The sequence below is a fragment of the Macrosteles quadrilineatus genome, unplaced genomic scaffold, assembly GCF_028750875.1.
Source record: "Macrosteles quadrilineatus isolate MER2022 unplaced genomic scaffold, UCM_ALF_1.0 Scaffold_14__1_contigs__length_3811126, whole genome shotgun sequence".
In the NCBI taxonomy this organism is placed as follows: domain Eukaryota; kingdom Metazoa; phylum Arthropoda; class Insecta; order Hemiptera; family Cicadellidae; genus Macrosteles; species Macrosteles quadrilineatus.
Window position 1 is genome coordinate 2210353 of NW_026542607.1, and position 144179 is coordinate 2354531.

The following is a 144179-nucleotide window of genomic DNA, read 5'->3' on the forward strand; positions in this document are numbered from 1 at the left end:
GTAAGAAGACATCCCCTTTACATATAACACATTTGGGTTCTGCAAGTAGACATTCCATTATTTATGTGAATCATACGTACCATTGAATTAGGATTCGTTAAGGAGACATCTCATTACGTGAACCAAATGTACCATTGTATGTGTTATACTTTGGATACTGCAAGTAGACATTCCATTTACTTGAACCAAATGTGCCATTTGCATTGGATACATCAATTGACATTTAATTTATAAGAACAGATAGACCATTGACTTTAGATACTGCAAAAGTAGACATCTCATTAACGTGAACCAATTGTACCATTGACTTTGGATACTGCAAGTAGACTAGACATCCTGTTTACGTGATATAAATGCACCATTGACATTGGATACTGCAAAGAGACATCTCATTTACGTTAACCAAAAGGAGCATTGACTTTGGATACTGTAAGTATACTTCCTCTTTACGTATAACAAATGTAGCATTAGCTTTGGGTTCTGCAAGTAGACATTCCATTATTTATGTAAACCAAAAGTACCATTGAATAACGATTCGATCAGGAGATGTCTTATTTACGAGAACTAGATTTAGCATTGACTTTGGATACAGTAAGTAGACATTCCATTTACATATAACAGACGTAGCATTTACTAAAAAAAATTGATCAATATACCTTTATACCTTTATACCATGCATCCATCGTTGACCAGTAGTGACTGGATGGATTTCGTCAAAACAAAAGATTTTAGTTTTAATACTTTAGATAGGCTATTTAAGTGGTTAACATGGCTGTAGTTACGAGGTCCATTCCATACTTGCTCCGCTCAATATTGCAAGCATACAACTGCATTGCACACCTAGTGACTGTATAGGTTCAAAACTCATCTTGAGCAGAGGTCTAGTGAACGCGCTTGACTTCTCCTTGAGACCGAGGTTTCAAATCCAACCAATTACCAACAGCTTTATTCATATGTCAAAAATGCTCATATGACTATGACCTGGTGGTTACTGGTTTGGAGCCCCCTTAAGCTGTAGTACTCAAAAAGTCCTTTAGGTGAGAACTCTCTATGCTTTAAGATCTCTCCACACAAAAATCCACACGTTAAAAAGGCAAATTTGGCTAAATTGCAGCCTCAAAATGTAAAATCTTGACAAAATGCTTCAAAGGCCATCTTGATCTACACATAGACAACGGAGCGACAAGAATGTTCTCTACTAAGAGATTGATAACGGTAGAAAGCCTTGTTGTGTCCGACACGACTGTAGAGATTTAGCTTCATGTAGAGATTATCGCAGTTTGTTGAACTTGACAATTGCCTTCTCCACAGAATGCATAAGTATGACGACGGTGTTTGATCATTTCCTATGGATTGATAGCGCGGTGTGTAGATGCTGGTATTATTTCCAGGATAGTTAATTGGTTGAGATTTTCGTTTAAATAATGTATATCAGTATGGTTTTGGGGATGTTAGTAGGTAAGTAATTTTGTAATGCTAGCAATGCAATGTAGGTAAACATTCTCTACGTCATTCTCTACCGAATCATCTTATAATGGATCTTTGGAATACTTTTAATTAAATAATTCCCTTAAAAAGCTAAATGGTCTTTGGCTAGGATTGTTTTGCACAAATAACATAGCTGAAGAGTTTTTAGGAGACGTATGGAAGTAACAGCTCCACAATGACGTAATAGCTTGGTTTTGTGGCTTTAGTTTTTGTACTAAAGAGTTTCCACCCAAACCACGTGGGATCTGTTGGCTCAAACTAGGATGGTTTGTTTCTTAAAGCAAAAGATTCTTTGATTGTAAAATACTCATCCATAATGTGTGAGATTTTCAATAAACTGAAAATGAGGTACAACAATTGTTTGGACATAAAAACAGGATTTGTTCACTTGCAAAAAACAATTCCATAAACCATGCATGTTTTTCTATTGGCTTACAACATAGAAGCAAATTTTGTTTATCTTTATGAACATTTATTTTCGTAAAAAAATCATCTTTCAAACCATGTAAGACTTTCTGCTGGCTGAAAAGATCAAGATCGCCAATTGCACCAAAATTGCCAACAACCTCAATTCCAACGAGTTGTTCGCGATTCAAAACTATAATTTACAGAACGTAACCACCGGTCTTAAAGTAGAGGTATTTGCGAAGTAAGACAAATGACCGGGTGGAGTAGTTAATGGCTAGTAGCAGCAAGGATTGTACCGTTGTCGGTAAATAACCGATATTTGTCAACACAAAATGATGCATGGCTTCCTCTTCGGTGGAAATGCGGGTTTAATGCTTACTTGGAGACATCCAGCAAAATTAATGTTAGAAGAGACATGTATTAGGCTGGGCCTATAGCCTATTTTGCAAGTCATGATGTGTGGAAGGTTTACTATAGATACTGGTATGGCTGTGGATTGACGGTGAGTATTTACAAAATTTTAAGATGAGAAACGTAAACGTAAAAAATTGTTTGTAATGATGACATAACAATATAATTCTACCCTGAACCCTCGCAAGATGTGCCTTGTTTTCACTGAGGTGCGTAGTTGCCAACTTGGACGTAGAAATATGAAACCCTGTAGTTATTACGGAGTTAATTGCAAATTATGATAAATATTTGCAATTATTTTTGTATGTGAGCTCTCCATGGACCTAGTATTCATAGTTTGACTGTTTCTGGAAGCACCTTTAAATTCAAAATGGTGAAGGGTATTTTTTTAAACATTTCTATTAACTCGCTTTCTTGTCCGGTACAAACTTTGCAATCAATTTTATACTACTTCCCGATGAGCTAGAGACTTGAAATTTGAAACATAGCTCACAAATGGGAAAAAATGCAATATTATATCAATTAATTTTATATATTTCCCTTGGGTTACGCCCTATGGGCTTCCAAATCTTCCATGTTTACATTTTTTTTTAAAGAATGTAAATATATCAATTAATTTAAGTCAGCTGTAAATACTTAAATTTGACAGTTCGAAGAGCAGAGGTTAAGAGGTACAGGTTATGCCTCCCAAGAGATTCTTTATACAAACAATCATTTCAAAATAAAGATAAACAATCTGATTGCAGACATAAAGGTGTTTGTTAATAATATCAATTGTTATTTATTTAGTATTCTATAAAGTAAACAATAAATTAAATAGATTGATATATTTATTTTGAAACGTTTATAGTTAGTAGGTAGGCCATACATTCAATCTAATACATAATTATATGAAAAGAAACTCAAATAAACATTAGATTTCCCACATGCCTCTGTCTTAATCTGATATAGATGCTTGAAATAGATTTAACATCCACACACATTAAAAACTAAAAAGTAGAAAATAATTTATAAATATGTGGAGAGTATAAATACTTGTAAGATTTAAAATGAAAAACGTGGGGTGCATGCAATTGATAATACATTAGTTCAATAGGTGAAGGTAATTGTAAATTATCTATTGCATGCACCCCACGTTTTTCGTTTTAAATCTTACAAGTATTTATACACTCCCCATATTTATAAATTATTTTCTACTTTTTAGTGCGTTTAAAATCGTTTTGTTATAAAAAAGTTTTTTATTTATAAATTATTCCCATTTTGAATTTACTTGCGAAACAAATATTAGAAGTTAATTTTAGTGAGTTTTTATAAATAAAATTATCCTTGGCGACTGGCTGATGAAACAGTTCGGTATGTATCGTTCTATATATAAACAGGACCCATCAGTAAGTACAAACAATCCAGATAGGTTCATTGAATCAAAATCAAACGAAAACCAACAATAACATATTTGCCAAAAATATCTCGTAAGCCAAATATCCGCCATTTTGTTCTTTGTGTTATTTTTTTTTGTTCTACAAAACGACTTAAGATATCTTTATGAAACTAGATAACCAATGTTATTAAGTCATAATGTATTTACAAAAAATAATCATTTCAACAAATATTTGTGTTTCAAAATGGTGACCTGTATAGATTAAATGACCAAAAACGGCTGATTGATGAAAAACTGCCAAGAACACTTTTTGTTTAGCATTGAAAATTCTCTGCCAAACAACACCAAGCCTTTAAAGATCAAATAATAATTGCTGAGAAATATAGATTTTTAGTTGTACAGGCCAGGCGAAAAAGACCTGCGGTTAGGGCCGTCCTCATCTTACACGAAAATGATAATTTCTCAGCTATTTATTATTCCATTGCAGAGTATTGTTACATGCAGAGTACATTTTCCATAAATGTACTCTGTGTACATTCATTATCATATCAATTTACTAATCATGTTTGTATACTGAAAGAAATTGGGAATTAAATAAAAAATAAAATTGATTGCTGAAGAAGTTGAAAACTAATGCATATTTTTTGTGTTTCAACTACTTAAGGAACAGATCAAAACCAAGTTTTACCTAATCTGTGTAAATTTTATTGCACAGAACGTGTCACCCAAGTCAAAGAAGTAGTTTGGATCTTTCACACCTCACATTGAGATTGCGAATCCGATAACGTTTCTCGATGAAATCGAACATCTAATCTTCCGTCGTCAATAACTTTCTAGGTTCTTCGCACTGCATCGATTATTCAAATTGTAGGGAAATTAATAAAACGGTATCGGGGCTAACGATGGTCGCAAGAAGAAGATGAATGCGTTGTAATTGCGGTGATTATCACTTTTAGTTGATTACTCCGGTGTACGAGTGCGACTGTTTAACCCAACGAAACTTTTGGGTTCACATCAATCGGAATAGGCCTTAACTACATCAGCTTATGAATTATGAACTTATAAACTCATGATTTTTTCGTAAAAAATATTTTTGTAATGAACGATACTTTTAATCACAATGCAAAATCCACTGCCGCAGCAAACCTGCAGACTAAGCAAATTTGCCTGAATTGGTTTTTAACTAAATCTATTTAAACAACATGAGGATTAACGAGTACCTAGGTTTGATGTTACAGTGAGGGAAATAAAGTGCGTTCTTTGGTAAAATATTAGTAACTATTTTCATCATACTGTGGAAATAACCTTCTAACCGTTACAAAATTTGACCACATAATTTTAGGTTATACAGTAGAAAGTTGTCATCAATGTTAACATTTTTGTTGCTTACTATGATAACTTTAAATATCGTGTGATTAGCAGCGTTTTCATAATGCACTGCGAATGGGCATACGGGAGGGACGATGGCTAAAGGTGTGGTGACGTCATATTATTATAGTGGCTAATGTCTTCTCTTGAGGCAACACGATTACCGTATCGAGACAATACGATTCTAGTGGCGTTCGTGGCATAGTTGATAGCGCATTGGACTAATATTCCAAGTTCGAAACCCGCCGGGGACACTAACTTTTTGTCAAAGATATTGCTTTATTTGATTTTTACCTTATATCTTTTTTATATCATCAGCAAGTTTGGTTGGTTGGGTTGGGTTATGATAGTTTAATTTTATAATTCTAAATTTTAAAATTGATTTTATAAAATTAAAAATTATAAGTAAACATTCATTTCATTTTTATCTTATATATGTTTTATATTATCAGCAAGTTTGGTTGGTTAGGTTAGGTTATGACAGTTCAATTTTATAATTAAAAAGTTAATTCTATAACTAAAAATTATAAAACTAATTTAACATTTTCAACTTAGCGGTTCTAGCAGCGAATGCTGACACTAGGCCTATGTTAGCCATCGTCACAGAATTCATGTCTAAAATCATATTTTCTAAATAATTTTTTCAAGTGGACAAAGTTGGAAAAATTTCTAGTTGTAAGTCAAATACAGGCTTCCCTATTTTCACGCCACGCTATAAATAAAACATGCGATTGTAATTTCTCCTTTTGTTTTGATTTTCTGTTTATATTTTGTTGCTATTTCGTCACCAGCATGGCAACCCATTAGATCCATGTTAATTTTTCCAAAATGTTAAACTAATTTTGTGTGCTTATTTTTTAGCCTATTTTAATTTATAAAGGGATTCTGCACATCTACAGGAAAATATCTTTCCAACAGTATGCGTATTTTCTCTGCGATGCACACAAGCTGAGAGAAAAAAGGTTTAAAAGAAACGTGCTTGCCTATTAATATATAGATAGATTCATGTTTTAAGAAAGTAAGCGGGCAGCTGATTTTGCGGCCCTAGGGATGTAAACCCAAATGACGATGACAGCTGACATGGCCAGCAAAACGTAATTTTCAGCCACCAATTGACGTATGTAAAACAGCTAAAAACATCATAGTGTCGTGAAAACTTAATTACTTCTTTTCTAATCACATTGTGACGTACAACTCATAAATGTAAAGTTCTAAAGTTCTCTCATCATCCCAAGACATCAAACTGTATCAAAATTCACTTAAACTTTGACACAAAACATCGGTGAAAACACTAAACGAAATGCGAGAGAACCTTACCAAAACAACCGACACCGAGTTCACACGTTCCCCTACACTGGCAGAGCTTAAAATCACGGTATTAAATAACTTAGTTTCAGGTTTCATATTTAACCCTGACAGTCGGACAGTAGATGATATACGGCTAGCACGGAAGCTCGCAGATCTGCATGTGAATGCCTCCCCTTCTAAGTGCTATATAGGTCTACAGGTCTCCAGGTAAGCAGGTCTTTGGCGCAGGGGAGGATGCTGGCGGAAATGATGCTCTGGTGGATATGGTGTTAAGGCCAAGGCTTAACATAAAGAAACTATTGGAGCTTGGGACGAGGTAAAATAGAATCTTAAGTTTCTGGTAGGGGGGTATGCGCTGGCGGAATGCTATAGATATGGTGGGAAATCGCCAAGACTAAACATATCAAAGATACTATTGAAGCTTCGCACGAGGTTAAAGAGAATCTCAAGTCTCTGTAAGGGGAGGTATTCGCTACCGGAAATGATGCTCTGGTGCAAAATCGGCTAAGATTATGCACGTATCAAAGAAACTATTGATATCGGGACGAGGTAAAAAGATTCTCGGGTCTTTGGTTGGGGAGTATGGGCTAGCGGAAGATTTACACCGGTTGATAATGTGCGAACTTGGCTAAGACTTTACATATCAAAGAAACCATGAATACTAATTAAAATAGAGAGGATGTAAAAGGAGATTCTTTAAACCTACTGTCAGACAGCATTCGATTTTGATATGAAAGAGAAGTATGGGCTTTAGCTTGATTAATCATGCAGCTTAACAAAATAACAAAATGATAACATTAAGGAAGAAAACATAGGCGATTATTTATGACATTTACAATAATTTTAGAAAACCGAAGAAAATATTTATTTAAGATTGGAGGTTATCTTTATGCTGAATACAACCTCTGACACTACAACCTCTTAAGTGTTGCCTGGTAAAATTAGTTCAAAGTAAGCGTTTTTAACATAAGATACCGTCCAAAATTGTTTTAAAAGGCTCTATACTAATATAAGAGTAGCACTTATCTCTAAGAGCTGATCATTTTAGAATTCTTAGTGAAACAAATTTAAGTGAAAGTAGTGTGGTATTCCTGAATAACGCCAACTACTCCAGGGAGCCAACCGATACGTTCAATATTTGCGCCAAGTTTGCCAAGAGGTCCGCCACTTGGCGCAAATGTGTAGGTTAGGTTAGGTTATGATGACTCGTAAACAAGGACAATCCTTCTGCCGGCAACTCGCACCTACCTTGTGCAACCCTCAGAATCCCTGGTACCTTGTGTTTACACCTTGGTGCAACTAAGGAACATTTTTGGGAACATTTGAGGGCTTGGCCCAATTAAGGAACTCTTTGGCGCAATTAATGCACAACCAAAAATGTGTCCGAGTCGAAGAAATCGACTATAATCCGATTTACCAAAATACAATAAAAAAAATGTCCTGAATTACAGAACACATTTTTATTAGTTTCGAAATACACGTAACATTTTGATGACCTACCTCAATGTATATATCCCAATTTACCTTGGCAACCCAGTGACTGGAAAAAGCACATCCCTAGGGGCGGAGGGGGTGGCAATGAATTATCATACGAGGGTGGTTTTTCGCTTACCAACGGAATCTGTGACCTTGCCTATTATAATCAACAATAAATCTACCCTTGACAGGTCCGGCAAGAGAAGTGTACACTCAAGTCAACACAGTTATGATAGCGTAGTTGTAGTAGGTGTTGTATTCCCAATATACACGGTGTTTAACATTGTATTTGGTTGTTTTATTTCTTTTACCTACGATCGTTTTTTTAAACTAGCCGTTTCAGCTCACTACATAGAATGGAAAAGATTCACTTAAAATTATTGTTTATATACTTAACAGCATTGTTTTACCTTGGCAACACGGGTAACGGACCAATGAGGATCAATGATTGAGAGAAAAGAAGTTGAAGAATGATTCGAACTTCAACTAATCAGCTGTTAAGAACAATTTAATTGTTAATGAGTGGGTGTTTGGTACATGATTTGTTGCATCACTGACAGTGGCAATGAAAGGTTATAAACGAAAACAGAAACTTTCTTAAAAGTAATGAGTAGTGTAGTTGTTATTAATAAAAAACTGTCTTATGTAAAGTAAATAATCTTAACGCGATCGTTGCGTAAACATACTTTGCAGTTGGCATCAGGACTAAATAGGAATCTTTAAAATATTGTGGTTTATATAGATCGAGACATTTTGACGCGTTGAGTTTAGATTGACATATTCTTGTACAGTATTGATACATTAGTCTACATTATTATCTAACTTGAACAACTTTGAAGAATGCTTAACATCTTTTCAATATTACTGGGATTAAATGTAAGCAATAAAATTAGACCTGATGTTAGGAAATAATTGTGAAACAAAGTTAAATTGATCGTGCAAGGCTAATTTGGAATTCAATATTTCAGAATAGGGCTTTCTGCTAGCGTTCTGGCTTAATTCACGTCTACTTTTAATTACTTGAGCCTTCTTTTAAAATTTCAATGCAACGAAAGCGTCCAATGCTAGGAAAATAACACTGCTCACAATTGTAATCAAATGAAATAAAACCAAAATACTGAAATAATAAATTGTGTTTTTTTTTTATCTGAGTAACTTATATTAGTAGGCTACTACATAAAAAATAGTTATTTGTGTAACTAGTACACGAAGAGAGTACTAAATAGTACTCACTTCGCGGAAAATATTTGCTGCACATGACAGAAGTGTTTACGTATGAACCGCATGCGAGGATGGAAAGTTTCTTGAATGCAGCAAAGGCACTTTGTGCTCGCGTTACACATGATATTTTTTCTACGGTCACTATAAAGCATATAAATAATAAGTCTTTCAAACACTAAACAACATGTTTGGATCAGTTTAATTTAAATCGTTGAACGAAAATAGTACGTTAACACAAAAAAAATTTTATTAAGTCGTAGTGTTAACAGTCAAAGGCTGGAAAACTCCGCACCAACCAATCGTAGTCGTAGAAAGTGTTGCCAACTTATTTTCAAGCGTACTCGTTTAACTTGGACGTTTGAATGATTCAGACCAAATGCTCTGAATGGGTCTTTTTTTCGGAAGACCCACTGGTCTCTTTGATGTGACATCAGATGCTTAATAAAAACAGACTGTTTTGTGTTGTTTGGTTGGAATACTGGAGTGCGGCAAAGTAAAATGAGTGCTGCAAAAGTAAAATGAGTGCGGCAAAAGTAAGTAAATACAGCAATTAGCTAGTTTGCGTGCTATAATCAGTGCAAGAAAGCCTGCTTTGTAAGGTAACTGTAATTTTGTTAATGGAACCACAACCTAGACATACCACATGCTTCATGAAAAATAAAAGGCATGTAAAAAAGAAGAGGGATCAGTAATCATAAGTGAATGGATAAACCAACACAAGAATCACAAAGTAAGAAAATCATGCATTTTGAAATCAGTGTCAATTATCTTGTAGTACAGTATTAACGTGGTAGCAGAGTTCACCACAGGAAACACATGCACTGAATGGGTGTTTTTTCGGATGACCCACTAAGCAGAATATTCTATCTCCTAGATGAGACAGCGGATGCTTTTTGACAGTAAAAAGCTATAGAAAGCTGTAAAAACGGCAAGGGCCTCTTTGATAGGTTGAATAAGAAACATGCAATTCCTCAGGAATCTCAATGGGATGTTCAAATCCATAGAGTTTGCATGAATTGGGCTAAGTTTATCGTACAAAACAGTTAGGGCGATTCACGAAGATAAGTCAATTTGAGAGCTCATTCTATATGTCAAAATAAATTTTAAAAATGAACATGAATCTGGAAATTACTCGATAACAAGTTATGGCTTGAAAAAAAAACTGCTCAAAACTTTGTACTTTTGACTGAGTAGCTTTACGAAATTCCGAAATTATACATAGAAAACTCGGTTCTTTCATTTGACATGACAAAATCAATGAAACAATACAATTCATGAAGAAGCTCCGATAAAGGGAATCTCCAGATATTGGGAGATAAAATCGGGCTTTCAGATATTGGGTTAAGTTTAAAGAAGTTTTCAAGATAGTGTAAAAGGTAGTATTCTGGGTGGCCTTATTTCGAAGTTGTGTAAATCTTTTTTCTTTAGTTCCAAAGATCGATGATAAAATCAACAAAGCAAACATCGAAAGTTTATTTTCGCATACATTTGACCAACCACGACTCCAAAATTTAAAGTCCGTTGAAACAACGCACGCAGCGCCCCCTCACCCCACTGCCGGCTTAAGCTGCGAAGAAGCGCTAAAGATATTAATAACCGGGCTCAAAAGCCTCCCCCTCTGAGTGCTCATCTGTATGCAAAAATATGATTCAAAATGGTGCCGGTTGGTTATGAAAAGGCGGTCTGTATGTTGACATGCCTTAACCGCAGTTAGTCCTAGTTCTCACGCAGCACGGTAGGGGGAGGAACCACCCGCCACCCGCCACCCCAACGTCCCACACCCGGACCGGGACGAGGGGTGGGTTATCGTCTGGAAATTTTTATTTTCATATCTCCCCTAAGTGGTATATAGGGTCATGTATGTTGTCTTTAGGTCAGGAGATGTGGATTTTAAATTAGAATTGTAAACTGTGCTGGTTACAGGTGTATGCAAGGTCCTCAACAAGTCTGGGCATTTTGTTTTTGAATGCAGATAATACAACAAAATTGTTTACCTAGCAACTTAAATGAATTCTTTATTTTTTAGCAAATATGATATTTTTAAAGCTATAAACTCGAACTTGTAAACAAAGCTAAGATGTTGTTCATTGCGATTTTAAACCACCAGCATTCAGGCTGCCTTGTTTCTTGGTGTTTTATACTCTCTCTCCTCAAAAACGACATTTCCTGACTTACCCATAGCCACATAAAGTTGTTCGTGTTTATTATTTTTATTGATAATGTAGCCTGGTGTACCATAACCAGTATCTTTCAAAATCTCAGTTGTAATTATTTTTCTTAGCGATCATTACTCAAGTACTCGCTGATTTCCTGCATTTACCTTTTGTCACCACTTTGTTTTCTTCGATTGTCATTCTTTTGGTTGGTTGCTGTAATTACCTTTTGCTTAAATAAATTTAAATTGACTCCTCAAATAAAAGTATCATTCACAATTTTCATGGGTGTAGTCCTATACTTCTGATATCACAATACCTTTATTGCAAAACAGATTTAATGTCCTTGACGGACCAGTTTTATTCAGCCTTAAAAAGTGTTTCTCTAATCTCTGCAATGATCACAAAGTAAGTCCATATTTCGATAGCATTTTCTACAGACATCTCGTTCGCCGTTTGTAGAAATTGATGTTGGATTCTTCATGATATATGCTATTGACGATATTAATTTATAAAAAAAATACCTTTTCTCAATTTTTCTACTTGTGGATTACTATGACTTTGAACAGAACAGAAACAGTTTAGATTATCAATTTACTATTAACAGCACATAAGAAGTGTAAATATTGAAACTAATTTAGTAAATGTTTATAACACGCGTTTCCTTGAATTTTAATTTAATTTTAACAGCAGTTTCAACAAATAGAGTAAAATTATCTGATCATACACGTGATCATGGGAGCTTTAGGGACTCTGGCACAGACCCCAAGGGAATAAACCTTATGTATTCTATTTTATAATTCTATGTTATTCTTATATAATCTACGTGTAACGACCTTTCCAATGCCACCTTTCGCTTCAAAACAACTATCGCAACATTCATGTTGGCCTATGGACATATGGATTACGTGTATCAAACAGCTGATTTCTTTCAAACCCAGCTGAGGTGCAGCAGCTGTCCAGTTCGTCCCCTTCGTTTTTATAATGACCCTGACGCTGCTTCTTCCATTCATTTTCATCAATATCGATCTGGTTTCAATTTGTTCAAAGAACAGTTGATGAATTAATATTTCTGGTTAAACGTTAATCATGTTCTTTGAGCAAAGTATTTAATATAAAGAAATAAAACCATCAAATATAGGCCTATGTATAGGGTAAATAATTTATTAACAAGACAGTTTCGCAATTCAATATAACTCTTAATAGATCGGATGAAAACAACAACAGAATAATTCAATATGATCACTGAGACAAATGATTACTTATATAGCGTGTATTCACCTTTTCTGATCAACACATTTTCCTGAGTTAAACATAATTTTTAAATGTTTATTTCTTTATAAAACAGTTTTAGTGCTATCTACAATTTTGAAAACCCAAAGTAAATGCAATAAGCTCGTTGAACAAAATGTCTTTTACACAGTGAAAACTTTTGGAAAAATGATTGGTTGCATTAGTATATTTCAACCTTGGCAGCTTATTAGAGAGAGTTAAAAAGGAGAAACAAATAGAAAAGAGAAACAAAATAAAGTAATTAGATCTCTTAGCTCTTGAAACCTATTACCCTTTACATCTATAGACCAATTTCCTAAAACTCTCTGGTGATTTGCGAGATTTGAACCAGTGACTTAAGGACAGAAGGGTCACGCTTTACCCACTTACCAGCAGTACGTTCTTAGTAATGTCTATAAATTGAAATAGATCTATCGACATTTCCACCACTGGAAATGGTGTAATGTGAATCAGTTATCCCATGTTGGCGTGTTGCTGTCAATTATTGCTTGGCACTCATCTAAGTGATAAACATATGTCGGGTTCAATCCACAGTAATGAGAGAGAAAGCTGTTGACAGATCGTGCGCTTTTCGCGTACTAAAATCACACTTGGCGAAGAACAACTCTGAAAACCTTTGGTTTCGGTTTATTATACAGCAAAACTACAGTAAATAAACTATCTATAATGCTAAATACAATAAGGGGGTTCTATGTAACAACCCTTTTTCCAGCCGTTCTATGTAACCTATTTTTGCGATTGTGGTGTAATTGTGAGCTTTATTATCTACCAGAGTAACGAATCATAAATGGTGTTTATTCAGGTCTTCGTACTCTTTACGTTTTATTACGTAATTCCAAAGATCAAGTGATGCTGACCAAACTATAATAGTTTTAAATATGAATTTTTATAGATAGTAAATAAGAGACAAAACTGTTTTTGGAAATTAATTTTAAACAGGCAATTATTATTTATGATTGTAGCCTCATTGGAATTGGTAAATAAATCTACTCGTATAACAATCACATTTTAAGTGATTGGTAATTAGTAGTTTTATTTACCTAATGACTGTCTGAAACGAACATAATCTTTGAAAGGTAAATGAATATTTTATTTTTTGTTTTGCGCTGCTAACAACTTTTACGTCCTATTGAAATGCGAATTCGCGCACGGGACCCTAGTGTTAATAATACCGTAATTTCGGGTATATTCTTATTGCGTTGGCGGGAGTAGCACATTCGCAGCTGCTTACACAATGTCAAACGGTAATTTATTAAGCGTAAAACATGGCGTATATGACAAAAGAATGCTCATCATACTGATCGAAAGTGTACTCTAATTTAAAACTTGAGATTAAATATACTATTGGTTAATTTGATCTATATATAGTTCAGTGGTGTAATTACTTTTACTATGCAGACACGATCTTATCCTGATTTAGTTAAATTCTTGTCACTTATAGTTGTATTATTCATCAGAATCATCAGCAATAATTTACAACCGGTAGAATTATTATCCTACCGTAACTTTTGAAGTCTATTTACAGCGTGTTTATGACTTTGTTTGTAACAACAGGGGACAAGAAATCGTTTACAAATAGATAATGTAGTAAACCATTATACACAACAAGAAAAAAATTAACACCACATACAATCTACATACTTTTCTAGACGGTGATGACTTTGCTCTAAATTACACAACAGATTTTTCTTACCATCATTAACTTATCATAACACACAATATAGCATTTTAGGTGTAATTATATGTAATTTAGGTTATGTTATTTGTTTACGGAATAGTAGTGTTTTATATAAACGTCAACAGTGAAATCATCTGATTTAGCGAGCAAGAAAGAATAAAGCGGAAATGCGCTATTTTGCGTACTGTTTACATGTGATCATTTCCACCCAATGATCAGTGCCGCGGTTATATAGCATGTGCAGCGCTATGGGCCCGAGAGATAATTATGGCCCCTTTCCCTTCCTTGTGAGGGAATCTTTCTCATCCTTGGACCCCAACAAACCTAATACCTCTTATGACTCGCGCCCCTGTGCCCATTTATTAAAGCGCCCTGGCAATGGTAGGAAAAATATGTTAACATGTTCCCTCACTTAAAAGGATAATCAATATAAGAGAGAATGTTTAATCCATGGTGACAGCAACTACTTTCTACCATAGTATCAGCTGATTATATTCACTCCTTATTAAGAGCTGGGTAGCCGTTCCAGTAATAAGTACAAGCACTAGTTAGAAAGTAATGACTTCATCAAGTATTGAATGTCTTAATATATTCTCCTATAACTTCTATGATGAGGGGATAGTAATAATGATCACCCGCCTTCCACCAGTACGGAAACTACTCATTTTCAGTAATTACTCTGGGTAAAAGTAGCCTGTTATGTTGCGACTGAAATATGAGAAAACTGAAATATGGAAAAAGTATGGAGTTATATTTCCATATGTAAATGTGGGTGCACTGTATAGATATTACGAGGTATACGATTTAATAGCTATATGTGGTGGCTCTATGGCATCAAACATACTTTTTATTATTGATACACTGCCTAAAGAAATGAGCTACATCAGCGGTATGCAATGTCATCGAATATGAAACCTATATGAGGTATAACTGAAAAATAAATAAATATTTTAGTATAACGTTGAAGCGGATTATAAAAATTATGTTAATGTTAATGCTATGTAAAGAAAAATGAGAACTATTATAATTGTTGTAGCATAAAATATTTGAAAATTGCTGAGAACAATATGACATGTGGTGCATTTATATGATGGAATAATGCGTTTTTTTTATATTTTGGCACAATACGTCTGGGACTGTCAAGGCTCTGCCCCACGGGCCGATTTTCAAGACTATTAAACCTTACACGCATTCGAAGTTTAAATTATTTAAGTAGATGAATAAATCAGCTGTTTATTTATTTACGTCTTGAAAGGGGTTTTAATGGTGCTTTATTTACATTGTGTATATTTGTGAAATATTTGAGTAGGAGGGTTATGTTTAGTAAAGGTAGTAAAGTTTTGTAAAATTCAGCTCATAGTAAAATTTCGAATATATATAATAAGCTGCGGGTAAAGATGCTTGGCTTTAAATTGAAGAATTGGGGTAAAACATCTTTATTTTATGAAACATCACTAACAAGTGATTGATTTAATTGTTACGCTACGGTAACGGTATGTTGTTAGACAATTTTGTATCTATTAATTGACTTCGAATATAAGTAGAGTTTTGAAAGTAAGTAGATCCATACTTTTAAAGCATTTAAATGAAACCATACAGTTACAGTATTTAAAAAAAGAATCAGCACCAATCAGCAACTGAACTGCAATGTCTAGAAAAATTAAACCCATTATCTGAATTTAAAGAAAAAAGTTTCACTGCACTAAGTGGTAAAATAAGTACTGTTCCTAAAATGAGCAACAAATATGTAACTATATATAAAGCAGAAAAAAAACAACACTATACTCTATCCAACAGTCGAGTATAGTGTAAGCGTTGCAAAGCACGGGTATTACAGTTCGTTCCGTTTTATTGGGAAATCTAAAGCAGTTTTGATTAATATTTGTTACACTTCCAAAGATAAAATAATTTAAATACAAATTGAAACAGTTAACTCAGTAAAACATTATCGGGTCATGTGTAACCTCTTTTTGTCCTAGGACGCTAGGCGCGAGCCTGGGATCGTTTTTCACATTACTTCAGGCTAGACCTAGGGGTTACGTATTATCACTTGGATTAAATCCATTGGTGATTTGGCGGGATTTGAACCCGGGGCCTCAGGGACTGAAGTCCGCCCTCTAACCACTAGACCAGCTAACGCACCCAGTGTAACCTCTACAAGGATTTTATTTGAAAATTCTACTAAAATGACAATTGTTTTATGATTTCACTCCTGAGTTGAGATTGTACTATCATTGCGTTAAACCTGTTAGTATTTTTACTATAACCATTGACTATTAGTCAAAGCTACTATACTGTACAACCTACCACAGTTTGGACCTATGTTCAAATCAATCCACACAAGTGCAATTTATTTGCTAACCATCGTTAAACATTTTCAAAGTACACCCATCTGTGCCACAGGTGTTGATCACTCTATGTTACAATTCAATTGTTCGCAGTCAGTGTTCAAAGGACACTTGAAAAAATGCCCCAAGATTCACCGGCCGGACCAGAGGGGTGCGCGAAGTTCCCATTGCAGCCCCGTCCCAGGAAGGTGGCAAAGAAAACAGTCAGTTAATTCAGACTGGTAGAATTAAGTCGGCCCGGATAATCCTATTTAGCTATCTCGCATCGGTGCACAAAAATAAAAAGATGCACCCTTCTAACGGGACCGGTCGCCACTACTGACCTACAGAGAGAACACCTCCTTGTAGAACACCACGTCGACGTGGGTACTTGACCTTTACTTATGGGATGGAAAAAGTCTACGTCGGAATACTATGTTTGAGCTTGGTTTTTGGATGTTTATGCTCATGTTAAGTTTAAGGCAGTACGGTGAGGTATACCAATCGTGATTGTATGGTTGGAACTTGGATGATGTATACATGCATTCGGAGAGGTATACCAAGTGGGATTTAATACTTACAAGTTTAATCTTAATAATTAGATCATGTAATTAAATGCAATAGAATGTTTTAACAGTTTATTTTATTATTTAGTATATCTATATTATTCTATATTAGGTTCTATATTAGTTCCCTGGACCCTGCCGAAGACTTGCACTTAGTGTTAGTTCATTGACGAGCTACATGTATTGCTTATATATATATATATATATATATATATATATATGATAAATTCTATACATGCTACCGAAGAATATTATCAGGGATATTTCCTACTTGATTCACTTAATAACTTGGTTTCGCTTGGTAATTTCATGTTGATATATCTAGTTTATTAATTAGCCTATATTATGAAATATTCATATTTCAAACATAATTTTGTTGTCAACCTCGGCTTAGAATTCCCAATGTTATGAAGCAGTTTTATTATTGGTATTAAAACGGTGTTGAGATATCTTGGTTATTATTATTGGACTGTTATATCACAATGTTATATTGATTTTTCATAACCTTGACAACAAGTCACCAACATGCCACCAAAATAACACGCGTCATTTTAAATCACCTGGAATTTATATCACCCCTAATCTTTATATACGGTAAGCATGTTTCTTGAAACCCTTTTTTCTCAGCTCGTGTGCATCGCAGGGAAAATCTACGCATATTATTAGAAAGACGAGAAAGATATTTTCATGTAGATGTGCAGAATCACTTTATAAATTAAGATAGGCTAAAAAATAAGCACAAAAATGAATTTAATATTCAAAAACATTTACATGGGCCATTTTTTCGGGTTGCCATGCTGGTGACGAAACAACAACGAGATATTAACAGAAAATCAAAATAAATGGAAGAAATTCCGATCACATGTTTTATTTACAACTAGCTGGCCCGACAGACGTCGTCCTGTCCTAATGTAGTTTTATGTCAACGCTCGTTCATTTTCAAGATGAGCTCGTTCGCGGCTCAATTACGTCCTGGTTGAAGTTCGTTCGCTACGATCACTCACCTTTAGGTTGGAGCTCATTTGCTGCGCTCCCTTGCCTTCAGGTTAGTTTGGTTTAACCTCCAGGTTGAAGTTCGTTCGCTACGCTCACTCACCTTTTGGTTGTAAATTAGCTGTTGTCATAAATTAAGAAAAATATAGTGCTGCACCCTGTTGGTAAACCTATTATTACCTTTTTAATGCTATTGAACATCACAGAATCAAATTGTTTAGTTGAACCAGCTATTAAGATTCTTTAATTCCATTTAAATATGAGTACTCATAAGGTTAACATGGAAAACTCCAGAGCCACTGGGGCGGAGCCCTTTTGACGGATCTGCACCAAACTTCACACAAACCATCCTTGAATAATGCCTGAAAGTTTCATTACAATCTGTCGAGCGGTTTCGGAGTCCATAAAGGACAAACAAACATACATACATACAAACATACATACAAACAAACATACATTGGATTTTATTCATAGATATGGGCTGAAAATAGAGAAGTCTGTACATTACATATATTTTGGTCAAGTTTTCGACCATTGGACAACCTCTTGTTACATATTATTGCAAACCATGAAAGAAGTCAACCTTGATAAAAAGTATTATTTTGTTATCCCCATGAGAGTCATGTTATCGAGGTTTTACTGAATAATTATAAAGTAGAGTTGTATATTATATATTCAATAATTTATATCCTCGCATTAAATATTTGTTGTAACATTTTAATTGTGTTTTTCTACGGTGTATGCGATAGGTATTCTTTAATTTTTTTTATAAAGGATGGTTTTTAATTGGTAAACTAAAAAAAATACAGAGATTCTCATATTGTAACCATATCAATTGTATGTATTCTTACATTAGGATGTGCTTAGGATTATGCGTAGTGTCCAAAATATCTGGTTTTAGCATAGTTTTGAGTCACCTTCTCAATACAATACCATAGGATCAAAAGCTGTTAAAACATCATATCATTGAGGTTCAGTTTAAATATAGGATTTCAACAATGACTGATGTGAATTGTAAGAAAAGCCTCAGAAGAAAAGGAATTGCTACTCAATGGTATCAGGTGTTTCATTGCTCTATGGACATGTATATTTTATTACTCTGTGGTTGCCTATAAATCTGTTCTGACTGTGAGGTTTAAGTGCCAATAGCGATGGCGAACTATCAGTTGTAAATTCTCAGCCTGTAGCGGTAGGAGGCGATATATTGCAGATAACTTTAGCTACTTGGAGGAATTGTAGAGACTCTAAAAATAATCGTACTAAACGTTCAGATTCTTTTTGAAAAATGTGTATGAATGCGATGGTTTCGTAAAGCTATTTTTGAATTCTTACCATACAAAGTGCATGTTGTAACACGAATGCTCCGTGTGCATACAAAAAAGGCCCACGTAACAAAAAACGCGTGAAAAATAACACTAGCATTTTCACAATTGTTTTGCATTTGTGCTCAATTTTAAATGCCCAAGAATATTTGGTTCTTTTCAATATACCGACAATAGTATCTGAAATATGTGTCTTCATTTGTCGTTTGTTTATCTCTGGTGTTTTTGTAGGATTCTTGAAAAAAGAATAAGGAGAAAAAGGAGACACAGAAAAAGAAGTAGAAGGGACGCATTTTGCTTGGAGTTGAATCTTTAATGCGTACATAATTATTTGGATGACGTCACATGGTAACTAAATCGTAATACGAGTTTCATTTTAAATGTATTACATTCATCTTGACTTGAAACTTCGTCGACACTTCGACAGTATGGGCTTCAATAGGTTTTCTGAAATAAAACCGCCCCACCTTATTTACCACTTATATCCCGCAAAAAATTTAAACGTTCATTCAAGCGGGAAGAGAACGAGATAAAGACGACGCTGTAGGAGGATTCTTGCATAGCGACTTAATTTTGAAGATAAATACAGTGCGAGTTCTTATCGAGATGATTTTGGGGTCTCCTCGGTCCAGTCTCGTTATGGCAATGTTGCCTGGTCGGTGTAAAATAAATAGTGTGTGTTGTACACGGAGGAGTTGCTAAGACCTCTAATTTAAACATTCTGGGGGTAAAAAGTGAGAAAACCCAATTGTTACCCCATAAAACCCTGTTCCCATGGTCCGATTATGCTGGTTCATGAATTCATTCAAGATTATTCTGTCTTACATCTTCAAGCCAAATTTCATCGAAATCAAACAAAAATTACTCAAGTTATCGCGTTCATAGACGTATATATATACAAAAAGTATATCGGCCCCGGCTCTAGGTCACAGCGCCACCTACAGTAATAGCTACTTCCCTATAATAATAGCTTGCCGGTTAAACCGCCAATAGTCAACGGCTTCGATTTCACAACGGGAACCAGGCCTGACTAAAAATGCCCAAAAACGAAATCTTCAACGGGCACCGATGTCTTCGTCGGATTCCCACCATAACCGGAAGGTGGTAAAAATTGCTGGACGTCAAAGAAATTCTATTTTATGACGAAGGGGAGAAGCACCAACCGTCCCGGGTGAATAGGCAGATGCCTAGCCTAGATACTTTTCGCGCCAAATTTGCATTTCCGGTCTCGTTGCAGATGCGCCTGTTTCGCAACCCTTCGTTGCACTTGTGTTTTTAACTTGTATGGGACACGTGGAGCGGGGCCAAGTAAGAGGTGAATAACCCAGACTAGAGTCAAGGTAGAGTTGAAAGTTACACGAACACAATTCCGTTACTTAAATGCATAATCTGTTAGTTAACAAAAGTTATAAAATTATCAAAGCATGATAAATGCCCAATACATGAATATTAAGTAACAGACACGTAAATTACGAATGATAAGAGCAAGAAATTGACGCTGAACGCTTCAAATGAACTTTGGATTCAAATATTGGAACCATCGAGTATCTAGCCCAAGTGTTCAACAAGGCGCATTATTTTTTTATCACCCAATCAGAATGACTGGTGAACATCTTTTTTTTGTCACACCAATAATTTTAGACATTGGTATTGATAGCTTTGCCTTTTATTCTTAAATTGATAACTTTAAACTTTACCGTACATTGTTTGTGAGTAAAACAACATCATCTACAAAACTCTGCAATCATGTTATTTTCTAAAATGTCACTTAATGTTATGTCAAAAATGTTACTTTTTAATAAATGTCTCACTGTACTGTATTTACATTCTGATCATCTACTACCCCAACTTAGCATGTTAAATAGTAGAAATGCTTGAATGGACAGTGGGGCCTTGATGGACGCCAGTTTTATAGATAGACAGTTGGAAGGAAACGTAATTCTTGTTCCTCGTGTTATGTTTAGTTTGCTCAGATTATTCGGCCAGAAAGGGATGAGTGAATTGTACTCTACAGTAGTAAATCAGGTCATTGTTGAGGAGATTTGAGTCTTAATACCGTATACGGATGCTTTTCAAGATAAAACCAATTGAAAATCGTAATCCGTAGGCACCTTACTTGAAAGAAATTAAAGTCTCAATTCTTGTCTTTCAATTTCGTTCAATAACTACAGTATTCAGTTAGTGATTTGACAGGTAACTAAAATTGGGTAGGATTTGCCGTCTCAAGTGGCAAGACAAGGGGACTTTTTCAAAACGTTAAAAAAATGCCATTGGCGTAAATAGCATACAAAATAAATAAATATATGTTTATAGTACCCATGAATCTGTGTGATGGAAGTGGGTTCCAAAAGACCAAGGCAATTAAATAATTTGAGACCACGATTGGTTTATCATTGTTTACACCCCTGAAACGTAAAAAGGAAGCAAATATCCAAATTCACAAACCATCTTAAGCTTATCGTCAAAGGTAAAATTGTCTACATTTTTGCAAAGAAATCAAAAGAAGTGAATATCAAACTCACGCCTACAAACCAACTTTGCAACCTTTGAAGATAACGTTAGTTATTGTTGTGTTATATAGTTCGATGGTAATTTTACGCCACACTACATTATTTTGACAAACTTCCCACGCAAAGATTTAGTCCAGAAAACAGCTGTTGGCCGCCAGCTCAAATGGGGTTTCATTGCGTACTACTGTACTGTAATGAGTTTTACCGGACACCAATCAGCTGATTATACTGTATTTAGGTGGCAATGAGTGGTTATAAACAAAAACATAACCTCTTTCAGAGGTTAAGAAGTAACCTCTTTTAGAGGTTATGACTAGTGATTTTTTGTCCTTTAGTTGGTGGAAATATATAAGGATTTGCACAGATTTAGTAGTATGGCGTAAGCTATCGTACGTATAACCACAGACAAGGGAAACAAAGATATAACTCGTCCAAAATGTGTGTGCCGGACTCGAATGGTAATCCCGTAGGCCTACTCGACTTCGTCTCGCACGGGAACGACCACACTCGTCCGGTAAACACGTATTTTCAGGACTAGTAACGTAATATACCTATTATTACCTACGACCGTTATATAATATTAGCCGTTTCAGTTCAGTTCAGTTCTTAGAATTGAAAAGTTTCACATAAAGCATTGTTACTTTCATAACAGCATAGTTTACTCATAACAACACGGGTAACAGACCAATAAGATTCAAGGATTGAGAGAGAAGAAGTAAAACTGTAATGATGTGAGCTTCAATAAATCAGCTGTTCAGGCCAATTTCATTGTTGAATTGTGCAAAATTAGTGTTTGTTACATGTGTCGTTGCATCACTGTCAGTGGCAATGAGAGGCTATAAACGAAAACATAACCTCTCTTAAAAGTGATGAGTAGCAATTTTTAGTGTATTTTTAGTACTCGCGTAAATAGTGTTAACGACACTCGAAAAAGTTTCTCGCCAAGGCTCGTACCTTAAATTTTCTACTCGTGTCGTTAACAATATCATTACGTAACGAGTACGAGTTCATTTCAAAGACGTTTGCCCATATCTGACCGAATACGGAAATATCAACTACACTACAGAGGGATATAGAGAGAATGAGTGAAGGAAGAGTGGGGAGATGACAAAAAGATGACGAGATGAAGACATGTATCAGAGCAGATCACGTTTGTCGGGGGGATTGATGAAGGGGAGGGGGTAGACGGATACTGGACAGCCGTCAATTCCCACACTCGGTATTAATATTTATATCTGCCAGTCTACAACTACAGCTGTCTGAAGAACTGCTGAAACAAGAACAACACGACGCATTTACCACCTCAAGTGAGCAGCACGGAACAGGTTGACACTGTGTCCACGGGCATATTAGAATGGATATTCGTTACATCAGCAGCCTAAATTTTTACTCATAAGAAAAAGGTGCCATGAACATGATCATGAGATCGTAATCATCAAGGGTCCAAGAGTCAGAAACGGAACTGATCTCATAACGGAACATTAATTCTACAGTATACTCAGGGAGCTTAAATACTCGAGGAAATGCCAAAACTGAGTTACCACTCCTTTTTGGCTCAATTTGGCTTTGCCATTATAATCGTCGAAAGTCATCTACTTCTCAAAGGGACTAAAATCTATATTTAAATTTAAAACTATCACGCCTTTCTAATAAAACGACTCCATGGAGTAGTTAGAGAAAATCAAGTATTTTTAGGAGGGTATGCGTGAGAAAGAAGAGGAACCGGACGGACTACATTAATATTTTACCCGTTGGACTTAGTGAAATTGGACTTAATGAACCTCACCCATTATTCAAACCTACAAACAGTTGGTGAAAGTAAACATCTGCTTTTAAATTATATTTATTTGTCAACATTGTAGAAACTATCGAGTTTTCGGAGTACTGGTACATACATAAACATACATACATAGTTCCTCTTTTATAAATATATATTTTACTCTTAGCCTACCAAGATATTTTTTTACCTCAAATAGAATAATGCAGCTGACTCGAACACAGCTAATCTGTCTTTATTCTTGGATAGGAGGTTTCCAATGATCTCTTAGTTCTCTTTCAGCTGTACTACAGGAAGCCTTACAGATGTTCAGATAACTCATCAATAAGTTTTGACAGGACCTTGCAAGATAATTCAAGTTCCTCACAATATTTGCTAGTGACATTTCCACGTTATTCTCCTTGTCAGGTTTGGTCTGCATACAATACATCATATGCTATCTCCTCGAGCTTAACATTTTCTTATGTTTCACCTAATTTTTTATAATATAACGGTTTTTTAAAGTAGTATTGAAAGTAGTAAAATAGAAAAGATGCAAGACTAGACAAGTGGATTTTCTTACGGGGGAAGATTGGACATTCGGTCTAAGCCAGGGCAAGGTAAATAAAGTCTCAAAGTATTATGTGTAATGATTTATGTTTATTCTAATTAATTGTTTCTACAATTTTTTATATGCATAACACTTTAACTGTTAACATTTAGAATACAAAGGGAGACTAACTGAGTTATCAAATGCGATAAGTGTTTGGGAGCCTGCAAAAGTTAATCCCAACCTAAGTATTATCCCACAGAACAAAAATACAGTTATAAAAGACAATAATTCTACCTATTCTGTTATATGGAAGCAAAACATAGGTATCGTCCCCGAAAAATGAAAAACATTCATGGTTTTTAAAATAAAGTCCTAACAAGACTGTATGAAGTTTGGAGAACCACACCTAGAGGTAAACGTCCATTGTGAAGGCCGAAATTGAGATGGACTGACCATGTATTGAACGATGTTAGGACAATGGGTGCAAACATATCAACTTGGCAGAGGACAGTTCGGATGGAAGAGGCTGGTACATGAGGTGAAGAATCGACTGAGATTTATGGGGCCACAGCAGTATGAAATTACAAACACTTTAATGTTGTTCTAATATGATTCATTATATGTTTTTTTTATTAGCTTTTTTATTAAATGGTTTTCAAACAAGTTATAGGGACGCTTAGGTGTATGACTTACAGTAATACAAATTTATCATAAATGTTTTATATGAGGATTCTTTACAAATAATCCACTAATAAGGTCGCTTGTATGAACCAATTGATGTTCTTTCAATTTGCTTTCAGATACAAAGGATTCTTCACATGTGAAGCAATTATAAGTATGCTAATTGCAATGAATTAATACATGATGCTTACAATTGCCTTTGCTTTAAGAAGGAGTTCCCACTGTAGTACAGTTGTGTTTATCACCCGTATGAACCAAAATATGTTTTTTCAAATTATCCTTTGATTTGAAAGCTTTTTTACATGTATTACATTTATAAGGATGTCCATTGCCATGAGTTAATAGATGTCTTTTATAACTGTTTTTTAATGCAAAGGATTTTCCACATGTAGAACACTTATGAGGTCGTTCTTCTGTATGAACCCTTGCATGTACTTTCAAATTGCTTTTAGATACAAAGGATTTTCCACAAGTAATGCAAATATGAGGTCGCTCTCCTGTATGAACCATTTTATGTACTTTCAATTTGTTTTCAGTTACAAAGGATTTTCCGCATGTAATACACTTATGAGGTCGCTCTCCTGTATGAACCATTGTATGTAGCTTCAATTGGCGTGTAGATACAAAGGATTTTCCGCATGTAGTGCATTTATGAGGTCGCTCTCCTGTATGAACCATTGTATGTAGCTTCAATTGGCTTGTAGATACAAAGGACTTTCCGCATGTAGTGCATTTATGAGGTCGCTCTCCTGTATGAACCATTGTATGTTTTTTCAAATTGCTTTTAGATACAAAGGATTTTCCACAAGTAATGCAAATATGAGGTCGCTCTCCTGTATGAACCATTCTATGTTCTTTCAAATTGCTTTCATATACAAAGGATTTTCCGCATGTAATACATTTATGAGGCCGCTCTCCTGTATGATCCATTGTATGTACTTTCAATTTTCTTTTAGATACAAAGGATTTTTCACAAGTAGTGCATATATGAGGTCTCTCTCCTGTATGAAACATTGTATGTATTTTCAATTTGCCTTTAGATACAAAGCATTTTCCGCATGTAATGCATTTATGAGGTCCCTTTCCTGTATGAACCATTGTATGTATTTTAAAATAGCTTTTATATACAAACGATTTTCCACAAGTAATGCATATATGAGGTCGCTCTCCTGAATGAACCATTTTATGTACTTTCAATTTGTTTTCAGTTACAAAGGATTTTCCGCATGTAATACACTTATGAGGTCGCTCTCCTGAATGAACCATAGTATGTACTTTCAATTTGCCTTTAGATACAAAGCATTTCCCACATGTAATGCATTTATAAGGAGACTTCCCAGAGTGTGTCAACAAATGACTTTTTACATGATTTAGCTTATAAAATGTTTTACCGCATGTTAAGCATTCATATGGGTGTTCATTTGTATGTTTTAATATATGAACCTTCATTTGATATTTCAATTTTAATGATTGTCCACATATTGGACACTTATGAAAAAGCTCTTTGGATTGCTTTGGCATTTTTAGCTTTGCCTTTCTATTGTTGTGAAACTCAGATTATCAGAATATCTAGTAAAAAATCAGGTGGTTTATTGGTAATGTTAAATGTTTGAATCTTCACTCTGTTATTTCTATAAGTTCAAGGTATTACCGTGGAGGGAGGTGTTGTCCTACGTACAATCCAAATTAGGACTCGTTTGGCAATTGGCTCTTATTTCCTATGCCTGAGTTCTTCTATTTTCATTCCTGAAAGAACACAACTTTCATTAGACAAACACTATCACACATACAGAATTTATTATGACCAATATATGTATATACAAATTGTCTTAACAATTGAAGGCCTTTTTACATGTATTACAAATATAAGGATGCACATTGCTTTGAATTTATATGTGTTTGTTGTAATTGCTTTTGTTTGAGAAGGATTTTCTACATAAAGTATTTTCCACTTATGAGGCCACTCTCCCGTATGAACCATTGTATGTTTTTTAAATTGTTTGTTTTTAGATACAAAGGATTTTCTGCATACAATACTGTTTTGAAAAGAAATGTTAAAAACATATGTTTTTTATGCATTTTAACTTTCTAAGACGTAACTAAAGTCTTAATTATTATAGGTAACCATGATAGGTAGCGTTATCCCTGGTTTAATATAGTGTACAGTACATTGCAGTACCAATTGACTGGCAAATGAGTAATCCAAAATGTAATATCGCATGCTGGCTTAAAGCCCTGCACACACCAGAGCGATACTCCGTGCGATACTGGAGCGGGCGCGATACTTTTTCTTGGAAATTCTCTTGCGATACCAGTGGTACGTGCGATACCATGGAGCCTTATGGAGCCGCACACACCAGAGCGAACCGCGATACGCGATACTGAGGCGAATGCGATACCGTAGCGATAGTATCGCGGTAACGCTGCATGCACTGTTTGCAGCGCTGTATCGCGGCGATACCAATGTGGCCAAACGATGAACTACTCAGTTTTGTATTTTCTCTGTACGTGTAAAAACAACAACAACATGTCGTGTATCACCGAACATTTACTTGAAGTTGTTTATACATACCCGATGCACTATGATTTATATCACGTTTTAGCAACTAGAAATTTAAAATAGGGTTCGTCTTCATTATTTGTTATTAAACTACGTTTTTCTGAAGAATTTACAATAGAATTTCCAAACATTCAGACATCTTAGATTTATTAATTATTTTAACACTTAAACATTTGATTTGAATTATCAATAGTTTTTCCAGTGCCGCTGTCAATCCAATGTTGGGTGATTGCTGACAGAATAACGTATTTAATACTGGTTTGATGATGATTCAAATTACTATTTAATAGTTCATACAATATTGTATTAGCTATAGCACAGCATATTGTAGAGGTTTTGCTAGTCAGACTAGACGAACTAGAGAGATGGTAGGTAATGGTGATGGTAATGGAGGTGGGTGGAATGCTAATTGATCCGTCAACTCATTGAAAAATATATCTACATACCAGTCTTACCTTAATGTGATTGGGGAGCGAGCTGGCGTAGTGGTTATAGCGCGGGACTCCAGTCCCTGAGGTCCCGGGTTCGATCCCCGCCAAGTCACCAATGGATTTTATCTAACTGGTAATGCCGCAACCCCTAGGTCTAGCCTGAAGCAATGTGAACAACAATCCCAGGCTCGTGCCTAGCGTCCTAGGAAAAAAAACCTTAAAGTGATTGCTAGCCGTTCTTCGGCGCTCGCTTCACGGTAGTGGGTACTTTCCTTTTCGATAATGCCAGAAATCAAACTCAGCAACTCGTCAAAACATTCTTGATTAATTCCAGAATATGTAGAATCTTGTTTAATCTTTTCTTGACTGGGTCATGAGCGTATATGGTACTCGCCAAATCGCAGCCGTTCTTTATTTATGTCGTATACCCACATTTTCCTTGCTCTCTAATCTTCTATAATAGCACGGCTAGTTAACAGAAAGGCTTCTTCTTCATCAGACCATGTCATAGTTTTAAGTTTACACACAGTACAGTATACAAACACTAACTATAACACAACACTTTTGCAACTAGAGAGCCTCACAACCACCGCACCCTCTGAGGTGTACTGGCTTTCCCGCGCGCCCCTTTCCCGCTCTGGTGTGGAAGCAGCTGTTTTCGCTGCGATATTATCGCCCAAGTATCGCAGATAAAATTCTAGGAATAGTATCGCGCGTCCCCAGCGATAAAGTATCGCTCCGGTGTGTACAGGGCTTAATGATACATCACTATCAGCTGTATCGAAGTAAACATAAATCAGCAATAATTGGCTTCAAATGCTATTCTTATGGAGAACATTTTGGCTATATCTTGTTTCCTGGTAACTTTATGGGAATTCTGATATTTTCCCCCGAGTCCCTGCGGCCAAGACCTTTAATTTAAGACCCCTCCCACTTTTCTGCAACTTACCAGACGTCCACAAATTCTCTAGTAAAAGATTTTCTTACGGAAATATATATAAAAATAAGCAAATTGTAAAAAAAAACACATCCCTACATAAAACTGGCCGTAACTAACATTGAAATTGTCTTTCTGATCCATACGGATGATGACTTATCAATAAGAGAGTATGTTTAATCTAAGCTTATACTCTACTTATTCAATTTCATAACAAAATATTCATGACATTAAAAACATAAACATAACTAACTGTAAACAATCCTACTTTGACAGTTCTCATTGCGTATCACAGTTTTTTGTTGCTGCTTAGTTCAAATTAGCTGTTTAAATAAATGTTAAAAAATAATAGTACTGCACCCTGTTGGTAAAACCAAAGAAAATATAACCTAAAGGTTTAAAATAAAATAAAATTTTATAAAATTTTTAAAATATAACCTTTAGGTTCTATTTTCTTTGGTAAAACTTATAACTTTTTTTAATTTTGTATATCATAGAAACAACTATTTTAGTTAAAACAGCTGACTAAATTCTTTAATTGCCTTTAAATATGAATATTCATAAGGTTAACATGGGGAACTGCAGAGCCTCTGGGGCAGAGCCCGAAAGGATTTTTGAGATAATAATACGTCTATATGTTAATCGGGAATGTGAGCTATCATCATGCCAAATTTCAGCCCAATCCGTCCAGTGGTTATTGCGTGATTGAACTTCAAACAAACACACAAACTTTCACATTTATAATACTGTATTAGTATGATTTCACTCGTTTAAACCACAACCAAGATATTTTTTACCTCAAATAGAATAATGCAGCTGTCTTGAAGACAGCTCATATATTTTTATTCTTGGATAAGACGATTCCAATGATCTCCAAGTTCTCTGTACTGCACGAAGCCTTACAGATGTTCAACTAACTCATCAAAGTTTGGACAGGTCCTTGCAAGATAATTCAAGCTTTTCATAATATTGTCTTAAAGTGACATATCTATGTTATTCTCCTTATCAGATTTGGTCTGCATACAATACATTAGTTGTTACACTCCTTGCGCTCATCATACTTCTTTTCGTTTCACCGTTTCACCTAAATTTGCCAAATAATATTAAGATATTTTTAAAGTAGTATAGCCCAATAGTAGAAAGAAAAAGGTGCAGAACTTGACAAGTGGGTTTTCTTATGGCAGAAGATTGGACAATCGGTCTAAGCCAGGGCAGGATAAATAAAGTACCAAAGTATTCTGTGTACTGATTTATGTTTATTCATATTTCTTTTACCTAAAATTTTTGACTATAAACGGTAAAAAATCAGAAGACGAAGTTACTAAGTTATTAAATGTCAATAAGTGTTTGGGAGCCTGCAAGAAGTTGATATCATCTAAAGTATTATTCCACAGAAAAAAATACAGCTATACAGGGTGTCCCACGTAAGGTGTCTCAAATTGATTGTGAAAAAAAAAACTTCTTAACGTACAAGGGGGAAATAAAACTATTTCTCGCTAAATTAACTCCAAGAAATAACGTAAAAATATTTTTTCCGATACAGGGTGTGCCAAAAACTGAGGGTCATTAGTTCCAATCTCGGAATTTTCAAACGTAAACATATAAACATATGTCATGTGATACACCATTTTAAAGTTAGTTAAAAAAAATGTAACTTTCAGTTTAATTTTTCTACGTAATTAGATTTTTGTTGGCAGTTCAAACTGCAGTAAACTCGTTTTTATGCCAGAAGTAATATATTTACAACATTTGAAGAAAATTTTTGAAGCAGTTTTCGAGATCTTTGTGCAAACATACATACATAAATACTTATACCTACTATTGGAAAATTTAAAAACAATGAGCATTTGCAAATTTTCAAAAATCAAATTTTTGGAATTTTAATTATTTCAATATAAATTGTAGCATAACACAGTAAAGCTAATTTTATAACTAGTACGATAATTTTACCGGAGAAGGGCTAAGTGCATTTGTATTGGAAACACAGAGTAATAAAAACATATTAATTTTTTCCCAAAAACTGCCACCATTTTGAAACGGAAACAGATAATTAATTATTGCTTCCTGTAAAATGTTTGCCTATTAAATAGCTTTAAAATTATGTACGACATGACATATGAGGTTTTTTATGAAATTCTTTGACATTTCAATTTTCCGAGATCGGAACCAAATTACAGTCTTTGGCACACCCTGTATCGGAAAAAGATAAAAACATTTTTACGTTATTCCTTGGGTCGATTTAGCGGAGAATAATTTTATTTCATCCTTTAGACAATAATTTAACTTATTCTGTTATATGGATGTGAAAAATGGGTACCGTCCAAGAATAATGAAAAACGACTCATGGTTTTTGAAAATAAAGCCCTAAGAAAAATATTTGAGAGGGAGAAATGTGAAATTAAATGAAAAACGTTTATTTATCCCAAGAATCAACTTAAACGGAGAGTATGTGGCGGATAAGGAAAAATAGAGTGATAAGATCACAACGTACGTAAGCTACAACTGGAAGTAAACGTACATTGGGAAGGCCGAAATTCAGATGGACTGACCAAGTATTGAATGATGTTAGGACAATGGGTGCAAACATCAACTTGACAGAAGACAGTTCGGATGGAAGAAGCTGGTACACGAGGCGAAGAATCAACTGAGATTTTTTTACAATTTTTGACTATAAACAGTAAAAAATCTGAAACGAAGTTACTAATAAGTTATTAAGTGTCAATAAGTGTTTGGGAGCCTGCAAGAAGTTAATCTCTTCTAAAGTATTATCGCACTGAAAAAAACACAGCTATACAGGGTGTCCCACGTAAGGTGTCTCAAATTGATTGTGAAAAAAAACGGCTTAACGTACAAGGATGAAATAAAATTATTTCCTACTAAATTAACTCCAAATAATAACGTAAAAATATATTTTTCCGATACAGGGTGTGCCAAACACTGAGCGTCATTAGTTTGAATCTCGGAATTTTCAAATGTAAACATATGTCATGTTGTAGACCATTTTAAAGTTATTTAATAGACAAACATTTTGGCGAAAACATAAATGAATGATCTGTTTTTGTTTCCAAATGGTGGTGGTTTTTTATTTGGCAAGAATCAATATGTTTTTAATTCACTGTAATTCCTTTATAAATACACTTAGCCCTTCTCCTGTTGAATTTTCTAACTAGTTATGAAATTAGTTTTACTGTGATATGTCACAAATAACCGTTAATTGAAACTAGATAACCTGTTGCTCAAAATCGAGCAAAACTGAAACTTGTGTAAAAAAAATTAACAAAAAACATAAACAGCAAGACTAATCAAAGAGTCACTATAAAATAATTTATATGACTGATTATAGAAATATAAAAATATTATGATGTAAAAAAATATAAAAGCAATCTACAATATTTAAATTTACATTCACTCTCAAACTGCTTTGGTTATCTCTTATGTATAGTAGGTGGGTGCACTCTATGAGCACGTAGATGTCAACCACACACTGTAAAGTGAGCTTTTGACCTAGTAGCTCAATTCCTCTCTTGACGCCAACCATCACTACTCTTATTCTAGCATTGTTAAATTATTTCTTTGATGTGTTCTGTTTTAGGCGTATTTAAATTAGGGGCCCCAACCCAAGTCTCCGGTTGGGAACATAAGAGAGTAAGCAAGTGGATCTAACGACAGATCTATAATGGATACGTGTTTAATATTATTAGTGTTGGAAAAAACTATACGATTTATTTGGCCAGGTGGTGCTTTGTTTTCAGCTTTAAAAATCGCTGCGAAATCTACACAGGTAGCACCATTGTAGCGAGGGAAGACACTTCTTCTGTCTCTTATTATGTACATAAGAATCTCACTTGACTCCTCGGAGCTCTCGTCCCTACATGATGTCTGCCACAGTCTTTAAAGATTTGCAAATGGGTTGGCATTGTGACCCTATTTCCCGCATATTTTTTCATTGCATTTTTTTTTTATTGCGCTTAGTTCTCCTTTGGGTTCTTGTGAAATTGTCGTACTTAATTAAATATCTGTGCATATTCAGGATCATCACCTTCTTGAGGAATTAGAAGACCCACTCGGTGGTAAAACGTGTCACGGATCTTAAAATTGTAGATCCCCTGTGGAACTTTCTCATCTTAATGAGCTTTGGAGCTGACCATGGTAAAGGCAGAACTGAATTGACGAACTTTATCCAAATAATTTCTGGATATAAGTCTCACAGTCCTATTTTCAGATTGGGATTTTCCATTAAGAACCCGAAAGTTTATTGTGGTGAATTGCACAAATGAGGTAAACGAACCTTTCATTTATGGCAACAAAGAGTAGCCTACAAACTTAACTGTCTCGGCCAGTCTTTTCTTGCTTAAAAATATGTAAGCCACTACAATGTAAACATTTAACGTTCATTTGTCCGAGATTGGACTATCACAACGGTGGTACTACCACTATGTTCCCATCAAATTTTCAATTGAGAGGTTGATGCAAGCTGTCATGTTCGCGTTCCCTCCAGCCACTCACAGTTCTTCGTCATACTGGCGGCATTTGATTTTAAATTAAAATGAAAGAGGAATGTTATCCAAACAACAGAAAACACTATAAAGGAATAGGAATTTTGATACACATTGTAAATTACATGATAATATGGTAATGTAACGGATAACTGCCCTGTGAATAATCACTTTCAAACATTCACTTCATCACATCGAACTGTAACTACATGATAATCAGTAAAATACGATGTAAGGTAAATCAATTTAACCATAGACAAAAATAATTAAATATTTATTAAATATTTATTCTTAAACACTTTATTTCATTATGAACCAGACTTAGTTAACAGATTGAAACAAAATATAAATTCCAGCTTTAATTTGGAAGTTTTAAATCCTGCAGTCTGTGGTTAACCTTAAAAACTATTTCAAACTACGTCCATATGTTATTTGTAAACAAAGGGAAATGAGTTTGATCAAATGTCAACAGATAGCGCCGCCTTCCAAACTTTAGCCCTTAAGTGTACTTAAGTGGTGCCCTTTCTAAATATTCTGAGACGTATTTGCACATCTACGTGAAAATACCTTTAATTTGACACCTCAAACTTTAAAATCCATCAAGCCGTTATTGAGTTATGACTGTGAAAAGAAAACTGCTTGCGTATTAATATATAGATAATAAAAATTAAAAAAAAATTATTTATGAATATTTGCAAATGCCCATTGTTTAAAGTTTCCAAATAGCAACATATGTCATTGGGGCCATTAGTGTAAATAGTGCGGCCTTGGTTAAACCCAAATAAAATGCATTTGATATAGGAAAATTAGGTTTTTTATTATTTACTCAAAAACTAAAAGTTATATCAAGTAAGTGTAAACTACATAGTTGTTAAGAATTGAAAAACCTATAAAATGATGTGCCACTTGACATATTTGTCTTTTGTTTACTTTTTCCTTGTAATTTAATTCAACCAACGTGGTTACTTATTAACCCCTAAGACTAATGTTAAGAAAATGTGATTTTAAGTTTCTTTTTTCTACATGATTAGATTTTCGTTGGCAATTCTAACTGCAGTAAACTCGTTTTTAGGCCAGAAGTAATATATTTACAACATTTGAAGAAAAGAAAATCTTCGATGCCGTTTTTGAGATCTTTGTGCAAACGTACATAAATACCTATTACTATTGGAAAATTTGAAAACAATAAGCATTTGCGAATTTTCAAAAATCAAATTCCCAAAAACTGCCACTATTTAGAAACGGAAACAGATCATTAATTTTTCTTCTTCTAAAATGTTTGTCTATTAAATAACTTTAAAATGATGTATGACATGACATATGTTTACATTTGAATTTTCCAAGATTGGAACTAATGACAGTTTTTGGCACACCCTTAATCAGAAAAAAGTTAAAAAACATTTTTACGTTATGCCTTGGGTCGATTTAACGGAGAATAATTTTATTTCATCCTTGTACGGTAAGTCAATTTTTGGTATCAATTTGAGACACCTTACGTGACTATAACACACCCTGTATTAGACAATAATTTAACTTATTCTGTTATATGGATGTGAAACATGGGTATCGTCCAAGAATAATGATAAACAACTCATGTTTTTTGAAAATAAAGTACTAAGAAAAATATTTGGACCAGTGCAAGAGGGAGGAATGTGAATTGAAATGAAAAATGAAATGAAATGAAAAACTTTTATTTATCCCAAGAACTATAAACTAAAACAGAGAGTATGTGGCGGATAAGGAAAAATAGAGGGACAAGATTACTATGCACCGAACCGGATATTGTTGCAATGATTAAAGGAAGAGGAATAAGTTGGATAGGGCATGTGCTAAGAAGAGAGAAAGGAACAAGACTGTATGAAGTTTGGAGAGCTACAACTGGAAGTAAACGTACATTGGGAAGGCCGAAATTCAGATGGACTGACCAAGTATTGAATGATGTTAGGACAATGGGTGCAAACATCAACTTGGCAGAAGACAGTTCGGATGGAAGAAGCTGGTACACGAGGCGAAGAATCAACTGAGATTTATGGAGCCACGGCAGTATGTAAATTACAAACAGTTTAAGGTTGCTCTGGTATGATTCATTGTACGTTTTTTTTCAATTACTATTTTAAATTAAATGTTTTTTAAACAAGTTATAGGGACGCTTAGGTACATGACTTACAGTAATATAAATTTATCATAAATTATTTATAAGAGGATTCTTTACAAATAATGAGGTCACTCTCCTGTATATACCAATTGATGTTATTTTCTTTCAGATACAAAGGATTCTTCACATGTGAAGCAATTATAAGTATGCTAATTGCAATGAATTAATACATGATTCTTACAATTGCCTTTAATTTAAGAAGGAGTTCCCACTGTAGTACAGTTGTGTTTATCTCCTGTATGAACCAAAATATGTTTTTTCAAAGTATCCTTTGATTTGAATGCTTTTTTACATGTATTACATTTATAAGGATGTCCATTGCCATGAGTTAATAGATGTCTTTTATAACTTTTTTTTAATGCAAAGGATTTTCCACAAGTAGTGCATTTATGAGGGCGCTCTCCTGTATGAACTATTCTATGTGCTTTCAAATTGCCTTTAGATACAAAGGATTTTCCACAAGTAATGCATATATGAGGTCGCTCTCCTGTATGAAACATTGTATGTGATTTCAAATTGCTTTTAGATACGAAGAATTTTCCACAAATAAAGCAAATATGAGGTCGCTCTCCTGTATGAACCATTGTATGTACTTTCAATTTACTTTCAGATACAAAGGATTTCCCGCATGTAGTGCACTTATGAGGTCGCTCTCCTGTATGATCCATTGTATGCATTTTCAAATTGCTTCTGAATACAAAGGATTTTCCACAAGTAATGCAAATATGAGGTCGCTCTCCTGTATGAACCATTGTATGTTCTTTCAATTTGCTTTTAGATACAAAGGATTTTCCGCATGGAGTGCATTTATGAGGTCGCTCTCCTGTATGAACCATTGTATGTTCTTTCAATCGGCTTGTAGATACAAAGGATTTTCCACAAGTAATGCATATATGAGGTCTCTCTCCTGTATGAACCATTGTATGTTCCTTTAATTTGCTTACAGATACAAAGGATTTTCCGCATGTAATACATTTATGAGGTCGCTCTCCTGTATGAACCATTGAATGTTCTTTCAATCGGCTTGTTGATACAAAGGATTTTCCACAAGTAATGCATATATGAGGTCTCTCTCCTGTATGAACCCTTGTATGTACTTTCAAACTGCTTTTATATACAAAGGATTTTCCGCATGTAGTACACTTATGAGGTCGCTCTCCTGTATGACCCCTTGTATGTACTTTCAAATTGCTTTTAGATACAAAGGATTTTCCACAAGTAATGCAAAAATAAGTTCGCTCTCCTGTATGAACCTTTGTATGTTCTTTCAAATTGCTTTCATATACAAAGGATTTTCCGCATGTAATACATTTATGAGGCTGCTCTCCTGTATGATCCATTGTATGTACTTTCAATGTACTTTGTCCATTGCCATGAATTAATAGATGCCTTTCATAACTATATTTTAATACAAAGGATTTTCCACATGTAGAACACTTATGAGGTCGTTCTCCTGTATGAAACATTGTATGTACTTTCAATTTGCTTTTAGATACAAAGGATTTTCCACAAGTAATGCAAATATGAGGTCGTTCTCCTGTATGAAACATTGTATGTACTTTCAAATTGTGTTTAGATACAAAGGATTTTCCACAAGTAATGCAGATATGAGGTCTCTCTCCTGTATGAACCATTGTATGCAATTTCAATTGGCTTTTGGATACAAAGTATTCCCCGCATGTAATGCATTTATGAGACTTCCCAGAGTGTGTCAACAAATGACTTTTTACGTGACTCAGCTTATTAAATGATTTACCGCATGTTAAGCATTTATAAGGGTGTTCGTTGGTATGTTTTAATATATGAACCTTCATTTGATATTTCATTTTTAATGATTGTCCACATATTGGACACTTAAGAAAAAACTCTTTGGAGTGCTTTGGCATTTTTAGCTTTGCACTTTCTATAGTTGTGAAAGTCAGATTATTAGAATATCTAGTCAAAAATCAGGAGTTTTATTGGTAATGTTTCATTTTCATATGAATCTTTAGTCCGTTATTTCTATAAGTTCAAGGTATTACCGTGGAGGTGTTGTCATCTCGTCTTTTGTACGTACAATCCAAATTAGGATTGCTCGTTTGGCAATTGGTTCTTTTTTCTTATGCCTGAGTTCTTCTATTTTCATTCCTGAAATAACACAACTTTCATTAGATAAACACTAACACACATACATAATTTATTATGACCAATATATATATATATACTAATTGTCTTTACAATTGAAGGCCTTTTAACACGTATTACAATTATAAGGTTGCTCATTGCTTTGAATTAATTCGTTTGCTGTAATTGCTTTTGCTTGAGAAGGATTTTCACATGTAGTATTTTCCACTGATGAGGTCACTCTCTCATATGAACCATTGTATGTTTTTAGATACAAAGAATTTTTTGCACACAATACTGTTATGAAAATAAATGTTAAAAACCAAATTTATATGGGGTTTTTAATGAATTTTAACTTTCTAAGACGTAACTAAAAAGACTTAATTATTATAGGTAACCATGATAGGTAACGTTATTCCTGGTTTTACATAGTGTACAGTAAATTGCAGAATTGACTGGCAAATGAGTAATCCAAAATGTAATATTGCCTGCTGGCTTAATGATACATCACGATCAGCTGTATAGAAGTAAACATAAATCAGCAATAATTGGCTTTAAATGCTATTCTAATGGAGAACATTTTGGCTATATCTCGTTTTCTAGTAACTTTATGGGAATTCTGATATTTTTCCAGAGTCCCTGCGGCCAAGACCTTTAATTTAAGACCCCTCCCACTTTTCTGCAACTTACCAGACGTCCACAATTCTTTGGTAAAAAATTTCCTAACGAAATTATTTATAAGGATAAGCAAATTGTAAAAAAAAAAAAAAAAACTCATCCCTACATAAAATCGGCTGTAACTAACATTGAAATTGTCTTTCTGATCCATACGGTTGATGACTTATCAACAAGAGAGTATGTTTAATCTAAGCTAAAACTCTACCTATTCAACTTCATTCGGATTTTCAGAGCTCATAATATTATCCAAAGCTTACCATTGACTTTAGGACACTCAATCGTCAACGCTAATACATTGGTTAGTTCATACACATGATAATACTTCATCTGGTTAACAGAATAAAATCACATCAATACACGAGAGAGCAGAATATAATATCTCAAGTCTTCCATAGTAAAATTAAAATTCAGTAAATTGTTTCTCCATTATTTAGTAGCAATAACGTTGTTGTTATACAACACGAGTTTTAACTTTTAGGAGAATATAAATCATTTAATACATGCTGTGATTATCAACCATGACCACAGTCTTGCTTTGTGCATTGTGCTTCTGCACTTGTCCTCTCGCTGGAGAGTGACGGGGATCAGATCTAAACACTAACTATAGAAACATACTCTTGAAACAGTCAAAAGTGCTTCGCTTTGGTTTTTAATATATGGGTTCAGTTCCAATCCTAGTCCAGTCATTTCCATCCAATCCAATTCACTGATGATTTGCAAGAAATGTATTTTTGTAACTTACTGTTTTTTGCCACTGCCTTCACAAGCAACCCAAGTACTGAATCGTAAATTTAAATACTGTCCAATATTATTTTTTATATCACATTTTAACATAAAACATTTAAATTATACTTTTAAATTTTAATATTTTTAAAGTTAGTAAAATGAAATCCCTGGACCAACCCACCCAATATTCCGGGGAATTCCCTAGAAATCGACATTACTGCATCAAATATAAGTAGGGTTTTTTAAGTAAGTACTTTTTTCAATAAGTTTATCTTTTCAAATTAAATCATAGGGTGTTAGACAGTGTAATGGCTGTCAAGGAAATTACAACCTTTATGTAATTATAATTATAATACCCCAGCCACAGCAAAACCTCTAGTCCAAGAGAATTTCCCTTTAACATGACCGGATTTCCCCCAAAAAATTCCCCTTTAAAACTGTCAGATTTATTTTTATTTAAATAATATTATTTTTAATGAGTAGCCTACTTAGGTTTGCTACTACAGGGCCGGTAATGAGGTGTGTTTTTATTGAAATTTTGATAGCATAGTGAACTTAACAAAAGTTACCGGATTTGATTAAAAATATATCCATAAACAAGATAGGTACAAACAAGATAGGTACAACAGTTTATTTATTCTCATGCATGCACTGTGGAATGCGATACTCCCTGGTGTGGATTAACGTCCGCACGAGTGAGTACTATAACTATCCGCAGTACTATATGATAATTAGACCAATTCGTATATACCAAGGCAAAAATGTGGTTCGGATTCCTCTATAAACTAAAACTGTAGGTCCCTTAGTTGCCATTAGCTATATGGCTATTGATTAACAGCTGTGTCTAAGGAACGTCGGCCTTAGTCACTAACAAGACTACAAGATCGCGACACTCATCCTGCACTCATCTACTTTAATACTTGGCTTAAAATACCTAGTTTGTATGGTCGCCATTTAATAAGAAAGTATTAAAGTATTTTTAATACTGTTAACTCTCTATTGGCAATGAAAATACTTTCATACAAGTAACTAAACAAGGGTTTACAGCTTGACTGAGAAATAAGTCCTAAGACACATACTACACTGAGCAAATCTAAACTGAATTAGTGGTCAATTAAATTTAGCGGTAATTTTAACTTTAATATATAATATACCACTTGAGATTTATTTTATCATGTAAAAATACCAGCAGTACACTATTTCTACTATCAGAGCTTTTCATATTTTATTTCAGAAAAATGGCCCAGCGTCGTATTTTCATTCATCATTTGTTTCTAGAAAATGCAAAACTTATTATAACATTTAATGTTAAAAATATTTACCCTTGATTACTATAATGTAGCTATTACATATATTCCTTATAATTATTAAAAGTACTTAAATGATTTATGTGTTTGCTAAACAGCAGATGTTGACTCTTCCATCCGTTAGTTTGAACACTACAAGCTTTTTTTTATTTCTCTTTTTTATATGAATATTTCACTCCTTTAAACCACAACCAAGATATTTTTTTTACCTCAAATAGAATAATGCAGCTGACTTGAAGACAGCTCATATATCTTTATTCTTAGATAAGACGATTCCAACAATCTCTAAGTTCTCCGTACTGCATGAAGCCTTACAGATGTTCAACTAACTCATCAAAGTTTGGACAGGTTCTTGCAAGATAATTCAAGCTTTTCACAATATTGTCTTATAGTGACATTTCTACGTTATTCTCCTTGTCAGATTTGGTCTGAATACAATACATTAGTTGTTATCTCCTTGCGCTCATCATTATAATACTTCTTTGTTATGTTTCACCTAAATTTTCCAGATAATATTATGATTTTTTTTAAGTACTATAGCCCAGTAGTAAATAGAAAACTATTCAGAACTTGACGAGTGGGTTTTCTTATGGCAGAAGATTGGACAATCGGTCTATGCCAGGGCAGGATAAATAAAGTACTAAAGTATTCTGTGTACTGATTTATGTTTATTCATATTTCTTTTACCTACAATTTTTGACTATAAACAGTAAAATTCAAAAGACGAAGTTACAGTAGAATCTCTTTAATCCGAACCCCCGTAATCCGAACGTCCACTAATCCGAACCCCTCATTGCTGTACACTATACACAGTATAGCAGTTCTTTATTGTATACTGTATTTAATTTACAGTACTGTTTATTTACCATATTTACTACTGTATTAAATTAACACTGTACTTTTACTTTATAAAACATTTTTTTACTTTTCCCAAAATAATTTTGATAAATTTTAGCCATGTTTTAGCTATTGTTATGTAAAAACAACAATATGTTCAATAGTCAATTCAATAGTCCGAACTACCCCTGGTTCCAATTAGTTCGGATTAAAGAGGTTCTACTGTACTAAGTTATTAAGTGTCAATAAGTGTTTGGGAGCCTGCAAGAAGTTAATCTCATCTAAAGTATTATCCCACTGAAAAAAATACAGCTATACAGGGTGTCTCAAATTGATTGTGAAAAAAAAACGGCTTAATGACAAGGATGAAATAAAATTATTTCCCGCTAAATTAACTCCAAGGAATAACGTAAAAATATATTTTTCCGATACAGGGTGTGCCAAACACTGAGCGTCATTAGTTTGAATCTCGGAATTTTCAAATGTAAACATATGTCACGTTGTAGACCATTTTAAAGTTATTTAACAGACAAACATTTTGGCAAAAACATAAATGAATGATCTGTTTTTGTTTCCAAATGGTGGTGGTTTTTTATTTGGAAAGAATCAATATGTTTTTAATTCACTGCGTTTCCTTTACAAATACACTTAGCCCTTCTCCTGTTGAATTTTCTTACTATTTATGAAATTAGTTTTAATGTGATATGCACCAAATGACCATTTATTGAAATAATAAAAAAAAAATTATTTATGAATATTTGCAAATGCCCATTGTTTAAAGTTTCTAAATAGCAACATATGTCATTGGGGCCATTAGTGTTAATAGTGCGGCCTTGGTTAAACCCAAATAAAATGTATTTGATATAGGAAAATTAGGTATTTTATTATTTAGACAAAAACTAAAAGTTATATGAAGTAAGTGTAAACAAAAAAGTTGTTAAGAATTGAAAACCCTATAAAATGATGTGCCACTTGACATATTTGTCTTTTGTTTACTTTTTCCTTGTTATTTAATTCAACCAACATGGTTACTTATCAACCCCTAAGACTAATGTTAAGAAAATGTGACTTTCAGTTTCGTTTTTCTACATGATTAGATTTTCGTTGGCAATTCTAACTGCAGTAAACTCGTTTTTAGGCCAGAAGTAATATATTTACAACATTTAAAGAAAAGAAAATCTTCGAAGCCGATTTTGAGATCTTTGTGCAAACATACATAAATACCTATTACTATTGTACAATTTAAAAACAATAAGCATTTGCGAATTTTCAAAAATCAAATTCCCAAAAACTGCCACTATTTAGAAACGGAAACAGATCATTAATTTTTCTTCCTGTAAAATGTTTGTCTATTAAATAACATTAAAATGATGTATGACATGACATATGTTTACATTTGAATTTTCCAAGATTGGAACTAATGACAGTTTTTTGGACACCCTTAATCAGAAAAAAGTTAAAAAACATTTTTACGTTATGCCTTGGGTCGATTTAACGGAGAATAATTTTATTTCATCCTTGTACGGTAAGTCAATTTTTGGTATCAATTTAGACACCTTACCTGGCAATAACACACCCTGTATTAGACAATAATTTAACCTATTCTGTTATATGGATGTAAAATATGGGTATCGTCCAAGAATGATGAAAAACGACTCATGGTTTTTGAAAATAAAGTCCTAAGAAAAATATTTGGACCAGTGCAAGAGGGAGAAATGTGAAATGAAATGAAAAACGTTTATTTATCCCAAGAATTATAAACTAAAACAGAGAGTATGTGGCGGATAAGGAAAAATAGAGTGATAAGATCACTATACATCAAACCGAAAATTGTTGCAATGGTTAAAGGAAGAAGGATAAGTTGGATAGGGCATGTGCCAAGAAGAGAGAAAGGAACAAGACTGTATGAAGTTTGGAGAGCTACAACTGGAAGTAAACGTACATTGGGAAGGCTGAAATTCAGATGGACTGACAGAGTATTGAACGATGTTAGGACAATGGGTGCAAACATCAACTTGGCAGAAGACAGTTCGGATGGAAGAAGCTGGTACACGAGGCGAAGAATCAACTGAGATTTATGGAGCCACGGCAGTATGTAAATTACAAACAGTTTAAGGTTACTCTGGTATGATTCATTGTACGTTTTTTTCAATTACTATTTTAAATTAAATGTTTTTTAAACAAGTTATAGGGACGCTTAGGTACATGACTTACAGTAATATAAATTTATCATAAATTATTTATAAGAGGATTCTTTACAAATAATGAGGTCACTCTCCTGTATATACCAATTGATGTTATTTTCTTTCAGATACAAAGGATTCTTCACATGTGAAGCAATTATAAGTATGCTAATTGCAATGAATTAATACATGATTCTTACAATTGCCTTTGATTTAAGAAGGAGTTCCCACTGTAGTACAGTTGTGTTTATCTCCCGTATGAACCAAAATATGTTTTTTCAAAGTATCCTTTGATTTGAATGCTTTTTTACATGTATTACATTTATAAGGATGTCCATTGCCATGAGTTAATAGATGTCTTTTATAACTTTTTTTTAATGCAAAGGATTTTCCACAAGTAGTGCATTTATGAGGGCGCTCTCCTGTATGAACTATTCTATGTGCTTTCAAATTGCCTTTAGATACAAAGGATTTTCCACAAGTAATGCATATATGAGGTCGCTCTCCTGTATGAAACATTGTATGTACTTTTAAATTGCTTTTAGATACGAAGGATTTTCCACAAGTAAAGCAAATATGAGGTCGCTCTCCTGTATGAACCATTGTATGTACTTTCAATTTACTTTCAGATACAAAGGATTTCCCGCATGTAGTGCACTTATGAGGTCGCTCTCCTGTATGATCCATTGTATGCATTTTCAAATTGCTTCTGAATACAAAAGATTTTCCACAAGTAATGCAAATATGAGGTCGCTCTCCTGTATGAACCATTGTATGTTCTTTCAATTTGCTTTTAGATACAAAGGATTTTCCGCATGGAGTGCATTTATGAGGTCGCTCTCCTGTATGAACCATTGTATGTTCTTTCAATTTACTTTCAGATACAAAGGATTTCCCCCATGGAGTGCACTTATGAGGTCGCTCTCCTGTATGAACCATTGTATGTTCTTTCAATTTACTTTCAGATACAAAGGATTTCCCGCATGTAGTGCATTTATGAGGTCGCTCTCCTGTATGAACCATTGTATGTTCTTTCAATTTACTTTCAGATACAAAGGATTTCCCGCATGTAGTGCATTTATGAGGTCGCTCTCCTGTATGAACCATTGTATGTTCTTTCAATTTACTTTCAGATACAAAGGATTTCCCGCATGTAGTGCACTTATGAGGTCGCTCTCCTGTATGAACCATTGTATGTACTTTCAATTTACTTTCAGATACAAAGGATTTCCCGCATGTAGTGCACTTATGAGGTCGCTCTCCTGTATGATCCATTGTATGTACTTTTAATTTACTTTCAGATACAAAGGATTTCCCGCATGTAGTGCATTTATGAGGTCGCTCTCCTGTATGAACCATTGTATGTACTTTCAATTTACTTTCAGATACAAAGGATTTCCCGCATGTAGTGCACTTATGAGGTCGCTCTCCTGTATGAACCATTGTATGTACTTTCAATTTACTTTCAGATACAAAGGATTTCCCGCATGTAGTGCATTTATGAGGTTGCTCTCCTGTATGAACCATTGTATGTTCTTTCAATTTACTTTCAGATACAAAGGATTTCCCGCATGTTGTGCACTTATGAGGTCGCTCTCCTGTATGAACCATTGTATGTACTTTCAATTTACTTTCAGATACAAAGGATTTCCCGCATGTAGTGCACTTATGAGGTCGCTCTCCTGTATGAACCATTGTATGTTCTTTCAATTTACTTTCAGATACAAAGGATTTCCCGCATGTAGTGCATTTATGAGGTCGCTCTCCTGTATGAACCAATTATGTACTTTCAATTTACTTTCAGATACAAAGGATTTCCCGCATGTAGTGCACTTATGAGGTCGCTCTCCTGTATGATCCATTGTATGCATTTTCAAATTGCTTCTGAATACAAAGGATTTTCCACAAGTAATGCAAATATGAGGTCGCTCTCCTGTATGAACCATTGTATGTTCCTTTAATTTGCTTACAGATACAAAGGATTTTCCGCATGTAATACATTTATGAGGTCGCTCTCCTGTATGAACCATTGAATGTTCTTTCAATCGGCTTGTAGATACAAAGGATTTTCCACAAGTAATGCATATATGAGGTCTCTCTCCTGTATGAACCCTTGTATGTACTTTCAAACTGCTTTTATATACAAAGGATTTTCCGCATGTAGTACACTTATGAGGTCGCTCTCCTGTATGACCCCTTGTATGTACTTTCAAATTGCTTTTAGATACAAAGGGTTTTCCACAAGTAATGCAAATATAAGGTCGCTCTCCTGTATGAACCTTTGTATGTTCTTTCAAATTGCTTTCATATACAAAGGATTTTCCGCATGTAATACATTTATGAGGCTGCTCTCCTGTATGATCCATTGTATGTACTTTCAATTTGCCTTTAGATACAAAGCATTTCCCACATGTAATGCATTTATAAGGAGACTTCCCAGAGTGTGTCAACAAATGACCTTTTACGTGACTTAGCTTAATAAATGATTTACCGCATGTTAAGCATTTATAAGGGTGTTCGTTCGTATGTTTTAATATATGAACCTTCATTTGATATTTCATTTTTAATGATTGTCCACATATTGGACACTTATGAAAAAGCTCTTTGGATTGCTTTGGCATTTTTAGCTTTGCACTTTCTATTGTTGTGAAACTCAGATTATCAGAATTTCTAGTAAAAAATCAGGAAGTTTATTGGTAATGTTTCATGTTCATAAGAATCTTCAGTCTGTTATTTCTATAAGTTCAAGGTACTACCGTGGAGGTGTTGTCCTACGTACAATCCAAATTAGGACTCGTTTGCAATTGGTTCTTATTTCCTATGCCTGAGTTCTTCTATTTTCATTCCTGAAAGAACACAACTTTCATTAGACAAACACTATCACACATACATAATTTATTATGACCAATATATGTATATACAAATTGTCTTTACAATTGAAGTCCTTTTTACATGTATTACAAATATAAGGATGCTCATTGCTTTGAATTTATATGTGTTTGTTGTAGTTGCTTTTGCTTGAGAAGGATTTTCCACATGTAGTATTTTCCACTTATAAAGCCATATTATTTTAAATTGTTTTTATATACAAAGGATCTTCCGTTTACAAAACTGTTGTGAAAAGAAATGTTAAAAACCAAATTGATATGTTTTTTATGGATTTCAACTTTCTAAGAAGTAACTAAAAAGTCTTGGTTATTAAAGGTAACCGTGATAGGTAACGTTATCCCATGTTTTACATAGTGTACAGTAAATTGCAGAATTGACTGGCAAATGAGTAATCCAAAATGTAATATCGCCTGCTGGCTTAATGATACATCACGATCAGCTGTATCGAAGTAAACATAAATCAGCATAATTGGCTTCAAATGCTATTCTTATGGAGAACATTTTGGCTATATCTTGTTTTCTGGTAACTTTATGGGAATTCTGATATTTTCCCCCGAGTCCCTGCGGCCAAGACCTTTAATTTAAGACCCCTCCCACTTTTCTGCAACTTACCAGACGTCCACAAATTCTCTAGTAAAAGATTTTCTTACGGAATTATATATAAAAATAAGCAAATTGTAAAAAAAAAACACATCCCTACATAAAACTGGCCGTAACTAACATTGAAATTGTCTTTCTGATCCATACGGATGATGACTTATCCATAAGAGAGTATGTTTAATCCAAGCTAATACTTTACTTATTCAATTTCATTACATTAAAAAATATTCATGACATTAAAAACATAAACATAACTAACTGTAAACAATCCTACTTTGACAGTTCTCATTGCGTATCACAGTTTTTTGTTGCTGCTTAGTTCAAATTAGCTGTTTAAATAAATGTAAAAAAATAATAGTACTGCACCCTGTTGGTAAATCTTATAACTTTTTTAATTTTGTATATCATAGAAACAACTATTTTAGTTAAAACAGCTGACTAAATTCTTTAATTCTCTTTAAATATGAATATTCATAAGGTTAACATGGGGAACTGCAGAGCCTCTGGGGCGGAGCCCGAAAGGATTTTTGAGATAATAATACATCTATATGTTAATCGGGAATGTGAGCTATCATCATGCCAAATTTCAGCCCAATCCGTCCAGTGGTTATTGCGTGATTGAACTTCAAACAAACACACAAACTTTCACATTTATAATATTAGTATGATTTCACTCGTTTAAACCACAACCAAGATATTTTTTACCTCAAATAGAATAATGCAGCTGTCTTGAAGACAGCTCATATATCTTTATTCTTGGATAAGACGATTCCAATGATCTCTAAGTTCTCTGTACTGCACGAAGCCTTACAGATGTTCAACTAACTCATCAAAGTTTGGACAGGTCCTTGCAAGATAATTCAAGCTTTTCACAATATTGTCTTATAGTGACATTTCTAAGTTATTCTCCTTGTCAGATTTGTTCTGCATACAATACATCAGATGCTATCTCCTTGCGCTCATCATTATAATACTTCTTTGTTATGTTTCACATAAATTTGCCTAATAACACTGAGATTTGTTTAAAGAAGTATAGCCCAGTAGTAGAAAGAAAAAGGTGCAGAATTTGACAAGTGGGTTTTCTTATGGCAGAAGATTGGACAATCGGTCTAAGCCAGGGCAGGATAAATAAAGTACCAAAGTATTCTGTGTACTGATTTATGTTTATTCATATTTATTTTACCTAAAAGTTTTGACTATAAACAGTAAAAAATCAGAAGACGAAGTTACTAAGTTATTAAATGTCAATAAGTGTTTGGGAGCCTGCAAGAAGTTAATCTTATCTAAAGTATTATCCCACAGAAAAAAATACAGCTATACAGGGTGTCCCACATGAGGTGTCTCAAATTGATTGTGAAAAAAAAAACTTCTTAACGTACAAGGGGGAAATAAAACTATTTCTCGCTAAATTAACTCCAAGGAATAACGTAAAAATATTTTTTCCGATACAGGGTGTGCCAAAAACTGAGGGCCATTAGTTCCAATCTCGGAATTTTCAAACGTAAACATATAAACATATGTCATGTGATACACCATTTTAAAGTTAGTTAAAAAAAATGTGACTTTCAGTTTCATTTTTCTACGTAATTAGATTTTTGTTGGCAGTTCAAACTGCAGTAAACTCGTTTTTATGCCAGAAGTAATATATTTACAACATTTGAAGAAAATTTTCGAAGCCGTTTTCGAGATCTTTGTGCAAACATACATACATAAATACCTATACCTACTATTGGAAAATTTGAAAACAATGAGCATTTGCAAATTTTCAAAAATCAAATTTTTGGAATTTTAATTATTTCAATATAAATTGTAGCATAACACAGTAAAGTTATTTTTATAACTAGTACGATAATTTTACCGGAGAAGGGCTAACTGCATTTGTATTGGAAACACAGAGTAATAAAAACATATTAATTTTTTCTCAAAAACTGCCACCATTTTGAAACGGAAACAGATAATTAATTATTGCTTCCTGTAAAATGTTTGCCTATTAAATAACTTTAAAATGATGTACGACATGACATATGAGGTTTTTTATGAAATTCTTTGACATTTCAATTTTCCGAGATTGGAACCAAATTACAGTCTTTGGCACACCCTGTATCGGAAAAAGTTAAAAACATTTTTACCTTATTCCTTGGGTCGATTTAGCGGAGAATAATTTTATTTCATCCTTTAGACAATAATTTAACTTATTCTGTTATATGGATGTGAAACATGGGTACCGTCCAAGAATAATGAAAAATGACTCATGGTATTTGAAAATAAAGCCCTAAGAAAAATATTTGAGAGGGAGAAATGTGAAATTGAAAAACGTTTATTTATCCCCAGAATCAACTAAAACAGAGAGTATGTGTCGGATAAGGAAAAATAGAGTGATAAGATCACTATACATCGAACCGGATATTGTTGCAATGGTTAAATGAAGAAGGATAAGTTGGATAGGGCATGTGCCAAAAAGAGAGAAAGAAAAAAAGAGTGTACGAAGTTTGGAGAGCTACAACTGGAAGTAAACGTACATTGGGAAGGCCGAAATTCAGATGGACTGACCAAGTATTGAATGATGTTAGGACAATCTGTGCAAACATCAACTTGGCAGAAGACAGTTCGGATGGAAGAAGCTGGTACACGAGGCGAAGAATCAACTGAGATTTATGGAGCCACGGCAGTATGTAAATTACAAACAGTTTAAAGTTGCTCTGGTATGATTCATTGTACGTTTTTTTTCAATTACTATTTTAAATTAAATTTTTTTTAAACAAGTTATAGGGACACTTAGGTACATGACTTACAGTAATATAAATTTATCATAAATTATTTATAAGAGGATTCTTTACAAATAATGAGGTCACTCTCCTGTATATACCAATTGATGTTATTTTCTTTCAGATACAAAGGATTTTTCACATGTGAAGCAATTATAAGTATGCTAATTGCAATGAATTAATACATGATTCTTACAATTGCCTTTGCTTTAAGAAGGAGTTCCCACTGTAGTACAGTTGTGTTTATCTCCCGTATGAACCAAAATATGTTTTTTCAAAGTATCCTTTGATTTGAAGGCTTTTTTACATGTATTACATTTATAAGGATGTCCATCGCCATGAGTTAATAGATGTCTTTTATAACTTTTTTTTAATGCAAAGGATTTTCCACAAGTAGTGCATATATGAGGTCACTCTCCTGTATGAACCATTGTATGTACCTTCAATTTGCTTTTATATACAAAGGATTTTCCACATGTAATACATTAATGAGGCCGCTCTCCTGTATGATCCATTGTATGTACTTTCAATTCCCTTTTAGATACAAAGGATTTTCCACAAGTAATGCATATATGAGGTCGCTCTCCTGTATGAAACATTGTATGTACTTTCAAATTGCTTTTAGATACAAAGGATTTTCCACAAGTAATGCAGATATGAGGTCCCTCTCCTGTATGAACCATTGTATGCAATTTCAATTGGCTTTTAGATACACAGGATTTACCGCATGTAATGCATTTATGAGGACTCTCATTGCCATGAATTAATATATGTGATTTATACATTTGTTTTGATATGTAGGATTTTCCACATGTAACACACTTATAAGGAGACTTCCCAGAGTGTGTCAACAAATGTCTTTTTACATGGCATAGCTGATTAAATGATTTACCGCATTTTAAGCATTTATAAGGGTGTTCGTTCGTATGTTTTAATATATGAACATTCATTTGATATTTCGTTTTTAGCGAATTTCCCATATAGGGAATAAGCTATTACCGTAGTACTCATGGTAAGACCTGGACACGGGACCGATTTTCTTTTTCGTTTTGAGGTCCCTAGAGGCCAAAAACACCATCCGTTCAAATTCATATATATATATATATTTATATATATATATATATATATATGTGTCCGTCAGCACGATAACTCGAGCAAAAATGATCCGATCAAACGTGTAAACGTACGTTTATTCGAACGAGTTCGCGATCCAGCATGATCGGACCATGGGAACGGGGGTTTACGGGGGGTTTTATGGGGTAAAATTAGGTTTTTCCCATTTTTGACCTAAAAAACATAAAATTTAGCAATTTCTTTCCAAACCATTTTGTAGAGCTTAAAAAAACAAATAATTTAGTATATTGAAGCGTTATTATGCGCCTAATGGTTACGGAGAAAATTCCAAAAAATTGTAAATTTAAAATTCCCATGTTATTCTTATGGAGAATAAGTAAACTGTTCTAGTTTGCTTGTTTGTGAACATATTTTGATCAAATTTGGAAATTGTTTTTATTTCTTACTAACTATTCACATTTTACAAAAAAAAAAAAACAGTTTTACCCTTCCTGATGCAGCAAACCTAAGTACTTGTTAAACTAATTCTATTTAAATCAAGAATAAATGTTATATTTTTAAGTAGACATTTCAGTGTAAATCCAATCAGTCAAATGGAAATTCGCTTAGTCTGCAGGTTTGCTGCGGCGGGGGTATTAATGATTGTCCACATATTGGACACTTATGAAAAAGCTCTTTGGATTTCTTTGGCATTTTTAGCTTTGCACTTTCTATTGTTGTGAAACTCAGATTATCAGAATATCTAGTCAAAAATCAGGAGGTTTATTGGTAATGTTTCATGTTCATATGAATCTTCAGTCTGTTATTTCTATAAGTTCAAGGTATTACCGTGGAGGGAGGTGTTGTCCTAAGTACAATCCAAATAAGGACTCGTTTGGCAATTGGTTCTTATTTCTTATGCCTGAGATCTTCTATTTTCATTCCTGAAAAAACAGAACTTTCATTAGACAAACACCATCACACATACATAATTTATTATGACCAATATATGTATATACAAATTGTCTTTACAATTGAAGGCATTTTTACACGTATTACAAATTTTTATGTGTTTTATGTGTGCAATTTATATGTGTTTGTTGTAATTGCTTTTGCTTGAGAAGGATTTTCCACATGTAGTATTTTCCACTTATGAGGCCGCTCTCCCGTATGAACCATTGTATGTTTTTTGAGTGGAGCGAAGCGAACCTCTTTGGGATCAACTTCAATTAATGTTTATAACAATTAATCTTAATAACGGCTGAACATATTTTAGCCAAACTTATCAAGGTTGTTTTGTCAAATGTTTGGATGGCTTAGATGTAAGCAATTTCAATTTTTGATGGTGCCTATATAATTTAAAGTAACTCAACGTTTTTAATTTTTACATTGACCGTATGGGTTGCCATGATGGTTACAAAATAACAACGTAAATGTAAACAAAACAAAGAATCATGGCATATGTTAAAATCAAGCCACAACTTAAACACAGTACAAAGTGAAAAAACCGACAACTGATCAAATAATACAGCAAAAGTTTTATGTAAGTCGCAATTTGGAAACAACCACTGATCGAAAAGGTACAGTCATATATAACTTAGGTACAGTATTTAACAGATTTTATTTACGTAGCTAAATAACGTTAAATAAAACTATCTTATACAATTCGTCGGTGAATCACATTCAGGGATCCATCTCATACATGGCAAGCTAAAACAGGTCCACGATGTGGGAAGTGGTAAAGGAAGCAGTAAAGGCGAGAAGTGCGGAGTGTGGGAAACGTTTGTGGCGGTTACATTAATGGATCTGCAATACTAAAATGCTATGGGAAGGGAGGGAAACAGGTCCATGACATAGTAAGTGGTGAAGGAAGTCGTAAGAGCTGGCAGTACGGAGTGTGGGAAATCGTTTTTTGCAGTTACATTAATGTTTCTGCAGTACTAAAATGCTATGGGAAGGGAAGGGAACAGATCCATGACGTAGGAAGTGGTGAAGAAAGTAGTAAAGATTGGCATTGCGGAGTGTGGAAACGTTTTTGGCAGTTACATACATTAATATATATGCGATACTAAAATGCTATGGGAAGGGAGGAAAACAGGTTCACGACGTTGGAAGTGGAGAAGGAAGTAGTAATAAAGCCTAACAGTGCAGAGTGTTGGAACATTTGTATTTTGTATTATATCTATAAATATTTGTTCATTTATTGTTTTATTAAAAACCATGAAACACGATTGTTCCGCTCAACTGGCTTTCACTGCTATGAAAGCAATCCTAGTTAAATTGTTTTTAGATGTAAAGGAAATGAAATGAAATGAAATGAAATGAAATAATATTGAAATGAAATAATATTTTATTTCCCATAAATTATATACATATAATTACATTGTATTTTTTTTACTTAAAATATAATACAGCAAATATTACAACTAGATAACAAAACAAAAAATTATATTCTGTAGAAATAAAGCAAAAAAGTGCAAAAAAAATACGTTCTAACAAAGGAAAAAGTCTACATAGGCAGGGCCTGTGCGTAGACTCGAGTTGCGAAAAGGTTAATTTAGATGGGAGGTAAAAAAAATGAATAGGAAAACAAAAAATAATTCGTATAATTTTAAATTTAAAATTTTTTTTTTTCTTGCTTGAAACTGAATTTTTAGTGTTCTGGAATTAATTGACGATAAAAAAACTCTTTGTACAATACTGAGGAAATTTATAAAAATCAGATGAAGATTGAAGAGGAGAGGTGGAGTGTGGTGAATTAGTCAGTCAGTGAAGGTGGTGTATCAGTGATTGTGTAGGGTCAACGGTCAGGTCCGCCCAACGTGATAACGGCCTCGGTGTCCTCTGCACTCAATCCTACAAGCCACGCTACTACATGCTTCTTAAATAGAGAGAGAGAGGGTGAATTTAGAATGTTGACATTTTGATATCTGTTACACATGTTACGATAAATGATTTGGGTTAAGTGAAAGCAATTCGTATGTGAAAATGATTTTAAGGTTTGTGGAACATTTATACCAACATTTCGAGAAAAGCGCGTATTGTGGGGATGAGTAATTTTTATAAAAATATTATCAAAGTTTTTGTACATGTGAACTAAAATAAATTTTAAAAATAACTGTCTGACTGTCAAAACTCCCGTTTCTACAAAAAGGTCGTCAGTTGAATATCTAAAGTGTTTTTTAAAAGCAACTTTAAGTATTGTTTTCTGTACAACAAAAACAGGTTGCAAGATAGTTTTGTAAGCACCACCAAAAGCAATAATTCCAAAAGATAACAATGATTGAACATATGCATAGTATGCTATTTTAATTTCTTGCTCTTCGAGTATATCACTAAGTTGCCTAAATGCATAAATATATTTACGTAATTTATTTTTTAGATATTCAACATGTTCCGACCATTTCATCTTTGAATCAAAAACAATACCAAGATATTTGTATGAATCAACTTTTTCAATTTTGCTACAAAAAACAAGAGTTATTGGAATGACTTCCACAGACATGAATAGATAGGTTTTCAAGTTTGTATTCGGTTATCTTGCGTAATGAAATTGGCATGAATTTGGTTTTAGATATATTAAGAGACAATACATTTTGGTCAAGCCATTTTTTTAGCAAACAGAGGTCTGATTCAGCCTTGTTTTTAACCTCCTCCCAGGATGATCCGGTTACAAATATTAGAGTATCATCAGCAAATAATGTTAATTTTCCTTCTGTTTGAATTTTAGAAATATTATTAATATAAATGAGGAATAAAACAGGACCAAGTGTCGAACCCTGGACCACACCATACTCCACTGGCAAAACATCGCTTGACACTTCACCAAGTGCGACGGTTTGTAGCCTATCAGAGAGGTAGCTGCTGAACCAAGCGAGCGAGGTGCCGCGCACCCCGACAAGCTCAAGTTTACGCAACAATCGACTTCTGTCCACTGAGTCGAAAGCTTTTTTCAAGTCTAAAAATATTAACATACTTCGTTTGTTGCCATAAATTGCCTCGTTAATGCATTTATTAATATCAAATAAAGCATCAGATATGTTTTTGTCACTCCTGAAACCATACTGATTTTCACTTAAAATATTACACTGGTGGAGGTAAAAAACAAGTTGGTCTTTAGAAATTTTCTCTAAAAGCTTAGCGATTACACTTAACAAAGAAATCGGACGATAGTTATTCATGTCTGTGAAATCATTGGATTTGTGCAATGGAATGATCTTGGCCAATTTCAGCTCCTTTGGGAATATGCCAGATGTCAGGCTAAGATTGACAATGTGCAGAAGAGGAGCACATAGAGAGTGGATGTTTTCTTTAAGAACAAAGGCCGAGATACCATCATGGCCAGGTGCAGACCCTCCGCGCAGACCCTGGACGTAACGTTCTATGTCAGCGTGAGTGACTGTGTTGAATGTGAAATTCGTGTCGAGTGAGAAGTCAGCGTCGTTTACGACTGGAGCCCCAGCTGCATTGATTGAGTTGGCCAATTTAGAACCTACTGATGTAAAGAACTTATTGAAATCGTTTGCTATTTTAGTCTTCATGTTCACATTATTCGTAGAACCAGGTAAAACTTTTTCAAATGGAAAATGGTCCTTAGAGCAATTTCTGCCTGATATTTCACTAACTATGCCCCAAAATAATTTTGGATCCCTGTTAGATTCTGAGGATTTTCTGCATACAATACTGTTACGAAAAGAAATGTTAAAAACCAAATTGATTTGGTTTTTTTTTAATGGATTTCAACTTTCTAAGTCGTAACTAAAATGACTTAATTATTATAGTTAACCATGATAGGTAATGTTATCCCTGGTTTTATATAATGTACATTACATTGCAGAATTGACTGGCAAATGTGATATCCAAATGTAATATTGCCCACTGGCTTAATGATACATCACGATCAGCTGTATTGAGGTAAACAAAATCAGCAGTAAATGGCTTCTAATGCTATTCTTATGGAGAACAATTTACGTTATATCTCGTTTTCTGGCAAATTTATGGGAATTCTGCTGTTTTCCCGAGTCCCTGGGGTCAAGACCTTTAATTTAAGACCTCTTCCACTTTTCTGCGACTTACCTGACGTCCACAATTTTCTGGTAAATATGTTTTCTTACAGAATTGTATACAATGATAAGCAAATTGTAAACAAAAACACATCCCCATATAAAACCGGTCGTAACTAACATTGAAATTGTCTTTCTGATCCATACGGATGATGACTTATCAATAAGAGAGTATGTTTAATCTATGCTAAAACTCTACTCATACAATTTCATTCGGATTTTCAGAGCTCATAATATTATCCAAAGCTTACCATTGACTTTAGGGTACTCAATCGTCAAAGCTAATACTGTACGTTGGTTAGTTCATACACATGCTAATGCTTCATCTGGTTAACAGAATAAAATCACATCAATACACGAGAGAGCAAAATATAATATCTCAAGTCTTCCATAGTAAAATTAAAATTCAGCAAATTGTTTCTCCATTATTTAGTAGCAATAATGTTGCTGTCATACAACACAAGATTTTAATTTTAGGAGAATATAAATCATTAATACATGCTGTGATCATCAACCATGGCCATACAGTCTTGCTTTGTGCTTCTGCACTTGTCCTCTCGCTGGAGAGTTGCGGGGATCAGATCTAAACACTAACCATAGAAAAACATACTCTTGAAACAGTCAATAGTGCTTCGCTTTGGTTTTTAATCTGTGGGTTCAGTTCCAATCCCAGTCCAGTCATTGCCATCCAATCCAATTCACTGATGATTTGCAAGAAATGTATTTTTGTAACTTACTGTTTTTTGCCACTGCCTTCACAAGCAACCCAAATACTGAATCGTAAATTTAAATATTGTCCAATATTATTTTTTATATCACATAAAATTTTAATAATATATTTAAATTTATATATTTTTTTAAGTTAGTACAATGAAATCCTTGGAAAATCCATGCAACAACCAACCCAATATTCCGGGGAATTCCCAAGAAATCGGCAACACTGCATCAAATATAAGTAGGGTTTTGTAAGTAAGTACTCTTTTCAATAAGTTTATCTTTTCAAATTAAATCATAGGGTGTTAGACAGTGTAATGGCTGTCAAGGAAATTACAACCTTTATGTAATTATAATACCCAGCCACAGCAAAACCTCTAGTCTAAGAGAATTTCCCTTTAACATGACCGGATTTCCCCAAAAAAATTCCCCTTTAAAATTGTCAGATTTATTTTTTATTTAAATAATATTATTTTTAATGAGTAGCCTACTTAGGTCTGCTACTACAGGGACGGTAATGAGGTGTGTTTTTATTGAAATTTTTATAGCGTAGTGAAGTTAACAAAAATTTCCGAATTTGATTAAAATATATCCATAAACAAGATAGGTACAACAGTTTATTTATTCTCATGCATGCACTGTGGATGCGATAATCCCTGGTGTGGATTAACGTCCGCACGAGTGAGTACTATAACTATCCGCAGTACTATATGATAATTAGACCAATTCGTATATACCAAGGCAAAAATGTGGTTCGGATTCCTCTATAAACTAAAACTGTAGGTCCCTTAGTTGCCATTAGCTATATGGCTATTGATTAACAGCTGTGTCTAAGGAACGTTGGCCTTAGTCACTAACAAGACTACAAGATCGCGACACTCATCCTGCACTCATCTACTTTAATACTTGGCTTAAAATACCTAGTTTGTATGGTCGCCATTTAATAAAAAAGTATTAAAGTACTTTTAATACTGTTAACTCTCTATTGGCAATGAAAATACTTTCATACAAGTAACTAAACAAGGGTTTACAGCTTGACTGAGAAATAAGTCCTAAGACACATACTACACTGAGCAAATCTAAACTTAATTAGTGGTCAATTAAATTTAGCGGTAATTTTAACTTTAATATATAATATACCACTTGAGATTTATTTTATCTTGTAAAAATACCAGCAGTACACTATTTCTACAATCAGAGCTTTTCATATTTTATTTCAGAAAAATGGCCCAGCATCGTATTCTCATTCATAATTTGTTTCTAGAAAATGCAAAACTTATTATAACATTATAATGTTAAAAATATTTACCCTTGATTACTATAATGTAGCTATTACATATATTCCTCATATTTATTAAAAGTACTTAAATGATTTATGTGTTTGCTAAACAGCAGATGTTGACTCTTCCATCCGTTAGTTTGAACACTACAAGCTTTTTTTTATATGAATATTTCACTCCTTTAAACCACAACCAAGATATTTTTTTACCTCAAATAGAATAATGCAGCTGACTTGAAGACAGCTCATATATCTTTATTCTTAGATAAGACGATTCCAACGATCTCTAAGTTCTCCGTACTGCATGAAGCCTTACAGACGTTCAACTAACTCATCAAAGTTTGGACAGGTTCTTGCAAGATAATTCAAGTTTTTCACAATATTGTCTTATAGTGATATTTCTACGTTATTCTCCTTGTCAGATTTGGTCTGAATACAATACATTAGTTGTTATCTCCTTGCGCTCATCATTATAATACTTCTTTGTTAAGTTTCACCTAAATTTTCCAGATAATATTAAGATTTTTTTAAGTACTATAGCCCAGTAGTAAATAGAAAACTATTCAGAACTTGACGAGTGGGTTTTCTTATGGCAGAAGATTGGACAATCGGTCTATGCCAGGGCAGGATAAATAAAGTACCAAAGTATTCTGTGTACTGATTTATGTTTATTCATATTTCTTTTACCTACAATTTTTGACTATAAACAGTAAAAATTCAGAAGACGAAGTTACAGTAGAACCTCTTTAATCCGAACCCCCGTAATCCGAACGTCCACTAATCCGAAACCCTCATTGCTGTACACTATACACAGTATAGCAGTTCTTTATTGTATACTGTATTTAATTTACAGTACTGTTTATTTACCATATTTACTACTGTATTAAATAAACACTGTATTTTACTTTATAAAACATTTTTTTACTTTTCCCAAAATAATTTTGATAAATTTTAGCCATGTTTTAGCTATTGTTATGTAAAAACAACAATATGTTCAATAGTCAATTCAATAGTCCGAACTACCCCTGGTCCCAATTAGTTCGGATTAAAGAGGTTCTACTGTACTAAGTTATTAAGTGTCAATAAGTGTTTGGGAGCCTGCAAGAAGTTAATCTCATCTAAAGTATTATCCCACTGAAAAAAATACAGCTATACAGGGTGTCTCAAATTGATTGTGAAAAAAAAAACGGCTTAACGTACAAGGATGAAATAAAATTATTTCCCGCTAAATTAACTCCAAGGAATAACGTAAAAATATATTTTTCCGATACAAGGTGTGCCAAACATCTTGATAATCAGACCAATTCGTAAATTACAAGGAAAAATGTGGTTCGGATTCCACTATAAACTGTAGGTCCCTTAGTTGCCATTAGCTGTATGGGCTATTAATTAACAGCTGTGTCTAAGGAACATGTCGGCCTTAGTCACTAACAAGACTACAAGATCGCGCCACTCATCCTACACTCATCCTTCACTCATATTTGGGTTAAAATACGCACATAGTGGCGTCCCCATCTTAAATAATTGATAATTCATAATTGATAATTGATAAAAAAAAAAACACTGAGCGTCATTAGTTCGAATCTCGGAATTTTCAAATGTTAACATATGTCATGTTGTAGACCATTTTAAAGTTATTTAATAGACAAACATTTTGGCGAAAACATAAATGAATGATCTGTTTTTGTTTCCAAATGGTGGTGGTTTTTTATTTGGGAAGAATCAATATGTTTTTAATTCACTGCGTTTCCTTTACAAATACACTTAGCCCTTCTCCTGTTGAATTTTCTTACTAGTTATGAAATTAGTTTTACTGTGATATGCCACAAATAACCATTTATTGAAATAATCTATAATATTAAAACGAAACAGTGTTTTTTTATTTCACAATTCTGAATCAACCACTTGACGGATTTTCATGATTTTTGTGTTGAAAGAAAGATAATTTTGAGAACTAGGGAATGTCGAAGCCATAATTTTAGTTTAGGGCCCCAGTTTTTTTAGAAATTAAGTTTTAATTTTGAAAAAGTCTAGCAGCGGACGCTAAGATTCTAAACTAGCTTTTGGCATGAAATAATTTGCTTAACATAACAGCTGTTGTACATTCAGCAGTTGGATAAAAATGTAAAGACATACTTAGGGTTGACTTATTTATACTATGTGTAATGCTAATCATTGATACGTTCAATTCTCCTGTAAGAGGATGACAGATTAATTAAATATACATAGTAAAATACTAGGATGTTCAAATATTTTTTTAAAGCAATCTTTGTATTCTTCGATTTGTTTTAGAGCAATAATTTGTTTTAACTAACAGCTGGTTAAATATAAACTATGGAACTATGACGTTATTTTATTTACTCTTATTTTGTTATTGATTATAGGAAATAAGTAAGATTAGTAGAGATAATTATACCACAGTTTAAACCACAGTTTTAACCAAAATTAATTAAACCACAGTACAAATCGAGGCTCTGTACACGAGTCTTAATAAAAAAGGATAAATGCAAATTATTTTACTGCTACACTTTTCAAGGACAGATTAGAAAAATAACGATGTTTACATGTTTTAATTCTTCATGGTTGCTTTTTGTTTACAATTAATGTTTGTCTGCTTTAACTTTGTTTGGATTAGGCCCGGAAATATTGATGTCATAAAAAGAAGATCAAGAATAATCAGAATCAGGAATCACGATTATAAATTACCACTACATCCTTAGCCGGGTTTTATACAAAGACAAACAGATGGATGAAATAGATTGAACACAACGTCAAAATTGACCTAGGATACTGCAATTAGACAAACCATCCTTTTATGAAATCGTGTTCAGTTGTGGTGCCTGTATCAGCGCTCCCAAACGTGAAAATATAATTTTTATTTCAACTATGAATATATTGTAGTTTAAATTAAATAATCTGGGAAATTACGACGTACATTTATTCAATGAGGGTGGGTAATTATCAAGGATAGAACTGATAACGGTATGGATAATAAACATTGGCAATTACGTCATTAGCTTTACTATCGTGTTTACTTTTTATATTCCTGCTACATGTGACCAGTTTTTTTTTTCAAATGAATGTTATTTGAACCAAACAGCTGTTTCAAAACAAACTGTTATTGTTTTTACTTTTCTTTGTTTACGCTTATTTATTTAGCAATTAATGCAGTGAAATTGATATAAGGGATAGGTGTGACGATTAGTTTTGATGTTAGGACATCAAAGTTAAATTATGTGTACTGTGAATTTTATTGGATATTATCGTTTTATTTTAGGTTGTTTCTATCCAGACCTACTGGAAATTGTGTATAGTAGTTGTATTGTGGTGATAATATTTATGGAAGAGGCAGGTATGCTATGGAAGGTGGTATCGTTGACTAGGTCTATTTATACACTTCTCAATTGACTATTATTCTCTCTACTGTAGGCTACTTATAATCAGTGTGCGTCTGTGTGAATCGGCTGCAAATCTCACTTCAACGCTTTTCACATCGTAAAAATTGCAGAATTGCTGTTTTATTGTAAAACTATCGGATTTAAAATGCATATCGTATAGGTCTATGATGGAATAAAAACACATTTGGTCACACAACATTTGTTTACAAGATGATTTTTCACATTAAAACTGAAAGAAACTTTGTCTTTATTATGTGTAAACTAGCCGATCTGAATTGTACACGGTTTTATCTGACTACTGAATTCCCGTACGTTTCTTTTTTCTACATGATTAGATTTTCGTTGGCAATTCTAACTGCAGTAAACTAGTTTTTAGGCCAAAAGTAATATATTTACAACATTTGAAGAAAAGAAAATCTTCGAAGCCGATTTTGAGATCTTTGTGCAAACATACATAAATACCTATTACTATTGTACAATTTGAAAACAATAAGCATTTGCGAATTTTCAAAAATCAAATTCCCAAAAACTGCCACTATTTAGAAACGGAAACAGATCATTAATTTTTCTTCCTGTAAAATGTTTGTCTATTAAATAACTTTAAAATGATGTATGACATGACATATGTTTACATTTGAATTTTCCAAGATTGGAACTAATGACAGTTTTTGGCACACCCTTTATCAGAAAAAAGTTAAAAAACATTTTATGCTTTTTCAAATTATCCTTTGAATTGAAGGCTTTTTTACATGTATTTCATTTATAAGGATGCCCATTGCCATGAATTAATAGATGCCTTTCATAACTATATTTTAATACAAAGGATTTTCCGCATGTAATACACTTATGAGGTCTCTCTCCTGTATGAACCATTGTATGTTCTTTCAATTTGCTTTTAGATACAAAGGATTTCCCACATGTAGTGCATTTATGAGGTCGCTCTTCTGTATGAACCATTGTATGTACTTTCAATTTGTTTTCAGTTACAAAGGATTTTCCGCATGTAATACACTTATGAGGTCGCTCTCCTGTATGAACCATTGTGTGTAGCTTCAATTGGCTTGTAGATACAAAGGACTTTCCGCATGTAGTGCATTTATGAGGTTGCTTTCCTGTATGAACCATTGTATGTAGCTTCAATTGGCTTGTAGATACAAAGGACTTTCCGCATGTAGTGCATTTATGAGGTTGCTTTCCTGTATGAACCATTGTATGTAGCTTCAATTGGCTTGTAGATACAAAGGACTTTCCGCATGTAGTGCATTTATGAGGTCGCTCTCCTGTATGAACCATTGTATGTAGCTTCAATTGGCTTGTAGATACAAAGGATTTTCCGCATGTAATACATTTATGAGGTCGCTCTTCTGTATGAACCATTGTATGTACTTTCAATTTGTTTTCAGTTACAAAGGATTTTCCGCATGTAATACACTTATGAGGTCGCTCTCCTGTATGAACCATTGTATGTAGCTTCAATTGGCTTGTAGATACAAAGGACTTTCCGCATGTAGTGCATTTATGAGGTCGCTCTCCTGTATGAACCATTGTATGTTTTTTCAAATTGCTTTTAGATACAAAGGATTTTCCACAAGTAATGCAAATATGAGGTCGCTCTCCTGTATGAAGCATTCTATGTTCTTTCAAATTGCTTTCATATACGAAGGATTTTCCGCATGTAATACATTTATGAGGCCGCTCTCCTGTATGATCCATTGTATGTACTTTCAATTTTCTTTTAGATACAAAGGATTTTTCACAAGTAGTGCATATATGAGGTCTCTCTCCTGTATGAAACATTGTATGTATTTTCAATTTGCCTTCAGATACAAAGCATTTTCCGCATGTAATGCATTTATGAGGTCCCTTTCCTGTATGAACCATTGTATGTATTTTAAAATAGCTTTTATATACAAACGATTTTCCACAAGTAATGCATATATGAGGTCGCTCTCCTGAATGAACCATTTTATGTACTTTCAATTTGTTTTCAGTTACAAAGGATTTTCCGCATGTAATACACTTATGAGGTCGCTCTCCTGTATGAACCATTGTATGTAGCTTCAATTGGCTTGTAGATACAAAGCATTTTCCGCATGTAATGCATTTATGAGGTTGCTTTCCTGTATGAACCATTGTATGTAGCTTCAATTGGCTTGTAGATACAAAGGACTTTTCGCATGTAGTGCATTTATGAGGTCGCTCTCCTGTATGAACCATTGTATGTTTTTTCAATTTGCTTTTAGATACAAAGGATTTTCCACAAGTAATGCAAATATGAGGTCGCTCTCCTGTATGAACCATTCTATGTTCTTTCAAATTGCTTTTATATACAAACGATTTTCCACAAGTAATGCATATATGAGGTCGCTCTCCTGAATGAACCATAGTATGTACTTTCAATTTGCCTTTAGATACAAAGCATTTCCCACATGTAACACACCTATAAGGAGACTTCCCAGAGTGTGTCAACAAATGACTTTTTACATGACTAAGCATATTAAATGATTTACCGCATGTTAAGCATTTATATGGGTGTTCGTTCGTATGTTTTAATATATGAACCTTCACTTGATATTTCATTTTTAATGATTGTCCACATATTGGACACTTATGAAAAAGCTCTTTGGATTGCTTTGGCATTTTTAGCTTTGCACTTTCTATTGTTGTGAAACTCAGATTATCAGAATTTCTAGTAAAAAATCAGGAAGTTTATTGGTAATGTTTCATGTTCATAAGAATCTTCAGTTTGTTATTTCTATAAGTTCAAGGTATTACCGTGGAGGTGTTGTCCTACGTACAATCCAAATTAGGACTCGTTTGGCAATTGGTTTTTATTTCTTATGCCCGAGATCTTCTATTTTCATTCCTGAAAAAACAGAACTTTCATTAGACAAACACTATCACACATACATAATTTATTATGACCAATATATGTATATACAAATTGTCCTTACAATTGAAGGCATTTTTACGCGTATTACAAATTTTTAGGATGCTCGTTGCTCTGAATTTATATGTGTTTGTTGTAATTGCTTTTGCTTGAGAAGGATTTTCCACATGTAGTATTTTCCACTTATGAGGCCGCTCTCCCGTATGAACCATTGTATGTTTTTTGAGTGGAGCGAAGCGAACCTCTTTGGGATCAACTTCAATTAATGTTTATAACAATTAATCTTAATAACGGCTGAACATATTTTAGCCAAACTTATCAAGGTTGTTTTATCAAATGTTTGGATGGCTTAGATGTAATCAATTTCAATTCTTGATAGTGCCTATATAATTTAAAGTAACTCAACGTTTTTAATTTTTAACATTGACCGTATGGGTTGCCATGATGGTTCCAAAATAACGACGTAAATGTAAACAAAACAAAGAATCATGGCATATGTTAAAATCAAGCCACAACTTAAACACAGTACAAAGTGAAAAAACCGACAACTGATCAAATAATACAGCAAAAGTTTTATGTAAGTCGCAATTTGGAAACAACCACTGATCGAAAAGGTACAGTCATATATAACTTAGGTACAGTATTTAACAGATTTTATTTACGTAGCTAAATAACGTTAAATAAAACTATCTTACACAATTCGTCGGTGAATCACATTCAGGGATCCATCTCATACATGGCAAGCTAAAACAGGTCCACGATGTGGGAAGTGGTAAAGGAAGCAGTAAAGGCGAGAAGTGCGGAGTGTGGGAAACGTTTGTGGCGGTTACATTAATGGACCTGCAATACTAAAATGCTATGGGAAGGGAGGGAAACTGGTCCATGATGTAGTAAGTGGTGAAGGAAGTCGTAAGAGCTGGCAGTACGGAGTGTGGGAAATCGTTTTTTACAGTTACATTAATGTTTCTGCAGTACTAAAATGCTATGGGAAGGGAAGGAAACAGATCCATGACGTAGGAAGTGGTGAAGAAAGTAGTAAAGATTGGCATTGCAGAGTGTGGAAACGTTTTTGGCAGTTACATACATTAATATATATGCGATACTAAAATGCTATGGGAAGGGAGGAAAACAGGTTCACGACGTTGGAAGTGGAGAAGGAAGTAGTAATAAAGCCTAACAGTGCAGAGTGTTGGAACATTTGTATTTTGTATTATATCTATAAATATTTGTTCATTTATTGTTTTATTAAAAACCATGAAACACGATTGTTCCGCTCAAATGGCTTTCACTGCTATGAAAGCAATCCTAGTTAAATTGTTTTTAGATGTAAAGGATTTTCTGCATACAATACTGTTACGAAAAGAAATGTTAAAAATCAAATTGATTTGGTTTTTTTTTTTATGGATTTCAACTGTCTAAGTTGTAACTAAAATGTCTTAAGTATTATAGTTAACCATGATAGGTAACGTTATTCCTGGTTTTATATAGTGTACATTACATTGCAGAATTGACTGGCAAATGTGGTATCTAAATGTAATATTGCCCACTGGCTTAATGATACATCACGATCAGCTGTATTGAGGTAAACAAAAATCAGCAGTAAATGGCTTCTAATGCTATTCTTATGGAGAACAATTTACATTATATCTCGTTTTCTGGCAAATTTATGGGAATTCTGCTGTTTTCCCGAGTCCCTGGGGTCAAGACCTTTAATTTAAGACCTCTTCCATTCTTCTGCGACTTACCTGACGTCCACAATTTTCTGGTAAATATGTTTTCTTACAGAACTGTATACAATGATAAGCAAATTGTAAACAAAAACACATCCCCATATAAAACCGGCCGTAGCTAACATTGAAATAATTGTCTTTCTGATCCATACAGATGATGACTTATCAATAAGAGAGTATGTTTAATCTATGCTAAAACTCTACTCATACAATTTCATTCGGATTTTCAGAGCTCATAATATTATCCAAAGCTTACCATTGACTTTAGGGTACTCAATCGTCAAAGCTAATACTGTACGTTAGTTAGTTCATACACATGCTAATGCTTTATCTGTTTAACAGAATAAAATTATATCAATACACGAGAGAGAAAAATATAATATCTCAAGTCTTCCATAGTAAAATGAAAATTCAGCAAATTGATTCTCCATTATTTAGCAGCAATAATGTTGTTGTTGTACAACATGAGTTTTAAATTTTAGGAGAATATAAATCATATAAATTCAAATTTATTTTAAAAATTGAAATCTTACTACACATTGTAGTCTGCTGTAGAACAAAGAATAATAGGCTATTACATTAAATTTTGCAAGTTTGTTTAAACCTAATTATGATAATTGTTATATAGGTGGTTTCTTATAATATTAATAGAAAATTTTATGGCTGTTAAAGATATTAAATATAGCACTTGATTTTCCAAATTGAATTTCTTCCAAAATTTCTCAACTTGTTGAGGAATTGTTCCTCTTGATCCAATGAGTAGTCCATATACTTTGAATTTTGATATTTTGTATTTCTCTGAATAATATGGGATAGTTTTCTTATAAATATTTACTTTTTCTTCATGGACTTCCTGTGGCTGATTTTCATTTGTCTCAAGACGAACTGTTGGGTCTATAATGAGACCGAAATCTTTCTCGTTGTCTATAACAATGATGTCACTCCGCCTCACAGAGCCCTCTTCTTCTATAGCCGTGACCTCTTCATAGACCTCGTAACTTTTCTTTCTGAATTGATCAGCTATGATTTTTCTGATGGTATGGTGGCGGGTATTTCGTAGAAGACTACTAAATGGGCACTTTCCAAGGACGTGGGCAAGAGTTTCAAGAGTAAATTTCTCAGATACAGGACAATGCCTGCACTGGTTCCCGTCCCTGGATCTCCCATGAAGACTTCTAAGAGGAATAACGTCTCCGACCATTTTCAAGTATTGTTTGAACTCAGCTTCTGTGAGGCCACAACCTCTAGCCAAATTTTTATTGATCTTGTTACATTCTTTGAAAAGAACCACCCCATTCCCTTTGTATGGAAGTTTACACCAATTTTAGCGAATTTCCCTATAGGGAAGTAGCTATTACCGTAGGTCTCATGGTAAGACCTAAGCCCGGGACCGATTTACTTTTTCATTTTGATGTCCCCAGAGGCCAAAAACACTATTCGTTCAAATTTTTATATATCTATATATATATATATATATATATATATATATATATATATATATATGTGTCCATCCGCACGATAACTTGAGTAATTTTTGTCTGATTTTGATAAAATTTGGTTTGAAGGTGTAAGGCGGGATAAACTTGAATGAGTTCGCGAACCAGCATGATCGGACTATGGGAACGGGGGTTTATGGGGGGTTTTATGGGGTAAAAATAGGTTTTTCCCATTTTTGACCCTAAAAACACAAAATTTCACAATTTATTTTTAAACCATTTTGTAGAGCTTAAAAAAACAAATAATTTAGTATATTGAAGCGTTATTATGCGCCTAATTGTTACGGAGTAAAATTCAAAAAATTGTAATTTTAAAATTCCCATGTTATTTTTATGGAGAATAAGTCAACTGTTGTAGTTTGCTTGTTTATGAACATATTTTGATCGATTTTGGAAAATACTTTTATTTCTTACTAAACTATTATCATTTTATAAAAAAAATCTTGTTTACCCTCCCTGTTGCAGCAAACCTAAGTACTCGTTAAACGTATTCTATTTAAATAGGAAATGAATGTGCTATTTTTATGGAGGCATTTTAGTGTAAATCTAATCAGGTTAATGGAAATTCGCTTAGTCTGCAGGTTTGCTGTGGCGGGGGTATTGATACTCTAAGTCTCGTAAGGTTTCTCGCAGTATCTTGGGTTTTGATTCGATAAATTCAATACTTAAATTCAATTTTTCCAGACAAAACCTAATTTCTTCGTCAAATTGACGAATATTAAGTAAGTAGGGGTTTCCTGTTTGTTTTAATACGCGACATATGTTTATATGTTGGATTGATGATTCCCACATTGATTTACATAACCCAATCCCTTTGTTTTTAGTACTTGTATAAAACATAGAATTTGGCATATCATTTGGAAGATCTAAGATTTCCTTTGTTGTTGATCTTATCACTTTATCAACATCGTCAAAGAATTTCATTGTAATTTTCTTAATTGGTGCGGTTTGAAAAGGATATATTAAAGATGGCCAAATATTATGATTCAATACATACATTTTTTGTTCAGACCTTAAAAAAGGAGAACATGTTAATTTTTCAATTTTGTTTATCAATGAACTAATTGTTTTTTCAGAGTCAAATACTATGCTTTCAGAAAAATTTACTCCTAAGTATTTAATTTTTTCATTAAATGTTATAGATTTTATTTCTTTTGAACATATTTGGAAATTTTCCTCTTGTAATCTACCTTTTTCAATGTTAATAATTTTAGTTTTTGATATATTTATAGTTAATCCAATTTCTCTGAAGAAGTCACAAATCGAATCGAATAATACAAGAGCACTTTCTCTATTCTTACCAATTAAAATGGTATCGTCAGCGAATCCTAGAATACTTAAAGAAGGCATGTCCTTGCATAGCTTATACCCTAGCTCCTCACTTACGGCATGTTGTGATATTTCAGAGAGGATATGGTCAATACATAGGTTATACAAAGTGGGTGACAATGGAGATCCCTGCATTACACCCCTTTGTATTTTGATGTCCTTTGTTTTCCCTCTATGAGTTTCAACTTTTGTAACATTGCCTATTTGGAGTTTAATTATTATTTCAATCAGTTTTCTAGGAATAGGTAACTCCTGCAAGACTGAGGATAAGTGGTTATGGCCGATATTGTCGTACGCTTTCTCAATATCCAGAAACATAATACAGCAGTCGGTTTTCTTTGATTTTGCTGATCTCAATACCTCATTTAGAATACTTGTATTAAGATGGGAACCAGGGGTATTAGAAAAACCTCCTTGAAACTGGTTAAATTTTATATACTCTTTTAGTCTTTTGTCCAATATTTTTTCTAATATTCTCCTTAAAACAGAACATATTGTGATTGGTCTCCAGTTATTAACCTCTTTTTTGTCTCCGCCTTTATCAATTAAAATAGTTCGTGCTCTTTGAAATGATGAAGGTATCTGGTTTGTAAGGTGTATTGTGTTATAAATTGAACAGAGGATCTTTGCTACTTTCTTAAGTTTTACAATTCTCATTAATATATTGTCAGGTCCCGGAGAAGTGTCAATTTTTATTGCATTTATTGCTCTCACGACTTCTTCTACAGTAATTTTTTTATTATAATGCGAATCTAAGTCTTTCACTATTGTGTCTTCTACATTGTTATATGACATTTTCATATTTTCATTAGGATTAGAGAAACGTGTGGTAAAACCTTCGTGTAATGTTTTTAGATCAATTTCACATCCTTTATTACCGTCTCCGATTATCCTTCTCACAGCTTTCCTACGCCTATTATAGTATTCAAATTGGATCAGATCATATTCATACTTTTCTTTTCTCTTTTTCCTTTCGTTTTTAGTTTTCCTTTCTGGGTTGGATGATTTCTTATAATTACTATTTTGAGGATAGTCTTGTTTCTTTTTCCTTAATTTATAAAACCTGTAAGAAGGATGTTTAGGCCCAGGAAGATCGTGTAAAGCGTGAGATAAAAACTTGGAAAACTTATCAAAATTTTCAGAGAATAACTCAAAGTGTGTTTGTTCTTCATTGAAGACTGTTAACCAAGAATCGAGATCCTTGTTTATGCGATCACTTTCGCTATTTACTTTGCTTGGCATATTGTTTGTTTTATCATTCAATTTGTCTGGAGACTGTGTTTTTGAGCTTTCTGGACAATACTTGGTTAGAATTATATCACGATGTTTATTGTGGTGGCTCTTTGAAATATGGAGAGATAATCCTTTTTTGCTTTTAAAGAGTTTTCCGCATTCACCACAAGTTTGATCATTTGATTGATCGACTTTACTGTTACATTCCTCACTTTTTTGAAATTTATGATCTTCAGATGAGGTTTGCTTTATGCCTTCCAACGATTTATTTCTAATCTTAGTTGATTGACATTTATTATTAGGGACATTTAAACTCTGTTTTTTTAGACATTCAATTTCATTATAGATATTACCTACAATAAAATCCTGTTTATACATCTTGTCCGATATGGTTAATTTATTGTTTATTATTCTGTTACAAACAATTTTTGCAAAATGTAGGCAGTACACACCACACTCAACTCTTCCACGTTGTTGAAGACAATCTACTTCTATCATATTAATCTCATCAGTTCCCAAGCTGCATTTACTCAGTCTTTCGGTCATTTTCTTGGCAATCTGACTGTTGGATGGAGATTTTGAGTCAAAATGATATGTTGTGTTTTTATATACGTCACAGATCAACAGAGACCAATGACAAGCATTCTCCTTTTCCTCATTAGTTTTATTATTTATTATTAAGAAAATAAATTCACTTTTTGACAATTTCATTTCATCTTTGATTGTTTTAAGGACAAAACTTTCGCTTCCCACACGCAGCAAATGTACTAAAGCTGGAGGAATAAATACACAATTTAGGGGAAGCTGCAAACAATTTGATGCCCAAAGGTCTATCTCGAAGTCTCTAAGTTCATACCACAGTTTTGTGGAACTATAACTACAGGTTCTGGTTCTACTTTTTCTTAAATTATCTGATTCTGTTATATAATAATTGTCGTGAGTTGCCTTGATATGAGACTTAAGTCTATAAAAATGTTTTTTACAAAATGGACAGTCTTCTTTTGATACGTCATTGCTATTTTCAGGCCCAGGGTTTTCTTCTATGTCTCCACATAAAAGAATCAAATTAATCAAAAAGAAGTAAGATACATAAAGCTTTAGGTTAAGTGATCGCCAAATAACTTTCCATTTAGATTTATTTTTTCTGTTCTTTGTTCTATCTAACATTTTGTTTTTTGTTGATAATCCAGTAAATTTGTATTTAAATTTACTCATAGCGAGGAAGTTTTGGGGTAGTTCTGATTTTTTCCATTTCTTTTGTATTTTGGGGTGCTGAATCCGAATCTGAGGTGATGATACATGAACATTGATGAATACATGAACCATTTTATTTTTATCTACTAGTAAAAATTATAAAGAACTTGAAAAATTGGCTGATGAAACATTAAATAATGCACAAAATTGGTTTCATAGTAATGGACTTTTGCTTAACAAAGAAAAATCACAAAAATTGACATTTTCCTTAAATTATAATTCAAGAGAGTTGTTTGAGAACAGTGATAAGGGTAGTAAAGTTTTTTCAGCAAAGTTTTTGGGAATATATGTAGATAGTCAGCTAACATGGGATTCTCATATAGACTATTTAAATACCAGACTTTCTCGTGTAATATTTTTACTAGGTCGTCTGAAAAAATGCATTCCATTAAATTATGTCCGAACAGCATATTTTTCATATTTTCAATCCATTTTCAGGTATGGGCTAATTTTTTGGGGCAATTGTGCTAGGGTAGAGGAAATTCTTGTTTGGCAAAAGAAAGCGGTTAGAGTTATCTCTAATAAAGGCTCAAGAGACCACAGCAAACCACTTTTTAGAAATCTTCAAATCCCTACTATTATTAACGTTTATATTTATGACTTAATAGTTTATATCTTGGAAAATCAACATCTTTTAAAATTTAGAAACCATACTCATGATCATAATACCAGAAATAAGAACCATACCACAATAGAATTCCATCGTTTAAGTAAAACTCTAAATAGTCACATAGTTTTATCACTTAAAGTGTACAACTTTCTTGAATCCATAATTAAATTACACAATATAAAGGATTTCAAAAGTAAATTTTACTGTTGGCTGACCAATAACCCATTTTATAGTTTGGAAGATTTTTTTAAGAATAAGATTCTTCAGTTGTAATTATTCATTTAGAATATATATTATAATATGTCTCCCTTTGTTAAGTTAGCTATAAGTATTTTATTAATTAATTACCTGACTATGCTATAATTTTAGCTGTATCTTGACATTGTCGATGATTTGTACAAATTCAAAAGACAATAAAGCATATTTCATTTCATTTCATTTCATTTCATTTCATATTTCAGTAGTAAATAGAAAAACATTCAGAACTTGACAAGTGGGTTTTCTTATGGCAGAAGATTGGACAGTCGGTCTAAGCCAGGGCAGGATAAATAAAGTATCAAAGTATTCTGTGTACTGATTTATGTTTATTCATATTTATTTTACCTACAATTTTTGAGATGTAGAACACTTGAACTATAAACAGTAAAAAATCAGAAGATGAAGTTACTAAGTTATTAAATGTCAATAAGTGTTTGGGTGCCTGCAAGAAGTTAATTACATCTAAAGTATTATCCCACAGAAAAAATACAACTATACAGGGTGTCCCACGTAAGGTGTCTCAAATTGATTGTGAAAAAAAAACGGCTTTATTACTTTTTCCTTGTTATTTCATTTAACCAACATGCGGTTACTTGGCAACCCCTAAGACTAATGTTAAGAAAATGTGACTTTCAGTTTCTTTTTTCTACATAATTAGATTTTCGTTGGCAATTCTAACTGCAGTAAACTCGTTTTTAGGCCAGAAGTAATATAGCCTATTTACAACATTTGAAGAAAAGGAAATCTTCGAAGCCGTTTTCGAGATCTTTGTGCAAACATACATAAATACCTATTACTATTAGAAAATTTGAAAACAATAAGCATTTGCGAATTTTCAAAAATCAAATTCCCAAAAACTGCCACTTTTTAGAAACGGAAACAGATAATTAATTTTTGCTTCCTGTAAAATCTTTGTCTATTAAATAACTTTAAAATGATGTACGACATGACATATTATGTTTACATTTGAATTTTCCGAGATTGGAACCAATGACTGTTTTTGGCACACCCTGTATCAGAAAAAAGTTAAAAAACACTTTTACGTTATGCCTTGGGTCGATTTAGCGGAGAATAATTTTATTTCATCCTTGTACGGTATGCTATTTTTTTGTATCAATTTGAGACACCTTACGTGACTATAACACACCCTGTATTAGACAATAATGTAACTTATTCTGTTATATGGATGTGAAACATGGGTAACGTCCAAGAATAATGATAAACAACTCATGGTTTTTGAAAATAAAGTCCTAAGAAAAATATTTGGACCAGTGCAAGAGGGAGAAATGTGGCGATAAGGAAAAATAGAGAGCTAAGATCACTATCACCGAACCGGATATTGTTGCAATGGTTAAAGGAAGAAGAATAAGTTGGATAGGGCATGTGCTAAGAAGAGAGAAAGGAACAAGACTGTATGAAGTTTGGAGAGCTACGGTACAACTGGAAGTAAACGTACATTGGGAAGGCCGAAATTCAGATGGACTGACCAATTATTGAATGATGTTAGGACAAAGGGTGCAAACATCAACTTGGCAGAAGACAGTTCGGATGGAAGAGGCTGGTACTTGAGGCGAAGAATCAATTGAGATTTATGGAGCTACGGCGGGAGGGCTGGAACGGCACTCACGGTCAGTCCCTGGTCCTAATCCAACTACGGAACTGCACTCACGGTCACTTTGAGCCTTTCTGGGGGTACCGGAACTGCACTCACGGTCAGTTTTTAATTAGCCTATATCACATTGTGCAACACCATGATTGAATTGATTAAAACTTATTAAATTAGTTGAAATATATTGAAAAGTTTTGATTAAATTAATCCAAACGTCAAAAAATAAACTTACTACTGACATTGCAAAAAATACACATATATATGTGCACAGAAAATTCTAGCATAGTATTTACGATAACATGATAGGCTATATTCTTATTATAACGAAGCTTCTTTTGTAAAGGTTAGGTTAGGTTAGGTTAGGTTATTTATTGTTGTATTTATTGGGACAGACACTAAAACGTGTATTAAATAAAGTATTGGATAAAGTAAGACAGAGGTCGGAATAAACAGATGACTAAGGGGCTAGCGAAGCGTTCAGCCGTGAAAGACCGATTTTTGACCGTGAGTGCAGTTCCATATGGCTTAGGCGGGCTACCCTTCCAACCCTTGTAAATTCCTTTGACCGTGAGTGCAGTTTGTTGTCATCCGCTACGGCAGTATGTAAATTACAAACACTTTAAGGTTGCTCTGGTATGATTCATTGTAAGTTTTTTTTAATTACCTTTTTTAAATTAAATATTTTTAAACAAGTTATAGGGACGCTTAAGTATATGACTTACAGTAATACAAATTAATCATAAATTTTTTATATGAGGATTCTTTACAAATAATGCTTTAATGAGGTCGCTCTCCTGTATGTGCCAATTGATGTTCTTTCAATTTGCTTTCAGATACAAAGGATTCTTCACATGTGAAGCAATTATAAGGACGCTCATTGCAATGAATTAATACATGACTCTTGCAATTGCATTTGCTTGAAAAGGATTTTCCACATTTAGTACAGTTGTGTTTATCTCCGGTATGAACCAAAATATTTTTTTTCAAATTGTCCTTTGAATTGAAGGTTTTTTTACGTGCATTCCATTCATGAGGATGTCAATTGCCACAAATTAATAGATGTGTTTTATAACTAGATTTGGTAACAAAGGATTTTCCACATGTAGTGCATTTATGAGGTCGCTCTCCTGTATGAACCATTGTATGTAGCTTCAATTGGCTTGTAGATACAAAGGATTTTCCACATGTGGTACACTTATGAGGTCGTTCTCCTGTATGAACCCTTGTATGTTCTTTTAATTTGCTTTTAAAAACAAAGGATTTCCCGCATGTAGTACACTTATGAGGTCGTTCTCCTGTATGAACCCTTGTATGTACTTTCAAATTGGTTTTAGATACAAAGGATTTTCCACAAGTAATGCAAATATGAGGTCGCTCTCCTGTATGAACAATTGTATGTTCTTTTAATTTGCTTTTAAAAACAAAGGATTTCCCGCATGTAGTGCATTTATGAGGTTGCTCTCCTGTATGAACCATTGTATGTACTTTCAAACTGCTTTTATATACAAAGGATTTTCCGCATGTAATACACTTATGAGGTGTCTCTCCTTCATGAACCATTGAATGTTCTTTCAATTGGCTTGTAGATACAAAGGATTTTCCACATGTGGTACACTTATAAGGTCGTTCTCCTGTATGAACCCTTGTATGTACTTTTAAATTCCTTTTAGATACAAAGGATTTTCCACAAGTAATGCAAGTATGAGGTCGCTCTCCTGTATGAACCATTGTATGTTCTTTCAAATTGCTTTCATATACAAAGGACTTTCCGCATGTAATACATTTATGAGGCCGCTCTCCTGTATGATCCATTGTATGTACCTTCAATTTTCTTTTAGATACAAAGGATTTTTCACAAGTAGTGCATATATGAGGTCTCTCTCCTGTATGAAACATTGTATGTACTTTCAATTTTCCTTTAGATACAAAGCATTTCCCGCATGTAATGCATTTATGAGGTCGCTCTCCTGTATGAACCATTGTATGTTTTTTCAAAAAGCTTTTATATACAAACGATTTTCCACAAGTAATGCATATATGAGGTCGCTTTCCTGTATGAACCATTGTATGTTCTTTCAAATTGCCTTTAGATACAAAGCATTTCCCACATGTAACACACCTGTAAGGGGACTTCCCAGAGTGTGTCAACAAATGACTTTTTACGTGACTTAGCTTATTAAATGATTTACCACATGTTAAGCATTTATATAGGTGTTCGTTCGTATGTTTTAATATATGAACCTTCATTTGATATTTCTTTTTTAATGATTGTCCACATATTGGACACTTATGAAAAAGCTCTTTGGATTGCTTTGGCATTTTTAGCTTTGCACTTTCTATTGTTGTGAAACTCAGATTATCAGAATTTCTAGTAAAAAATCAGGAAGTTTATTGGTAATGTTTCATGTTCATAAGAATCTTCAGTCTGTTATTTCTATAAGTTCAAGGTACTACCGTGGAGGGAGTTGTTGTCCTACGTACAATCCAAATTAGGACTCGTTTGGCAATTGGCTCTTATTTCCTATGCCTGAGTTCTATTTTCATTCCTGAAATAACACAACTTTCATTAGATAAACACTAACACACATACATAATTTATTATGACCAATATATATATATATTAATTGTCTTTACAATTGAAGGCCTTTTAACACGTATTACAATTATAAGGTTGCTCATTGCTTTGAATTAATTTGTTTGTTGTAATTGCTTTTGCTTGAGAAGGATTTTCACATGTAGTATTTTCCACTGATGAGGTCACTCTCTCATATGAACCATTGTATGTTTTTAAAATTGTTTTTAGATACAAAGGATTTTTTGCACACAATACTGTTATGAAAATAAATGTTAAAAACCAAATTTATATGGGGTTTTTAATGGATTTTAACTTTCTAAGACATAACTAAAAAGACTTAATTATTATAGGTAACCATGATAGGTAACGTTATTCCTGGTTTTATATAGTGTACAGTACATGAGTGTACAGTCCCTAATGAATACATTGCAGAATTGACTGGCAAATGAGTAATCTAAATTTAATATTGCCCGCTGGCTTAATGATACATCACGATCAGCTGTATTGAAGTAAACAAAAATCAGCAGTAAAAAGGCTTTTAATGCTATTCTTATGGAGAACATTTAACGTTATATCTCGTTTTCTGGTAAATTTATGGGAATTCTGCTATTTTCCCCGAGTCCCTGGGGTCAAGACGTTTATTTTAGATCCCTCCCACTTTTCTGCAACTTACCAGACGTCCACAATTTTCTGGTAAAAATCTTTTCTTGAAGAATTATATATAAAAACTAGCTGACCCGGCGAACTTTGTATCGCCTAAGTTATAGGTTTCCCCTAAGACAGACCGATGGAAAGAAAGTACCGTTAAGTTTAATTTTCAAGATGATCTCGTTCGCATCGCTCAATCACGTCCTGGTTGAAGTTCGTTCGCTACGCTCACTCACCTTTGGGTTGGAGCTCGTTCGCTACGCTCACTCACCTTTAGGTTAGCTCGTTTGCTACGCTAACTCGCCTCCAGGTTGAAGTTCGTTCGCTACGCTCACTCACCTTTGGGTTGGAGCTCGTTCGCTACGCTCACTCACCTTTAGGTTGGAGCTCGTTCGCTGCGCTCACTTGCCTTCAGGTTAGCTCGTTCGCTACGCTAACTCGCCTCCAGGTTGAAGTTCGTTCGCTACGCTCACTCACCTTTTGGTTGCAAATTAGCTGTTGTCATAAATGTAAAAGAAATAATAGTGCTGCACTCTGTTGGTAATCCTTGTAACTTTGATGCTATTGAACATCATAGAACAGAACCAACTTGTTTAATTGAAACAGCTGTTAAGATTCATTAATTCCATTTCTCATAAGGTTAACATGGGAAACTCCAGAGCCACTGGGGCGGAGCCCTTTTAAGAATTTCGAAACGGGAAATAGTTTACGTCCGATTCGCATACCTACAGAATTTACACACCAAATTTCATAACGATTGGTGAAGTCGTCCTGGAGGAGTTTGCAGACAAACACCGTGACACGAGAATTTTATATATTAGATAAGCAAATTGTAAACAAAAACACATCCCTATATAAAACCGGCCATAACTAACATTGAAATTGTCTTTCTGATCCATATGGTTGATGACTTATCAATAAGAGAGTATGTTTAATCTAAGCTAAAACTCTACTCATTCAATTTCATTAGGATTTTCAGAGCTCATAATATTATCCAAAGCTAATATTATTATAATATTATCATTGACTTTAGGATACTGACAATTGATTGTTCTATCAATCATCAAAGCTAATACGTTAGTTAGTTCATACACATGCTAATGCTTTATCTGGTTAACAGAATAAAATCATATCAATACTTGAGAGAGCCAAATATAGTATCTTAATTCTTTTATAGTAAAATGAAAATTCAACAAATTTTTTCTCCATTATTTAGTGGCAGGAGAAGGAACAAGACTGTATGAAGTTTGGGGAGCCACACCTGGAGGTAAACGTCCATTGGGAAGGCCGAAATTGTGATGGACTGACCAAGTATTGAACGATGTTAGGACAATGGGTGCAAACATCAACTTGGTAGAAGACAGTTCGGATAAAAGAGGCAGGTACACGAGGCGAAGGATCAACTGAAATTTATGGAGCCACGGCAGTATGTAAGTACAAACACTTCAAGGTTGCTCTGGTATGATTCATTGTATGTTTTTTTTTAATTGAATGTTTTAAAAAAAAGTTATAGGGACGCTTAAGTATATGACTTACAGTAATACAAATTTATCAAATTTGTTATGTATATGAGGATTCTTTACAATTAATGCACTAATGAGGTTGCTCTCCTGTATGTGCCAATTGATGTTCTTTCAATTTGCTTTCAGATACAAAGGATTTTCCATGTGTAATACAATTATGACGTTGCTCTCCTGTATCGACCCTTGTATGTACTTTCAATTTGCTTTAGATGCAAAGGATTTTTCACAAGTAATGCATATATGAGGTAACTCATTGTTATCACTTAATACATGACTCTTATAAATAGTATTTTTACTTGCAAAGGATTTTTCCCATGTAGTGCACTTAGGAGGTATTTCAGTATGAAACAATTCATTCTGCTTTTAGATACAAAAGCATTTCCCGCATGTAATGTGGAATTTAATTTATGAGAACGCTCATTGCCATGAATTAATAGATGTCTATTATAAATGTGTTTTGATACGAAGGATTTTCCACATGTAGTACACCAATAAGGCAGGCCCGCTTTTATAAAGGGCAGACTGGGCATATGCCCAGGGGCACCGGTGGTTGGGGAGCGCCCGAGGGGCGCCTTAACCGCCGCTTGCACTAGGAAAAATTGGTTTTGATCAGTGGCGGCGATAAGAACCCGCGGGCCCCCCCGCAAGTTTGATCGCCGGGCCCCCCTCTCCCAATGGTCTTTAAAACCATTTTCCCATGTATTGCCGCCTAAACTTGCAATTTTGCAATAAACTTGACAAGGCATCTCCCGAGGCGTCATTATCGTCTTCCATGATCGCGGCAAAATCGTATATACTTCCCGTAGTCATAAGTCACGGAAGAAACATTATCATAGAAGAAGAAGAAAAACATGCTTTATTTTTCACAAAAAACATTGACAAGATTAAATAAAAGCATATATCAACAATGGTTATAGTTTACCGTGATTGCAAATGCAATCAAACCTATGACATCATTAGATAGCAGTATCGTCTCCCACGGTCACGGCCCAATCTAATATCACGGCCTAATATCTCCCCGCGACCAGTCGGTGGTGACGGGTAAATCATTTTTCCGTAATCGCGGCTAAATCCTAGATATATCTTTCGCTTAAAAAGAAACGTCATTATCGTCTTTCGCAATCGTGGCAAAATATTGAACACCTGCGGCTGCGGAGACATCGTCATCGTCACCCGCGGAGAAATGTTCTCGTCGATATCTGCAATCCCGGCAAAAGCGTAGGCCTAATCTTTCAATTTCGTGAGCGTGATCCTCACGGATATAAAAGCTTTTACTTTTAATTGTGTGTTATTGTATTGAATACTGAGAAAATCGGCTCAAGCTTGATTTTCTGACTTTGTGCTTGATCTCTAAAGCTTGTAGTCCAGGCTCTGCTCGGCTCGAAAATCGACATTGTAGGCCTATTATAAAAATCAACCGTTTTCAAAACAACCCGATTTTGAACCGATCTGATTTGGCCTGAGGGCCTTAGGTAAGTAAAATTTTTTACCTGACTTGATGTAAACACATCTAAAGTGCGAAGTAAACAAATCTATAGGGCAGCCTCCTAATAGTAAGACATGAAATGAAAATCCTTCTTTAGCATCAATGAAAGAATGGAATTATTTATTAGCTAGTGCCCTAGCCACCTAGGTTAATTTGCCGATTTGGTCGTAACGAAATTGTCAAGTTTATTTAGTCGAATCAGCATAGAGGATCCTCTATGCTCTATGGTGTCACCCGCTGGGGGCTAGGTAGGAAGTATGTATAATAGGTTACGTACCTTGTTCCGTCTTCAGTCTTAAACTTAGTCTATGGATGACTAGTTTCGGGTACAAAGACCCATTATCAAATCCTTATTTAAAACTTCATATTTAATATGATCCGACGTAAGTCTTCATCAATGTATACATGCAGGTCGGCGACACATAAAATTTACACATTTAAAAAACAAAAGTTACAAATACATTTACGATAGGCCGGCCACATTGAATACGGGACAAACCGACGCAGGTTAAACGGGGGACACGACAGAACTCAATAAAGCATATTCAATATGATGTTTTAAATAAGGATTTGATAATGGGTCTTTGTACCCGAAACTAGTCATCCATAGACTAAGTTTAAGACTGAAGACGGAACAAGGTACGTAACCTATTATATATTCGATTATCAGTCTTGGTGGCAAAGATGTTTAACATTAATGTTTTATCTTCCTAGGCCAGAGGCCACATTGGTTATAAATACGGTCCTATTATTATGCAACCAATTTTGACTGCGCCTTCACACAATCCACGAGGACAATTAATGCAACGCGCATGACTGATGACAATTCTTTTACTTAGGTTGGTAGATAATTTATATCGATCGGTCAAGTAATAGTGTAAGTTTAGCTGTTGTAAACTACTACTTGAACTATAGGTTTGAACAAATTTTCATCATAAAAAACGTATTTTAATTCTCATATAAATAATATTGTTATGATAGGGGACCCGTGTGGCTGAGCCTGACACACTATCACGGGCCCGTGTGCCGGTAAAATTTACCGAAAATCCCGGTCAAGGCTCACGGGCCCCCCTAGCTCGCGGCCCCCCCCCCCCCGCACCGGAATTTTTAACTATACTGGCCACAGGCAATGGTGGTGTCATGTAGGTTAGGTACATTATTAAATGTGAAAAATACACTTGGACAACTTTATGCGGCTATGGGTAAGTCGGGAAACATTTGTTGAAAACATTATAAAAGATAGGAGACTATTTTACGCCGGTTCAGGCAAGAGGTAATAAACGGAATCGTATAAAAATTTCTTTAGACAGCCCGGGAAACGAACGAAGTCATGGGTGAGGAAAAAGTGGAAAATATGATCCTTACGCAGATTGTGACTGGTATGAGTAATCTATGGGCAAATGCCCATATATAAATCAAATCCTCCAATGTGGAGGATCTCATTGGAGTGTAGTTGTTTATGACAAGCTGTGTAATACCTTCTTTCACTATGACTCAATAAAAGGTCATAACATGTCATGTGCCACTATTGTTTGTGACAAAGTCTTAAGATACTTAAGTGGAGGCAGCGATACTGCAGACAAAATTGAAGTCAACACTCCACAGCAGGGAAATGGATATGACTGTGGAATATATGTCATAACTAGCAGAGTACCGGTCCTTCGTACGGGGTTGGAATATAAGTATAAAATGCTTATTGCAGTTATACTCAAGCTTTGCGTTTGCAATAAGGGATGTGTCCTCCCTTATAATTAAGGGAGTAGTTTGATAAAATTTGCTTTTTTAAATTTACAATATTCTATAGTATTACACATCTACCATAGCCATAATGTTCTACCACTTCACCTAAACAATAGAGAAAAATAAATTATCAACAATTCGCAAAATATCACAAATTATTCATGAAATGAAAAACATAAACATAACTGTAAACAATCCTACTTTGACAGTTCTCATTGTGAATCACAGTTTTTTGTTGCTGCTTAGTTCAAATTAGCTGTTTTCATAAATGCAAAAAAAAATATTATATAGTGTTGGTAAATCTTATAACTTTTTAATGCTTTTCCATATCATAGAACCAACTTATTGGCTTGTCAAAATTCTGCTGATGGGGCACTTATCTACAGTTTGATAACCAAACCAACCTACAATGGAAAACCGACTCTTCAAGACTACAACACCGCTTTCCAGCAACTAACTGAAGATTTTAAAGCTAAAGGACTGAAGAAACTGGTATGTTCAGCCATGGGTTGCGTTCGAGACCAAATAGCTCCCAAAACTTCATTGAAAACTTATCCTTGTACCACAAGCTTTTTAACAGGAGCATCAGTGGAGATTATTAGCTACTATCAAAAATCTGACAGAGTATTAAGGAACGGAATGAAACACTCTTATTTTGTCAAACGACTACGGCAGATAAGCTAGTGCACACCTACAAGATATTTCCTTTGTTGATATCCTTGACAGAACAACCTCCAGTGATGATGCCCCCCTGCACGCCCCTGCCCAAAGCAACCATCTGTACAATAGCACCAGCACACCGGGACACACAAGAACAGCCCACTCTCCACCTCCAACCACTCAGCCTGTAATTGCTCTAGGTAAAATTCAGTACAGCGAAGAAGTGAAGGATGGCTCTAGGTGTGATGCAAATAAGTGTGTGAAAAAACAGAGTAATAGTGATAGTAAAAATAGTGAAATTAGTGATAATATGTAAATACTGTCAATAGCTCATCTTTTTAGGTCAAATGTAAGAAAAGATCGTCAAACCCTCATTACATCAAACACTCCTGTCTATCACACAAAAAATATTTTAACCTTTCTCCGAACCATAGACAAAATCCTTATATATAATTCTGTAAAACAAAGTTTTTACCAGAAAATTGTGGACGTCTGGTAAGTCGAAGAAAAGTGGGAGGGGTCTTAAATTAAAGGTCTTGACCCCAGGGACTCGGGAAAAATAGCAGAATTCCCATAAAGTTACCAGAAAACGAGATATAACGTAAAATATCCACCATAAGAAAAGCATAGGGACTGAAAAACGTCTGCATTATAATCAGCTGTTACTTATTTATTTGCAATGTTTACATTTATTCAGAAAGTCAATGTAGTTAAATAATGTTTCAAAATGAAATGTATTTGTTTAATTTTTATTTGTTTTCCGTTTTTATAATGAGTGAAGTTACTAGACATGGTAGGGGAAGACCTGCAAGACGTGGAAGAGTATCCAGGATTTTTGTTGTATTCCGTTTTTATAATGAGTGAAGTAAATGACTGACTAATACACTACACCCCACCTCTCCTCTTCAATCTTCACCAGATATTATAAATTACCTCTGTTTGCACAAAGAGTTTTTTTTTACCGTCAATTTATTCCAGAACACTAAAAATTCAGCTTCAAGCAAGACAAACAAAAAAAAAAGGTTTAAATTATACGATTTTTTTTCTCCTATATATTTTTTACTTCCCATTTAAATTAATCTTTTCGCAACTCGAGTCTACGCACAGGCCCTGCCTATGTAGACTTTTTCCTTTCTTATAGAATGTATTTTTTTTTAACACTTTTATTTACTTATTTCTACAGTATATAATTTTTGTTTTGTTATCTAGTTAGTAATATTTTGCTGTTTCATATTTAAGAAAAGAAAAAAATACAATGTACTTGTCTGTAAATAATTAATGGGAAATAAAATATTATTTCATTTCACATTTCATTTCATTTCAACTAGACAGGGTAGGGGAAGACCTGCAAGACGTGGAGGAGTATCCAGGAATTTAACTGACACAAGAAATGCTGAAAGAGAACGTCATGAAAGGCCTAACTGTGAAAGAAATCCGCAAGCCGCTTTACAACCTGTCATTAAAAGAACGCTGGAAAAAATTAGTTGAGTTGTTTCTCACAATCTAGGTCCTCTTAACAACACTTGCATGCATTGTGGCGCATTTCACTTTGCAGAGGAGGCCACAAATGAACATTTCAACGCATTTTGCCACAATGGAATCATTAACATGCCACAACCACAATTAAATGACAAATGTGGATGGAATTGTAACCATGTTATCAGACCATGATGGCCAATGTTTGACAATGGCATCTCCCCACCTTAGCTGCGAAAGTAAAAATTATGTTTTAGCGAATTTCCCTATAGGGAAGTAGCTATTACCGTAGGTCTCATGGTAAGACTTAGGGCCGGGACCGATTTACTTTTTCATTTTAATGTCCCCAGAGGCCAAAAACACCATTCGTTCAAATTTTTATATATGTATATATATATATATATATATATGTGTCCGTGAACACGATAACTTGAGTAATTTTTATCCGATTTTGATGAAATTTGGTTTGAAGGTGTAAGGCGGGATAAACTTGAATGAGTTCGCGATCCAGCATGATCGGACCATGGGAACAGGGTTTTATAGGGGGTTTTATGGGGTAAAAATTGGTTTTTCTCACTTCTTACCCTCAAAACACAAAATTTCCCAATTTTTCTCTAAACCTTCTTAAAGAGCTTAAAAAAACAAACAATTCAGTATATCAAAGTGTTTTTGTACGGTTATTGGTTACGGAGAAAACTAAAAAAATGGTAAATTTAAAATTCCCATGTTATTCTTATGGAGAATATTGTAAAATGTTGTAGTTTGCTTGTTTATGGATATATTTTGATCAAACTTGGCAAATTTATTTATTTTATAGTAAGCTATCAATATTTTACTAAAAACACACTACTTTATTAGTTTCCTTGTAGCAGCAAACCTAGGTACTCGTTAAACCTAATGTTATTTAAATAGATCAATTGAAAATCAATTCGGCCAAATGGAAATTCGCTTAGACGGCAGGTTTGCTGCGGCGGGGGTATTTTATGAAAAAAGAAATTTAGATCTAGAAAATATTAACCTTTTCAAATCATTAATCGAAAATGAATCATGGCTCGAAGTTTATCAGGCACCGGTAGACAAAAAATTTGATATTTTTATGGACAGCTTTATGTACTACTTTAACATAGCATTTCCAAAAAAAAATATAAAGAAAAAGGTTTATCAGAATAATAATTGGTTATCGGACCAACTAAAAGAATAAAATAGTGAAATAATAAAAATTTCAAAAGACATTTTAGGAAACAAAAGACCTAACAAAAATTTGATCATATAAATTTACTAAAATCAAAAATATCATAGGCCAGTCAAATCGTACATTAAAAGAGGCTAAAATCGCAAAGCGTGATGTATTGCTGCATTTTTAATATGTTGTTGTGACCAGTTAGGGTAACTCAAAACCAAGTTTGCAGCTTCGAGATCCCTGTGCTCCCTGCGTGATAAGTAAAATATTACAAAATGAATGTATTTTTTAAGTTTTTGGTCTATAACTTATTGACAGTGCATTTTTCTTCATACTACTCAAAAGTAATAATTAAAGTACTTAAAATTTCCAACAATTTAAGCATAGTTTCATTTTTGTGTGTCAAATAGTTTTTGAGCAATGATTTTTCAAATATTACAAATTTGTTTAAGTAATTACCATAATTTACATTTTTCCTGGGTTCGACCCACATAAATTGTGTAATACCCATACTATGGCAGAATTTTTAAAAACTGCTTTTGTAGTAAGACCACTCTTGTTTATATGTTATTTGAAAGATATTTCTAAATCATTATCAAACTCAGATAACACAAACCTCTGCCTATATGCTGATGATTCAAATCTTTAAGTATCGAGTAATAATTTAGAACAAGTGGAAATTTTATCATTCACTGAAATAGGAAATATGATTACCTTTTTTTGAAAATCACAACCTCCACTTAAATATTGAGAAAACGAACTACATTTCCTTTAAAACAGCCCAATCAAGGATCAAAAAAGAACCCTTGATTTTGGTGAATACTGAGCCTATTGAGCTTGTCACAAGTACAAAATTTTTTGGTCTAACAAATATAATGGTATGTGATAATAACTTGGATTGGAATGAGCATGTAGACAACATTTTAGCTAAAAGAAATTCTGGCAGGTAAGCACTAAGAAGAATGGCAGGGATGTGCAGTGAAGCCACTCTTAAAATTATTTACCATTCATACATTCATTCACACATTTCATTTGGAGTTTGTCTGCATGGCTAATCTAAATTAGAAAAATAAAAAACCTACATCCAGGTACATCATGCAGGGAACATTTTAAAATGCTAAACATATTACAAGTTTATGGTCAGTTTATTTTAGACACTATTATGATATTTTTAAACAATAAGAAGGATACAATTTTAGAACAAGAAATACACCATCACCATTACAACACGCGAAAAAAGAATTAAATCATACCCACCCACCATAGACTTGAATTTTACACAAAGAAGCAGGTTTCAGAAAATTGCCAAAAGAATTGAAGTGTCAAATAAACAGTTCCAAATCTGAACTAAAACTAAAAACTTACTTGGTTTGCAAAGTATTAAATTCCATAGAAGAGTATATGAATAATTAAGCAAATGTTAATTTGTACTAACATGTACCGAAAAAACTGGCCGATGTTTCAGCCTCTATTGGAATAAAAATATTAGTACTTGTTTTGTACGAATATATTTTGATATATTTTGATTTGATTAAAAGATTAGCAACTAAAGAGGACATTGTTGGTACTAACAATAAAACCCAGGTATAAGTCTATGAAAAACTAAAATAAATTTTAAATACAGCATGTTTACAAAAGAATGCCGAGATTAAATTTTTTTTAAGAGATTGGTGGGCATTTGATTGTCCACATAGTCTACAGATCTGTGCGTGGAACGTATCCAGCAAAGCAAGGGGTGAGCCGGTACAGTACGAAGGTGAAATGTACTGATAACATATTTTCGGCAGTGACCAGGATCCGAACCCACGACATCGCTGCCTTGGGCCCAGTTTCCGTGACGCTACCAACTGAGCCACCTAATTGTAATTGCTTGAGTACTATTCAAGGTAACTAAACATTTTATAAGTAAAATTGAAGTTAAAATAACTAAGTTATGTTCCCCATGTAGCAAGGGAGAAAACGTTGACCTTGGCATGCGCAAAACAGGCTGTCATTGCGACTAACACGCCTGATTCCAGTCGCCAGTACGATGTTTACGGCACATCATAAGGCACAGAGTGTAATCTGTGGTTCGCAGAGCTTAAACTGATTGCTAAATTGAACCAAATTTAAATCTACTTGATGATAAATACTTTTGTCGCTGGTTTAATGAGTTTCGTGGCACCGTAGTGATTTGAAAAGACATGGTCACCTGGTCTGCTAAAAACAAGTGATGACAAAGTCAAAGAAATCTGACAATTCTGCATCAGAAGCCCAAAAAATCGATTGCCCAACGAAGTATTCAGTTGAACATAGCTAAATCGACACTTCATGATGTTATATGTAAAAGATTGAGTCTTTGTGACTACAAAATTCAGTTAAGACATCAGATAAACCCACCGATTGCCCTAAGCGTACTAACTTTGCCAGTTTTATGTTGATATGAGATTGATGAAAATCTTAATTTTATTTAATTATTGTTCCGAATTTTAACAAAGAATAAGAAAAAACTTTGCTTTTTCCCTTCAATTTGATGTTTAAATTGTTCAATTAATTGTCTTTAATAGTCCCCGAGCAACAGCCGTTTAAAATCCCGGCATTTTTTTGTAAACATCCTATTGTATTGTAAAAACTACAAACCTATAAATAAAGCAAATTAGTATATTATTTTATAACCTTAAAATCATGCCATAATTTGACCAGTAGTGTTTTGATTTACTTGTATAAACAGTTCAAGTCTAGTGTTGTCTGAAAGCAAAATCATATCTTTTCTAAATCAAATCATAGCTGAAAATTAAGTTTACAAGCTTAAAAAAATAGGACACGTTGTAATCAATTGCAATACTAATGTAACTAGTCACTAACTAGACATGACTGATCACTAAATGTAGGAACGTTAGTGATTCATAGGACAAGTGAAACCCTAGCAGACAATATGCCACATTTATAGTTTCCACACACTTTTTTTCCAAAAATCAATATTGGGGCTAAGAATTAATTAAGATGTGGGTGACTTAAACTTAAAATTCTGGATTAAATTGTTGGTACTATGCAGTCACACAATAATATTAACTGTATAATAAACTAAGACAAATCCACCTATCCAAGCCCCACTAGAAAAACAGGCCATGCTGCAGCACGGGCAGCGCAACACTACGTCACAGTGCCATTAAAATCTTACAAACAGCCAGCTTGCTTATTTACCTAAAACATTAAGGAATGGCAATGGCAATGAATTTATCAATGAGAATCTATCCACTAGTGTGACGTCATGGATCCTGCAGCATAGCCTGTTTTTCTAGTGGGGCCTTGGTCGGGAGCAGACTTTTAACTTGTTTTTGTTATTGTTTTCTAGTTTTTGACTCATGAATAAGTTCAGTTCTATTTTATTAAACCAATTTACCTAACAATTTATGCATTTACTTCCAACATAAAACTGACGAGGATGATTTTATGGAAAGAGTGCAAGTAGTATTCAATTCCACAGTCAAATCCTTATATACAGTGTGTAAATTAAGTATGGAAACAAATCTGTATTTTTAAAACCGAAATAGATAGAAATATTCTATTTGTGGCAATAATAGTTAACAAAGATTCCGCAATTTTTCACATGAAAAATATTTTTTTACCCCCCTAACAGGGTAGGTGGTAGGGGGTGACTTATTTTTTTCAAATAGCAACCCCTATTGAGTGACCCCTCATTTTGAAGGGTTTGTCAAAAGAAACACAATGACGCAAATCCGAGGTGAATATCTCACTCCTAGCCCAAATGGCGGATATTCCAAAATTTGATTTATTGTACGTGAAAAGCACCAATTTCACAAATAATGGAAAGAAATCTGTATTTTTAAAACCGAAAAAGATAGAAATATTCTGTTTGTGGAATTGATTGTTGACATAGGTTCCGCAATTTTTTTAATTAACAATATTTTTTCAACCCCTTTAACAGGGTAGGGGGTGGGAGTGACTTATTTTTTTCAACAACAACCCCTATTGAGTGACCCCTCATTTTGAAGGGTTTGTTAAAAGAAAAAGAATGACGCAAACCCGAGGTAGATATTTCACCCCTAGCCTAAATGGTGGGTAATGAAAAATTTAATTTTTGTAAAAAAAAGCCCATTTTGGAATATCCGCCATGTTAGCTAGGAGTGAGATATTCACCTCGGATTTGCGTCATTGTGTTTCTTTTGACAAACCCTTCAAAATGAGGGGTCACTCAATAGGGGTTGCTATTTGAAAAAAATAAGTCACCCCCTACCACCTACCCTGTTAGGGGGGTAAAAAAATATTTTTCATGTGAAAAATTGCGGAATCTTTGTTAACTATTATTGCCACAAATAGAATATTTCTATCTATTTCGGTTTTAAAAATACAGATTTGTTTCCATACTTAATTTACACACTGTATAATACGTGAAGGCAATTTGTACAAAACATTACTCCTACGTTAATAATGGACCAGGGTGTCTACCAGATTTCTTATGGAATTCCCGACTTTTCATTACCATTTTTATTTAAATCCCGACCAAAAACTCGGTCCATTCTCCATGATACTACACCTTTTTCCGTCACGGTACCTTCGTCAACATATGTTGTCACTCGAATTGTGCAGCGAATTCACTGACGATCGAAACGAATCACATGTCGAGAAAATCCCATTTAAATGATGGGGTTTGTGAAGCAGCAACAAATTTTAATGTAAATCGATTCAAAGCAACACGGCATTTTTCTATTCATACTTGTCAATGGAATGAAATATTTGTTTTCAATCATGCATTAGAATAAACAGTATTTCTGGAAATATCAGTGAGCTTCTTGCCAATTTCATAATTTTTACTTGCAGCATCATGTTGTTCAGCTTGTTACTTATTTTATTTTATTGATTTTATAAATATAAAGATATGTTTTGGTGAAACAAACAAAAACCTTTGCAAGATTTATACTGAATCTTTCAATTGGTTTACATTGATAAAATAAGAGGATAGAATCAGACCTACAAGGTACAGTATACATAATTTCTTGTATGGCTAAGCAATGGCTCAGTGATTGCCATGTACTTGGATGGCAATAACCTCCATGGCGAAGCAATGTCTCAGTGTATGCCATGTACTTGGATGGCAATAACCTCTATGGCAAAGCAATGTCTCAGTGTATGCCATGTACTTGGATGGCAATAACCTCTATGGGGAAGCAATGTCTCAGTGCATGCCATGTACTTGGATGGCAATAACCTCTATGGCGAAGCAATGTCTCAGTGTATGCCATGTACTTGGATGGTAATAACTTGTATGGCTAAGCAATGTCTCAGTGAATAGCTTATATAAATTAATGTCAATAATTTCAATAGTGTCAATAAGTTATATGGATACTGATAGTCAAAGTAACAGTATCAATGCAACAGTCAACTACTGATTCAATAACGTATGGACAATGATTCAAAAACGTATTTGGATGAATATTCAATAACGTATATGGATACTGATTCAAAAACGTATTTGGATACTGATTCAATAGCGTATTTGGATACTGATTCAATAACGTATTTGGATACTGATTCAATAACGTATTTGGATACTGATTCAATAATGTATGGATACTGATTCAAAAACGTATATAGATACTGACTCAATTGTATGGATACTGATTCAATAAATTATGGATACTGGTTCAAAAACGTATTTATGGATACTGACTCGATAACGTATATGGATACTGATTCAAAAACGTATTTGGATACTGATTCAATAGCGTATTTGGATAGTAATTCAATTTCGTATGGATAATGATTCAAAAACGTATTTGGATACTGATTCGAAAACGTATTTGGATACTGATTCAATAACGTATTTGGATACTGATTCAATAACGTATTTGGATACTGATTCTAAAACGTATATAGATACTGACTCAATAATGTATGGATAATGATTCAAAAACGTATATATGAATACTGATTCAATACCGTATATAGATACTGATTCAATAAATTATGGATACTGGTTCAAAAACGTATTTATGGATACTGATTCGATAACGTAACTTATATGGATACTGATTCAAAAACGTATTTGGATACTGATTCAATAGCGTATTTGGATAGTAATTCGATTTCGTATGGATAATGATTCAAAAACGTATTTGGATACTGATTCGAAAACGTATTTGGATACTGATTCAATAACGTATTTGGATACTGATTCAATAACGTATTTGGATACTGATTCTAAAACGTATATAGATACTGACTTAATAATGTATGGATAATGATTCAAAAACGTATATATGAATACTGATTCAATACCGTATATAGATACTGATTCAATAAATTATGGGTACTGGTTCAAAAACGTATTTATGGATACTGATTCAATAACGTATATGGATACTGATTCAAAAACGTATTTGGTTACTGATTCAATAATGTATTTGGATACTGATTCAATAATGTATGGATACTGATCTAAAAACGTATATGGATACTGATTCTATAATGTATGAATACTGACTCAATAATGTATGAATCAGGAATATAAGATCCAGACAGTTTTTAAAAAATTTTGGGAAACGTTCATCCCTAATATTGAAAGGTTAGATTATTCCCGACCTTCGGCCGAAATTCATTACTTTATCACGACTTTTCCCGACCTTTCAAAATCCCCGACTTTTTCCCGATTTTCCCGGAATTCCCGACTAGTAGACACCCTGTGGACGGATTTTTACAAACGACGTGTCAAAATAAAGTATTTTTTGTGTAGACGCCCCCTTTCACCAATTCCTGTAATAAAAACCCTCGGGCTTTGCCCCACAGGCCATCAAAGTTGGAGTTTCTCCCATAAGATTAACATGGGGGAATCTAAATATTTAATTGGAAACTTTGTCCCCACTAATTTGAGAGAACGGCTGGGCGTAGAAACTTTTGGGGGTGTCCAAAGAAAGGTCTTGGTCTGTAGATGAGTTATCAAAAGAAAAACTAAGCAAAATCCCTTAGGACTCTGCCCCAGAAGCCTTTAAAGATCCCTCCACAGAGTTGTTTACATTTTGGTCATGTGGATAATACTTTTTAATGAAACAGCTGTTCTTTTTTAAATTGTATTTCGAACAACATTTAATGTAGCTACCGGAACCTAATTTATTTTTGTTTCAGGTAACTTATGTTATTCTTATTAATGATTTATATTTTACCGATTAGGAATTACACATTAAAATGGTGCTGTTCTAGAATAACCTAACCGAACAAAACCTCTAGAACGTTAGCAAACTCCTTTTGAAGTAAGAAAATAAATAAGAACTTCATGTAATTTGTCTGACAATCCATCTATATCTTCATAATGTGACGAAATTCCCTTGTCAACGATAATTTTGTAATCAATCAACGATGTTTTTCTTCTCATCATTTATGTTACTCTCTTCACTTAACCTGAACTTAGCGACTAGCAGCACAATATTGGTTTTGGTATTCTAGTTGTAGTAACGTCTTAAGGCCTACTCAGCATTGCCGATGGCAGATTTAGAGTTAGTTAGTAAACTGGTCATCCATCCTACCTTGTTTATTCAAACGTTTTATATTTGAACGGCGATATCTTCAGTATTCATCTGCGGCAAAAAATAATGGTTTGGATTCAGTAGTTAAAAACTATAAAGATTAAAAATTTAAAAATTTTTGAGAAGCACCTATAGGCACCAATAAATACCCTTAATCCTTAATAACTTGCATCTTTTGGATGATAACGATTTCCCACATACGTAGTTCGCTTATAAGATCGCCCTCCTATATGGATGTCCAATGAAAATGTATGTTCCTTCATTTTGCTTTCAGATGCAAAACAGTTTCTGTGAATAGTGCACTTGAGTAGACTTCCCTGAGTGAGTCCGTGTGATCCAAGGAATATATTAACCTTCCGGTTGTAAAAATATAAAAAACATTCCAGGGGAAACTTAACATAAATCGACATCTCAGCTCTTTATACCCTAACCTTCAGCTTACCTCATCCAAACTAAAGACTTGATACGGCTCACGATTCTGCAAAAAGCGTGTGACTATCTTCCTCAAATGCTCTTTCTGTAATCAAACAATTAAAAAATTTAAGAAAAATATGGTTGGATTAGAAAGTATAGTTTTATTGATAACTTTATATCCTAAGTTAGTTCAGCCGGAATTAAACTAGGGCATATTTGCCTACTGTTGTTGTCAGGGTACCTTGACAGTAAATGCTTAATTAATAATAGGCTAAGGCTACACAGTAAAACCTCACTAACTCGACAGTCCTTGTAACTCGTCGGTCAACAGCTGACAGGGCAAACGTCTAGTTAGCTTTGTCTTGTGTGTTTGACATTTCAAGTTTTAATTTTTGAACAATTTATTTGACATTTCTTAAAAGATTGTTTAACTTGTACGCAATCTATATAAGTTACTGTATAACTTATATAGATTGAAGCAGACCACCCCTACAAATACTTTTACTCCTTAACAGGTATAAATTTTTACCTAGAAACGCAAAATAAAATTATTCCCCCCAAAATCACATACAAAGAGTTCATTTCAAATACTTGGAACATGATCCAAGCACAGGGTGTTCCAGAAATGAAGGTCACGGGTTTGAAGTTTCCTTATGCCAACCTATATCTCAGTGTATATATTTAGAAAGGTCTTGCTTAGAGAAATACTTTGGTGAAAACCAACTCAATTATCTCAATTAGTCAATTCATTTCAAAATGGCAAACATTTTTGGGAATTTTTCACTAACTGAAGTAGTAATACCGTACCCTGTATTTTCAAAACCGCTAAAAAGATTTTTCCGTTCTAATTGAAAATTTTTAATCCTGGTAAGCACAGCTTTGTACAATGATGTGTCACATTTTCAGAATCATTTTTTACCAAAACTTTATATTATGCTAGAGATCAAATCAAAAGCAGTGGTCATCGATGAAATTTCAATTGAAATTATAAAAACTGTCAGTCCTTGTGTGATAAAATCAATTACCCATCTGATAAATATATCTATCACTAGACAATGGACAATTTCTTAAGTCCTGGAAAATGAGTATTATCCGGCCATTACCCAAACTTACAGCTGCAAGAAAAGTAAGGCCTAAGGCCAATCTCAATATTACCAGCCACGTCAAAGATATTAGAGAAGATAGCTATTCGTCAATAAGTGAGCACAGCTACATAAACTCACAAAACATATTACCCAAACTTCAGTGTAGATTTAGACCTAACCACAGCACAAGTAGAGCCCTGACGAACTTATTTAGTGATATGATTCAAGCCAAAGACAAGGGTATAGATCTCTAGTGATGCTGGACTATTCAAAGGCCTTTGATTCAATGAACCATCAGCTATAATGTACCAAATTCTTTTAAGTTAGCTTTTATCAAAGAAACAAAACAAAATTAATGTAAACAAAGTCATATGATAAGGAAACAGTTGGTTGAACACAGCAACTGACAAGTGTACTCAGGTAGATACGGCGCCATGCGACTTTGTGCATTCTCTCAGCGCCCGAGCGGAGTGAGTGTTGTGCTTAACGGGTAATCTTTGGCTTTGTGTGACAAGTCAAAGACTCTTGGTGTTGTCATTGACAGCAGACTCACCATCTCTGACATTGTTACACATGCTTCGCAGCGCGCGTTAGGAAGGCTGAGAGGGCTGTACAGGTTCAGAAGTCTGCTGCCAGAATCTGCGAAGCTGTGCCTCATGCAGTCACTAGTCCTGTTGGTGTTTAGATATTGTCTCCCTGCTTATTGAAACAGCATATCTGTAAAATATTTGAACCGAATATAAAAACTGCAAAATTCTGCTATTCGCTTCATTTTTTGCCTCAACAAATTTGAACATATCTCTCAATTCAGAACTGTAGCAGGTATGACATTAGTAGATACTGCTTGCAGGATCATGACGTGCTGCATGGTGCACAAGGCTCTTGTCCTACAGGAGCCACAGCACCTTCTTGAGAGGCTCTCATTCTGAGAGGAGGTCTCTCAGCGCAGTACCCGCCATGGAAGTCTCCAGCTTCACTTTCCAAGATTGAGGCTTGAGTTTGGAAGGAGAAGCTTCTTATACTTCGGCCCAAAGCTGTACAACCACCTCCCCTCTGGCCTCAAAAAATATGCTTTGTCATCCTTTGGAGTAACCTAAAGATAAAAGAATTGTTCACTTTTGGTTGATTATTGTTGAGCGGAGCGAGCGAAGCGAGCGAAGCTCTTATACGTCGACTTTTATGCATTTCGTAATACGCAAACTCCTCCTAGACGGCTGAATCAATCGTTTTCAAATTTTGCATGGTGATAAGGACCATATCGGTGAGTGCCAACATCTATATGGCGTTAAAAAAGTCTCTCAGGAATCCGTAGAAAAATGAAACTGAAAATCACATTTTTTTAACATTAGTCTTATGGGTTGCTAGGTAACCATGATGGCTGAATTAAATAACAAGTAAAAAGTAAACAAAAGATTTGAAGTTTTAGCATGTGCTCATAATAAGCCAACTACCCACAGTATACTAGGAAATTACAAATACAGTACAAAAGGAAAACATCACTTGTTAATATTGAGCAAAGATTATACTTAAGATTACTCGATACATTGTAGTCTAGGGTAGCAGTGCGAAGTCTAGGATCTGTTTATGACGAATACATTAAGGTATCTGCAATCATAAAATGCTATGGGAATAGAGGGAAACAGGTCCGTGACGTAGGAATTGATGAAGGAAGTAGTAAATGCGAGCAGTCCGGAGTGTGGGGACTGTTTATGACGATAAGATTAGGGTATCTGCAATCCTAAAATGCTATGGGAAGGGAGGAAAACGGGTCCGCGACGTAGGAAGTGGTGAAGGAAGTAGTCAAGGCGAGTAGTCCGGAGTGCGGGAACTGTTTATGACGATTAGAATAAGGTATCTGCAATCTTTAAGTGCAATAGGAAGGGAGGGAAACAGGTCCGCGACGTAGGAAGTGGTGAAGGAAGTAGTCAAGGCGAGCTGTCCGGAGTGTTGGAACTATTATGACGATTAGATAAGGGTATGGGCAATCAAAAATGCTATGGGAAAGGGAGGGAAACAGGCCCGTGACGTAGGAAGTGGTGAAGGAAGTAGTCAAAGCGAGCTGTCCGGAGTGTTGGAACTGTTTATGACGATAAGATAAGGGTATGGGCAATCCTAAAATGCTATGGGAAGGGAGGGAAAGAGGTCCGCGACGTAGGAAGTGGTGAAGGAAGTAGTCAAGGCGAGCTGTCAGGAGTGAGGGAACTGTTTATGGCGATTAGATAAGGGTATGGGCAATCCTAAAATGCTATGGGAAGGGAGGGAAACAGGTCCGTGACGTAAGAAGTGGTGAAGGAAGTAGTCAAGGCGAGCTGTCTGGAGCGTGGGAACTGTTTATGATGATTATATTAAGGTATTTGCAATCCTAAAATGCTATGGAAAGGGAGGAAAATAGGTCCGCGACGTAGGAAGTGGTGAAGGAAGTAGTCTAGGCGAGTTGTCCGGAGTGTTGGAAATGTTTATGACAATTAGATTAAGGTATCAGCAAACCTAAAATGCTACGGGAAGAGAGGAAAACAGGTCCGCGACGTAGGAAGTGATGAAGGAAGTAGTCTAGGCGAGTTGTCCGGAGTGTTGGAAATGTTTATGACAATTAGATTAAGGTATCAGCAAACCTAAAATGCTACGGGAAGGGAGGAAAACAGGTCCGCGACGTAGGAAGTGATGAAGGAAGTAGTCAAGGTGAGCTGTCCGGAGTGTGGGGACTGTTTATGACGATTAGATTAAGGTATTTGCAATTCTAAAATGCTATGGAAAGGGAGGAAAATAGGTCCGCGACGTAGGAAGTGATGAAGGAAGTAGTCTAGGCGAGTTGTCCGGAGTGTTTGAAATGTTTATGACAATTAGATTATGGTATCAGCAAACCTAAAATGCTACGGGAAGGGAAAAAAACAGGTCCGCAACGTAGGAAGTGATGAAGGAAGTAGTCAAGGTGAGCTGTCCGGAGTGTGGGAACTGTTTATGACGATTAGATTAAGGTATTTGCAATCCTAAAATGCTATGGGAAGGGAGCGAAACAGGTCCGCGACGTAGGAAGTGGTGAAGGAAGTAGTCAAGGCGAGTAGTCCGGAGTGTGGGAACTGTTTATGACGATTAGATTAAGGTATCTGCAATCTTTAAATGCAATGGAATGGAGGGAAACAGATCCATGACGTAGGAAATTGTGTAGGATGTAGATGTGTGGATTTATGTATCTCCAATACTACGGTGCTTTCAGAGTGAACTAATGATTTTCCCCGAGCAAAGCTCGGTCCCCAGGTACTATAATCAAATGACGACACTAGCTTGAGGTTCGTGACGTATGAAGAGGTTAAGGAAGTAGTAAAGGTGAACAGTCTGGAGTATGGAAACTGTTTATGACGATTAGATTAAGGTCTCTACATTCCTAAAATGCTACGGAAAGGGAGGGAAACAGGTCCGCGATGTGGGAAGTGGCGAAGGAAGTAGTAAAGGCGAGCTGTTCGGAGTGTGGGATCTGTTTATGACGATTAGATTCAGGTACCTGCAATCTTAAAATGCTATGGGAAGAGAGGGAAACAGATCCGCGACGTAGGAACAGGTGAAAGAAGTAGTAAGGTGAGCAGTGTGGAGTGTGGGAACTGGAAACCGTTTGTAGCAGTTTTAATGTATCTGCAATGCTGAAATGCTATGAGAAGGGATGGAAGCATGCCCAAGACATAGGAAATTGTGAAAGAAGTAGTAAATTCCAGCAGTACGGACAGTGGGGATGTTTGTTGCAATTAGATTAACGTATCTAAAATACTAAAATGCTATGGAAAGCGATGAATACAGGTCCACAACGTAAGTGGTGAAGGAAGTAGTAAAGACTGGCGGCAGTGCAGAGTGGGGGAACCGTTTGAGCAGATGGATAAATGAATTTGTAATACTTAAATGCTATGAGAAAGGAAGGAAACAGGCCAATGACGTAGTAAATGGTGAAGGAAGTAGTAAGGCTAACATCGCAGAGTGTGGGAACTGTCTTTGCCAATTACATTAATGTTTCTGCAATCCTAAAATGCTATGGGAAGAGAGGGAAACAGGTCCACGACGTAGGGTGTGGTGAAGGAAGTAGTAAAGGTCAGCAGTGTTGAGTTTGGGAATGGATTAATGTATCTGCAATGCTAAAATGCTACGGGAAGAGACTGTAGACTGTAATATGTTAAAATTATTACGAAGCGAAGCACAAATCGATACATATTTTCGATACATGCAATCGTTTACAATCGAAATTTACAACTGAGTTGACAACAGCTGATTTTTACTCCATAGAGGCTAAAAACGATTTTTACTCCCTAAATATTAAAAATGCTACTTTAGACCCGCAGCGCATGCATGAAAAAATACTGTTTTTACTGCAGTAAGACAAAAACAATATAATATGAACCCTTGATGACTCCGCTCAATTTTGTGGATGCCTCTGCGATCGCCACCTAGTTATTTAACACGTTCACTGTGGGCGTATCCGATCAGATACGGGCCGAGCGCTGTTCAGGTGCTGCCGTAACCGATGGGATACGCTCGGCAATGCCTTTCGTATATCATAGTTTTTGCTCTAGCGTCGGTCGAAGGCGGACCTATACCACGTTAGCGTGTAGTGGGTGACTTGCTTTTTCTTGTGTTGTAGGTTGGTAGTAAAATTTCCCCATAAAATCCCTGTCTGGCAAACTTAAAAATCAACTTGTTGTCCCGTCTTTCTCCCTCAAATTGGCAATACTATGGGACCGGCTACGTTCCAAGCAGTGCTGCTATCTGTGAGTATTTAGCGAACCACGTCGACTCTTTTTATAAAGCAGGACATCACCGCACGTTATTTGCTATTCGTCATACCGAAATATGAGAGCCAATAACCCGGCAATCGGGATTGTTCGACGCTGAAGGCTGCGCCGCACTGGGGCTACGCCTGCTGTTTGATGGCCCACAGCGAACGTGTTAAATGTTCTTGTTTCTGTTTTGTTATGGTTCTATTTATATATTTGTTGGTTTAGTTATTGTCATTGATGAAAGTTATTCTGAAAAGGAGTTGAGTTGTAGCCTACTGAGAAATGCTTGATAAAAAAGGCATTTTTGTTCATTTTAGCGAATTTCGCATATAGGGAATAAGCTATTAGCGTAGTACTCATGGTAAGCCCTGGACGCGGGACCAATTTTTTTTTCTTTTTGAGGTCCCTAGAAGCCAAAAACACCATCCGTTCAAATGTATATATATATATATATATATATAGGCCTATATATTATATATATATGTGTCCGTTAGCACGATAACTCGAGCAATAGCCTATTTTAAAAATTTTGATGAATTTTGATCCGATTTTGATGAAATTTGGTATAAACGTGTAAACCTACATTTGATTTATTCCAGCAAGTTCGCAAACCAGCATGATCGGACTATGAGAACGGGGGTTGGGGGGGGGGGGTTTATGGGGTAAAAATAGGTTTTTCCAATTTTTCACCTCAAAAACATAAAATTTATCAATTTCTTTCCAAAGAAGCAGGTTGATGGATTGGATACTGACTGCTTCAGTAAAAAATTGCGGGAATCGATAGTTAGGTGTAACAGTAGGTACCTCGGTACCTCACTACTGGAGGTACCCACTGTTTCTTTGGGTGACGTAAGTTAGCTCATGAATAAGACTCAGCACTTGCTCAAAAACCCCTTTAATATTAGGTACTCAAAACAATACAAAGAACACAAAGAAAAGTAACAATCAAAAAGGTAGAGTAAGTTAAATAGGCCTACTCGGAACTGTATAAATCATCAAACTAGAAACCAAAACCCCAATTTAGAAAAGACTCTTTAAACCCCAATTTTTAAAACCTTTTAACAAGGTGACTGCTTGTGCCAAAAAAGTCGGCGTCACTAGCACTTCCAGGTGCGGCTGACCACCTAAAATACATTGAGTCAGTATGAACTCAGCCATTGCCGGGGAACATTATAGCCGAATCGTTGCCAGCCTGTAACTTAGAATGTGAGAGCTTTATTTTGGTGTAGGTTGGTACTAAAGTTCCTGTTAAATCCCGTATGGCAATGCTTTTGTCCCAGTTTCGGAGATTTTCTCTCTTCCACCCACATTAAAGACACTGGCTACGGATCCAGGCAGTGCTGCTACCTTTGGGTGTTTTAGTGAACTATGTCTACTCTCGGGGTAACACAGCACAATCACCGCTGGTTTTTTGAGATTTGTCAATTTTAAAAAGCCTATTTGAATGCCAATTGCGTCAGCTGATTCGGTTGTGCGCCGGAGCTTCGCCGGCCGTTGGCAAGCGTCCGTTTTAGGTTGTCAGCACTCAACGTGTTAACATTGTTACAGTAGGCCTACCTGTCCTCCGGTGCACTACACACAAAACTGACCCCCAGATAAAAAAAAGTGCACTTGCCTACTTAAAGCAACAGCCTTCAGTAGGTCAGCACACCATGTTATTGTTTAACAACACTACCAGCCTACTCATTGCCGAACTTCCTGTTCACAATACTTGACCCCTTTCATTACATAGGCCTTCCCTACCCTACTGTGGTGTCAGCTCGATATAGGTGGAACTGGGAGGAATGTCCAATCAAAGATATTTAAACTTATAGGCCAGAACGTTAGAACCCTGTCTAAGTAAATCGTTTCACTCACACCAACCTTAAATGATACAGTAGGCCTAAGTACCTAAGGTATGTAAGGTAGAATAGTACTCACTCTTCATTAAGTATTCTGACCATTCAAAGTTGTTGACACCTTCAGTCCTTCACTTCACTCACTGGTAAGTAGGCCTATGTCAAAATGGGAAAGTTTTAAGTTGAGTAGGCTAAGTTAAGACGGAATTGTAGCTGTGATGGATGCTGTGAGTGATAGGCCTAGGCCTAGTAAAATGCGAACATGTAGAAACAATCAAAAATTGTATACAATTCTCTCATCGATCGTGTTTTACTATTAAACTCATTAGGTAGCCTACAACCACATACAACTCATTACCAGTACGGTACTTTAAAAGTTTTGAAAACTAAACATTGTCCTCAAGAATGGGCTGCCAAGATGGTTAGATGGTTTACATTAAAACAACAGCGAAAATAAATGTAAACAAAAAAAGTCATCATAATCAAAATAATATAGAGCCTAGGCTACTTAAGTTATTATTACCATGTGTAGGCCTATGCGCGAGCCAAGCCTGTAGGGCAGTACAATTTACAAAGAAAATACAATTCAGTACAAAAAGGAAAATTACCATTAAGTTTAGATTACACAATAAGTATAACTAGATTTTGGGGGGAAAAGTTCAGATAAAAAAATGTAAGTTAAAGGGAAAAAGTAGAAAATTGTCGTTTTGTTTACGTTTGAGGTTATGGTAAGTGTTTTCACAACTTTCTTAAACTAAACTTACTATTTATATACTTTTTTAGTTGTGATGCAGCAATAATTTATTTTCACGCTTTGACTTGATCAAATCATTGCAAGTGCAAGCTATACAAATATATCGAAAGAAACTAATTATAGAAAAAATCCAAAAAATCACAACAGACAAACACAAAACACAAAACAGACTTCGACTTCGAAATTTTTTTACTAATGCAGTGTTGCCACTTGCCAGTTGCCAGATTGACCGGCGTAAGTTATCGTACAAACAAGCAGTTCCAAACTATCGTATTTGGGGCGAAATTATCGTAGGCCTACACACATTTGTTGTATTATCATTAAAACAAGCAAGTCGATGATAAAATTACCTAAATTTAACTCTATTTGTCTCTGCCGCCCACCCATTGCCCACCGCTTTTTGCTCTACCAGTCTGCCATGCCACTGAGCTATAAAATATATTATATAAATTCTACCGTTGTACCGGAGCTCAGAAAACATTCGGTACTAATTACCACCGGAGGCAGCACTATCACACACACACGGAATCTGCACCTTTGCTAGAGCCCTCCGAGTGTCACGCGTCATAAAAATGACGCACAACACACTTTGTGTAGGGTCACGCGTCACTTTTATGACGCACAAACATCGTTTACGGCGAAGGCTCTATGACTGACTGAATCGGATTGAACTGGATCGAGTTAGGTATCGTTCTTTCCGTAATATTCTAAGCTTTCTCCAGAGGTCTGTCTCTAAGCGCTATTCATTTTAGTTCCGAAAATATTGTAGCAGACAGCTGACGTGCGTGTATTTGTAAACAGCTAGGTTCCCCCGGACCGATGACTGATGTGTTTTATTACGTTTATCATTGTTTTAGTGTTAAAAATCAAAAGTAGTGATATACGTGGTGCATTATAAGAAGATTTAAGTGGTTTTGAAGTGCTGGTTGATGATCCTGAAGAAGTAGGTAGTGATATTGATGTAAATTATCAGCCAGATTCCTAGCTATGGTTAGGCTATGCATTCTTAGCTAAACGCTATGTACTGAAATCCGTTTTTCGCTCATAACTTATTTATTTGATAACTTACCTCGCTATATGATTATATATTTGTAATCCTCATTAAATTTAGAACAAAGTGGCTATTTTCAAATATTTATAGGCCTATAATTTATACAATTTCATTGAGCGCGAACTTATTTTTTTTTTGAAAATTTTCGAAATTATATTTTTTTTTTACCTAAAAATTTTTTTTTGAAAAAATGTTCCTTATGTTTTATATATAATATTGAAGCCCATGATTTTCCAAACAAAATGGTATATAGAACATTAGAATTGACATTGTTTTAAGCTTCTCAGATCCGTTTTAATAAAACCTTGCAAAGGGGCCAAAAATAGGTGGACATTAAGGCCTAAACTATGGACACTCGGAGGGCTAGAGAAAAAGTTGAAACGCTGTAAAATTTTGTTATTTTGGTTCTCAACTAGAAAAATCTACCAGCTCATTCGCTCGGTGCTTTATTTCATTCACCTACTGCCGTACGCTGAATTTTTATTCCAGGATTAGTTTTGCAAACAGTGTTAGTTGTTATTTGGATATTTATGGAGGCTTCTGATTGGCTGAGGGAACACCATTACCGCAACGATACGGCTGATGTCATTGGCCTTGGTGGTATAGTGTAAAGAAAGAGTGCTGTTAAACTGAAGGAGCCGGGTTCGAATCATACCCGTAGCACACTATTTTTTTGTCTTGGATTTTTTCATTATCAGCAAGTTAAGTTGGTTTGGTTAGGTTATGACAGACTAATGTTTTTAATTAAAACCTTATAAAATTGAATTTGAGCTATTTATAGTTCTATTTTATGAATAGAACTATTTTTTCGATTAAACAATAATTAGATTCTTCATTATCAGCAAGTCTGGTTAGTTTGGTTAGGTTATGACTGTTTAATTTTATAATTAAAAAATTTAATTAGAGTCATTTATAATTTTATTTTGTAAACAGAACATTTTTTCGATTAATAAACCTTCATTGGATTTTATCATTATATCGGCACGTTTTTTTGGTTTGGTTAGGTTATGACAGTTTAATTTCATAATAAAAAATTATACAATTTAAATTGAGGCATTTATAATTTTGTTTTATGAACAAAACTAATTTTTCAATTAGTAAACCTTCATTATAGTCAATCAGAAGCCTCCAAATGACACTGTCGGCAAAACTAATCCTGAATGACAAATTGTACCTGCCGTACTGAGACGACTGAGACTACGTCTCATTTTCCTCTTCCAGACACTGATAAGAACCTTTTCTGCGAATATTGTGTGAGAGCCCCTCACGTCGATTTAAGAAAATCTTAAAATTTATTTTATAATTTTGTAGTTAGGAAATTAACTTGTTTATTGTAAACTTAAAATTTAATTAAAAAAAAATTAAAATATTTAATTATAAAATTAAAACTGTCATAACGTAACTTAACCAACCAAACTTGAGGATAATATAACTAGGGTTGCTTTCAGAGAGGTGAAAGCCAGTTGAGCGGAACAAACGTGATTTGATATTTGTATAAGTACCTAACTAAATGTAAAAAGGTCAATAGATTTATTTACTAATGCTGTTTTTAAAGATTAAAATTATAATAATTCAAATTTACCTCTTCGAGAAGTGCATTAAGGTAGTTTTGACCAGGAAAATATTACAGTAGTTGGAATCTGATATTAACATCCAAAAAGGGCATTAAAGTATAAAAAAGAGAAAGGAAATTTTATCAACATTTGAAATGACTGAATTGTTACCAAATAACTGTTTCACAAAATGCAGATTCCATTTTCAGCCGAGCCATTAAAATGAGGATTTGCCGAACAATTATTAATATTACAGAATAGTATATAATGATATACAACTTTTCACATTCCATAAATTATATGTTAGTTTTGCTATGGTCAAAGGTCCAAAACCAAATGTTCTCTTTTCTTTTGGTCAGTATGTAATAATTTGCTAGAATCATTGACTTTATATAAAGTCAAAGCTAGAATACTGTAGATGGTTTGTTAAGTTAAGACCATATGCAAGCATTTTTGAAATCGTTTCCCCGTTTAACCTTAACCAACTATTCCATTCCAAAATATAAATACCCCCCGCCGCAGCAAACGTGCAGACTAAGCGAATTTCCATTTGCCTGATTGGATTTACACTAAAATGTCTCCTTAAGAATATCACATTTATTCCCTATTTAAATCAAATCAGTTTAACACATACTTAGGTTTGCTGCAACAGGGAGGGTTAAATTGTTTTTTTATGTAAAATGTTAATAGTAAGAAATAAAAACATTTTCCAAATTTGGGCAAAATATGTTAATAAATAAGCAAACTACAACAGTTTACTCATCCTCCATAAGAATAACATAGGAATTTTAAATTTACAATTTTTTTGAATTTTCTCCGTAACCATTAGGCGCATTATAACGCTTCAATATACTAAATTATTTGTTTTTTAAGCTCTACAAAATGGTTAGGAAAGAAATTGCAAAAATTTAAGTTTTTTGGGTCAAAAATGGGAAAACCCATTTTTACCCCATAAAAGCCCCCATAAACCCCCGTTCCCATGGTCCGATCATGCTGGTTCGCGAACTCGTTCGAATAAACGTAGGTTTACACGTTTGTACCAAATTTCATTAAAATCGGATCATTTTCGCTTGAGTTATCGCGCTAACGGACACATATATAAATATATATATATATATATAAATATATATATATATATATATATATATGAATTTGAACGGATGCTATTTTTGGCCTCTAGGGACCTCAAAACGAAAAAAAAAATCGGTCCCGGGTCCAGGTCTTACCATGAGTACTACGGTAATAGCTTATTCCCTATATGAGAAATTCGCTAAAATTATATGGTGCAACACAAATAAACAACCCGATCACCTACCTATAACCTACACTTTACCTTCCCAATCTAACCTTACTTCAAAACACTTAATGTAGTCACGAATACTCATAAACCCCGACCTACCTCCCCACCTGCCTAAATTAGATCAGTGTTCAATCTGCGTTTTATCAATAAGTGTAATAACTTACTGTACCGTCGATGTAATTCAACATAATATAACCTATGAGGTATTATCGGATTAAATACCGATTTCGATGCGGTTCGATATATCGCTTATTAAATCCTGATTTCTAACATTGGCTGTTTCTAATCAGCTGGCAACACAAATAGGTTCCCAAGAAAGTAGTCACCGGTCCGTATCCCTCCGCTCCTTGTTTATGCTCCGCGCATTGAGAAAGTAGTTCCGTATAATTTCTCGATTTTAAGTGAATTCCGCGCCTTAAAAAAATGTTTTAACGGCATTTTCTTGTTTATTAAAATCATAGGAATGGTTTAAAAACGTTTAAAAGAAAAGTATAGAAAGTTCAGAAATACCTTATGATTCTCTTGTTTACATTTTTCTTGTAAACAAAAAAACTGTCATAGCTACTTTAGTCCCATAAGCCTAATGTTAAAAATTTGAAATTTTAAGTTCGTTTTAAATTGCATTAGCATTATCTAATTGAAATTTGTTTGTTTACAAACCATCTCATTATTAGTCTAAGTAATCTTGTTAAGTTTGGCTGAAATGTGTTCAGCAGTTATTGAGTGATGGTGTTATATTGTTTACATTGAAGTTGATCCCAAAGAGCTTCGCTCGCTTCGCTCGCTCCGCTCAAAAAAGATATGACATAAAAATCGAATGAATGTTTATTTATAATTTTTAATTATAAAATTTATTTTAAAATTGTTTATTGTAAAATTAAATAACATATTAATGGCGGGTTAGGTAATAGCTATTTACCTTACAAGTGTAGTAAGAGCGTTTTTACATCACGCAGGTGAATGTTGTGCAACGAGCGGAAGCGAGTTGCATAATTTACCGAAGTGATGTAAACACGCTCTTGCGTAACGTGTAACGTACCTACAAGATTTTACCTGACCCGACAATATACAGGAGGTTACGAACAATATTTTTCATTATCCATTTCACTCATCTTCCAACAGTAACGTTCATTTACAAACAAAAGCTAGGTTAAGAAAATTCTTCAAAACATAACAGCGCACAGCTGATTTCTAGCGTTGAACGTCGTTGTATCCATAGAGGTATATTTTTTAAGTTAAGCACTCAATGTTATTTAAATGGGTTTCATTACATCACCGAGTGAGTTTTTTTCAACTTTACATCACTCGAGAAGTAACGAAGTTATATACATCACGCTTGGGATAGGGAAGTTTAACATGGCGGGTTAGGTAAATACTTTTACCTGACCCACTATGTTAAACTTCCCTATCCCAAGCGTGATGTATACAACTTCATTACTTCACGAGTGGTGTAAAGTTGAAAAAATTCACTCGGTGAGGTAATGAAACCCATTTAAATAACATTGAGTGCTTAACTTAAAAAATATACCTCTATGGAGACAACGACGTTCAACGCTAGAAATCAGCTGTGCGCTTGAATTTTATTGTTATCCTTTGAAGAACTTTCCTAACCTAGCTTTTGTTTGTAAATTAACGTACCTGTTAAAATATGAGTGAAATGGATAATGAAAAATATTGTTCGTAGCATCCTGTATTTTGTCGGGTCAGGTAAAATCTTGACCCGAGGTAAGAGCTTGTTTACATCACTTAGGAGAATTATGCAACTCGCTTCCGCTCGTTGCACAACATTCGCACCCTGCGTGTTTTAAAAACGCTCTTACTACACTTTGTAATGTAAATAGCTACACCACACTATGATGGTTTTGGCTGTATTACATGTGGCTGAAATTGTCTATGCTGAAAGTTACGTTTTGCTGGCCATGCCAGCTGTCATCGTAATTCGGGGACCGAGCATGTTTTTACATCTCGGGGCCGCAAAATCAGCTGCACTACTTAAAAACAATGCATTTTAAATACACAATCAAAATCCATAGCATTGCAATAGAATTGTGTTATTATCACCGTTGCCTAGCAACTATTTATTTTTATTTTTGCTGATTCCTCAAATTATTTCTTCACATAACTTTAAAGTTGTAGTTGTGTTGACTATCAGTGTGCATTATTATAGTGGTGAATAGTGTTAATAGGGTATAGTGTGGTGAAAAATAGCGTTCGTACCACGGACCGAAATTGTTTTGCAGCTCTCGATCGATTTAAGTTCTCGACTTCGTCTCGAACTTAAAAACTATCTCGAGCCGGCAAAACCTCTTTTTCGGCCCTAGGTACGAAATATACTATTTCATTCTAAATTATTTGTTTTTTAAGCTCTTTAGAAAGGTCTAAAGAGAAATTGGGAAATTTTGTGTTTTGAGGGTCAAAAGTTTGAAAACCAAATTTTACCCCATAAGACATAAAGCCCCGTTGCAATGGTCCAATCATGCTGGTTCGCGAACTCATTCAAGTTTATCCAGCTTTACACCTTTAAACCAAATTTCTTTAAAATCGGACAAAAACTACTCAAGTTATCGCGTTCACGGACACATATATATATACTGTATATATATATATATACACCCGCCGCAGCAAACCTGCCGACTAAGCGAATTTCCATTTGTCTGAATTGATTTTCAGTTAAATATATTTTAATAACATTAGGTTTAACGAGTACCTAGGTTTGCTGCTACAAGGAAACTAATAAAGTTTGTTTTTGAGTAAAATATTGATAGCTTAGAACAAAATAAATAAATTTGCCAAGTTTGATCAAAATATATCCATAAACAAGCAAACTACAACATTTGACAATATTCTCCATAAGAATAACATGGGAATTTTAAATTGACAATTTTTTTAATTTTCTCCGTTACTAATAATCGAACAAAAATACTTTTATATACCAAATTATTTGCATTTTTAAGCTCTTTAAAAAGGTCTAAAGAGAAATCGGGAAATTTTGTGTTTTGAGGGTCAAAAGTGAGAAAAACCAATTTTTACCCCATAAAACCCCCCGTAAAGCCCCGATCCCATGGTCCGATCGTGCTGGTTCGCCAACTCATTCAAGTTTATCCCGCTTTACACCTTTAAACAAAATTTCATCAAAATCGGACAAAAATTACTCAAGTTATCGCGTTCACGGACGTATATATATATATATATATATGTCTAAATATATATATATATATACATATATAACAATTTGAACGAATGGTGTTTTTGGCCTCTGGGGACATCAAAATCAAAAAGTAAATCGGTCCCAGGTCTTACCATGCCACCTACGGTAATAGCTACTTCCCTATAGGGAAATTCGCTAAAAGGAGTTAAAATTCACTTTAAGTCCCTAGGGATTAACGTCAGCTCTGTGTTTGTAAACTCAGTGTTGTATACTTCGAATGTAAGCAATGTCATGTACCGATATAATATTGGGATTGATTTAATGGGTTGTAGCTTTGACTATTAATACAACTAGACATTCCATCACCATGTTAAAATTTTTAGCCAGATCTTTGATATTTTATCGTAGTTGACGTGAGCCTCGTACAGATTACATTGATCTAAATTACTAAATTCTGTCAAATTTAAGTCAAATCACAAACTTCAGTCAAACATAAGGAATAACTTATGATGAGTTATAGAGCAACTGTTATGACCCATAATCAATCTGGTCAGCAACAAAAAATAAGTTATAAATATAATTTTAGACACTAGCGCATTCTGTCACTGGCTCACACATCTACGTTCCTTTTAGCGAATTTCCCATATAGGGAATAAGCTATTACCGTAGTACTCATGGTAAGACCTGGACGCGGGACCAATTTTTTTTTTCGTTTTGAGGTCCCTAGAGGCCAAAAACACCATCCGTTCAAATTCATATATATATATATATTTATATATATATATATATATATATATATCTAACAAAAAACCACTAAGTGGTAACACTTTCCCCGCCAAGTCAGCAATCCAAAAAAGTTAATAAATCATTACTTTTTCCGCCAAGAAAAACAATGTAATGTATGTAAGTTTGGCAACTTGGCGGCAGACTTTTGCTTGGTTTTTTTTTTCATTTAAGTTACGTTCGTGAATAATTTCACAAATCAACTTCTCTAATTAATTAGTCCAACTAAGTATAATTTATGAAACGTGGCACAAATAAGGTCAAATTTTGTAAAATAAGCTCTCACCTAGCAATGTACCAATGGGAGGGATACTTGCTCAATGAAACTAGTTTTATGGTATTTTTTAAAGGGATCGAGCAAAAGTCTGCCGCCAAGTTGCCAAACTTACATACATTACATTGTTTTTCTTGGCGGAAAAAGTAATGATTTATTAACTTTTTTGGATTGCTGACTTGGCGGGGAAAGTGTTACCACTTAGTGGTTTTTTGTTAGATTTTATTTATTTTTGTAGAAAATTAACAGTTAAAATAAAAATCCTCTTTTCTCTGATATATAGACTACGGCACAACTACATCTCATTTAATTTCAATAATATTGTTAATGTAGAACTAAATTCTACATTTTTGGTCTTATCTGCTTTAAACAGATTAAAAACTTTTTGACACACGTACCAAAATTACTATTTAACAAACCCACTGGGCTTAAACTCAGTTTCAAATTTCATCAATGCTCATCTTGAACAACATAAAATGTGTTGATGTTACATAAGTGTTCTAATAATTAAACCCGTATATCTAAAGACTAGTGTAAATTGAGCCCTTATTAGAGATGTAAAAATGTAATCAAACTATAATTAGGTTTGTTAGAAATAGCATAAGGCAAAACAAATATTGAATAACTCATTTATCCTAAATTTACATATCACTTTTTAATTGCTTGTTTAACATATGTAGAGTGATTTTCCCGATCGTTTTATTTGTTTTAGTGTATCAAAACATAGAACAAACCTTAGTACTAGCGTACTAGTACTAAGTTTCAAGTTCCTAGGTTTCATATGTTTTGATAAGTAGTATTAAGCTGTTAAAAATGACGAGCTGCTGTACCAGTGTACCATCGGTACACTGCATTTTTCAATGGAAAGTATCGGGGAATATCACTGCTCTAAGTAATTTTATATAGTAAGTAGTTCAAATCATTCAGTATACCTGAAAAAAAAAAACTTTATAAAAGTATTAAAATAATTTTTCAGCTGTTCCTATGAATTTCTCTAACATTTAATTAATTAAGATTTAATCGCAGCTGGTCCTTCTTTTGTTTTGATTTTAATCCCATGTTATTTAAATGGGCCAAACTCGTACTTTGAGGGCTTGCCAAGGGTTTATGGGTCAACGCACCGACTTGAGACCCTCAAAAGGCACATCTACACGCTAAGGGCTTTCAAACAACATAAAAAACATTAAAATTGAGCCAGTGGTTTGGGCTGTAGGTCCGTCAACATTTAAGGAGAAGAAGGAGAACACGGAAAATTTGTGAATTTTCAAACTAGTTTTTCTTGGCTCAAACACAACCGTTTTTTAAATTTTTTTTTTTTTAATTTTGTTGAGAATGATTGCCCCTATCCAGTAGATGAACAATTATTTTAATAGCTTTTGTTTCTTCAGAGCTATAGACGAGTAAAAAAGCCACTTTGTCACGTCATGTATATATACACTGCAGCAGCTGTGTACCGCTGGGGGACTTGGCGGGGCGGAACGCTGCCGCGTTCCTTAATATATATATGTGTCCGTCAGCACGATAACTCAAGCAAAAATGATCCGATTTTGATGAAATTTGGTACAAACGTGTAAACCTACGTTTATTCGAACGAGTTCGCGACCCAGCATGATCGGACCATGGGAACGGGTGTTTACGGGGGGTTTTATGGGGTAAAAATAGGTTTTTCCCATTTTTGACCCAAAAAACTTAAAATTTTGCAATTTATTTCCAAACCATTTTGTAGAGCTTAAAAAACAAATAATTTAGTATATTGAAGCGATATTGTGCGCCTAACGGTTACAGAGAAAATTCCAAAAAATTGTAAATTTAAAATTCCCATGTTATTCTTATGGAGAATAAGTAAACTGTTGTAGTTTGCTTGTTTATGAACATATTTTGATCAAATTTGGAAAATGTTTTTATTTCTTACTAACTATTAACATTTTACAAAAAAAAAAAAATTTTTACCCTCCCTGATGCAGCAAACCTAAGTACTTGTTAAACTAATTCTATTTAAATCGGGAATAAATGTTATATTTTTAAGTAGACATTTCAGTGTAAATCCAATCAGTCAAATGGAAATTCGCTTAGTCTGCAGGTTTGCTGCGGCGGGGGTATTTTTATAGAAAAGTTGGTCCGTCATGAAATTTTTATAATTGTTTATAGAATGAGTTAGCCTAATGGATAAAATAGATTAGTAAAAATAGTTTTAACTTCTGAATAAGTGGACTGTATTTTGTACTGGTGAATTTTGTTTACATTCAAGGAATCACTTACCATTCTTGGTTAAATCTTCTTGAAGTTGAATATAAATTTTAAAATAATTTTCTTGAATTTAGTTTTTTTTCTTCATAGTAACACTTTCTTCATACATCTTCTTTCAATTCATTCTGCCTTCTTTTTTATTCTTCATCACAATCACATGTTATGTTTTTTGAAATTTAATTGTTGAACACTTTTAGAGTAGTTAACCTGCTAACAGTGTTGCCAATCTTAATAATGAAATATTCTTTTTATATACAATGTGATATAATAGAATTTGATTTAGTAACATATGATAATTTTAATATTGAAATGAATTTTAATTTAAACTTTAATAATAATAAATTGTAAACATAAACATTGGTTAATGCATTTTTATTGACTTATTTGGAATAATTTAAATATGATTGAAATAAAGAAAACTAATAAATACCTAACATGGTCCATATACATGTTGTAGCTTATGATTGTATTACTTTTAATAATAAATGAACCTATAATGAACACTTATACAATCGTAATCGAGGAAATTATTGAATCTTTACGTACTAACTAAACAGCTGCTTTGTTAGCATTAGCAAATTGAAAACAAGTCAGAAGTCGTTTTTAGATCTTTACATGACATTTTTTGTTTTCTCACTTGGATTGATAAATAAAGTTGCAATGTGCCGATAAATATCACATCACATGGGTAAAAAGTGCTTTTCAACCCTTGTTCGTGAAACTTGAGCTCGGGTCGAATGGTCGAAAAAAAGTAACTTTTTGCCCTTAAGATGAAATAGACTATTACTGCTAATTTGTAATTGGTACAGGCCAACTTCTTATATTAATTTAGTGTTTTACATAAATTATTAACAGCTGATAACAACAATAAAACACCTTTCATTTGCCCAGCTGTTTGCCAGGTGTTGCAGTTAGTTGCCAATTTTGTTATTCGTTGACGCATTAAAAAACTAGAGCGTGGAGAGGAAATTGACTGGGGCAAATTAATCTTCTAATGGTTCTATTGACGGTTGTTTGTTAATAATGGAGAGGTAACTCAAACTGTTTTGGCGTTATTTGACAGCCAATTAAGCTAAAACAGGCACATCACGTTCGAGTACACAGCGAGAAACACCATCAGATTTGTAGTGATGTCAGGAGAGGCCCTTCCACATAAAACTAAATTAAAGTAACGTTAATCCTAAATAAAAAAGAACATTGAAGCCTCCAACAACCCAACACACCAATACAATAGACTCGCTCATGTCTTTCTGCTCTTTGATACATTTGACAAATTATAATTTTCCTTTCCATCATATCTTGCAAGGGGTTTTAATGTGACCAGGGAGAGGACTACACATTGGAATTGCAGAAACTACGATGGGACTGTTGTGCTACGAATGTGAGTAGATTGAAAAACATTACGACTATTACGAGTAATATTCGTAAGAGGATTCAGGCATTGATGGAATACTCCCATATAATAAGTTTGGCGCATCTATATAATTAATACGCTACATGAAACTTTGTCGGTTGAACTTCTCCGCCATTTCTTAACCGATTTTATCCATTGACGTCTCATTGGAAAGAGCGTGTCGCGTGGATTTGCAAACTGACCTTACATTTTTGAAAAATTCCCTTGGGCTCTGCCCCAGTGGCTGTTAAAGTTCCCATGTTATCCTTATGAAGAACATATTTGTTTACATTTTGATCAGCTGTAAAATTTAATTACTGTTATTTATTCAACGCATTGTACATTTATATTGGGTACATTTATTACTGATTTTGTTAAAATTAAATATTTACTATTTTAATTTACATTCGTACATATTACAATGTAAAAAATCGAGAAAGCCTGGACAATTTTATATATTTTACCAAATAAGAAAAATGAATTGACATAATACTGTATTTCTTAAAAATCATTGAAAGAACCGATAAACATGGAAACATAGCACAGTCTTAGAACGCCACCAAGTAGAAGAAATTGAGATTTAATAAAAATTTACTATCTTTAACAACCTATATAATGAATGATGAAAACTACAATATGAAGATTCCCACAAAGAATGAACAAGGATGTTAGCCGAAGTGCTGTTATTTTGTAGAAAACAGGGACTTAACTTTATGATGATTGGCAAAGTCTGAATTAATCTGGTACGGCAAGGACATTAATCATTAAATATATGTTTTCATAAAAGTCAAGTGATTTTAAAAGAATGTGACTACATCCAAGAAACCTTAATAAAACTTTCATTGAAGGATTCGCATTATTCACATTATTATTCACATTTATGGGAAACAAAAAACCCATCTGAATGACATTAGGCCTTTCAATTCTGCATTTTTTCAGGTAAATACAATTCACCATATAACAGTAACTAGCCAAATGAATGCCTGATGCAAATAAAATTGCGACCACATTATCATTGACGAAGATCAACATGGACAACCTAATACGGCTATAATTGGGAAACATTTAAAAAAACCAGATCAGCTTTTGAAAAATGATAAAATATTTATAAGAAATGTTGATTATATGAAACTGTTAGGTACGTATCTATGAGTCGAGTCTTTTAAACTCATCGGAAATTATGATGGCTTTTATTTGTTTTTAAATACCTACTTTACTTCTTTGCAATAATTGCTCGATTTCGAGCAACGTGTACACTAGTTACTGATTAATGCAATAGGTGGAGAGTCTGAAATTAATGTCCATTCATTTTTATTATAACTTCATTAGAGATAGCAAGTTGAGATTAGAATTAAGATTAGGCAAAATATGAATTTGATACAGAAAATCATTGCTAAAGGGACAATAGTCGGCACTCGAAATAATTTTTGTACCTGAAAAATACGAAATAATAAACAGACTTTTCGCTCAATAATTCCTTTTAGATAACGACACGAAAAAGATATCGAAACTATAACAATACTGAACGTATCCACCGACGCCTTCAGTTCAAGGTCCACTAACAGCAAGACTTTTCTCTAGCACCAATGGTAGCATTTAAACTGAAGGCGCTCAGAATACCAACAAAACCGACACAAAATGTAAAATTAGTTTCATAAAACATTAAAAGAAGTGTTTACATTAAACCCATTATTAAAATTTTTGAAAAAAACCAACAACACATAGTTTTAAATGTAATTTAAAAGCTCAATCTAAACATTGTTTCGGTTAATATTATTTCGTTAGTTTACGCCTTACCATTTAAGCTTACGAAATGTCATAAGTGGTGTAAAGTAGAGCGAAATTAAAAAAAGAGGAAGTTCTGCTTGTCCATCAGACACACAAAAATGTTTATGTAAGCCTATCCTTAGATAGGATCTAAGGGTTAAGAGTCCTTGGAGCCTAGACGTTTTAAAATCGAAGATTGCTAAACATTGTCTCAGTACTTGGAGGATTAGATTTGGTAGGAGAGAGCCAAGTAAAATAATAAGTATTTGATTGGAAATATTTTCACCTATATCGAGTAATCTTCAGTGTAATCGTTGCTCAATAGTGGCGACTGATGTTTTCCTCTTGTACAGTATTTTGTAATTTGCTAGTAGACTGTGAATGGCTGTGAAGTCTTTTGTTTACTTTTGCCTTGTTATTTTGTTCAACCAACGTGGTTACTTGGCAACCCATAAGTCCAATGTTAAAATTGTTGACTTTCAATTTCATTTTTTTACGTAATTAGATGTTTTTTGGCAGTTTTGACTGCAGTAAACACGTTTTTAGGCCAGATATAAATTATACTTTTACAACATTTGAAGGAAATTTTCGAAGCCGTTTTCGAGATATTTGTGCATGCATACAAGCCTCGATTACCAGAAAAATACCGGTATTGATCATAAATATAAACAAATGATGTTTTTGGCCCGAAAATAAACATTATTTAACAATGCTTAAATGTAACTGCCAAAACATATGTTCAATGCTATTAGTATAGGATTCGGGCCAACAACGTCATTTGTGTTTATGATCCATACCGATATTTTTCTAGTATTCGTGATACAGTAGAAGCATACATGCGAAAATTGCTCATGGTGGAAGGAAAAAACGTAGGTGTGCTATCCCCGTCATATGCTGAACGTCATCCAGATTGCAAACAAAAAATCACCTGATTGTATTGCCATATAAGTATATTTGTTTTGATTGTTGTTGTTTTTATAATGTTTCTAAATGGTAAGATGGGGTTTGCAATCTGGGTGACGTCAGCATATGACGAGAATAGCACACCTACTGTATTTTATTTTCCTTCCATCATGAACATTGCTCATACAAGCGTATAATAGGACTAGCTGTTGTATCCGTGCTTTGCAACGGGAAGAGGACGTGAAATAGAAACATTACTAGAGAACCCGTGTGGCTAAATGAGCCGCATAGTATGAAACGTAACGCCGAGGAAAACGTTATGCTTAAATTCGAGTAATTATAGTTACATTATAGAGTAGTTTAAACACTTGTTTGAAGCTAATTTTAAATAGGTATCTGTATTTGCGTCGTCAAGTTTCACCTACATTATTTCTGCTCTCAGTTTTAACTGATAACTAACTTCTAATGAATGCTGAACGATCTGCTTCAATTCAAGTTAACATGATGCTACAAAGTTTTTCCAGCATTGAGAATTGAAGAAAACTGTTGCCTTACTGATAACCTGTGCTTGGGTTATTTTATTTCTTTGATTTGAGACATCCCCCTAATAAAACAAATTTTCTCCGTAGAGAATCCTGTAAAGTGGGGTGATACAGTATCAACAAATTCATGTGCTCCATTTTTAACCCACAAACTCCGGGTTACCAGCTGGACAGTCATAATCTGCTTTGAATAGGCTAGGCAGCAACACCATTGAAAGTTGGTTAACGTATTTTAACGTGTTGTTTGTCAGTCACAGTATATGCCCCGCATCAGAACGTTCTCACGTTGTTCAGTGGAGTTTCTCATAATACCTGTCCAAAAGTTTTGAAAGTATGGATTCATTTGTCGAAATAGGTTGGATAACTCTTGTAGCTATAAGATTTGGATAGCAATTTTCATTTTCTCTTTTTGAGCAGCGTATATTATTTGCCTCTCCTGAATCATTAAAATAAACTTGATCGTAACTACTCGATCGGTGACAACATAAACACTAATTCCTTCACTTATGTTTGGTCTAATATTGCCACTAAAACTTTCAATAGCAAATAAGTTTTTGAAACTTCTTATTTTTGACTTGAAATGTCTGGATTGTGTTGTAAGTCAAAAAACTTTGTATAAGTTTGTCCGAGGAACTGGAAACATAACCTAGAAGTAAACAATCCATTTGCGTTTTTCTCAATTGAAGTAGAGCGAGTAATACAGTAAAAGTCAACAGTAAAAACATAAGGTCCGCCAAGATTTGGTATGATATTACTACTTGAACTTATGACAGTCAAGGCATTATTATAGTTTCTAATAAATGTTTTGAAATATCTCGATCTCACCAAGTGAATGTGTATCTGGATGGGTATCTGTTAGACCAGGCCTTTTAGGTCTTTTACCGTAGGTGGCACGGTAAGACCTAGACCCGGGACCGATTTACTTTTTCATTTTGATGTCCCCAGAGGCCAAAAACACCATTCGTTCAAATTTTTATATATGTATATATATATATATATAGACTTATATATATATATATATATATATATATATATATATACGTCCGTGAATGCGATAACTTGAGTAATTTTTGTCCGATTTTGATGAAATTTGGTTTAAAGGTGTAAAGCGGGATAAACTTGAATGAGTTCGCGAACCAGCACGATCGGACCATGGGAACGGGGCTTTACGGGGGGTTTTATGGGGTAAAAATAGGGTTTTCTCACTTTTGACCCTTAAAACACAAAATTTCCCGATTTCTCTTTAGACCTTTTTAAAGAGCTTAAAAAACAAATAATTTAGTATATAAAAGTATTTTTGTTCGATTGTTAGTAACGGAGAAAATTAAAAAAAATGTAAATTTAAAATTCCCATGTTATTCTTATGGAGAATATTGTCAAATGTTGTAGTTTGCTTGTTGATGGATATATCTTGATCAAACTTGGCAAATTTATTTATTTTGTACTAAGCTATCAATATTTTACTCAAAAACACACTTTATTAGTTTCCTTGTAGCAGCAAACCTAGGTACTCGTTAAACCTAATGTTATTAAAATATATTTAACTGAAAATCAATTCAGACTAATGGAAATTCGCTTAGTCGGCAGGTTTTCTGCGGCGGGGGAATTTTCTACTCTCCTCATACGCATAAGATATCTTATTAATTGTCTCATCCTCCCGTTTACAATAATTCTTCTTTGAACTTGAGGCATTTTCTGTTCTTCCAACAAAACTGATTAACTGTTTAACTTGGTCTTAACCTACTGAATATTACAAACATTAATGTTTACTCCCAAAAAGCTAATGAGTTTCTTTTTATAACCAGCTGTTTTTTTGTTTTTAAATTTGTTCTATGTATTTCTTATGGGGAAAACCCGACCTTTGAGAGGGTCTCACACCCTTAAGTGTAGGAATTTTAAAAGTCTAAAACCTTATTGCAAAACTACATATTGAGACGAATCTTTTGACACCTTAAACGTTGAAATTTGTCCACAAATAAGGGAGGAGTTGCGTTAACAAAAAACGGCTTCACGTATTATAAAATAGATATCAACACATCAACCCCCTATTGTATAAAATAGTTACACACACATCCGCCAACTTTTAAAAACAAAATTAAACCATATCACTTAATTTGATAAATTTTTTATGACTTTTCAATCAGGTAAGTGGAAACCGATATTTTTTTTTTCAATTTTAAATTTGGTTTATGGTTCATATCAGAAAATCTTACAAAAATATGGAAAAACATTTTCATATAGTTCATTTCCCTTATTTACTCCATCTCCCCTTTTCTTTTTTAGCGAATTTCCCATATAGGGAATAAGCTATTACCGTAGTACTCATGGTAAGACCTGGACCCGGGACCGATTTAATTTTTCATTTTGAGGTCCCTAGAGGCCAAAAACACCATCCGTTCAAATTCATATATATATATATATATATATGTCCGTTAGCGCGATAACTCGAGCAAAAATGTCCGATTTTGATGAAATTTGGTACAAACGTGTAAACCTACGTTTATTCTAACGAGTTCGCGATCCAGCTTAATCGGACCATGGGAACGGGGGTTTATGGGGGGTTTTATGGGGTGAAAATTGGTTTTTCCCATTTTTGACCCTAAAAACAAAACATTTTGCAATTTCTTTCTAAACCGTTTTGTAGAGCTTAAAAAAAATAAATAATTTAGTATATTGAAGCGCTGTTGTATGTCTAACGGTCACGGAGAAAATTCAAAAATAGTGTAATTTAAAATTCCCATGTTATTCTTATGGAGAAAATGAAAATTGTTGTAGTTTACTTGTTTATGGATATATATTGATAACATTTAGCAAATGTATTTATTTCATTCTATACTATTGACGTATGGTCAAAAAACACTTTTTTTACCTTCCCCGTAGCAGCAAACCTAAGCACTCGTTATATCTAATTTAATTTAAATAAGGGAATAAATATGTCTTATTTATGGAAATATTTTAGTAAAAATGTAATCAGACAAGTTGAAATTCGCTTAGTCTGCAGGTTTGCTGCGGCGGGGGTATTTTTGACATATGAGGCTTACCATCTTGAGGTTTCTAAACTACTAACTATTTAATTTTAATAATCAAATATGTCAATAGGTACATGAATCTTCTTTAAATCACATCACAATTCCTTCAATCTCCACTCACAACAAATAATGAACAACAAAAACATCATCTGTTATAAACTTTAGAAATATTGTTAGCTTATATAAGTAACAATGCCAATAAGGATTTATTTTAAAATTAAATAATGAAGACAATTCTCTTCTTGGTATGCTTAGTACATATTATTCAATTTATGTAGACCCAAACGCTAACATCCTAATAGTTGCAGTATCGAAAGCCAATGATATAATGAATATGTTAGCTGTGTAGCCACCATTTAATGAAATAATTGTGGTACTAATTATAAATTATTATTACTAAACTGTATACCGTTTAAAAAATCAAATACCGTTGTAACAATTAGTTCTCTTGGATCCCTGCAGCAGCAAACCAGCAGACTAAGCGAATTTCCATTTGCCTGACTGCATTTTTATAAAAATATCTCCTAAAAAAAACATTCATTCCCTATATCTGAATAACATTAGTTTAACGAGTGCTTATGGTTGCTGCTACAGGGAAAGGAAATGGTGTTTTTCGATTAATAGTATAGGATAAAATAAATTAATTTCCCAAATTTTAATCAAATATATCAATAACCAAGCAAACTATAATAGTTTATTTATTCTCCATAAGAATAACACGGGAATTTTGAATTAATTTTTTCAAATATTTAGGTTGTATACATCGCTTGACAGCAATCCCATGTATCAAAAATATTTATAGATTTTTTGATCGGTTTTAGCCTAATGTTTTTTTCTTGTCAATACTGTAGTTCGACTTATCGATAGTATAATGTGCAGTAACACAATCGTAATAGACGAAATGATTGAATCACTTACTAAACAGCGGCTTATTTGTATATAGCTAAATTTAAAACAAGTTGGAAAACGTTTTGAGAGGGTTATCTTTACACGAAAAGTATTTTCATTATCTAACTTCCATGTTAACAAATTTTGCAATAATATGATAAAAAATGTAGTCAACCACACTACTAAAAACGCACTAGTGATGAAATGTACCATTTTTAAAGACACATTAGTTTAATCAATGCTCCACTCGATAATAACTATCAAATGTAAGAAGGAAGACCAACATTGAGTGACAACTGATTTTAAGGGCCACGTGAACGAATGGGAAAACCTTACAGGCATTTTACTTAGCACGAAATACCATTTATTTAAACTATGTGTACGTGGAGATCTACAAAAACTATTGTAACTATTAATAGTAGACCACCTTTATGATTCTATATCTGTACGTCCTTGTCCTTCTACTATAAATCATCAAACGTACGGTTTGTTGATAATTAAAAAGTTATAAACAATAAAAACGTTTTTTAATACTGTGTAGAACCCCCCCCCCCAAAAAAAAAATAAATAAATAAAGGTTATTCCATTAGAAGTTTTAAAATTGGTACCATATTGATAAATAAGTCAATTTTCCAAACCTCCAACGATTAATTTTAATTTAGTATAACTAATAAGAAGATACTTCTTTCTCAAACTTACGTGTAAAATAACTAGTTCCATTATATGGGGCTTGTGAAAGAGTTAATTTGAAACGTTTTAATGTGACATTTTTGGAAGCTGCGTACCAATGGCTGGAACGGCGTTCCAGATGGCTTTGGAATTGTTAATTCTGAAATTTGGGAGTTTGAAACAACTTGGGGGTTTTAACTGTCAACAAATTACTGTCCATGTATATTAATTTGTGAGAAAGAGGGGTCCTTAAAAAATGTAGAGAGAGAGAGAGAGAGAGAGAGAGAGAGAGGGAGAGAGAGAGGGAGAGAGAGAGAGAGAGAATCTTTATTTCCCAAGCGTAGAGCTTAGAAATGGTGTCAACAATAAAACACATCTGGAAATATACATAAATGTTACAAAAAGAAAAAAAAATAATTTCATCAGTCTTTTTCACAGAGGGTGTAGAACTCTTCCATGGTGTAGATGGGATTATCTATCAGCCAGGTAAGTAGTATTTTTTTCAATGTCTTTGCATTGCCGGTCTTGATTGTTGTCGGAAGAAGATTGTAGAGCCTGGCTCCTGCGTAAGATGGCTTCTTCGCATATCTGGCAGTTCTGTGTGGGGGCAAGTTGAAATTTGCAGCGTTCCTTGTGTAATGCAGGTGTATATTTGCATTCCTAGGAGTGCCTTGGTTGAGGGCAAAATTCACGACCTCAGAGATGTATATGGCGATTACAGTTGGAATTTTCAGCATTCTGAAGACATCCCTGCAGCTATCGTCTTGCTGGAGGCCACCAAGAATTCTCACGGCACGCTTTTGCAATTTCAGGACACGCTGGTCATTCTGCTTGGAAGATTTCCCCCAAAGCACTATTCCATACCTGAAGAGCGTCTCAAAAAGTGCATGGTATGCTACACGTGCTGTGGCTGGAGACGTAACTTTGTGGAGACGTCTCAACGCAAATAGCGATGAGCTGAGCCGCTGGCAAAGGGAATCGATGTGGGCATTCCAACGAAGGTCGTTATCTAGAATGAGTCCAAGATGTTTGGTGGTGTCTGCCACTTGGATAGTTGGAGGACTTGAAACGGCATCTTTGAATTTCCCGAAGAAGAGATGCTGAGTTTTACTCTCGTTGAAGACTAAGTCGTTATTTGCGCAGTAATCCATAGCTTGATTGATTGCGATGAAGTTGTCAACCTCCAGACACTCAGGATGCTCCCTGCTGGTCAAGAGAACGGAGTCGTCTGCAAACATGACTGTGTGGCAGTGGGGCTCCATAAATGAAGGTAGATTGGCAGCAAATAGGGCGAAAATAAGGGGGCCCAATACGGAACCCTGCGGGACGCCTCTTACTACATTTAGCAGCTCTGAACTGACAGAATTTTCTCTACCTTTTGCGGTCTGCTTGATCTCCACCAGCTGTCGTCTTCCACAAAGGTAGGATTTAAACCAGGCTTGTGCGGCATTGCAAATGCCAAATGTCTCGAGCTTCTTCAAGATGAGCTGGTGGTCCAGGCAGTCGAACGCTTTGCTTAGATCTAAGAAGGCGCCTCCAACAGTGTCGCCATCCTCCAAATGATCAATGATATGTTCAACAATTTCGGTAACTGCTGTGATGGTGGATCTGCCCGTCAAAAATCCGTGTTGTCCCTTTGGAAGGAGGTTGTTGGATTTCAGGTGATCCATAAGCCGTGTTAAGACAACCTTCTCCAATAACTTTGAAAATGTAGGGACCAGAGATATTGGCCTAAAGTTGCCCATGTCCTCCTTGGAGCCTTTCTTGTGGAGGGGGTACACCTTGGCGATTTTCATTTTGGATGGGACAGATGCCTGAGAGAGGGATTTTTTGAAAATATTGGTAAGAGGAGAACAGAGTTCCTCCGCACAGAACTTCAAAAGTCTGGACGAAATCTCATCTATGCCAGTTGAAGATGTTGTTTTCATATAATGTTTTTAACTTCATCCATGTTGGTAGGTGAAAAAGCAGCCAGTTTATGTTCAGAAACGGGGGCCGGGACAAAGAGCGTATTGGAGTTCTTAATGTTGTTAGTCTTGAGAGTTTCTTCGGCAACAGTTGTGTAGTGGTGGTTGAAACGGTTTGCTATCGTCACTGGATCGTCAATGGTTTTATTACTATCCTAAATAATTAGACCAATTCGTTAATTACGAGGAAAAAATGTGGTTCGGATTCCACAATAAACTGTAGGTCCCTTAGTTGCCATTAGCTGTATGGGCTATTAATTAACAGCTGTGTCTAAGGAACATGTCGGCCTTAGTCACTAACAAGACTACAAGATCGCGCCACTCATCCTACACTCATCCTTCACTCATATTTGGGTTAAAATACGCACATAGTGGCGTCCCCATCTTAAATAATTGATAATTGATAATTGACTTCGCAAGCTTTTCTTTCTGCATTCACTATACTCCACATAGCTCTGCTTCTGTGTGTGGACTGGGATATGGCTCTTTCACTTGCATCTCGCCTTGTAGATTTTAGCTTCAGATCATATGCTTTCTTTTTCTGCGCGGCCTCAAACTTATTCTCTTCCCTTCCCGAGAGTATGAATCGGTGTTGGGCTTCTAGGAATTCAGCTTTCAGTGTCTGTAACTCCGGGACATATTCTATTGTTTTCTGGTTCTGCCGATTCCGTCGTGAGGATTTGAGTGGGCACGTTGCGTCAAGCGCAGATGTAAGTAGTCCAATGAAGATCGAGTAGGCTTTATTTGCATCAATCTCACTAAATACTTCGTCCCACGAGAAGTCTTTTAAGAGAACCTTCAGCTGCAGCAAGTTGTTGTTACTGAAATGCCTCCGAGTTGTAATTGGCTGCGATTTTGCTTTGGTAGGGACGTCAAAAGTACTTAGCTGACCGGAATGGTCGGAGATGTGTTGGTGTTCAACTCTTAAATTTATTTTTGTTGGGATAAGGTTACTGCAAACGACATCAATGGACGACTCCGAAGTTGGTGTGATCCTGGTAGCTGGGAGACGGACTCTTCGTATCTTAAAGGGTGCTAGCATGTCGTTTAGTGCATTGTTTTCATTTATTTTGGCCGGATCGAGGCTATTGACGTTGATATCGCCTACCAAGCATATTGGACTATCATCAGTAGGCAGTGTTTCCAGTAGCCTAGATATTTTTTCGAAGCAATCTTCGTATGAGTTACCAGGTGGTCTGTAAATTCCTATAATGTACATATGTTTTCCTCTACTTATAGACATTTTTATGCAGGTATTTCACAGATGAGCTCCGAACAGTAATCTTTGGTGTCAACCTCCTCTATTTTGTTACCCAGGGAGGCACGAGTGTAAATTGCAACGCCTCCTTTTTGGTGATATTTTCTACAAAATGCAGTTGTGAGGTTGTAGTCAACTAAATGAGCAATTGAGATTTCGGATTCTTCAAGTCCATGTTCAGTGAGGACGACAATGTCGGGCTGTGTACTGCTGAGATAGTGGTTTAGTCTATCTATTTCATTGGTGAGTCTGTCAACATTTTGATGGAAAACGGCTACCTTCTTTGGGAAGAGTTTAAGAAGATTCGACTTCTTTGGTTGGGTCTCCCTATCGTTACCTTCCCCTGACTTTGTCCTAAAAAAGTCTTCTGATCTTGTGACACTGACGTGTCACAGGGTAGGTGGACGTCCGATGGTGATTTTTGTTGGGGGACTGTAGGAGATAAGTTGACTAGACTTGGAGGGTTGCCATCACTTGAGATGTTCTCTGATGTACTAGCAGGGCTGGAGTGTAAACTAATGTGTTTGTTCAGCATGTCTTCCAAATCTGTATGCGGTTCCAGGAGTATTGCAGTAAAGGGTGGCATGGGAAGTGTCTTCTGCAGAGGGCGTAAGCTTTTACATTTGCTAATTATTATGGTTTCCTCATCTGGTCCTTCGGCTGCCAGTTTTTGATTTAGCTTTGCGCCTTGACACCAAACCATTTGTTCCTGAACAATTTCCTGATCACGGGCAATAGTGCATGAGCTGCTGCTTTTAATCGCTGAATCATTTAGGTTTGCTATGTTTATCTTTAAAGCGGAGATGTCAGTCTTGTAATCGACCCCTGACTTCTCCAAGGAGGCTAGTCTGACTTCCATGGCGTTAAATTTGTTAAGTAGGAAAGTAGAATTGTTCCAGTCCAGCCCTACAACAGAATCTCCTTAACCATGGAGTTGCTCCAGATCATCTAGAGTCCAGCTGTGAGGAATCAAGATCAAGCTCATCAGTGAAAGTGATGAATGTAGCAGAGCAGTGCAATGGTTTACCTTACCCAGATGCAAGTGTCTGTGCTATGGCTTATGTTGTGAGTGCTGATGTCGGTCAAAATCAGAATGAGGTGCCCTCATCTTTAAACTCAAAAATCAGCCAATTATTGGATCCAATGTAAATAGTAATACAACTCACTGTTTTCAGACATCTATTGTAAATAATATTTTTTGTAGTAGGGTAGAAAGTACTTTTAACAATGAGAATTCTTTATTGAAACTTCAGAGATCAGTTCATGATATGTTTATGCATATGAACATTCAAGGCTTAAATCCAGGTAAAGTGGCTGATTTAAATATGTTTCTATCACAGTTTGGACATAAAATAAAGATTTTTGCACTAAATGAGCATTGGATCAATGAGGACTCATTTAATATTTTTAACACCTTTAATAATTTTAATTTGGGAAATGTATTTATAAGAAAAAATAATAAAAAAAGAGGAGGTTCTTGTATATTAGTGCATAAAGAATTTAACTTTAAAACAAGAGCAGACCTGGAAGTATTAAATGAGGATTTCATTTTTGAAGGTTCATTTGTTGAAATTGTGGAAATGAATTTACTAGTGGTATCAATTCATTCAGTTCCAGAATATAACATAAGAAAGCTTTTCCTCACTAAACTAGAACTTTTAATGAATCAATTAAAAAATTAAAACAAAACTAAATCTATCATACTGGCTTCTGATTTCAATATAGATATTCTCAAAAGTAACAACTTAATTTCAAAATTCTATGATATTATTGAATATAATGGATTTAATCTAAACTTCAATGAACCTACAAGAATATCAGGTAACTCTCGTACCTGATAACATATCGTATTGATAACATTGCGACTCAAACAAAACTCAAGGTTATCTGTAAATATAATATTGGTCTTTGTGTATCTGACCACAATGCACTGTTTATAAATCTACCTAACAAATTGATAAATGACAACAACAAAAAGGTTTTTTATAAAAGAACTTTTAGTGAAAATGCTATGAACGAATATGTAAAAGCTTTTGAAATTGACAAAAGTCAATTATGTTTGGATAATTGTAATGTTAATTATAGTTACAACCATTTTTTGAGGTATTTTATAGGGCAGTTGAATCATTATTTCCCACTAAAGGCTGTAAAAAAGAAATCTAAGATAAAAACTGTTATATTGGATTGGGTAACAACAGGTATCAAGGTTTCTAGCAAAAGAAAGCGTGAGTTGCATTGGCAAGCCAAAACCAGTACAGACCCAATTTTTCTTAACTATGTAAAGTCTTATAAAAAGATATTTCGTAAAGTTGTAAACAGTTCTAAAAAAAGGTCTAACAGCAAATATATAAATAATGCATTGAATAAACCAAAAGCAATGTGGAAGGTTGTAAATAACGAATTAGGCATTAGAAAAGAGGATAGTTGTGGCAATCATATTTCATTAAAAGTCTCTAATAATGAATTAATTGAAGACCAAAATGTTGTTGCCAAAACGTTTAATTCTTTTTTTTTGAATGTTGTTAATAGCTTAAACTTGCCAACTCCTATTGTAAAGGGTGTCCATCCAAATATGAAAATATCTGTGGATATAAAGGGGTGTTCACTGTACAACTTTGAACCAACCAACAAAAATGAAATTTTTTAAATAATATTTTCTTTGAAAAATAAGACATCGGTGGGTTGGGATGAAGTTCCCATTTCACTCATCAAAGCAGTAGCAAATAAAATTGCTGAGCCCCTCTCAGATATAATTAATAAATGTTTTGAATGTGGTATTTTCCCGGAAAAATTGAAATACTCTCATATTACTCCGATATACAAAAAAGGGGCTAGAACCGATATAAATAACTACCGCCCAATATCTGTTTTAAGTAATTTTTCAAAGATATTTGAAAAAGTCATCAATTTCCGGCTAGTAAACTATTTTAACAGCAATGATTTGTTTTATGAAAAACAGTTTGGGTTTAGAAAGACATTCAGCACCAACATTGCACTGATTGAATTTATCAATGATGTTACAAAGGCTTTTGACAGGTCTGAAACTACTGCTGGTGTTTTCTGTGACCTGTCTAAAGCCTTTGATTGTGTGGATCATTCAATTTTGCTTTCTAAATTAAAAGACTATGGTATACAGGGTAAAAGTTTTTCTTTATTAGACTCTTATTTACAGAACAGAAAGTATAGAACAATAGTGACCAAAAGCGGTGTGAAACATATGTCAAACTGGAATTTATCTAATTATGGTGTACCTCAAGGGTCAATATTGGGCCCTCTGTTTTTCCTGATCTTTATTAATGACCTTCCAAAAGCTATTGGCAGAGATTTAATCTTATTTGCTGATGATACAACAGCAATCATAAGAGAGGATTCAGTAAATAACTTAATTTTATCAATAGAAAACACTTTGGATTGTATGAAAAATTGGTTTACAGATAATGGTTTAAAGCTGAATATTGATAAAACTCATATAATTAAATTTTCTTTAAAAAACAATGTAATTCTTGATAAAATTCCAAATTTAGTAGAATCTCATAGATTTTTGGGTGTATTGCTTGATACTCATATTAATTGGAAGAATCACATAGATACGATGAAAGGCAAACTAAGATCTATTTCTTTTGCTTTCTTTCACCTGATAAACTGTGTACCCCAGGATACATGTATCACAGTTTACTATGGATACGTTGAATCCATCTTGAGGTATGGAATCATACTGTGGGGAGTGTCAACAGAAGTCAAATCCCTACTAATTTTACAGAAAAAAATATCAGAATATTAACCAAATCAAGAAGGAGAAAATCATGTAAAAACCTGTATAAAAATCTTAGAATTCACACCATTTTTGGATTATACATAAATGAAATTCTAAATTGGATACATAACACCAAGGAAAATTTGTCAGATGTAGTCAAATTTACACATAATTATAATACAAGGAATAAATATAATTTCAGATTACCACATCATAAATTGACGACTTTTAGGAACAGCCCTCAATATATGGGACTTAGATTGTACAATGAATTACCCCTGTATCTTAAAAATTTAAATGCTACTCAATTCAAAGATAAAATAAAAGATAAAATAATTGAGAAAGCCTACTATTCACTTGAAGAATTTTTGGAGAACCCTATAATGTAGATAAAAATTCTCTAATATCCTACATGAGTTTATTTTAATTATTTTAACTATTAATTTTACTTTAAAATACATCACTATGACGAAACACCTGTTCTTATGTATGAAATGTACTTTATAAAGAACGTTTTGTGTAAATAAAATATGTCTTATGTCTTATGTCTAGGACTTTGAGTTCATTATCAACTTCAACAACCTTCTCACTGTCTTCTGTGTCCGCAGACATCAGGGGACTTTGTTCGTTTTTGTCAGAAGGATGCTTTAAGCTAAATGTTAATTTTGATTGTTTGATTGTTTTCTCGAGTCTTGATACCGTCTGTTGAAGATCGAGGATGGCCTTTTCTTGGGTTTCGTCATGTTCTTCGAAGTCTCGATGCAAATACTTCCTTGATTCCCTCTCTTTTTCGAGTTGCTTGCTTGCTTCGCTGATTTGATGTATTAGGCTTTCCTCCCTCACATGCAAAGTTTTTATTTCATTTTCAAGGTCTTCATTTAAAGCCAATAGACTCGCATTGTGTTGCTGCAATATACTATTATCTTTTTCAAGCTGTGAAACATTGTCCAGAAGAGCAGAGCCTATTTCTGCTGCCAGTATTAGACTATCTTCTGGACTGTGGGCAGTGTCGTAGTCGGTCTCAGTGCTTCCAAGTGAATCGATCAACTGAGAGAGTTTTGGTTTTTTTAGACTACGAGGTGATAGGTCTATTGCCAAAAAGTAGTTTTTTATATTTTTTGGGAACAATTGGCAAATGGGACACGTCCACGGGCTGTCGGCATCACCTGATAGTTCCTCGTAATGAGTATCTCCCATTCCCATACATTCTTTGTGGTACCATGTGGCGCAACGGCCTTCACAAAAAATAGCTTTCTCTCCCTCACTAACGTTTACTTCACACAGAGGGCAGTTAGTATTTTCCATGGAAATGGTTAAGGCGGGTTTATTGTTGTTTCGGTTGTTGATTACAGTGTACTTCTACTGTTAAAAACGAAATCAAGAAGGCTGTGGAAACTTTCTGACCAGAGGTTCTTCTTTTTTCGTTTCAGTCCTGTCTGTAGGTTGTTTATGTTAGACTTGAGTGGATCGAGATGGAATTGGTGTTGGCGGGAAAAGTGACTCGACTACGACTTGGCTCGGACTTGTACTTGTAGGTTGTAGGTTAGAAAGTCAATGTGGTAGTGAGAAAATGAGAGGTTAGGTTTGTTATCTGAGTTGATTGTGGTGTTTGTTATTGACAATTTTCCACATTTATAACTCACGTCATTAAAGTAAAGGCTGCTGGAGGTCACACTTGGGTCAAAAATAATATTATTGATTTACAGTTTATCAAACTAAGGGGAAGGACAAATTCGCCAAAACACCGGCCTGAGTCAGTTCACTTCACTCCATTTATACAACTCCATTTAAAGGTAAAGTGATCAAAATCCTAAAGCACAATCAATTGTATGATTAATCTATTATCCTCCTCCAGAATGTTTGAATCCATTATCTGCGGTATTTAGCCAACTGTCATAGGTAAAGCTAACAGCGGCCTTTTGGCCTTGTCAAGTTGTGGCAAGTTTTCACGTCGGGTAAATGACACTAATTAGTAGGTTTAATGAACAGTAAAAATAAACTGGATAAGAGGTAGAATTTTTTCCTAGAAAATCTAAGTTTGACTAGATTGGCACTACAAGTACAGCAATGAACTGCATCGAAAGTAAAAAAGACTATCCCTCCTCCTTCGCCTTGATTTTTGTATATATATTCAAATACTAGCGTTGCAGTTAAACACCCAATTTAGATGAATGAAAGACTACCGTTTCAATTAAACACCCCTTTTGAGCTAAAATAAACCTGACCGGTGGTGCAATTGAACACCCTAGTTTGGTTTAATGCAAGTCTTTAGGTGCAGTTGAACACCCAATAATCAAATATCCTATGTGCAGGTGATCAACTGCACTTTTGCCTATTGTCAGCCTATTTTCAATCTCCAGGTCCAAAGACAACATATGCCACCCCCCCCCCCCTAATTATAACGAGCCGCTGGGTAGGCGTGTGGGTAATTTTTCATTCGAGGTGTTGGGAAAACGACGCCGCCGACGTTGATTTAAATATTCCTAATAAAATTAGTCACATTTCAAAATACTTAACCGGCTACGGAATTAAAACACCGGTCTAGTCGTATCTCACTCAGCGTTATAATATTCTATTTAAATTCCCTGGCCCTGTGTCGTAAATAGAGATATCATATTAATAACAAAGAGTTCCCGTTGTTGGTCTAAATCACGGTACAGTCGTCGACTGGTACAGTCAGTGCTGAAAAAAATGGGCTTCGTAATTAATATGTCATTTGGTTAGTTTGAGTAAAATCCAACTTGGAATGACGGTGAGTGGTGCAATATTCCTAACATACGTAGTCCAGGTTTGATTTCACATGAATGCAATAACACGAAATTCCAGTGCATCAGCTATTAATGTTGGTTATGTATTGTTTGTTAATTGTTGTTTGTTGCAAATCTTACTTGAATGTACAAGTGAGAAGGAGACGTTTAGATTACATGATTTAAAAAACTTCTATTGAGAAATTTCATTTATAATGCTACTTGCCAAACAAAACCTTTCTATGGCTTTGGCATGTTTACGTTATTTTAGGGAACGGCCAAAAACTATCTAGTACCAGCAAATGTCTTCCTTTTGTTAAATACTAATTTTCTGTTTGGCAATACTTTCAATATATTTTGTGTTTCATAACCTGTAAATACCAATCAATATGATATTGCGTGTCCCATCAGCACCGTGAAACCAAAACTAAACTTTGAAAGCAAACATTCATTAGAAAGAAAACTAGACATTTTACTGGTCAAAATAATTAATGACATTAAGGGAAATAGGTACAAACAAAGGGGCAGCTTGTGATGCTATCATTATACAATAGTCCCAACTCAAAACACGCCAAACAGATGAAAGACAGCGACTGTAATTTGCTAGGGAATTAAAAGACACTTTAATACATATAAGCGGCGAGACAAGATCTCTTACTCTGTGGGAATGAAGTCATTATCGTGGGATGGCTGGTATGACGTGACGAAGGCGCAGCAGACGACAATAGAACTCGTGGTCTTCTGAGTTTAGGCCTAAAATAGTTGATTCGGTTTTGTTTCGGGTTTGCATTAACTTTGAAATGTAAACCTATAACCTATCATCTGAGTGTCAAGTTCAGCTACGCAACGAATATTTTGACATACATAAGTAAGTCTTTCGTACCTACATACGAAATTGATTTTAAATTGAGAAATACTTATAATATACTTATAAGTATATATACTTATAAGTCATGCATTCCTCTGAAAAAACTTAACTTAGATCTTTCTCCACCGGAGTTCAGAGATGCTCTTGCATTAAGATATGGGAAAACTCCTATACACCTCCCCTCTTCATGTGATGGCTGTGGCAAAAATTTCAATATGGAACATGCCCTTAACTGTCGCACAGGTGGTTTTATAATAAGAAGACATAATGAGGTAAGGGATGCCCTTGGAAGTTTGATGGAGCTAGCATGGGGAATCTGTGTTCGAGAACCAATGATCTCTGAGCAAGGGTCATTTGATACTGCAGCACTAAAAGCAGACTTGGCTTGTAGGGGTGTATGGGAGGTTCAGACGGAAGCATTATTCGATGTACGTGTCGTTGACACTGATGCTCCGTCGTACTTGAACCTCCCATACGAAAAAGTGTTGGAGAATGCAGAAAGTGAGAAGAATAGGAAATATTGAACAATAACAGAAACCAGAAATGCATCTTTTACCCCACTAGTCACGTCTGGGGACGGAATGCTGGGCAAAGAGTTTCAGACCTTCCTCAGAGCAATGGCAGAACGCCTAACAGAAAAATGGAAGAAACCTTACAGTTTAGTGATGAACCGGATAAGGGTAAAAACCATCTGTGCGACGTTAAGGGCCAGCAGCATGTGCCTAAGGAGGACAAAGAAGAAGTGGAGGACCCTTAGAGAGTTTGAAGATGGGGCTGGAGTACCAGTTATTTATTCATTTAAATATATTTCAATGTTTTATTATTTTTAATGTCAAAATTGTACCGGTACTATTACTTATTATATTAAAGTGTTTTGGTATCTTATAATATACTTATAATATACAGGGTTAGGCAGAAGTCTGGAACCCCTCAGTTAACTTTTTAACGCATTGCAATAGGAAAACCAAACTAGGCACATATTTACAACATAAGAAATTGCACTTTTTCATTAAAGTTACAACCTTGCCCCAGCCCCCAAAATGGGGTATTATGGGGGCAGCTCCAAATTTTCAAATGTAAACACCTATCGTGTGACCCCTCATTTTAAAGGGTTTATCAAGAGAAATTGAATGGCGCAAACCAGAGGTCAATATCGCACCCCTAATCAAAATGGCAGCCATTTTAATTTAAGATGAGCAAGCAAGATAAAGTCTGGACACCCCCAGTTAACTTTATAACATGTGGCAGTGGGAAAACCAAACTCGGCACATGTCTACAACATTAAAAAATGTACTTTTTCATTAAAGTTAGAACTTGTACCCGTCCCCCAAAATAGGGTATTTTGGGGGCAGCCCCAAATTTTCATACGTAAACACCTATCATGTGACCCCTAATTTTAAAGGGCTTCTCAAGAAAAATTAAATGGCGCAAACTAGAGGTCAATATCGCACCCCTAATCAAAATGGTAGTCATTTTTAAATATCCCCTATTAACTTTTTAACAGGTTATAGCAGGACAACTAAACTCAGCATACTTCATAACAAACAGAATTCACCTTTTGGTCAGTATTAAAATATTACATTTCGAAAGTTAACTTGGAGTGTCCAGACTTAATCTTGCTTGCTTATCTTAAATAATTAAAATGGCTGCCATTTTGATTAGGGGTGTGATTGACCTCTATTTGGCGCCATTCAATTTATCTTGATAAACCCTTTAAAATGAGGGGTCACATGATAGGTGTTTACATTTGAAAATGTGGGGCTGCCCCCAAAATACCCCATTTTCGGGGCTGGGACAAAGTTGTAACTTTTATCAAAAAGTGCAAATTCTTATGTTGTAAATATGTGCCAAGTTTGGTTTTCCTACTGCAACGTGTTAAAAAGTTAACTGGGGGGTTCCAGACTTTTGCCTTACCCTGTATAATACAGAAAAAGAGCTTTCTGTATTTTCAAAACAACGTCAATCAAAATTTATAGTTTTACATTACAAATCAACAAATTTGTTTACAATTTTTACAAATTTAGAGACTTGTACAATACGCGCTTACTCGTAGCTAACGTGCTAATATTATAGCATATAAAAACTCCCAACACAAATCCGACCAAATTCAGCTGATAAGTGGGATACTATAATGACAGTCAATTAGTATAACAATTCCGGGGGAAATTTTATCGTTGCGTGCAAATCAATTGGTAACCCTGATCGTCACTTGCGTGTAAGAAGCCGCTATCGATCGTACCAACTTAACACAATCTTCGCTTAATAATTCCCTGCATCACGCGTCTTGAGTTTGATATCCCCTCGTCTCAATCCGTCATTAGAGAGGGGTTGATATTTCCGAAATGTTGTCGAATTAGGCTCAAATGAAGAGTTTGACGGTCGTCACAGCTTTTACGGGGTGAAAGGTAATTTAGTTGAACTCTGACGATTTTGAATCGCGTTATAATGCCAGTTAAATTGCCCGGTAACTGCTGTTGCTATTTACCTTACCTTGTTGTTTTCAAGGTTTTTTATATTTTTTTATTAGAAACAAATCAAATAACTACGGTATTTATTTGTACAGTTTAAATGTTTATAAATGTTGGTATACATTATAACAATACTGTACATCGATAATTTGGTTGCCTCCAAGTTGATTGTGGCAGTTTGAAATCAAATGAATGTCATTATTTATTCACAGGACAATTTATTATACTATCCGAAGTCCAAGCTTCAAAAATCCAAGTCGAATTCGAAAAAGTATTAGTGGTTTTGCTTGTCTGCTTTCATTTTTAGATTTGGATATACATATAAATGTACACACTAAATACGAAACGATTAAAAGTGTAAAGTAGAACAGACAGTGGTGATTCTTTAAAAAAAAATTAAATTATGATGAAAGATTCCCTGTCCGGGTGCGATCTTCTTGTCCCCCCGCGCTATTGCAAGGGTTTAGGATCTCCTAAGGATCTAGGCTGTCACTGTCGGCTTAGTTTCGATTAAAAATATATTAATGTTAATTTATTTATTTCTTATTTTTTAGGCTTGTATCGTTTTAATTTTTTGTTAATAGTAGAACTTTAAGTGGGAAGTGACTGGTAAATACCTCTAAATAAGCTTTTTTCTAAAGCATTTTACACATACAAATGAATTTTTAGATGAAAATTAAGTTGATAGAGTCATAAATTCGATTGGAAACTTCTTCAGATGAAAAAAAAATTAAAAGTTAACTGAGTAATTTGAGTTAACGTCTGCAAGCGCTTCTCGTGGCTGGTATACTGAGGCCCGAGCTGAGGTAGCGAGAAACGTATTGGGTCATGGGTGGATACAAGCAATGATACAAGTAGACCTACCTTAGTATACAGTTTTGGGTTGTGAATAAAGTATTTACGTACATTATAGCTTTTGCATACATAATATTCACACTTCTTTCATTTACATCAGTTGTAATTAAATCATTGCGTACAAATTGCTATTTCTAATTTTCATTATTTTCATCGTGACTTGTCTTGTAACCCTCTATTAGTGAGTGAAATGATTAATTCATCCCTCAATTCAATATATGCTCGATGGTAGCATTGTAACATATATTTTAGAGTTGACATTTCCTAATATTCTTTAATTATATTTTTTTCTACAGTTTGAATTATTTATACATGAGATATTTTAATAACAGTTCACATTAGCTTTATTTAGATAATAACAATGCATGTTTTATGATAATACCTTTCCAATAGTCAATGATAAAAAGTGGAAAAAATATGTTTAAAAAAAAGAAATTAAAATTTTTCAAAAATAAATTTTATAAATTTTAAATAATGACTTGGAACAAAATGCTCATATATTTTAGACTGATGTCTAAAATGTGTAATATTTGAATGTGCAATCGCCCTAGTAATTAATGGGGTTTATAATTTACTATGCATAGTGACTTTTATTATATTTCTTTAGTATTTGTGAAAAAATCGCAAAATTGACTTGTGCTTTAGTTTGGTAACAATTGCGTTCACTGCTGTTGACTAAATTTTCACTTTTTAAGGACATCTTTAAAATAGTTTTCATCCCAAGGACAAGTTGGTACAGTAGTACGTCAAGATAGTATTAAAATAAGTAAAATAAACTACAAATATACATAGCATGCATTAATATTTTACACAGATGACATGCATTTTGCAGGCTAAATTCACCAACATATCTTTTTTCGAATTAATCAATATTATTACTGCCTCATTCCTTGTTTAATTGTCAATTTATTGTGTAATTAAGCTTATTAATTGTAATAAGTATTTTTCTTCTAAGCTCTACGCATGCGATGCAGTTGTACTTTCAATATACATCGGCAATAACAGTTATTATCATTATTGTTGTTGTTGTTATTATTATATTTTGCCTGTGCAAGCTGCAGATACTTTCTGGCAAATTGTTCGTTCAATTGTATTTTCAATATTGTATTTATAAGTTTGAGCATTTACAAAAATTTGTCTGCTGTATATCTACTTTTGCTATGGTCCAAATTTAAACAATATACATTTGTTTAAGGTTTTACCGTTGTAGTTTGTTTGGATTTACTGTAACAAAAGTGAGATAGTATTTGGCAAATTTTATTCTATACTAAGCTATCAACATTTCACACAGAAAAATAAAAAGATACTTCATTACTTTCCTTTTTGAGCAAACATAAGTACTCGTCAATCCTAATGAAATTTAAATAGGGAATCGATTTGACACGTTGAGGTTATTTATTTGGCATGTTGAGGTGCCGTATGTTTTGGCTATATTCATTTAAAAATTCAACCAGTCAAAGGAAAATTCCCTTATTGTACACTATGTACAGGTTTGCTGCGGCGGGGTATTTTGAAGTTTATTATTACTTCTCAAATTCTGTAGGTTAGCACTTAGCAGTTGATTGTTGAACCCTGTATTATTGTTCGTAAATTTATTATATTTAATCACTTTTTTATATCTTTTGAATCATTATTTAATTCGGCTTGCAGTTTATGACAAACTTTATTTGAACTTGTATGTAAAAGGGGATGAATATAGATGATAATAAATTAATTATTACATCAGCTGCTACATGTGATAAGAATATAAGGAAGTGTATTAATTTAATCTATGGGTTTACTAACGAAATTTAGTAATTAAAGGCTCTTTATGTAGAAAGGCTAAACTAGATTATCAAACAAAATAAGTTATCAATCCTCATGCAATACAAGGCGACCGAGGCAGTTCAGATGTCAAATTTGACAACGAAATTGTGACGTCTGACGCCTTCAATAAGTGAGGCTGATCACGCAAGGGGTGCAAGGGGAGAGGGGCTGGAAACATGAAACTTCTACAAAGGGGATCTACAAGACAAAAATATCAATAGTAACAAGAAAGAATATAAGCGAAGAGTAAAACAACTATGAAACAGTTTCAAGGGATCTAGGTATTGCTTCGAAAGGCATAAGACCGAAAGGAATTGCTAAGGATTTTCGGACATAAAAACAATTTTCGGAGCAACGCCTTCTCTGAGCAATGCTTTTTGGAGCGTTGCCTGGTCATGTATATTCTTTCAGAGCGGTTCCTTATAAGTCACGTCGGAGCAGTGCCTTTTCAGAACAAATCGCACACCCGTTCTAAGAAGATCTGTAATAATTGTATGAAAAATAGATTTAATGTTTGCCAGATGTTAAAAAGTACAATGTATTTTGCCTAATGGTATAAGTTTAATTAGTTTAAATCAATGTAATAGAATCTCATAGGTCTATTTAATACCGATTGGAACGGAAATGTAATAGTTTGTTTGCTTTCTTGAGATAAGAATTTGATTTATTCTGCTATTAGAAATAAAACTGAAGAAACTCTCTTATTTGTGTTGCTAACTAAAACTAAGCCGTTGCTGATACTAACTAAAGCTTCCAGGTATTCAATTAAGCAACTGAAAACCTAATCTAGTTAAAATCTAATCTTTGTAAATCTTGTCCCTATCAAACGATACCAAGTTCAAAAAGTTCGATTAATAAATGGCTGAAATATTACGATTTTTAGTTGTTAAATGGGGTAGAATAAGGCAGAAACGGGTCGCCAAAATTTTATCCCCCTGGAATTTTACCCCCTGGTCAAAGCTGACGTCACTATGACGTAGTAACCTGAGCGGTTTTAAGTTTGTTCGTGAGTGGAATTTTACCCCCGCAGATTTGGGAGTCTAATGAAAATAGACAGAGCGTAATAAATTGGATAAGCGATAAATACAGGAATTTAACTTCCAGTCCATATAACTAGCGTTTAGGCAACTGGATTTTTATTCCCCCGAATTTCACCCCCTGTGCCGATATAGAAATAGTGAGATTAATTAAAATTCCGATTTCAGGTTTGATTGAATAGTAAATATTTTATTATTAGTAGCATATCTTAATATATTTGTAATCTCAACTACAACAGGTTTCGCTGTTTAATTTTGACATTCGAGTTTCAGGATTCGACTTTTGGGACCAACTTTACTGTTAGTTAATATGTAGGGCCTATGTAAACAAACTGGGTACCGGTAGCCTATTTGAATGATAATTGGGTAAACATTTCTTAAACGATTTACTATACGACCGTGGAAAAACAATTATTTGTTTGGAAGAAAATGGATTATTCTCGCTGATTTCTTTATCTGGCCAGGGGGTAAAAATCTAGGGGGCAAAATTATGGGGGCAAAAATCCGGGCCGTACATTTTAAACTGACCTTATGAAGGGGGTAAAAGTTGGGGGGTAAAATTTCGGCCTGTACACTCTAGGTTTCATCATTTGATGTGTTCTGATTAAATTCACAACCGTGAAAATATAAGTTTAATTCCACCTTTAATTTATTGTACTGATGTTGTGCAACTTAAAAGTTCGCTGCCGGAATTTTACCCCTGGTTTGTGATGCCAGTTTTGCTCAGGAGGTAAAGTTCCAGGGGGATAAAATTCCGCTACCCCTTTTACTTACATCAACAATAGAAACGAGATAAAATACTTGTAGAAAATGTATTATAACGTAATTGACAACCTACGGATAAACTTATTGGAGCGCTTGAGAACTATGTAGAAAAGTGTCCCTGGTCGCATTGGTTCTCTCACGGTCAGATTTTAATTTACAGTCCAGCGGGTTTTCCAAGGGTTTGACCCTCATTAGCGAGCGAGGGTTTGGAACTCTGACACGAGGTCACAGTTTAAAATACAGTCTGGTACAGATGTATGTTCCTTGTCCCTACTACCCCTAGTGCTAGTGACAAAGCTCTAAAACACAGTGAAAGGGTCGAGGACGTCTTTATAAAGTAAATAAACTCTGAAAACTATATTAAACTTATATATCTACCTATTTAATTTTTTTACAACCTAACCTAACCCCTATATCTATATCTGTGATTTTGGTGATGTGTCACTAGCACTAGATGCAAGGCCTGGGGTAGTACGCAAGTAACGTACCAGACTGTATTTTAAACTGCGGCCTCGTGTCAGAGTTCCAAACCCTCGCTCGCGTCGCTAATGACAGTGTCAGAGAACCAAAACGACTGTGTCACTTACTGAAACACAAATAACCAGTTTATCACAATTTCAACTTTAATAACTTTAACATAGATAAGATACGTTACTTTCATAGCGGTGTATAGTCAATAGTGTTCCAAACACAAACCTTTTATTCTGTATTACAACAGTGAGTATATTGTTTAGTAAGTCATTCTCCAGTCTCTACAGTCTACACAATGCTCTCCAAGGCTGCTTAACATTCAATCTCCGCTCGCCATGAGGCTATCATCAAAGCGCTAGTCATTATGTATTAATTAGTGACGCAATTAATATCTTAATCAAGACAATGACGTCATAAAGGTTCGACAGCTGGAATTCACAAAGCCGGTTTCTAGACAGTATTTCTTCTATATAGAATAATGTGGCAATAGCATTTTGTTAATATTATCATAGACTAACCAACACAAGTAGACTTCTCATCCCATTGTAAATTTTGAAGCTCGTTTTTCATGTCTAGTTCATGTACGCCACACTGGGCGCTAGTGTCGATGAAATTTTGTTTCTATTATTTTAGGGTTAATTTCTTGATTTGTGCTTTACTGTTTGGTTAAATAACTAGGGGACAATTTATTGTTTATGATTAGATCGTATTATTTGGTTAAACGAGGTTTTATATTACTGTATTAACGGGAAACAAATTGTAAACAAAACACGACCTCTAACATAAACCGTACAGAACTAACAATAAAAGTGTCTTCAGCTGTTCCATTAGGATGAGAAATCTACTAAGGGGGTATGTTTTATCTATGATATTATGTAGGCCTACCGTAGTGTAAATAGCATGTTTCATCACTTGGGCCTAAAGTGACACCTTATATAAGTGGTCGGAAAATGAGCGAGTGTTAAAAAGTCACTTTTTACCCGTGTGGTGAACTATATTTTTCGTCATTAATTAACAAAAAAAGTCAAAACATGAAATAATTGTTATGTAAAGATAACCTATGAAAACGACTTCCAGCTTGTTTTCAATTCTGGTAATGCAAATAAGCAGCTGTTTAGTAAGTAAATGATTCAACAATTTCGTCTATTACGATTGTGTACAGTACATTATACCATCGATATGTCGAGCCAGCGACAAAAATATGCTAAAACCTTACCTAATAAATCAATCGATAAATAATTTCGATCGATACGATAGCCACAATCGAAATTTACTACGGCTTACAATAGCTGATTTTTACTCCCTAGAGACTGAAAATGGTTTTTACTCCCCAAAGAGTAAAAATGCTACATAAGACCAGCAACGCATGCATTAAAAACAGCTGTTTTTGTTGCAGTATGACGAACAATTTTTTCGACAATATGGGTTTATGAGAGTTTCTTAATATTGTGAGAGTTGGAACAAGTTATCTCGTATAGAGTATACAGCACAAAGGTTACTAAGAAGACTACAAGATCGCCTCATTCATCCTGCACTCATCCCCATCTATCTTGACTTAAAATACCTACATTCATAAAATAATACGTACGAGCTGTAAGCCCTCCTACGTACGGGAATTGAGCAGTCCATTAAAACTGTATAGTTATATCAATATGTCTATTCTTAATTCAAGCTTAGTTTAAGCAGTTCAAAACTTATTGTAAAGTAAAAGCTGCCAAGATGAATCAAAACCTTTGATCTTTGTTACTTTCCAAAAATAAAACTTAATTTCTAAAAAACAGGGACCCTAAACTAAAATTATGACTTCGACATTCCCTAGTTCTCAAAGTTGTCTTTCTTTCAACACAAAAATCATGGAAATCCGTCAAGTGGTTGATTCAGAATCGTGAAATAAAAAAACCCTGTCACGTTTTAATATTATAGATTGTATTATTTTTCATTCAGCTGTTTTGGGTTAGTGTATATTGTTAATTATTGTTTGGACAGATAAATAATTGCATCCCCAGACACTTGAAGATTTCGTCTGAATCAGAGTCGTGCTCGGATCGCGGCAATGTCAACCGAGGCATATAGTATGTATTTCTTCAATTGATTTAAGTTTTACGAGTTTTAATTTCTTCCACGCTGCTCCATCTGAAATCTTATAAAGTCTTTGGACATTGAGTATAAACCTAACCTTAGGTTAGGTTATGTCTATACTCAATGCTTTGGATATAATTGCAAAACAATCATAATGGAAACTTCGACTATTGAGCGGTCGACGAAGGGAAACCTATGTAGTATGTAGGCTATAGCTATATTATAACACAGGATTTAAAATATGGATTTAAAAGTAAAATGTTGTATGTGGGAAAGCATAAAGCCCGTGTCCACTCTCCATCAATCTATTGACTGGTCACAGTCCTCTCGACCTTCTACTTCCTTTTTATTAATGTGTATGGTTCTTCAGGTACAAACGTGAATGCAATAAAATTCTGAAATTCTGAAGAATCATTGAAATTGAAATTTCCAATCTTATCTGTCAGGGTCCTTGAACCGACCACCCCTCCAATCCTCATCCTCGTCCCGTATCCTATTTCCAATCCCATAAATCATCAACTTCACACCTTTAACGAGTCAATCCGGCCGCAAACACAACTCAAGACCTAATCAATATTAATAACCAATCTCCAAGTTGTCTCTGCTGACGTCTTATTAGCATCCAATCAAAAAGTGATTATCCCCAGGTGGGGAGGGGGTGCCGGAACCCAAAAACGGACCCGGTGACGTCGCAAAGCCAGATGGTCAATTTGTTTTCAATCAGTTCGTACAATTATGGATAGTGATAGATCGACGGCTCAATCCACGTGCTTGTTAACACCTAGAGCCGCCATTGTCCAATCACTAATTAGCTGGCCCATTGTTGCCAATCACCTGTTCCATTGTTGTCGATCATCTGATATACGCGGTAATTGTTGTGAGCTGTTGTCTTGTTTGTTTTGATAGGATCTAATAAAAGTCACGATGTTGATGGAGTGAATTCCATACTAAGGTGGGAACTATGTTTTATTGAGGTAACTTCTGCAGACACAAACCCTTTTATTCTTTCTGTTCTTTATTAAAGTTAACCAAGATAACCAGATAATCAAGTTTGATATTATTAGCAAATTTAATTAATAAATCCTTTAAAACTTTGGAACATTTAATTTCGATAAGACGAACATATTCTGATAGTTTTTAACAAAATTCCATGTACTATCTCTTGTAGCCCGTGTGAACTGATCTAAACCATAATAGGCCTAACTGACACCCCTCCCCCATTGACGATAAAACCCGTATTTGATTTAAACTGAAATTGGTTATTATTTACATTGAAATTTAAAAAATCCTAAAAATTATGTAGGATTCCTAAAACTCAGATTATTAATTGGATGGTTAGCACAAACACCTCACCAAACAAGAAACAAAAGTCTCTCCACACAAAACAAACCGTCAAGCCACATTTCATTATTCGAGAACGAATTCGGCCGACGTTTCGGACGGGTTCATGGGCCTTGGTCAGGTGTTATAATGGAACGAGGTGCGTGTAAGGCCCCGGGGGGTGGCTGACAAACTGATTTCTTAATTGAACCAGAAATATACCCGTGTTAATTGTAAAGCGGGAATTGATTGTATGTCAGAGTGAAATATAACCTAACACCTCTCGGCGAGCCTGTGTTTGTGTGTGTACCTGTTTGTGGGTCTCTGTGTGAGTATGTACCCGTTTGTGGGCCTCTGTGTGAGTGGTTTAGTAAGAACCAGACACAACGACGCCCAGTAAAAATTCCCGAATGGATTAACAGGCAGGGTGTTACATAAATTGAACCGTACAAAGCCGCGTACTATAAACAACTCGCTTACTCCGCGCCATTCACCTCGGAACTTATTTATTGTTTGACTTTTTCCTTTTACAGGTCTTTGGATTACGTTGTCCTGCGGTCGATGACGTGGTGTGCGTTTACATTATTTTGTCGCGTTCAATTGAAATGGTTTATGTAGTGCTCAGCATGAGTTTTGTCATGTTTGATGTATGTTTTTTGAGTTTTTAACAGTGGTATTTTAAATAAAATAATCACTAACCCCAATTGGAAATCAGTTAAAATTCGTGGATATGACGGAATCGAACCCGTCCCTCTCGCAACGAATACGCAAACTGAAACTACTTGGAGGGCAACGCGACAAATATTTTTATTTTGTTACTCTTTTGTATACTCATGAATTAGTACTTTTAGGTACTTTTTATCCATACGTTAATTAGGCAAGTATGTTTCTTTTAAACCTTTTTTCTCAGCTCGTGTGCATCGTAGGGTAAATCTACGCATTAAAATTACATTCCAAATTTGAGCCTTCTTTTCTTTACTGCGTTTTTACAGCTGTTTACTTTTAGTATCAAATGAAAAAAAACCCTTTATGAAGCGTCAGAAAATCCGTGATTGAGGTCAGAAATTAGTGTTGAGAGTTCACCTTGTAAAGTCGGTCACGTGACTAGTACTTTTGGCCATGGGACTAGTAATACACTAGTATTTACTAGCGGTATAAAAACGTCTATGAAACACAAATTAGTAGGACAGGTAAATACGGGACTAGTATTTACTAGAATAGTAATTACTAGACTAGTATTTTTATGAAACATGGCCTTGGAGCCAGTTTCTTTATTAAAAAAAAACATTGCTAACTGAGAACGAGCTACTCACTTTTTCTGTTGATTTGAGTCATACTGTTTTTATACTGCGGTAGTTGAATTGGCGTGAAGTATGCTATAGCTTACAAAATGTCCATTATGTATGGCTTGACTGAAAACTTGAGGTTTTATACGGAAACAGTAATTTACATCAGCGCATGTAACTGTGTTCAATTTCATTTCTTAACTGGCTAAAATTGTATCGTGCAAAAGGATTTTACTTATAGTTAACGTTATTACTCAAGAATTCTACCAGAAAATATTCAGGGATGTCAACACTGCGTCATTAAAAAAAATCACGAAAAAATCAAATATTCTACGGACAACTCATGAAGCCTACAAGCGACTGAAGGAGGAATGCTGCAGATTTATTAATGGTTATCAAAAGGGAAAATGAAATATCAATTTATGCCACACCTCTATCGAGGCTAAATTGATTAAGTCTTCTTGATGAAGAGTTGGAGGTGTGAGGTTAATAGAAATACAGGACGCCTCGAACCTTCCCAGCGGGAGGGTCTTGTCTTGGGACGCTCTTGGTTGAGGCTGTATCACTGTGTCTTCTCTTTGCCCTTAATCTTAAATTCATTTTGTTATGTCATGCGAAAACGCATACTTAAAAACCTTAAGAATAAGTTTGTTGTAAATGTTTCTAAAATAGCATTGTTTTTGTGCCGTTTTTTCACAGTTTGTTTATCAATTCGAAGGTCAAACTATGATTGTATAAATTAAGTTTGTCCCGATCGTTAACATGAGTTCAGACTATGGACTAGGCTGTTGATGGGGAAAAACATAATATCCCCCTATTTAA

The 144179-nt window shown here is 34.5% G+C and overlaps 4 protein-coding genes across 22 annotated transcripts; all 4 read right to left on the minus strand.

Moving 5' to 3' along the window:
- Nucleotides 1-24358: 24358 nt before the first annotated feature.
- Nucleotides 24359-26453, minus strand: LOC129005050 (zinc finger protein 41-like). The gene has a single exon (XM_054433830.1). The coding sequence runs from the start codon at nt 26409-26411 to the stop codon at nt 25095-25097; it is 1317 nt and encodes a 438-aa protein (XP_054289805.1). The 5' UTR covers nt 26412-26453; the 3' UTR covers nt 24359-25094.
- Nucleotides 26454-34989: 8536 nt separating this feature from the next.
- On the minus strand, nt 34990-101282 carry LOC129005048 (zinc finger protein 585A-like). 19 transcript variants are annotated; one of them, XM_054433822.1, is made up of 9 exons: nt 101140-101282; nt 100458-100531; nt 94334-94497; nt 92724-92798; nt 75928-76019; nt 63840-63930; nt 51460-51554; nt 46060-46149; nt 34990-37596 (listed from the first exon to the last, which is right to left on the minus strand). In XM_054433822.1, exon 9 carries the CDS (start codon nt 37353-37355, stop codon nt 35664-35666), a length of 1692 nt encoding a protein of 563 aa, XP_054289797.1. In that variant the 5' UTR covers nt 37356-37596; nt 46060-46149; nt 51460-51554; nt 63840-63930; nt 75928-76019; nt 92724-92798; nt 94334-94497; nt 100458-100531; nt 101140-101282; the 3' UTR covers nt 34990-35663. The 19 variants fall into 19 exon arrangements, with proteins under 19 accessions (XP_054289797.1, XP_054289798.1, XP_054289799.1 ...); XM_054433823.1 differs by lacking the exon at nt 63840-63930; XM_054433824.1 differs by lacking the exon at nt 46060-46149.
- LOC129004989 (zinc finger protein 239-like) lies at nt 37487-44998 on the minus strand. Its single transcript, XM_054433720.1, has 2 exons — nt 44179-44998; nt 37487-37596 (listed from the first exon to the last, which is right to left on the minus strand). The coding sequence occupies exons 1-2, from the start codon at nt 44996-44998 to the stop codon at nt 37487-37489; spliced, it is 930 nt and encodes a 309-aa protein (XP_054289695.1).
- On the minus strand, nt 51520-55151 carry LOC129005021 (uncharacterized). Its single transcript, XM_054433769.1, has 3 exons — nt 54944-55151; nt 54389-54568; nt 51520-51554 (listed from the first exon to the last, which is right to left on the minus strand). Exons 1-3 carry the CDS (start codon nt 55149-55151, stop codon nt 51520-51522), a joined length of 423 nt encoding a protein of 140 aa, XP_054289744.1.
- Nucleotides 101283-144179: the final 42897 nt, after the last annotated feature.

What these genes read in the sequence shown, in the direction of transcription:
- LOC129005050 (XM_054433830.1), bottom strand. Translation starts at nt 26,411, where the DNA reads ATGCCAAAGCAATCCAAAGAGCTTTTTCATAAGTGTCCAATATGTGGA.
- LOC129004989 (XM_054433720.1), bottom strand. Translation starts at nt 44,998, where the DNA reads ATGGTTCATACAGGAGAGCGACCTCATAAGTGCACTACATGCGGGAAA. An exon ending in GAAATCCTTTGTATCTGAAA is followed by an intron (nt 37,597 to 44,178) that starts GTAAATTGAAAG and finishes GTGTTATTTCAG; the next exon opens with GAATGAAAATAGAAGAACTC.
- LOC129005021 (XM_054433769.1), bottom strand. Translation starts at nt 55,151, where the DNA reads ATGAAGACTAAAATAGCAAACGATTTCAATAAGTTCTTTACATCAGTA. An exon ending in GTCTGCACCTGGCCATGATG is followed by an intron (nt 54,569 to 54,943) that starts GTATCTCGGCCT and finishes TAATATTTTTAG; the next exon opens with ACTTGAAAAAAGCTTTCGAC. An exon ending in GGAGTATGGTGTGGTCCAGG is followed by an intron (nt 51,555 to 54,388) that starts GTTCGACACTTG and finishes CTGTTTTTTCAG; the next exon opens with GAATGAAAATAGAAGATCTC.
- LOC129005048 (XM_054433819.1), bottom strand. Translation starts at nt 63,704, where the DNA reads ATGCCAAAGCAATCCAAAGAGCTTTTTCATAAGTGTCCAATATGTGGA.